The 144179-nt window shown below is 38.6% G+C and overlaps 1 long non-coding RNA gene across 1 annotated transcript; it reads left to right on the plus strand.

The window, feature by feature from the left end:
* The first annotated feature begins 32839 nt into the window (after positions 1 to 32839).
* Positions 32840 to 80389, plus strand: LOC147341241 (uncharacterized). The gene is made up of 3 exons (XR_015158794.1): positions 32840 to 34186; positions 35544 to 35690; positions 78308 to 80389. It is a non-coding gene; the product is annotated as an uncharacterized LOC147341241 (long non-coding RNA).
* Positions 80390 to 144179: the final 63790 nt, after the last annotated feature.

A 144179-nucleotide genomic window follows, 5' to 3' on the forward strand; every position in this document is an offset into this window, starting at 1 on the left:
TCTAAAAATAAAATCTATTAATAAAACCCCAGACACACTATAAATAAATTCTGACTGTAAGTTATTCCTAGGGAGGCAGAAAGGTGCCTCCCTAAAATGCTAAAAAGAATCTTGCCCTCTGAGAATTATTCAAAGGCCAGAACAGGCTTTAACTGACATAATCAACAATCTGGTCTGAAGGCTGGGCTATATCTGGTCCTTAAGTGGTATTTTGAACATTTATCTCTACAAGTGTTTTTAAAAATAAAGGATTAGAATCTAGAATTATTCTTTATGTTTTGTTTATTTAGTTTTGCTTTTATTGCATGCTCTAATTAGTGAAGCATGGATATAATTATTCTCTAAGATTACAAACCCCTGAGGGGCCATAGATTATATCTACTCTTGGCTTTAAAAAATTCACATGAAACCTGCTAGTAATGATAGCTTTCATGCAGATAGCCTCCTATAGTTTATGCAGCACTTCTGTATATTTATCTGTTTAGCCACTTGTTCTACACTCAGAAACTAAAGCTCCAAGCCATTTTTTTTTTTAATAACAAAAATCCCATGTAGGATTTTTTTTAACAAAAACACCAAGACAGGATGTCAAAAACTGCTAATTACCTAGCCAGTATCTCTTTTCTTACATTTCTTTCTTAGTAGTAGGATTCTAATTTTACTCAGACTACAAAATACCATATTTTGAGCTTCTCTTACAGCTCCTATGACCACGTGACTAAGATATGTCTAATGAGATATAAGCACCAGTTGCTCGGGGAGACATCCAGGATGAATCCTTAAAAGGGGAACTGTTGACCAAGACCAATCCTTTCGCCTGAATTCAGCTCCTTGCTTGAAACAAAGAGGTGATGAATGCTGCTTCAGCAGTTGTATAGTATACTTATAAAATATGAAAAAATCTTTTAATTTTTTCTTGGAGATGCAGTGAGGTTACATTTAATGGTAATCAGTTTATCTTTCTCATTCTTTTAGGAAAATTATATTGCTTTGTGTAAGCTTGTCCAATTATTTTATAATTCTTTAGAGAAGAAATTATAAATGTAATGCTGACTAGGATACTTCAAGAAATACAAGTGATATTCATTATTTTTCAAATATTTTTCTGTAATAGATTTTTTAAGACAAATGCATTTCCTACCCAAGTGTTTCCATTTTCAGCCATAGCTTTTTCTTTGTTCAAATTATTTCTCTTGGTGATAACCTTTTATGTACTCTTTTAAAGAGCTTTCCATAACACACACACACATACAAGCACATTGGAAACAATAATTCATACTCTATTCTACAAGGTCTTTGACTATGCAATCCTGTTCCCAAGTTTCATAGCACTACTACTGATGATGATGGTAAATTTGCCAAGTTTTGATGTCTCAGAATCAAGGTATTTTAACACACTTTTTGGGTAAATCATCAATTTAAAGTTCACCCCCTTAAAAAGAATTTATTTTCTTTTTCCTCCTGGCCAACCGGTATCTAGGGAAAGAAATTGTGTACTCCTGGAGACATTGGAAACATGTAGTTCCCCTGTATGTACACCACAAGCATGCTGTGGTGACACCTGCCGACACAGGTGTGCTGACACGTGCTCATCTATCCAGCCACCTCTCTCTACTAAAGCTACATCATTATTCCTTGCCCACCGTGTTGGATATGGCACAGAAACAAACCTGGATTTAAGCTTCCTCCAACAGTCTCCTTACTTGGGTATCATCAAGTTTTATTATTCTTATCTGGGTATTTCTACAGTGATGCCCAATCCATCCTACTTTGAGTTTCCATATTGACAAGAGGACACAGGTCACATACTTTCAACATCTTTAAGCTGCCTGAGCTTTTATTCTATTTCTTAACACTCTACAGGGACCAGAAAGAAAGGGATATCTTGAGTTTTCACTATTATTGGCTTATAAGAGCAACCTTGATGTTCAAATCAGCCAAGCTTGACCCTTGTTAAGGGGGTTGGGTTAGTGGGAAACCAAAAGTAGAAATTACTAAGGATAAAAATACATTGGTTTCATATGCCAATATATTATCTTCTTTAAATTTGTGTTTTAAAACCTACAGAAATCTCAGAAACATACACAGTCTCATGAAACCTGTAAAAGTTTTAAGACCTTCACATAGTGACAATCATAGGCAAAACATTTTGTCAAGTCATTTTAAGAAAGAGGCATAGAGCAGAAAGAACTAAGTCAGACAGGTAGCTCAAGATGGTATATAAAAGAAGGGCAAGGTAAAAGATATAGAGTTGGTGTCAGCTAAAGAAACAGGAAGAAATGGAAAAAAAGAGAAGTCAGTAATACACCCAGCTTTCAGAATATATAAAATATCAAATTTGGATTTGAATGTCCAAATATGAACAATTCAGTTCAGTTCAGTTCGGTTCAGTTGCTCAGTTATCTCCGACTCTCTTTGTGACCTGATGAACTGCAGCATGCCAGGCTTCCCTGTCCATCACTAACTTTCTGAGCTTGCTCAAACCCATGTCCATCCAATCAGTGATGCCATCCAACCATCTCATTCTCTGTCATCCCCTTCTCCTCCTGCCTTAAATTGTTCACAGCATCAAGGTCTTTTCCAATGAGTCAGTTCTTCGCATCAAGTGACCAAACTTTTGGAGCTTCAGCTTCAACATCAGTCCTTCCAATGAATGTTCAGGGCTGATTTCCTTTAGGATTAACTGGTTTGATCTCCTTGTGGTCCAAGGGACTCTCAAGAGTCTTCTCCAACACCACAGTTCAAAAGCATCAATTCTTCAGTGCTCAGCTTTCTTTATAGTTCAACTCTTACATTCATACATGACTACTGGAAAAAGCATAGCTTTGACTATACGGACCTTTGTCAGTAAAGTAATATCTCTGTTTTTTAATATGTTTGTCTAGGTTTGTCAGAGATTTTCTTCCAAGGAGCAAGCATCTTTTAATTTCATGGCTGCAGTCACCGTCTGCAGTGATAAGTTCGCACACTGTCATGAAAATTCTCAGGCCCACCACAGGTTTCCCAACCTGGGGATCCACCAAAGGGACTGAGAATCCCCAGGGAATTTTATATAAACAGTGCTGAATGGAAATATTTAGAGATATGGTCTTTAATTCCCAAACTGCATTATTTAAAATGTTTAATATGTGTTCTAATAGGGAAAATATTAGTATAATGTGGAGTGCATTTCAGAAATCAAATGAATTTCATTTGGCAGTAACTAATTATTCATTTAATTCATTGATATGGCATTTACTTTGAGAGAAAATTAAAATTGCTACTTCAATTTCACAGAATTGCTATTATATTGGTATAACATGAATGATGTATTAGTTGATTGGCCTGCTTCCAAAATAAGTAAGTTTAAGTTTCCAAATAAATGATGTCCCAGACCACAAAATACTTCCAAATTTGAGCATTATTCAACTAAACATTAGCATAGGAACTTTTTCTTTAAAACTGATGTTCCTAGTTCTTAATAGCTCATTAATATATCTTTCTCATTCTCTCATGGAAAAAACGCATCCCTATTGTATATGATCCCAGACACTATGTAGTCATGCCATTATAGTGGTAAATGGCATAGTTGTCAAGCGTCATCAGGTACTTTTACCATAGAATCCAATTGAACTGTCTACAACAATACCTCCTTTAATTAGGGTTCAGCTTCCCAGATACTACTGAGAAAACAAACAAAGCTTCTTAAAAAATGAAGATGTCCTAACAATAATTTTGGAGAAGGCAATGGCACCCCACTCCAGTACTCTTGCCTGGAAAATCCCATGGGCGGAGGAGCCTGGTGGGCTGCAGTCCATGGGGTTTCGAAGAGTTGGACACGACTGAGTGACTTCACTTTCACTTTTCACTTTCATGCATTGGAGAAGGAAATGGCAACCCACTCCAGCGTTCTTGCCTGGAGAATCCCAGGGACAGGGGAGCCTGGTGGGCTGCCGTCTATGGGGTCGCACAGAGTTGGACATGACTGAAGTGACTTAGAAGCAGCAACAATAATTTGGTAAGGAAGGGTTAATGCTATCCATCCTAAAGGAAATCAGTCCTGAATATTCATTAGAAGGACTGACGCTGAAGCTCCAATACTTTGGCCACCTGATGTGAAGAACTGACTCATTTGAAAAGACCCTGATGCTGGGAAAGATTGAAGGCAGGAGGAGAAGGGGACAACAGAGGATGAGATGGAGGATGGCATCACCAATTCAATGGACATGAGTCTGAGTGAACTCTGGGAGTTGGCAGTGGACGAGGAGGCCTGGCGTGCTGCAGTCCGTGGAGTCACAAAGAGTCAGACAGATATGAGCGACTGAACTGAACTGAACTGAGTGCCGTTAGTGGCAGCTTATTGAGTGTTAGGAAATATTATAACAGGTGATAGCATGTGACAGCAGAATTAAAGGCAAAAAAGTAAAGGAAAAGTAAAGTGGTTCATTATATGTAATTTTTGAAATATCCCTCTATATACATCTTTCTGCAAATCTTTGTTTCCTAAGAATGGATGTTTAAAAAATTAAACGTATGGGTAAGTATAAAGAATTGGGTACGTGTTCTTGGACTGTACCAATCCTCCACAACTGAGTGGTCCTCAGTGGCAGAGCTGTGGGAGGTGGCAGTAGCTACAAGGGCTATCTGGGTACTTGGCAAGTGCCTCTGGGCTCCGTGTCAAATGTGCCTGCACATCAAATGCATCACGGCTGGTGATGGTGGGGCTGGGGCCAGTAACTCATGGTTGTGGGGACTTGTGGCAGGGCTAGGGCTGTCTATCCCCTAGGTGCATGTGGCCTCAGGAAACAGGGCCATCAACGTGAGTGGGGGCTGGCGGTATGCACTCGCACTCAGCCACAGTGGAGGTCTTCAGGTTGCCCTCAGCGGTGTGAACTGGTGCCTGCAAGTGGAGTCTGGGGCCAGCAGCAGGCTGGTGCCTGTGTGATTGGTGGAGTTGAGCTGTGAGCCCTAGTTGGGCAGTGATCAAGAGGTCCTGGGACCAAGGCACCCACAGCAGTGCCGGCGGGAACAAATCCAAAGCATGGTGGAGTGACAAGATTGGTGCAGTCCATCAAGGGGAAAACTGTGGTGTCCTCAATAGTGAAAACTTTGGGGCATCTGCTGCAATGGCTATAGGTTTCTCAGCGGTTAAAGATAATGGGGTCTTCTGCAGAGCAGAACTCTGGGTTCTGCAATGACCAACACTGCAGGATCTTTGGAGGTGATGTTTTCAGGGAGGGTGTGTTGGCTGTGAGGGCTGTAGAGGTCTTCAATGGTGGAGGCTCCTGGGTTGTCTGCAAAGAAGGCCACTGGGAACCATGGGTACCCACTGCATGGTTGGTACTGTGTGGTTGGCCCCACCCTTCATTTTGTTCACAGCTATTTGCAGACGTCTCAACTATGTCAGTCTCCTTAGGTATCGTGTGGGATGAACTTCATTTAGGTCCTTCCACAGTGCCTTGAAAGGGTGAAGAAGCTGGACACTCACCCTGATCTCCTTTTCCCCCAATGAGAAGCACTTGCAAATCGAGGCAATCCCTCTTGGCACTGTCATGCTGGCCTGAAGCATAGGGTGATGAAGACAAAAGGACACTGTTCTTTTTCCCCTTCGTGTGTGGTTATACTTGGATTTCTTTGCTTCACTGTGTCACTCCAGATTCTTAACTGGACACCAGAGCTCTCCCAAAGCTATTTTGGTGCACAAATAGCTGTCTGATTGTTGGTTTTTCTAATAGGATAAAGGCTGGGACCTCCTACTCTGCCATCTTCCTGACGTCACTCCTGCACCCCAATTTATTTATATGCTTTTTTTCCTTCTTCACTTAAGGAATACCTACTTGTAACCCTTGCATTGAATCTCATTCCTTTGTCCTCCAGACCTATGATTCATCTCTTTTTATTTTCTTTGCCTTGCACTTTTCCATAATATTCAGGAAAGATCTGTTGTTGTTCAGTCACTAAATTGTGTCCAACTCTTTGCGACCCTGTGGACAGGAGTGCTACAGTCCTTGAGAAAGGTTCGGTTCAGTTCAGTTCAGTTCAGTTCAGTCGCTCAGTCTTGTCCAACTCTTTGTGACCCCATGAATTGCAGCACGCCAGGCCTCCCTGTCCACTACCAACTCCCGGAGTTCACTCAGACTCATGTCCATCGAGTCGGTGATGCCATCCAGCCATCTCATCCTCTGTCGTCCCCTTCTTCTCCTGCCCCCAGTCCCTCCCAGCATCAGAGTATTTTCCAATGAGTCAACTCTTCACATGAGGTGGCCAAAGTACTGGAGTTTCAGATTTAGCATCATTCCTTCCAAAGAACACCCGGGACTGATCTCCTTTAGAATGGACTGGTTGGATCTCCTTGAAGTTACTGAACTTTTATTTTGTTGTCATAGATTTTATTCTCTAGTTTTATCCTGTTCTTATGCTTCTGAAGGCCATTTGGGTGTCCCTGAGAAGTACTAAGCTTTGCTACTGCCTAAGACTTCTAATAAGCTCATCCTTTAGAAACTTTTGACATTTGTTAGTGTGGAAGAGTCTCTAATAAGCAGGCTCCAGGTGAATAGATACAATAATTTATGTGACACCATGATAGTTACCTTCCTTTGAAAATTTATCCACTGGAAATTTAACTAATGTTTCCATTAACACTCTGAATGAAATACTTTTTGCTTATGGAGGGGAATATTTTAAAATTAAGATAATTCTTAAATGTGTCTATTCCATAATGACCAAGCATTCATTTCAAATGCTCAAATACTTTGCCTTTGGATATTGCATAAACACCAGAATTTCTCATAATGTGGGTGCTACAGAATACATCAGAATATCATTTATTCTTATTAAAAATACGTATTCCTGGGTCCCCTCCTTTGTCTATGTTTTCTGATTTTGGTGGAGTCATATCCAAGAATCTGCATTTTAAGCTTTGAAGTTGATTTCAATGCACAATAAAGGATGATAACTCTGCCTAGAACTCTGCTCCTAGAGTCTCTTCCTACACAGCTGGTGCTTTTTTAACCCCATTTGTATGCTTGGTCCTATCTCTAACCTTGGGACCAATCTTGTTTTTAGTCTTGGAAAATTCAAAGAGATCTGATTACATATTTAGGTGAAAAGTATCAAGACACCTTGCACTGACCTTGAGTAATTACCTAAGCGATTCATGGTAGAGACTTCATTCCCTGGCTTAATGGAAACCTTGCATGCTGCGGCAGCAGAGCATAAAAACTCAGTGGTGTATTTATTTAAAATCAACCAGCTTTAGGGGGACAGAAGTAAAACAGAATTAGGAGGATTTAATTATGTACTGGTTGTATAAAACAAAATCAGAAAAGCAAGAGGAATAAAAAGCAAGAGATTGACCTTTCTTCTTCAAAGGGAGAAAGGCAAGGACATATAATCAGAATATTGGACTGAGCTGCTCCTGATAAGGTGGAAGCACTTTGAAAGCCCAGAGAAACAAAGAGTTCAGTTATGCCACCATCAGCTTTTCCTCTGTCATCAAAGCAAAAGTTACCAATGAAAGAATGGAGAGAGAATACTTACTATAATCACTGTTCTGTAATCACATTACTACCCAGAGAACTCTAGCCTCACTATTCAAAGCAGGGTGCACAGACCAGTAGCACAAACATCATATGGGAGCTTGTTAGAAATGTCACATCTCAGGCCCTGATCCACACCTCCTGAATCAGAATTTAAATTTTAGGAAGATCCCCAGGGGATTTACATGTTTATTAAAGTTGAGGGGCAGAGCTCTAGGAAATTGACTGCTCTAGAAAAGCCAGGATTTCCAAAATGTATTCTATAGTATGGCAGAAAGTCTTTAAGGTAGAAGATCACAGAAGTTCAGTCATATATCCATTGAAGAGTAAATAAAAGTTGCTGAATTGAAATTGAGAACATCATAGCTAATCACATTCAAAAGAAGCATGGTGTATACCATCATAATGTTTAACAAATATCTGATACGCAGTAAGCTGAATGAATGGATCATATATAAGAGAATAGCACTCTTACAGCTGCTAGACTTCAACAAGTTTGACTCAGAGATGTAAATCATTAAATATGTGATTTTAAGGTCAGACATGTCTTACTATACTTAATGAAATATCTCTTCCATAAGCTTAGCTAGCCATAATCCTGGTTAATAGTTAGTCTAAGGGTTATAAATGTTGTCTGAACAAAAGAATCACCTGAAAAGCTTGGAAAACTACAGAAGTATTTATCATTTCAATGAAGAAAAATGAACACAGGAGTGTAGAATCCAAGAAAAAAGCAATAAATAGAGATACACACAGAGAGAGGGGAGAGAGAGACTTTCTTGACCAGATGTGTCAGACTCACTGATATTTAAATGAAGGACATTAATGGTTAAAGAGGAAATGCAAGTATAATGTTAGGTTCTATAGATGGAAAGAGAATTTTCAACAATCTGCACGCAAGCCAAAGTGAGAAAGAAGTCAAAGCTGACTCAAGTAATTTTTCAATGTAACATAAAAAATGTAATAGCAAGCAACTTACAAAGCTGTACTTGATACTCATGGCATATAGAGACTATACTGAAACTGACAACTGCTACAGTGAATTCCAGGCAATAAGGCAAAGTATGTAACTAATTAAATGAAAATTGAGGAATGGTAAACTATAAAATGTGATGTTTTACTCCATAAATTTTGATTTATTTGAAATATGACTACATAGGCATTTAACTTTTTTCCCATATAGTCAAGCTATCACTCTTATACTGTAGCATGATTTCAAATATTGACAGCAGAAACTTCAATCAATTTCTTTAACAACAAAAACTGAATTCTTACCAAGACCATGAGTTAAATTCCTGTCTCCCTAAGGACTCACTTCTTTTGAAACAGCAGAAGTTCCAAGGATCAGAAGTTTCTAGAAAAGAGACAGACTGACACATTCGGTCAGCTGGTTTAAGAGATTTTTAAAAGTTACATTTGTATAACTGTTGTCATGTACTCTCTAGAACAGGGAATTGTAACAATTGTTTTATTATTAGCGTAAATCCATTTTTAACATATTTATATGACTGAGCTATGAAGAAGAGAAAGATCTTTAAAGTGTGAACTCACATTCTCCATTTGAATCCTAATAATCAGTCATTTCAAGTCATCACTACTCTTAAACTAACATCAGAATTCATAAAAGGTGGTATCAGCCTACTTAGCTTCTTTCCAGAGCAAACCAGAGAACCTTCAGAATAAATTTAAAAATGAATGACTACAACTCTTGAATAATAATCTATTCCTTGGATACAGGAAAAATCATTCAAATTTTGGTTTCAAAAAGCTAGCAAACTATATTGCATTATTTAGTTCCAGGGTGTCATCTCCACCATATAATTTATCATAGCACAAAATGAAATGTGATCTAAAGGGTATAACATGGCATAAATTAGTGTAAGAGATTTCAGGATAAAAAAGCTAAAAATAAGAAGCACCAACACTATCAACCAGAGGTCATCTAAATCTTCTTATACAAGAGCACTCCAGATCAGTGAGTCTCTCCTAGTTACTTCCAGACCAAGTCAGACTCCTTCTGGAATGCCTAGAACTAACTCATGATCATGAATATCCCTAGGTTTTCAGATTCATAGGATATAGAAACTCTTTGACCTAATGAGACAAAGACAGAATCTATAGACATCAGCATGATCTTGGATGTATCAAAACATCTAAGGCTTGTCATGAGATCCATGAGGATAAGATGAAAACACATGAACTGAGCGTAAGGATGATTAAGTAGATCAGTCCCTCGATGAACAAGTATACTTAAGATGTGTATTTTAACCACAGATAACAATCTGGAGAAAAGTCTACAGTACCATGTTGGAAGACTTTTCTTATTCAATGTTTTTTTTTTTCTTGATTATTTGCATGAAAACCTAGAAGACATATTTAACAAATCTATGTTTGGTATATAAATTGAAAAATATTGACAGAATACTAAAAAAAATAGCAGAATGGAACAAGGGACTGAATCTAATATGATGAAACCTATGAATCTAATATCGTGGGGGCTGGTATAGACGTTTGTGCCTTGGATGGAGAGCTATGACCAACCTATACAACATATTAAAAAGCAGAGACATCACTTTGCTAACAAAGGTCCCTATAGTCAAATCTATGTTTTTTTCCAGTAGTTATATACAGATGTTAGATGTTAAAGTTGGACTTCAAAGAAGGCTGAGTGTGGAAGAATTGATGTTTTTGAATTGTGGTGCTGGAGAAGATTCTTGAGAGTCCCTGGGCCAGTAAGGAGATCAAACCAGTTAGTCCTAAAGGAAATCAACCCTGAATATTCATTGGAAGTACTGATGCTGAAGCTGAAGCTCCAATACTTTGACCACCTGTTGCGAAGAGCCAACTCATTGGAAAAGACCCTGAAGCTGGGAGATATTGAGTGCAAAAGGAGAAGCGGGTGACAGAGGATAAGATGGTTGGATGGCATCACCAACTCAATCGACATGAGTTTGAGCAAACTCCCATAGATAGTGAAAGACTGGGAAGCCTGGCATGCTTCAGTCCATGGGGTCACAAAGAGTTGAACATGACTTAGCCACTGCACAACAACAGTATATCAGATATGACAAAGCCAGAAACTTAGAACCAAAAATCTCAACTTCATAGCTAAAGGATGGAGAAATTAAGTAGCAGCAACACCTATTGAAAACATATTGAAGAAACTCTCAGGAGTAAACAGAGAGCTCAGAATCCAGGAATATAATACAGCATCCTCCTCCCCCTCCACCATATACACACACAACATAAAACCTAACATACTATTTAAAATACAGGACCTGTCTGATAAAATAAATGAGAGTCCTCTTACTATACAGAATATCAAACAATTTTATTAATGTAGTAATAAACTATTTGAGAGAGGGAGGGAAAGAAAACAAGAAAGACTACTATGGAATGTTATAGAAGTTACAGGAATCCTTCCCTTTTGCAAGTTTTACTCATAGAAAAACCTTACAATGAGATCTGATTGGAGGATGTGCTGCATTATCAAGTTCAAGGTATGAGCAGGACAAGGCCCAGTGCTGTCATGCTCGAATAAGTAAAAAAAAAAAAAAAAAAAAAGAGAAGAAAAGAAAACCTTTAACCACAGTTCCCTCAAGCACCTTAAACAAAATCTCACCAAGCACCTAGCTTCAAAGCTGGCTTCCCAATACTCTCTCCCACCTCCCCCATGCCTTCCCCTGAAAGGCTCTTTTTTAAGAAACACCCGTTCCTTTTGGTTTAGACTTAATCCCTCACTGAGTCTTGAGGATGGGGAGAGATAGAGAGCTGGAGCCCAAGACCCTCTGCAGAGCACACATTTCAGGAGAAAGCCCCAGCTGCTGGATGACAGCAGAAGAGGTGCCCCCCCACCCCGAATATGCACTCAGCTCAGACAAAAGATTGAATTCTGTATCTTCTATATGGCTCAGGTCATAAAAAAATCTGTCTGCAATGCAGGAGACCTGGGTTCGATCCCTGGGTCAGGAAGATCACCCAGAGAAGGGAATGGCAATCCACTCCAGTATTCTTGTCTGAAGAATCCCATGGACAGAGAAGCCTGGCGGGCTACAGTACATGGGGTTGCAAATAGGCGGACATGACTGAGTGACTAACACTTTCACTTCCACTATCATGAAGTGAAGTGAAAGTCACTCAGTCATGTCCAACTCTTTGTGACCCCGAATTCTCTAGGCCTCTGGAGTGGGTAGCCTTTCCCTTCTCCAGGGGATCTTCCCAACTGAAGGACTGAACCCAGGTCTTCCGCATTGCAGGTGGATTCTTTACTGGCTGAGCCACAAATGAAGCCCAAGAATACTGGAGTGGGTAGCCTATCCCTTCTCCAGGGGATCTTCCTGACCCAGGAATCGAACAGGGGTCTCCTGCATTGCAGGCAGATTCTTTACCAACTGAGCTGTGAGGGAAGTTTCACTATCATCTAAAGATACAAATCTTAGGTAAACAAATGGAGGTTCTGCAACAGATATAAAAACATCCGATGACAGAGAGAGGGGACAGGCATTGTACCAGAGAAATTTTGAGGTTCTTTTAAAAATGGACCATTTGAATCAGTTCTAATGAGATGGATGAAACTGGAACCTATTATACAGAGTGAAGTAAGCCAGAAAGAAAAACACCAATACAGTATACTAACGCATATATATGGAATTTAGAAAGATGGTAACAATAACCCTGTGTACGAGACAGCAAAAGAGACACTGATGTATAGATCAGTTTTATGGACTCTGTGGGAGAGGGAAAGGGTGGGGAGATTTGGGAGAATAGCATTGAAACATGTATAAATATCATGTATGAAACGAGTCGCCAGTCTAGGTTCGATGCACGATACTGGATGCTTGGGGCTGGTGCACTGGGACGACCCAGAGGGAGGGTATGGGGAGGGAGGAGGGCGGAGGGTTCAGGATGGGGAACACAGATATACCTGTGGCGGATTCATTTCAATATTTGGCAAAGCTAATACAATATTGTAAACTTTAAAAATAAAATAAAAAAATGGAAATTGTCATTCTTTGCACTGATTGTCATTACACAAAAGAATAATATAAAAAGAATCATCGTTCTGGTATAAGATTTGTTTCTGAGTCCTACTGCTAGTTCTACTAGCTGTGTGAATGTGTTCAAGTTACTTAACTTCTCTGAGCCTTAGCTTCCTCAAAAGAAAAAAAAAATAGAAAAGTTGTTCAGTTCAGTTGCTCAGTCATGTCCGACTCCTTGCGACCCCATGAATTGCAGCATGCCAGGCCTCCCTGTCCATCACCAACTCCCAGAGTTCACTCAGACTCACATCCATCGAGTCAGTGATGCCATCCAGCCATCTCATCCTCTGTCGTCCCCTTCTCCTCCTGCCCCCAATCCCTCCCAGCATCAAAGTCTAGGAAGTAATAAAATGATCTAATACTTTTTGATAAACTAGAGTAGAGGGGAAGAGACTGTCTATGTCTGGCTATAACACATAATAAACAGAGATTAAGTGTCACCATTTTATGCTTAGTACAAAGTACACGTGAACATGGATAGTTTTACTTAAAAGGAAACAAGGAGTTCACACAAGAAGTCATATAATTAAGCACCTCTACCTGTATCTTTAACTAAACAGCTGGTATTTTAGACTAGATGTCTCACTGTGCTACTGTCACCCCAAGATCATGTGGTTGCAAGGTTAGTTTTCAGAAATAGAATTAAAAGCAGTATCCTGTTAAATTACCTTGTGCTTATCAAAAACTCTTATGGTGATAATCTCTGCAGTGCTCCTTTCCAGTGTTTGTGTGGAAATGCTGTTCTATATTGTTCATATGGATTAATAACTCTTGTATTCATGTGTTACATAGCACAACATAACCTCAGGGTATGTGTACACATGTATATGTGTGTACATACATACATTTCCTAGTAATGCAACAAATCCTTCACAGTGAATTGAACTGGTAACCATGCATATTAGTACAGCATATTGTATCTCTGAAAATAAGGTCTGAATTCCATTTAGTTTGACAGGAAAGCATGTTTATTGCAAGTCTTTTGGATACTCTTTCCTTTGCTCAGTGAGGTCATAAGGATGGAATGCACCTATCTCTGCTCTATCTTATCACACTTCCTTATAACTTAGAGCTCCAAACCTTGTGCTAATGCCTCAGAGCCTCTACCCTAAAGAAAGATGCTTCCTGGAGCAAATTAAATCCAAGTGACATTACAGTCCTTACTGTTTCTTGAGGTAATATGTTTTAGAGTTCTTTGGCAACTTAGAAATAACAAGAATTAAAAACTTTGGCGGCCACCTTCTTTCAACAAAGTGCTTTTAGGTATTAGACATTCCTCAAAAACGACTGCAAAATTTCATCTTCAGTTGACATTTAAGCAAAATTTGCTTCTTGATGGTTTCATAATGACATTTTATACCTCATAACTGAGGAGCTTGACATAAGCATTCTTTCATCATTATCTATTCATCAAGAAAGCTGGCATTGCCTTGGATGAGCTATTTCACCTCATATTAGTATACATGATACCAGCATATGTACATAAGACATTCAGATAGCACCATTAACAAAAATGGAAGCAACATCAGCAATGCAAATTTATGGAAATATTTGAAATTATGATGAATTCATACAAAGCAATCCTAAAATGATTTAGAAGCAGGTAGGTTTCAAATAAAACATTAAGAATGGTGCTACTACCACAATAACCCGAGACAGACACTGATGCAGATGGCTGTATTTTGTGGCATATAATTATTTCATTCTCAACAGAGATGGTTACAGTGTTTATTACATCAGCCAAATGGACAGAGATGATGCAAATTGTGGACATCAAAGGAGATGCAATTTGGACTCACTATTTGAATGTGAGCCTTAGAATCAGGGATATAGTTTCAGTGGACATTACACTGTTTGGTAATCACTAGTGTTGGCTACCTGTTCTATGAAACACTCTAGTCTGTAGGACATGAACTAGGGAGAGGTATTCAGATTTCTCGCTTGATAACAAGCCAATCCATTTTATTTGTGGTGCAGATATTTCCATAACTTTTTATTTGGTGGATAATCACAAGTGTCCTCACTAAACTAGCCAAGAGGCAGGGATATCCAGATGGTTGCTAGTTTTGCATCTACTAGGATGACTCCACTCTCCACCCCTGATATTTAGAAATTTCCCTGTGGCAGAAAGAAGGCTTTGTCTAGTACTTTATGATACTGGTTAGATGTAGAATGAGTTACAATAACATAAAAACTTAACCAGGGAGCTAATTTGTCCAAATTCAAAGAAGATTTTGTGCAAGTGGTGGCTTAGATGCTTGCTGATAAATGAAGATGGGTAGGGAGGTGACAGTAGGTTGGAAGTTTTGAGTCATTCTGCCTATCTATGGCTTATTGTTGACAAAGTTAAAAAAATAATGTAAGAAATGCATTATAGACATTCATAAATTATTACACTGACATATTTGGTAGACATTGCTTATGATCACCAGTGTTCTTTGTATCTTTCATATCGTTACTGATTTTGTCTACTGCTATTAGATACTGAGGGCTTCCCTGGTGGCTCAGTGGTAATGCCAATGCAGGAGACACGAGTGAAAGCCCCGGGTCAGAAAGATCCCCTGGAGAAGGAGATGGCAACCCACTCCAGTTTTCTTGTCTGGAAAATCCCATGGACAGAGGAACCTGGCAGTTTACAGTCCATGGAGTCATAAAAGAGTCAGGTACAACTCAGCGACTAAGCAACAAATTAGTTAATGAGAGGTATAAGACTCTCCAGTCATAATTGTGAATATCTGTTGATGTGTGCAGTTCTATAAAGCTATTATTTATGAAGTTTGATATTCTGTTATATACGTATATATTTAGGACTTTTTTGCCTATATGCTGACCTGCCCATTTTCATCATGAAATATTTCCTCCTCATCTCTTATAATATTCCCTGTCTTAAAGTTTAATTTGTCTGTTATTAACATAGGGTCTCCAGCCTTATTACTCTTACTGTATACATAGTATATATTTTCCTTTCCTTTTACTCTCAACCTATTTGTATCCTTAAAGTCTCTTGTGTTTCCTGTAGATGATTTCTAATGAGTTTTTTTATCCTTTCACCCAATCTGACAATCTCTTTTAATTAAAGGATTTGATTTATTTACCTTTGATGCAATTATTGAAATGGTTGGTTTTAACTGATTATATATGAATTTCCACTTGTTTCTTCTCTCTCTTTTGTTCCTCATTACTCATTTCTTCTCATCTTTAGGTCAAATTAAATATTTTTTTTATTTCATTTTGTTACCGAACTCAGGTTCAATTGTTTGCCATTCAAAAGCCAATAATCGAGAGGCAAATGTCAGTACAAAGAAAAGATGCTTTCATCAGAAAAGCCAGCAATCTGGGGAGGAGGTAGACTTAAATCGAGAGACCAACTCCAAAGATTCTGCTAAGCCATAACAGTTTTTAAACTGAAAAAAAGGGTAAGACTCATTAAGGCAGTAGGTTGGGTTCTATGTCCTCCTTCATGGAATGCAAACTGGCTGACTCTCTTCAGATGTTATCTTGCCCAGGTTATCTGCCTTTGGGATTGCTGAGGGGACTGTTAGAGGAAGAGAGTAAGTCATTTTTTGGCTACTTAATTCTTCATTCTTATTTCTTTAATCTAGGAAAAGAACCAAGAGTTTAAGTAAGGCATGGTGTGAACTCAGGAGTTAGGTTAAATTGTCTAGTGTCCTCATTGCTATAATTAGATTATTTTAAGGTTCAGTTCAATTCAGTTCAGTTGCTCAGTCATGTCCAACTCTCTGCAATCCAATGGACTACAGCAAGCCAGGCCACCCTGTCCATAACCAACACCCAGAGTTTACCCAAACTCATGATGCCATCCAACCATCTCATCCTCTGTCGTCCCCTCCTCATCAAGGTCTGTTCAAATGAGCCAGTTCTTGACCTAAGGTGGCCAAAGTATTGGAGTTTCAGCTTCAACCTCAGTCTTTCCAAGGAACACTCAGGACTGATCTCCTTTAGGATTGATTGGTTGGATCTCCTTGCATTCGAAGGGATTCTCAAGAGTGTTCTCCAACACCACAGTTCAAAAGCATCAATTCTTCAGCCCTCAGCTTTCTTTATAGTCCAACTCTTACATCCATACATGACCACTGGAAAAACCATAGCCTTGACTAGATGGGCCTTTGTTGGCAAAGTAATGTCTCTGCTTTTGAATATGTTATCTAGGTTGCTCATAACTTTACTTCCAAGGAGTAAGCATCTTTTAATTTCATGGCTGCAATCACCATCTGAAGTGATTTGGAGCCCCAAAAATAAAGTCAGCCACTGTTTCCCCTGTTTCCCCATCTATTTGCCATGAAATTATGGAACCAGATGCCATGATCTTCGTTTTCTGAATGTTGAGCTTTAAGCCAACTTTATCACTCTCCTCTTTCACTTTCATCAAGAGGCTCTTTAGTTCTTCTTCACTTTCTGCATTAAGGGTGGTGTCATCCACATATCTGAGGTTATTGGTATTTCTCCCAATAATCTTGATTCCAGCTTGTGCTTCATCCAGCCCAGCACTTCTCATGATGTACTCTGCATACAAGGTAAACAAACAGGGTGATAATATACTGCTTTGACATACTCGTTTCCCAGTTTGGAACCAGTCTGTTGTTCCATGTCCAGTTCTAACTGTTGCTTCCTGACCTGCATACAGATTTCTCAAGAGGCAGGTCAGGTGGTCTGGTATTCCTATATCTTTAAGAATTTTCCACAGTTTGTTGTCATCCACACAGTCAAAAGCTTTGGCATAGTCAATAAAGCAGAAATAGATGTTTTTCTGGAACTCTCTTCCTTTTTCGATGATCCAGCAGATGTTGGCAACTTGATCTCTAGTTTCTCTGCCTTTTCTAAAACCAGCTTGAATATCTGGAAGTTCATGGTTCCCATATTGTTGAACACTGACTTGGAGAATTTTGAGCATTACTTTGCTAGCGTGTGAGATGTGTGTAATTGTGCAGTAGCTTGAGCATTCTTTGGCATTGTCTTTCTTTGGGATTGGAATGAAAACTGACCTTTTCCAGTCCTGTGGTTACTGCTGTTTTCCAAATTTGCTGGCATATTGAGTGCAGCAATTTCAAAGCATCAACTTCTAGGATTTGAAACAGCTCAACTGGAATTCCATCACCTCCACTAGCTTTGTTCGTAGTGATGCTTCCTAAGGCCCACTAGACTTCACATTCCAGGATGTCTGGCTCTAGGTGAATGATCACACTAATGTGATTATATGGGTTGTGAAGATCTTTCTTGCATAGTTCTTCTGTGTATTCTTGCCACATCTTCTTAATATCTTCTGCTTCTGTCACAGCCAGACCATTTCTGTCCTTTATTTAGCCCATCTTTGCATGAAATGTTCCCTTGGTATCTAATTTTCTTGAAGAGATCTCTAGTCTTTCCCATTCTATTGTTTTCCTCTATTTCTTTGCATTGATTGCTGAGGAAGGCTTTCTTATCTCTCCTTGCTATTCTCTGTAACTCTCCAATCAAGTGGGTATATCTTTCCTTTTCTCCCTTGCTTTTTGCTTCTCTTCTTTTCACAGCTATTTGTAAGGCCTCCTCAGACAGCCATTTTGCTTTTTTGCATTTCTTTTTCTTGGGGATAGTCTTGATTCCTGTCTCCTGTACAATGTCACAAACTTCTGTCCATAGTTCTTCAGTCACTCTGTCTATCAGATCTAATCCCTTGAATCTATTTGTCACTTCCACTGTATAATTGTAAGGGATTTGATTTAAGTCATACCTGAATGGTCTAGTGGTTTTCCTTACTTTCTTCTATTTAAGTCTGAATTTGGCAATAAGGTGTTCATGATCTGAGCCACAGTCAGCTCCCAGTCTTGTTTTTGCTGTCTGTATAGAGTTTCTCCACCTTTCGCTTCAAAGAATATAATTAGTTTGATTTCAGTGTTGACCATTTGGTGATGTCCATGTATAGAGACTTCTCTTCTGTTGTTGGAAGAGGGTGTTTGCTATAACCAATGTATTCTGTTGGCAAAACTTTATTAGCCTTTGCCCTGCTTCATCCTGTACTAGAAGGCCAAATTTGCCTGTTACTCCAGGTGTTTCTTGACTTCCTAGTTTTGGATTCCAGTCCCCTATAATGAGAAGCACATCATTTTTGGGTGTTAGTTCTAAAATGTCTTGTAGGTCTTCATAGAACCATTCAACTTCAGCTTCTTCAGCATTACTGGTTTGGGCATAGACTTGGATTACTGTGATATTGAATGGTTCGCCTTGGAAATGAACAGAGATCACTCAATTGTTTTTGAGATTGCATCCAAGTACTGCATTTCAGACTTTTTGTTGACTATGATGGCTACTCTATTTTTTCCAAGGGATTTTTGCTCACAGTAGTAGATATAATGGTCACTTGTGTTAAATTCAGCCATTCCAGTCCATTTTAGTTTGCTGATTCCTAAAATGTTGGTGTTCACTCTTGCCATCTCCTATTTGACCACTTCCAGTTTGCTTTGATTCATGGACCTAACATTCCAGGTTCCTATGCAATATTGCTCTTTACAGCATTGGACTTTACTTCCATCACCAGTCACATCCACAACTTGGTGTTCTTGTTGCTTTGGCTCCATCTCTTTATTCTTTCTGGAGTTATTTCTCCACTGATCTCCAGTAGCATATTGGGCACCTACCGACCTGAGGAGTTCATCTTTCAGTGTCCTATCTTTTTGCCTTTTCATACTGTTCATGGGGTTCTCAAGGCAAGAATACTGAAGTTGTTTGCCATTCCCTTCTCCAGGGGACCACATTTTGTCAGAACTATCCACCATGACCTGTCTGTCTTGCGTGGCCCTACACAGCATGGCTCATAGTTTCATTGAGTTAGACAGGGCTGTGGTCCATGTGATTAGATTGGTTAAGGTTAAGGTTATAGGGTAAGAGAAATGGGAAAATAAGAAAGGGGCAAAACAGCTGTTTTCAGTTCCCCATTGTCAAACATTATTCCATTACTATGCGATTACAGGTGAAGACCTGTCTTCTGTAACTTCTTCATGCTGACATAAGATGCTGTATTCTCAGAGTGGAAGATGTTGCCATGGGTCTGTAGCATTCCTTTGCTTGAAATCAAACCTAGGTCTCTTGCATTGCAGGCAGATTCTTTACCAGCTGAGCCACAAGGGAAGCCTAAGAATATTGGAGTGGGTAGCCTAACCCTTCTCCAACGGATCTTCCTGACCCAGGAATCAAACCGGGGTCTCCTGCATCACAGGCAGATGCTTTACCAACTGAGCTATCAGAGACACCCTACATATATGGGCAGAGCAAGCTACAATTATTTTGGTGCTTACAAATATATAGATTATTATGAGCAATAATGTTAATCCTTTTCTCTTGAGGCCAGTCCTTAGAACTGTACTAACTACTGCTCAGATGAAGCAATTTCTTTCATGGCTGTGGTCTGGTCTTCATGCAGTACTCTTTTCCCTCTGGTAGCGGTTATAGTATCTGTGAAATAACTCAGGAGTGTGCATCAGACACTGAGACTGTGTCTGTTGTCCTAATCATTAAATGTTCAAGCCTGCTCTTTTATGACTCTGGGAAGTCTGAGAGACTTCAGCTTTTCTATAAACAAGGAGCAGGGGACATAGAGGGGCTTTTGTACTTGGGAGAGCCCTGCAGAGTTCTGCTCACTTCCAATTTTATGTCCAATGTTATGTTTTAAATTGAGTTCTTAGATATGCTTCCTTTAATTATTTTTTAGAGCCTGTATTAGGGCTAATGATATGTTAACAAAATCTAATCAATACCATTAACATCACATTCTACATTTTACACGTTCCTTTTCACATTTTCTACTTCATACTTCTTACATTTTGTTTAATAACAGATATTTCATACTTGCCCCTCTGAAAATTTCCATTTCACACTGCCAAATACTCACAGTGCAGTCCCACGCATATTTTCGGGGCCTCCCTTTGTACATCTTCCTCCTCCCTTGTTTCAAGACCTGCAGAATCTAGTATCTTCAGCTGCCCAAATGTCCGAGCTCTGTATCCACAGCTGAGCAGGACTCTCATGCTTTCTTCTGATTCAGCTGAATGGATTGTATTTTCAAAACTGCCCCAGTCAAGGAACTAAGATATTTTGGAGCTCAGTTATGTTTTTCTCCCCTCTAACAGTTATAACACTCTAGCTGCCAGTGCCTGAAAAGTATTTCTTCATATAATTTGTCCAGTTTTGTTGTTGTTGTTGTTTATTTTGGGAGAGCTAGTCCAATATGAGTTATACCATCACAACCAGAAACAGTAGTTTATTTTAGCCAGAGTTTTGATGACCTTTTCTTTTAGAAACATGTTATTTGTCTACTCCCTTTCTACAAGAAACCTGACAAAAATAAAGGACTGAATTTCTGTAGCAGGGGGGAAATAGAATTTTGTTTTCTTGTTCATAGTATTTGCTATTTCTTTTTTAAAAAGTATAATATATTTAGGCTACTTCATAGTTCAGAAATCTTGATGTTACCCTCTTAAGTTTGCTCCTCACTCTGTCTGATGCTCAGATTTTTAAAATACTTTTCCTGTTAAATAGCTATAAAAACTGAGATTCATTTCAGGAAATCTTTATGATTAAGCAAAATAATCTCTAAAATTATCCTCAGAGAGATGATATAAATAATACTTTTTACATTGTTACCAAGCTCTCCTATTCACATTAGAGATAGATTAGTTTGGGTGCTTGATGACACTTAAAAATGAACTCATTCTTATCTTATACCAAACCATAAAATTCCAAAGTGATGCCTCTCCTGGGCAGTTCTGCAAGTCAACCATATACTTATCACTGAAAGCAAATAGAAATTCAGATGCTGATCAGTATAGCTTAATGTCTAAAAAGCACACAGAATGAGGAAGTCCTTGTTAACTTCATGTCTTCCTTTGTCAATTACTGAATTTCAATCAAAACAGTTCAAGTTGATCTCATAATATATAAAACTGGAAAGAATCAGAGCTCCAACTTTAGATGCAGCATTAAGAATTGTATTCTGTGTGTCATAGTTGAGTTTTACAAACACTTATGTGATCAGAAAAATCCCCTCTTCATTATTACATTAGAAAAAGCTTTCCCTATGCCCCACCATGCCAGCCTCAAGCCAGTGGTTATCCATGCTGACATTCTTCAATGTTTTAATAGCACATAGCATAGCAGTGTCCACTGTGTTGCAGTGTGTTAGATTAGAATCACTACACATTGTGTATGGCATTTCAGAGCATGATATGAAGGTAAAAAGAAGTATAGACCTTGGACAATTTTTTCAGACAACTGAAAATCATTGCACGTTGATGAGTTTCTGTGTTGATATATCAGTGCACTGTCATAATTTGATGCTCTGTTTAAGAGTAAAAATAATAATTGTTAGAATTGTCATTGAGAGTTAATATAATTACTTTGCATTTTGTTACGTTATTTGCATTCATTTTAGCCTTTAGTCCCAGTTTCCATCTTATAAAGTACATACCACACAATTTTCATACTACATAGAAGAAAATTGAGGCTCAAAGAAGTTACATGACTTGACAAAGTTCACGTGACATTTAAGAAACAGATACAAAACATGTACTCATGATTATCTGACTCTAAATACTGCACTTCTAACAATTTTATTATACTACCACATTTATTTTTATATAGTAGTATTTAGTCATTTATACAAAATTTTCACATATTTTACCTTGTATTTCCTCTTAAGTTTTGTATCAAATCTCTGAGGCTTGAAGCAGAGCCAGAAATGAATCCAGGTTTATCAAATGGTAGGTAGGTCAAGTGCTCTTTCTGATCATTCACATTGTCTCCCTAACATGAACCCTCTAGGCCTTTTATTCTTACCCATAAATTTCTACCACAGTTCATTCTAACATGTTTTCCAAAGAAGCAATCAAGACAATTGAGCTCCCAGATTTCAAGGAGGTACTACAATATACTTTTCAGACATGATTTTAACTCAAACAGAATCATTAATATCCACAATGAAATCTAAAGCCAATGTTAAAATATTTGGCCTCATCTATCAAGTGTCTGATTAATTCACACATTCATTCAGGTAGACTTCTATTCAGCTTATATAGTCTAATCACAGTGGGAATGGCAAACCCCTTCAGTATTCTTGCCTCAAGAACGCCATGAACACAAAGAAAAGGCAAAAAGATATGACACCAGAAGATAAGCTCCCCAGGTGAGTAGGTGTCCAGTATGGTACTAGGGAAGAGTGAAGAAACAGCTTCAAAAATAATGAAGAGGCTGGGCCAAAGCAGAAACATCACTCAGTTGTGGATGTATCTGGTGGTGAAAGTAGAGTACAATGTTGTAAAGAACAATATTACATAGGAATCTGAAATGTTAGGTCCATGAATTAAGGCAAATTGGATATGGTCAAACAGGAGATGGTAAGAGTAACCATTGACATTTTAGGAATCAGTGAACTAAAATGGATGGAAATAGGTGGATTTAATTCAGATGACCATTATATCTACTAATGTGGGCAAGAATCTCTTAGAAGAAATGGAGTAGCCCTCATAGTCAACAAAAGAGTCTGAAATGCAGTAATTGGGTGCCATCTCAAAAATGACAGAATGATCTTGGTTTGTTTCAATGCAAAGCATTCAACATCACAGTAATCCGAGTAATCCAATGCCCCAACCACTAATGCCAAAGAAGCTGAATTTGAACAGTTCTATGAAGACTTGGCATGCTGCAGTCCATGGGGTCACAAAGAGTTGGACATGACTGAGCAACTGAACTGAACTGAACTGATGAAGACCTACAGGACCTTCTAGAACTAACACCAAAAAAAAGATGTCCTTTTCATTACAGGAGACTGGAATGCAATAGTAGGAATTCAAGAGATACCAGGAATAACAGGGAAGTTTGGCTTTGGACTACAAAATAAAGCAGGGCAAAGGTAAATAGAGTTTTGCAAGAGAACACTCTGGTCATAGCAAACACCCTCTTCCAACAACACAAGAGATGACTCTACACATGGACATCACCAGATAGTCAACACCAAAATCAGACTGATTATATTCTTTTCAGCCAAAGACGGAGAAGCTCTATACAGTCAGCAAAAACAAGACTGGGAGCTGACTGTGGCTCAGATCATGAACTCCTTATTGTCAAATTCAGACTAAAATTGAAGAAAGTAGGGAAAACCACTAAGCCATTCAGGTACAACCTAAATCAAATCCCTTAATATTATACAGTGGAGGTGAGAATAATAATTCAAGGGATTAAATCTGGTAGACAAAGTGACTGAAGAAATATGGACAGAGGTTTGTAACATTGTACAGGAGGTGGTGACCAAAACCATCCCAAAGAAAAAGAAATGCAAGAAGGCAAATGGTTGTCTGAGGAGGCCTTCCAAATAGCTGAAAAACAGAAGAAAAGTGGAAGGCAGAGAAAGGGAAAGATATACCCACTCTATGTAGAGTTTCAGAGAATAGCAAGCAAGATAAGAAAGCCTTCTTAAGTGAACGAGAAGAAAAAGAGGAAAACAATAGAATGGGAATGACTAGGGATCTCTTCAAGAAAATTCGAGATACAAAGGAAATATTTCATGCAAATATGGGCAAAATAAAGGACAGAACGGCAAGGACCTAAAAGAAGTGGAAGAGATTAAAAAGAGATGGTAAGGATACACAAAACAACTATACAAAAAAGGGTCTTAATGACCCAGATAACCATGAAGGTGTGGTTACTTACCTACAGCCAGACATCCTGGAGTGTGAAGTCAAGTGGGCCTTTGGAAGCATTACTATGAACAGTGCTAGTGGAGGTGATGGCATTCCAGCTATTTGAGCTATTTCAAATCCTAAAAATTGATGCTGTTGAAGTGCTGCACTCATTATGCCAGCAATTTGGAAGACTCAGCAATGGCCACAGGACTGGAAAAGGTCAGTTTTCATTCTATTCCCAAAGAAAGGTAATGCCAAACAATGTTCAAACTACCATACAATTGCACTCATTTCACATGCTAGCAAGATAATGCTCAAATTCCTTCAAGTTAGGCTTTAGCAGTATGTAAACCAAAAAATTCCAGAGGTATAAGCTGGATTTAGAAAAGGCAGAGGAACCAGAGATCAAATTACCAACATTTAGTAGACCATAGAAAAATCAAGGGAATTTCAAATATATATATATATATATATATATATATACATATACATATACATATACATATACTTCTGCTTTACTGACTACGCTAAAGCCTTAGACTGTGTGGATCACAACAAATTGTGGAAAATTCTTAAAGACCTTGGGAATACCAGACCACCTTATCTGTCCCCTGAGAAGCCTGTTTGTAGGACAAGAAGCAACAGTTAGAACCGGACAAAGAACAAAAGACTGGTTCAAAATTGTGAAAGAAATACATCAAGGCTGTGTATTGTCACCCTGTTTATTTAATTTATATGCAGAATACATCATGAGAAATGCCAGGCTGGATGAATAACAATCTGGAATCAAGATTGCTGGGAGAAATATCAACAGCCTCATATATGCAGATGATACCACTCTAACGGCAGAAAGCAAAGAGGAACTGAAGAGCCTCTTGATGAGGGTTAAAGAAGAGAGTGAAAAAGCCAGCTTAAAACTCAACATTCAAAAAACTAAGATCATGGCATACAGTCCCATCACCTCATGGCAAATAGATGGGGATAAAGTAGAAACAGTGACAGATTTTATGATCTTGGGCTCCAAAATCACTCTGTATGGTTACTACTAGCCACAAAATTAAAAGATGCTTGCTCCTTGGAAGAAAAGCTATGAGAAACCTAGACAGCATTTTAAAAAGCAATATCACTTTGCAGACAAAGGACCACATGGTCAAAGCTATGGTTTTTCCAGTAGTCATGTATGGATGTGAGAGTTGGGCCAAAAAGAAGGCTGAGCACCAAAGAATTGATGCTTTGGAACTGTGGTGCTGAAGAGACTCTTGAGAGTCTGTCGGACTGCAAGGAGATCAAACCAGTCAATCCTAAAGGAACTAACCCTGAATACTTATTGGAAGGACTGATGCTGAAGCTGAAAGTTTAATATTTTTGCCACCTGATATGAAGAGCTGACTCACTGGAAAAGATCCTAATGCTGGTGGAGACTGAGGGCAAGAGGAGAAGGGGGCAACAGAGGATGAGATGGCTGGATGGCTTCACTGACTCCATGGACATGAGTTTGAGCAAACTCAGGGAGATAATGAAGGACAGGGAAACCTGGCGTGCTGCAGTCCTTGGGGTTGCAAAGAGTCGGACATGACTTCACATCTGAACCCCAGCGATTCTAATCACCAACTTTGTCTCTTATGGTTTGAGAGGGACTGGAGCAAAGTTGTTCCTGTTGTAGAGACCAAGAAAAATGTAGAAAGTTACAGGATGCAATATTAGATATAATAGTAAATGTATATACAAAGTACATTAAGGGAAAAAAATGAAGTAGTGATTAAATCTCATGATGGATAGGAATGCAGAGAATCAAAGAAATTTTCACAAAAGAGGTGATACTTGAATTAAGCTTTAAAGAATGAATTGAATTCCAACAGGTAAAGAGGAAAGCATGCTTTACAGGTAAAGTGAATAGAAAAAACAAAGACTTCAGTTCAGTTCAGTTCAGTTCAGTTCAGTTGCTCAGTCCTCCCTGTCTATCGTCAACTCCTGGAGTTTACTCAAACTCATGTCCATTGTGTCGGTGATGCCATCCAACCATCTTATCCTCTGTCATCCCTTTCTCATCAGGGTCTTTTCAAATGAGTCAGTTCTTCGCATAACGTGGCCAAAGTATTGGAGTTTCAGCTACAGCATCAGTCCTTCCAATGAATATTCAGGACTGATTTCCTTTAGGATTGACTAGTTGGATCTCCTTGCAGTCCAAGGGACTCTCAAGAGTTTTCTCCAACACCACAGTTCAAAGGCATCACTTCTTCAGTGCTCAGCTTTCTTTATAGTCCAACTCTCACATCCATACATGACTACTGGAAAAACTTAAAAATGGAAAAATCCATAGTATGTGGAGGCAAGGAGACCAATTAACAGACTATTTCAGGTATCCAAATGTGAGATAATGAAAGCCTGAATTATCAATGTGTTAGTGAAATATTCAGAGATGCCAGAACAGTGAAACAAGTAGTAAACCATGATAGACTTTTGAGGAAAATGAAAGAAGATTCTAGGATGACCTGTAGTTTTCTTGTTTTGTGACTGGTCATATTTAGTTCTATTCAGTAATTAAGAAATGTCAACTAAGAAGTTAGAATAGTTGTGCTATACTTTGTGGGAGGAGAGTTAGAGTTGCATAGTTTTGAAAGTTAGTTTCCTGACCACAAGAAATAACACTGGTTCCCCCACTGAGTCACCAGGGGACAAACCACCAAGGAATCCCTTGTTCCTCTTACTTTACCTCAAATAGTATCTTAAGTGGCAATTGCTTCTCCTCTGTGACTTTAGTTCTCTTTGTCCCTTTAGTTTTAGTTAAGTTACTTCATCTCCTGATCTTTGGTAATCCTACCTGTTCCCTTTGTCCTCCAGCCTATGGCTACCATCATTTCTGGCATTGCTAATTTTGGGTAACCTCACTGTCCACTCTGACTTCTGAGTTCTTCCATTGCCCATGTAAGCAGTTCCTCACATTCAAACATTTGCTTTAAATATGCATGTGTGTTTTGTTTTCTCTGGGTTGGAACTGTACGGATACAAATGGCCAATAGTGTCGAATGCTTCAGGGTGATTACAGAGGAAAATAATTGGGAAGAAACCAACGGGTTTTACAATTCCATATTGGGTGACCTTTGGGAAAGCAGTTTGAAAGGAAAGCCAGATCACTTTGAGATGAATAACTGAAGGGTTAGGAACTGAAATTAGCAAATACAAACAGCTTTTCCAAGAATATTAACAGTAACAGAGTTATTATAGTAACCTGAACAGATAGGAAGACTCATAGGAATGTTTTATATCATATTGGTTTATGTTATGATTTAGAAAGTCAGTTAGGTGTTTAGGAGATTAAATTACTCATTTAGGATTGTTCAGTCTCTGAGAATCACAGATAGAGTAGGATCAAAACAGTCTCATGTGATCATTTGCTCTAGTGCATTATCTTCATACAGAACAAGACTTGGAACATCTCCAAAGAAAACCTAGGTTCTAAAACTTCAGAATATTTGCCAAAAGCAGAATATGCCTGTAAGGAAAGCAATACAATTTCAGGATGTACTAGTAGAATGGTATTTTCTATCATAGGAGGTCATAATAAAGACATATTTATACTCTGTACAGATGTGATGATATTTATGATTGTATGTTCCATTCTGAGCAGCCCATTTCTCAAGGAAGATAGTCATACTTTCGAGAGTATCTTACTTAATGAGAGCACCTCAGGTGCCTTAGCATATGAACAAGAATTAAGGACACTAAACAGAGGGGTTTAGATAGAAGCAAAGATTTCAGGTGCTCAGCAGAGAAAGGATGTGAAATGATGTCATTTCATAATTGATGGTTTATTACATGGAAAATGTATAGGGAATTAACTTATGATGAGTACCTGTTAGGTAATACACTTTGTTAAACATTTTAGTTCTCATGGAAACTCTGAGGTAATAACTATCTCTGCTTTACAGATGAGGAAATTTAAAGCTCAGGGTGATAAACATTAAATGCCTCACAGCTGTTAAAGACACCAGATATAAACTCAGATATTTCTTCTACTATAGCATAATAGAGATTATCAGATGAGTTAAACTTAAAGGGGATGAGTTAAAATGAGATGAGTATCAAACAGAACTCAGGTCCTTTGGATTCTCAGCCCAACTGCAATCATAACTTGCCTAAGAAAATGATTGGGCCAAACCTCATCCCACTCTCCAAGTGGAAGAAAATTATAGTGGAGTGGGAGAAGTAAAGATTATGGTTAGAACTTAAATTGGACTAGGACAAAAGGTTTACTATATTCCTCTCTTTTTTAAATTTATTTTTAATTGGAGGGTAATTGCTTTACAATGTTGTGCTGGTTTCTGCTATACATCAACACAAATCAGTCATAGGTATACATATGTCCCCCTCCCTCTGGAACATCCCTCCCACTTCCCACCCCCATCCCACCCCTTTAGGTTGTCACAGAGTCCTGATATGGAATCTAGAAAGATGGTACTGATGAACATACTCTTGTCTTTTTTGTTTGTTTTACATTCCTCTCACCTATAGGGCTGGCTGGTGCAGGACAAGCCTACCCCGCCATTGATCCTCCCTACTCCAAAGAGCAAGAACAGTCATATTGCCTTTGCCCTTGAGCAGAATGAGTCCTCATGATTCAATTCCATTTAGCCACCTTCCAAAGCCTACCTGCACCCCTTCTTTCAGGCTCACACTTCCTTTCAAGACTTTCTTTTTCCTTCTATCTTCTTACACCAATACCCACATATTGAAGTTAACTGGTCTTATGTCATGTCACCTTAAGTAGCTGCTTTCTGTTTTCTAAATTTATGAATCACTAGTTATATAATCCAAATTATACTATGTTTTCTTCTAAATCAATAGATGAATTGCAACAATGACCTTCCCCAGAAAATAACATATAGTACCTTGCGCACAGTAGGCTCTCATGTATTTTGAATTTACATTAATGGATTGAATACTTGGAATTGCAGAAAGACTGCCAGGATGAGGAGTCAGATGAACTATGAACTAGTAACCTGTCTCAATGTTTAACAATTTGTATCAGAAAAACCCTTCCTAGTATTTTGCCTAAATCCCTCATGGTTCAATTTACACCCCATTCTCCTTGCTTTGTCCTAAGAGAAGATTGAGACCAGCTGGTGATCATTCTCTGTGTAATAGCTCTTTATACACTTAAAGACCATTATTAAATCCTCTCTTGGTCTTCTAGTTTCCAGGGTGAACAATCCCAGTTCCATTAACCTTTCTTCAGAGCCCTTATTTTCCAATGATTTAATTATCTTGGTGGCAGCCTTCTGAACCTTCCCCGTGTTCCCCAAATCTTTACATCTGTGGAGCTCCAAAGCAGACAAATTTTTACAAATGATCAAGAAAATTTTAAATGTCAGAACAGAATTATTTCAAAATCTTGGGTCATACAGAGAGTTGTCATTCAGGGATTTCCCAATATTTAGCTATTCATCAGCAATCCTGAGCGTTCTGCTAAAGAGTCAACAGTTTATAATCACTGGCCCTGTAAAGCTTCTGTTGCATAGGCTTGTAAGAAGTGAATGAATCTATGTGACCCTCTAGTAGCCACAGCTCAGCCGAGCTAGATTGTTCTTGGTTTCTGTACTCTTGTGCAGCATCAAAAAAAAAAAAAAAAAAATAGAAAATTTCCATTAAAATTGTATGCTATAATAATACTAATAAAATTAAGGATTTGAAATATTATAAGTTTGACTTAGATATCCAGTATTCATTTGACAATATAAGCATATAGCAGATTCATGGTGTATTTTATGATTTACTATTAGTTCTACACCATGATATTATTAATTTATTCAGTCCCTCAATAAATGCATCCAGAGTCTGTTCTCTTTTCATCACCTTCACTGTCACCATTTTGGTCTAAGCCATATCCCCTATAACATGGATTATCGCAGTTGCCTTCCACTTATCCTCATCTCCTTGTCTCCACAATTGCTCTTCTGAAGTATCGTCTCAACAGAGCAGCCAAATCTGTTCAAACCTCCCCAGTGATTCCCCATTTTTCTCGTAGTCTATCCAACAACAGGCTTCCCAGGTGGCGCAGTGGTAAAGAATCTGCCTACCAATCTTGGGCTTACCCTTGTGGCTCAGCTGGTAAGGAATCAGCGTACAATGCAGAAGACCTGGATTTGATCCCTGGGTTGGGATGATCCCTTGGAGAAGGGAAAGTTTACCCTCTCCAGTATTCTGGCCTGGAGAATTTCATGGACTATAGAGTCAGACAAGCAATTGAGCACAGCACAGTATATGTCCAACAAGATCAACAATATTCTATTGATCTGTCCTTCTATTACGTCTTTATCTTGTATTTCACTTAAATTTACTCTTCCCTTGCTCCACTACAGCCACACTGACCTCCTTACAGTTATTCAAACCTTCTAGACACATCTCGGCCTCAAAACTTTTGTCCTTTATCCCTCTACCTGGAACTCTCTTCTCCCAGTTGTCCACATAATTCACCCCTTCATTTCATTTAAGCCTTTATTCAAATGACACCTTTCCAGTGATCCATACTCTGATCACCTTATTTGAGATTTCAAACTGCCACCAGCAAATTGAATTTCTCTTAATCTGTTTTGTGTTTTGCATGCATCTCTTATGACCTGGTAATAATATTACACATGCCACTTTTCAAACAAAATAGAAATGTTTATTGTACATTTTCCTTTCACTAAAATTGAAACTCTGCCATTGTATCTGGCACTTATTACATTTTCTTTTGAATGAATGAATGAGTGAACAATTATTTATTATTTCCCAGCTGTTGACAAATGACTTAAGTCACACACACATACATTCTTGACACTAAGAGGTGATATTGAGACTATAAATTTAATTATAAAATATGCATTACATGTTTGCTACCTTAAACCATATGCTAGCTGTTGTGCAGGTATAGGAAAGGCTGAGACCTCTCTTCTGGGAATCTAGGTCTGAAAATGTCATAAGGAAACAAATCCATAATGGCAGGTGACAGGCTTAAGGATTTCTTAAGGGACACTAATAATTTTCTGAAGTTGATGCCACAAAGGATAAAATTATCTATTAAACATTTGGCCTTTGTTATACTTGACAGAAAATACTCAACTTGATAACCCATCCACGGGATTCCATAATGTATTATTATACTACTTTTCCTATAAACAGAAATAATTTCTACCTCTAACAGTATATGAGTGTATGATTTCTCAATGAAACTTCACCATTCATGAATTTTAGCTTTCTCTTAATTTGTTGTCTCTAATTTGAAGAATGAAAATGGTCCTCCATGGTTGTTTGTGTCTTTCTTTCTTTTTTAATGCAAAGATGGAATTTTGCTGTATGTTTGTTCATTCTTTGTATTTTTTCCTATGTGCAGTTCTAAAAGACTTTAACCACACTACTGCACCAAGTACCACTACTTGGCCTGAAGTCAATTCTTCTAAGTTCCTGAGAAACTTGGTCTAAAAAATCAAAGGTCAGTAACACAGACAGGCCAACTTCAATATCAACAAGTCAGGGCTATTTTTCTTTTCAATCACTTGACTTACACTAGTTCTTCTATCGGATTTATGATGCACATTACAAATCAAGCTTCCTTCCCCCTAGGACATGTCCAGTAGCAACCCAACCAGCCACTATCCTTTAGGACACTGCAACGTCACTTCTGCAGCATTTCTACCCTCTGCTGGCATGGAAAGCAACACTCCTATCAGGATTCTGGAGCTTATTGCTTCTGGCCTTGAAGGTCAACAGTCATCAGATAATTAAGGCTGAACAGTATATCAACAGTATACCTTCCAAGATGTGAACAGTAATGAAATCATCCTAGGAGGAACCAGTTTGCTGGCAGTTGAAAAGTGGAAGTGTTAGTCTCTCAGCCATGTCCAACTCCTTGCAACCCCATGGACTATAGCCACCAGGCTCTTCTGTCCATGGAATTCTCCAGGCAAGAACACTGGAGTGGGTTGCCATTTTCTTCTCCAGGGGATCTTCCCTACCTAGGGATCAAACCTGGATCTCCTGCTTGGCATGCAGATTCTTTACTGCCTGAGCCACCAGGGAAGCCCCTTGCTGGCAGTTAATGACCAACTATTTTTAAATGTACAAGGAAATCTTTGCCATATAACCATGTTCCTAAAATAATTCAAACAATGAATAAAATGATTGATTTGAAACCAAATCATTTAGATGGTTTTGTTTTTTAAGATTTATTTATTTATGCCTGCACACGAGTCTTTGCATGGGTTGCTCTCTAGTTACAGTGTATAGGCTTCTCAGTGTAGTGGTCTCTCTTACTGTGCAGCACAGGCTCTAGGCATGCATGGACTTCAGTAATTGCAGCTCATGGGCTCTAGAGTGCTGGCTCCATAGTTGTGGAGCAGGGGCTCAGTTGTTCTACAGCATGTCAGATCTTCCTGGACCAGGGATTGAACCCATGTCCCCTCCATTGGCAGGCGGATTCTTTGCCACTGAGCCACCAGGGAAGAAGTCTAGATGGTTTTCAATTGGGCAAATTTTCAAGTATAATTTTTGCTGAAATACATTTGCATCTTGAAGACACATTTTTTTTTTTCCATCATGATGTAATAAACATTTGAATGATCCCTTTCCAGCAGCTTTATCTATGGCTACACTTAAATCAAGATCTAGCTAAAAAAAGAAGAAATCCCTTTCCAGCCACCACAACTGACAGTGTGCTAGAAACTCAATCTGATGATGCTGAGGCCACTGTGTTAGCCAATACTTTCTAATGCCAGGGAGAAAGCAGTCAGGGACACAAGAGTGGTGTATCTATCTATCTATCTAACTCGTAAACTTGCCTTAGCTAGCTTGGCTTAGTTCCTTGAGGGTTACATTTTGCCTCCTCCTATGGAGCCATTGCTCAGCAAATATGTATAGGAATGAATAATCACATGCCCAGGAAGTGAAATTCCATCTCAGCAACTTAGAATCTGCCTCTGTTTTCCCCTTTGAACAAAAGTTGTATTCACTCTTGTTCCTACTTTCATCTTTGAAAGTCATCCAGTAACATACAACACATTTGCCACCAATAATTCAATGTCTGACTCATTTTTCTGTCTTTGTGACATAATCCTATATATTATTATGAAGTTCAATCTCACCCCCTCATCTCTTTACTTGTGTACAGGCTCCAGGTGTTTCACAAACTGGGCTTTGTCCTCTGGTGTTAGATCATGACAAGGTTATTACCCACACTTGCTTATACCATGTTTCTCCCTAAAATAACTTCTGATAAAATATTTCCCTTCTGAATCTCTGTGCCTTCCAAGGTAGCAATACATACTTATAGTTATTATCTGTGCCAATAAAAGATATCCCGAAAAATTAATATTTTGGCAAAAGGTAACAAGTATGACAATGTCTCTCATACCCCACCCCTTCTGTTTCATTCAAAGACTGAGTCTACGGCTGGTACTCCTAGGTTATGCAGGCCAGCCAGGAGCAAGGACAGCAGCAGTGAGGGATGCCTCAGGGTGTGAAGTTAGGTAAGAAGGTCTTTGCATTTCCTTAGAAAAATAACTGGGTGAAGCACAGGTATTACCTCTGCTGTAGAAAATTCTTTCATTTTATTTCACTTAGAATCAAACTAAGCATCAAATGCCTTGATAAGTGTATTTGTTTTCTAATCATGAAACGTGATAGTCTTATATTCTCCTTCTGGTGCCCTGGCTTAAGCCTGTACTTGTGAGTCAGTAGAGTCTGCCACATTAACTTGCAATCTCCTTCACAGCTTCCTTCTGCAGAAGTCAGGATCTCCATTCAGTCCACCTGGGGAAAGGCTTGGGTAGCTCTCCAGGCAATTCGCCATTCAAAACAGGTGCTCGGTGCTCCGCTGTGCTCAAGTTGGAGGATTAGAATGCTAGAAGAGGCTTTCCCTGAGAATTCATCTTTCACTTCTGCTTAGGTGCAGGAGCTCCATGAGGGATGACATAGCCTGAAGAAGAAGGTGAGTCCACCCGCAAGAATACATAGGAATTTTATCAGTATCCCCAAACTCTCAAAGAAAATGAAGCTATTTCAGGTTTGATGAGAATGGGACCGAGTAAGGCAAAGAAATTCATGGTATGAGGGACTGGGGCTGAGAAACAATGGGATGTCAACAAAAACCAAAGTTTCGATCCCAGACATTGCCTTTCTCATTGTTGTTGTTGGGGGAGAGATTTAGCAAATGATGCTCTTTGCAATATATGCTTCAGTGGGACTTGGGAACAGAGTATGGGCAAGGTAATGGTAATATACTGTTCTCATTTCCATGGCTAACATTTTGCTGTGTGAATGATGCCCTGTGGTGTAATTATTAGGGTCTGGATTCCAAATATACCACATAACACCCTTTCTTAAAAGTCGTTCTGTGTTGGGCAGGTAAAGTTTGTTTCTTGTTTTTTTTTTTTTTTTTTGTGCTGTGTGTGTGAGAGAGACAGAGACTGATTGAGCTGACCTTTTAAAACATTTTTCTGAATTCTCAGGAAGTTTTTTAAGAGTGGGACTAAGTAATTTTATTCTACATTGAATACTTAATCATTCTAGAGAATGAGAAATTAGATGACATTAAAGAAATTAGATGACATTATCAAACACATAGAATGTTTCCTCAGAGCACAGAAAACAGGGAGACTTAAAACCTGGGCCAAACATGTCACCAAGCCTCGCTTCCATTAAAGTCTGACTTAGTGACAGATGGACCAGAGGAAAATTTTAGACATTTGGAATAGTTGAGGAATCTTGGTGAGTGGGGGCAGTTATGCTTGTACGCACATGTTAAATAGAAAGAACAGGATGTAAATGTATATAGCTATAATTGAAGCTACATTACAAAATGGATATGACAAAAGGCTGGGGAAGGAAGGGGACTACAGAGAAACACTAACAGTGTTTGAGGTAAAATCCTAAGAATATATATATATATATATATATATATATATATATATACACACACACACACACACACACATATATTTCCTTTTCCAAATATCCAAATTCTCTAATATAGACTGGAAATATAGAAATACAAAGCATAAAAGAAGAGCAAAAGAGAGCTTAGTGAGCAGTGAGGAAAGTGGCATGAGAAAGATTAAAAAAAAAAATACACAGAGATTAGGTCAACTGGCAGCTTTCTAGTGTCCATGTCCCCAGAAAACATATCACAGAAATGCTCAAGAGGTTTTATCCCTCTCAAGTTCTCCTTACTTTGTAGAGACATGGCTACTGCAGCCTGGATCTGGTCCTGTAGGTTGAGAGGAAGAAAGAATGTAGGTACTGGAAGACTGGGTTCTCCAAGCACAGTTGAACTTCTTTCCCAACAGCTGCTGCTACTGCTGCTAAGTCACTTCAGTCATGTCCAACTGTGCGACCCCATAGATGGCAGCCCACCAGGCTCCCCTGTCCCTGGGATTCTCCAGGCAAGAACACTGGAGTGAAATAAATCTTCTATATCATCTGAGAAAAACTGGGTAACTTGGCTTTACGATAAATGGCTACTAACTTAGCAATGCACTTTTTTGGTGTACCACAATGTACACAGCAAATGGATGCACCTCTGTCTTTGTTTAGAAGAAAGGTTAAGAGCTGTCCTTTCAAAAGTGATGTTTACTCCAGGTCAATTAACCTGTTTATGAGTCTCAATATTCTTTTTTTGTTTTGCCTTTGGACTCTGGTGTGCATTAGGCGAACAGCCCTACATAATTTTTCCCTTAAACTGAAGAAAAGAACTTTCTATTTATTGAAATTTCCCTAATCCTTAAACCCTACATCCTTCTATCTGAAGGAGAAAGATTATTCCAGTTTCTGGAGTCATGGACGTGATTTGACTCTAAGGAGGGCAATGAACTGAACTTGTTTTTTCCTTCTCTCATTATGGTGAGGGATAACAGAGGAGTAAGGTATATCCCACAGTGCCAGCAGAGACACAGCTGCAGCTGATCCAATAGATTAAAAAGATCTAGCTGGTTTTAAAAAAATAATAAAATTAGAGCTGCAAATTAAGTTTGAGAACTAAATCAATCTTTTGATGACTGGATTCAAGTTAAAGGGCATGAGGAAAATCCTTTATAATCTTCTCGGCATGGTTGGCTGTTTCTAGTCAGGCATGCTGACTGCAGCATAATGCCACACTTCCTTTTATTAAAATGTCAAATTCTATTCAGCTGGAAATTTTCTTAAACACCAGAGAAGGTTTATACTGAACACACCTGACTGATTCTTGGGTTTATATCAATTAAATGAAATTTTTGCAGGTTGGATCACACATCTTCTGAAATAGAAACACAGTTCCTGTTTATATTTTCCTATATTGCATCTACATGACATAAAAAAACAACATTCATTCTGACTAGAGTGCTACTTTCTTAAGATATTTGATTAAAATAAGGTAAGTTAGAAAAAAAAAAGAAAAGAAGCACAGTAAGCCCTAAGTAAATGAGTAGAAACCACAATGATACAGCATGCAAGTCTTCCAGAGAAGAGAGCTTAAAGTTTCAGAGTCATGTTTGCAAAACATGCAACTGATAGCCGGCACTGTAGAACCAGTAGACTTGTGTTGTTTGTTTACTTTTATGATAAAACACAAAAACATTCCAGAGAAGAACCAGCAATGACCTGTCTGAGAAACTTAAAGTTTAAGACGTGGAAGCCTTTGCTACTTTCAAATCTGCATCTTTATCAGACACCAGAATATTAAGTAAGAAGAAATAACACATCCTGTCAACAAGAAGAAGCAAGGACATGAAGAGCTGGTTCCCACTAGTTTTATCCATGAGCTTTTCAAAAAAGAAGTTAAGAATAATAATTTAATCTTTTAGAAGTTAATCTAAAGATGGTAAAGTAGAAAGAATCTGAGTTCACATCCTCTCCCAAGCACACCAAAATTACAACTATTTACAGAACAACTCTCAATGAAAAAGACCAAAACTTACCATAAAAATTTTCAACAACAAAAGATATAATGAAGAAACCATCACAACACAGGTAGGAGGGGTGGAGGCATAGTATAGTCAAGATCTATATGGGAAGATAATTACAATTGCAGACACTCTTCCCAAGGTGTGTGGGGTCTAAGCCCCACATTGGGCTCCCCATTCCAGGAGGGAGGAGGGTCTTGCACTGGGAAGATGACCCCCAGAATATCTGGCTTTGAAGGCCAGTAGTGCTTAATTTCCAGAGAGCCAGAGGGCTGGGGAAAAGAGAGAATCCACTCTGAAAAAGAGCACACAAAATCTCATAAGCTCCAGGACCCAGGGCAGAAACAGTAATTTGAAAGAGGCCTGGAGTTACCTGTTGATCTTGAAAAATCTACCAGACAGGCAAGAGGCAACTGGAGCTAACTCTGTGGACATAGACACTGATGGAGTTCATTGAGGAGTTCATTCTACCATGGGGACAGTACTGCTGGCAAGTGCCATTTTGGAATCCTACCTCTAGCTTATTGGCCTCACAACCCAGTCCTGTCCTTACCAGTCAGCTTTTAGGCACTGGAATACCTCAGATCCAACAATTAACTAGACAGGGACTTAACCCCACCCACGAGCAGGCAGGCTGCCTTAAGACATCCTGAGTCCACAGCCACCCCTGGACATGGTCCTGTCCATCAGAGGGCCCAGGACACTGCCTCGTACAGCAGGCACTAGATCTGGGACCCCCCAGGGCCTTGAAGCCACAGAAGTGAGCTGCAAGTAAGTTATCTGCCCCCACTCCCGAAAAGCCTGAAGATGAGACTGCATCTGGTATAAAACTTGTCTGCAACTTCATGAGAGACCTTGAACAAGAGACACTGAAATAAGTCACTCCAAGATTCCTTATTCACAGAAAGCAAGCAATAATAGCTTATTTCAAGCCACTAAATTTTGAAGTAATTTATTTCATAATAATAGATAATACACAATAACTGTTGCAGATCAGTCTTTTTCTGATTTTCCATGACAAGAGATTTTTCAAGGAAGTATTGAATCAAAAGCTCACCAACAGACAATTTATAAAATATTGCAGATGGTGATTGCAGCCATGAAATTAAAAGATGCTTACTCCTTGGAAGGAAAGTTATGACCAACCTAGATAGCATATTCAAAAGCAGAGACATTACTTTGCCAACAAAGGCCCATCTAGTCAAGGTATGGTTTTTCCAGTGGTCATGTATGGATGTGAGAGTTGGACTGTGAAGAAAGCTGAGTGCCGAAGAATTGATGCTTTTGAACTGTGGTGTTGGAGAAAACTCTTGAGAGTCCCTTGGACTGCAAGGAGATCCAACCAGTCCATTCTAAAGGAGATCAGCCCTGGAATTTCTTTGGAAGGAATGATGCTAAAGCTGAAACTCCAGTACTTTGGCCACCTCATGCGAAGAGTTGACTCATTGGAAAAGACCCTGATACTGGGAGGGATTGGGGGCAGGAGGAGAAGTGGACAACAGAGGATGAGATGGCTGGATGGCATCACCAACTCGATGGACATGGGTTTGGGTGAACTCTGGGAGTTGGTGATGGACAGGGAGGCCTGGCGTGTTGCAGTTCATGGGATCACAAAAAGTCGGACACAACTGAGTAACTGAACTGAATTAAAGAAAGAAAAAGAAGTCATAATTTCTATATTTATTGTCTACCTACTACCACATTTTAAGTAGGACATAACTTCAGTTTAATACATGAAATGACATCAAGAAAACTGAGAAATCTAGTTTGAGTCCCTGGTGAATTTTGAAGAACATTGAAAGAAGATTTGAAGAACATTGCATACTACAAAACTGGACTAATTCTCCTGGCCAGCAGATAGTTTACTTAGGAATTGCTATTGGAGTAATGTGTGCCTTTTGAAAATTCATACGTGTGCTTTATCCTCCAATGTGATATTATTTGGAGATGGGGGCTTTGGGATATTATTAGGTTTAGATGAGGTCATAAGGGTGGAATTAATACCTTATAAGAAGAGGGAAAAACAGAAGTGCCCTTTTTTTCTGGCATATGAGACTAGAGCAAGATGATGTGGCCATATGAAAGCCAAGAAACTTGAGTACTGTGAGAAATAAATGTCTTGTTATTTAAGCCACTCCATCTATGGTACTTTGTTATAGCAGCCTGAACAAACTAAGACAGGAAACTTCAGTAAATAAGAATGGGGTACTCAATTTCTGTTAATTTTAGACTTGCCTTTATTGCAGCCATGTATGGAGTAATCACTAGTTTTTATTAGGAGAACCCAAGTTTTGCTATATGAGCAAATCCAGAGAAAAGCTTCTGACTCAATGCTTTTCTTAGGAAATGGGGATATGAAAGCCATCTTATTGAATAAAAACCCATTTTCCCAATGCACAATGAGGTCAAACAATACCAAAACATCAGAGTTTGGAGCAGAGAAAGGTTTACTGTATGACCATGCAAGGAAACTGATGGCTCATGAACCCCAAACCCTAAACTCCTTGAAAGCGTACAGTAAAACCCTGTTATAGGAAAGGTAGGGGAGAGCTGTGGTTATTTTTGGCAACTCCTTGGCGTCAGATCCTTCGTTCTTGAGGTCAGGTGACTATATTCCTATAAATCCCCAGCATATAATTCTCTTTTCTGACAAAAAAGGGCAAGATCCCAAGGCTCAACTCTCCACCTCTGAGGTCCAGGCCTGGCTAAGATGAGTGGTGGGCAGTCCCTGCACAAGCCAGTTATCCAACCCAAGGGCATTTGTCCAGCACCCAGTCTAGGTCCTCTCACCTGTGCCAGCTGGGCTGAGGGGGCAGAGATCAGCTGGCAGCACCTTCAGGGCCAAGTCCCCAGATCCTGCCCAGCTGTCATCACTGAGGGAACCAGGCATCCAGGACCTAGCCAACCCTCAGGCTTGTCATTTAACCTGGAGAAAACCACTTGTACAGGATCAATAGAAACACCTGATGCAAAGAAGTGACTCACTGGAAAAGACCCTGATGCTGGGAAAGATTGAAGGCGGGAAGAGAAGGGACTACAGAGGATGAGATGGTTGGATGGCATCAGTGACTCAATGGACATAAGTTTGAGCAAGCTCCAGGAGTTGGTGATGGACAGGAAGGCCTGGCGTGCTGCAGTCTATGGGGTTGCAAAGAGTCGGACACAACTGAGTGACTGAACTGAACTGAATAGAAACACATGTTGTAGCAAATACCAATCAGATTAATCCCCAGCCCTTCTTTGAGAACAGCCCCACCCACTAACCCTGACCTCTGGTTTCCTCAAAGGGGTAGACAATTGATCTAAGCTGGACCAAGTTTGGAAACTTGAAGGGAGAGACTGAAGCTGTTACCTGAAGGGCAGTGGCCATTTTCTCCATTCCGCCTACTCCTCCATGGACTGCCACCTGTCCTGGAGACTGGAAGATCTCCTGGAGGAGGGCACAGCAGCCCACTTCAGTATTCTTGCCTGGAGAATCCCATGGACAGAGGAGCCTGGCATGCTACAGTCCAGGGGGTTGCAAAGAGTCTGACATGACTGAAGCGACTTAGCATGGTATGACATCACTAATCCTCAAGGAAATGAAAATCAAAACCACAATGAGATATTCTCTCACACCTGACAAGTCTTGGTGAGGATAGGACAAAAAGAGAACCCTTGTGCACTGTTGGCAGGCATGCAAAATGACACAACTGCTATGGAAAACAGTATAGAGATTCCTCAAATAAAAATAGAACTAAAATATGATCCAGCAATCTCACACCTCAGTACACATACAAAAGAATTTTAAATAATTATCTTGAAGAGACATCTGCATTTCTCTGTTCACTGCAGCATTAATCACATTAGCCAAGATATGGAAACAAACTAAACATCCATCAACAGATGAGTGCATGTTAAGTGCTTCAGTTGTGTCTGACTCTTTGCAACACTATGGACGGTAGCCCCAAAGGTTCCTCTGTCCATGATATTCCTCAGGCAAGAATACTGGAGTTGGTTGCTATGTCCTCATCTAGGGGATCTTCCTGACCTAGGGATCAAACTGTGTCTCTTATGTGTCTCCTGCATTGGCAGGCAGGTTCTTTACTACTAGCTCCATGTCAACAGATAAATAAATACAAACAAATGTACACACACACACACACACACAATGGAATATTACAGCCTTCAAAAGAAGGCTGACATATGCAATAACATGGGTGAAACTGAAAGATGTTAAACTGAAATAAGCAAGAGGCTGAAGGAAATTGAGTAAAGAGAAATCTACTCGTGATTAAACACTGGAGGAAAATGTGGTTGTATCAGTACCCTTTCCAATAAACCTAAATAAATGAATTAGATATTTAAATCTAAAAAGGTCATAAGGAATATCTTTCTTATATTTCTATTTCTATAGCAAGAAGGACTCAAAAATTGGAAGTCATTAATCTACATTGAAAAATACATCCATTATTATTTTGTCTAAAGTAAGATATTAAATGATTTCTCTATTTAATTTACTGTCCAACATTATTGAACTGATGGTAAAAGCAATACACCATGTTGAAGAAAATTTACTGTACTCTGTAGATAATATCCATCATGTGCTCATATACTAATCATGATTGCCTTTTCCATTTAGTTAAAAAGAAAACAGCAAAAATCACAGTGCAATAAACTTTCTAAAAAACAAAATGCCATTTTTAATCCCCACATCTATTTGTTTTATTTTTTTAATATAAATTTATATATTTTAATTGGAGGCTAATTACTTTACATATTGTATTGGTTTTGCCATACATCAACATGAATCTGCAACAGGTATACATGTGTTCCCCATCCTGAACCCCCCTCTCACCTCCCTCCTCATACCATCCCTCTGGGTCACCCCAGTGCACCAGCCCCGAGCATCCTGTATCATGCATCGAACCTAGACTGGTGATTTGCTTCACATATGATATTATACATATTTCAATGCCATTCTCCCAAATCATCCCACCCTCACCCTCTCCCACAGAGTCCAAAAGACTGTTCTATACATCTGTGTCTCTTTTGCTATCTCGTATACAGGGTTATCGTTACCATCTTTCTAAATTCCATATATATGTGTTAGTATACTGTATTGGTGTTTTTCTTTCTGGCTTACTTCACTCTGTATAATAGGCTCCAGTTTCATCCACCTCATTAGAACTGATTCAAATGCATTCTTTTTAATGGCTGAGTAATACTCTATTGTGTATACGTACCACAGCTTTCTTATTCATTTGTCTGCTGATGGGCTATTATAAACAGTGCTGTGATAAACATTGGGGTACACATGTCTCTTTCAATTCTGGTTGCCTCGGTGTGTATGCCCAGCAGTGGGATTGCTGGGTCATATGGCAGGTCTATTTCCAGCTTTTTAAGGAATCTCCACACTGTTCTCCATAGTGGCTGTACTAGTTTCATTCCCACCAACAGTGTAAGAGGGTTCCCCTTTCTCTGCACCCTCTCCAGCATTTATTGGTTGTAGACTTTTGGATAGTAGGCATTCTGACTGGCATGAAATGGTACCTCATAGTGGTTTTGATTTGCATTTCTCTGATAATGAGTGATGTTGAGCATCTTTTCATGTGTTTGTTAGCCATCTGTATGTCTTCTTTGGAGAAATGTCTATTTAGTTCTTTGGCCCATTTTTTGATTGGGTCATTTATTTATCTGGAGTTCAGCTTCAGGAGCAGCTTGTATATTTTGAGATTAATTCCTTGTCAGTTGCTCCATTTGCTATGATTTTCTCCCATTCTGAAGGCTGTCTTTTCACCTTGCTTATAGTTTCCTTTGTTGTGTAGAAGCTTTTAATTTTAATTAGGTCCCATTTGTTTATTTTTGCTTTTATTTCCAATATTCTGGGAGGTGGGTCCTAGAGGATCCTGCTGTGATTTATGTCGGAGAGTGTTTTGCCTGTTTTACTCTAGGAGTTTTATAGTTTCTGGTCTTACGTTTAGATCTTTAATCCATTTGGTGTTAGAAAGTGTTCTAGTTTCATTCTTTTACAAGTGGTTCACCAGTTTTCCCAGCACCACTTGTTAAAGAGTTTGTCTTTTCTCCATTGTATATTCTTGCCTCCTTTGTCAAAGATAAGGTGTCCATAGGTGCGTGGATTTATCTCTGAGCTTTCTATTTTGTTCCATTGATCGATATTTCTGTCTTTGTGCCAGTACCATACTGTCTTGATGACTGTGGCTTTGTAGTAAAGCCTGAAGTCAGGCAGGTTGATGCCTCCAGTTCCATTCTTCTTTCTCAAGATTGCTTTGGCTATTCAAGGTTTTTTCGTATTTCCATACAAACTGTGAAATTATTTGTTCTAGCTCTGTGAAATATACTGTTGGTAGCTTGATAGGGATTGCATTGAATCTATAGATTGCTTTGGGTAGAATACTCATTTTCATATGTTGATTCTTCCAATCCATGAACACGGTATATCTCTCCATCTATTAGTGTCCTCATTGATTTTTTCCACCAGTGTTTTATATTTTTCTATATAAGTCTTTTGTTTGTTTAGGTAGATATATTCCTAAGTATTTTATTATTTTTATTGCAATGGTGAATGGAATTTTGTCCATAATTTCTCTTTCTATTTTCTCATTATTTGCATACAGGAATTATAGGAATGCAAGGGATTTCTGTGTGTTGATTTTATATCCTGCCACTTTACTATATCATTGATTAGCTCTAGTAGTTATCTGGTGGAGTCTTTAGGGTTTTCTATGTAGAGGATCATGTCATCTGCAAGCAGTGAGAGATTTACTTTTTCTTTTCCAATTTGGATTCCTTTTATTTCTTTTTCTGCTCTGATTGCTGTGGCCAAAACTATGTTGAATAGTAGTGGAGAAAGTGCACACCCTTGTCTTGTTCCTAACTTTATGGGAAATGCTTTCAATTTTCACCATTGAGGATAATGTTTGCTGTGGGTTTGTCATATATAGCTTTTATTATGTTGAGGTATGTTCCTTCTATTCCTACTTTCTGGAGAGTTTTTATCATAAATGGATGTTGAATTTTGTCAAAGGCTTTCTCTGCGTCTATTGAGATAATCATATGGCTTTTATTATTCAATTTGTTAAGATGGTGTATTATGTTGATTGATTTATAGATATTGAAGAATCCTTTCATCCCTGGGATAAAGCCCACTTGGTCATGATGTATGATCTTTTCAATGTGTGGTTGGATTCTGATTGCTAGAATTTTGTTAAGGATTTTTGCATCTATGTTCATCAGTGATATTGGCTGTAGTTTTCTTTTTTGTGGCATCTTTGTCAGGTTTTGGTATTAGGGTGATGGCGGCCTGATAGACTGAGTTTGGAAGTTTACCTTCCTCTGCAATTTTCTGGAAGAGTTTGAGTAGGATAGGTGTTAGCTCGTCTCTAAATTTTTGGTAGAATTCAGCTGTGAAGCCGTCTGGACCTGGGCTTTTGTTTGCTGGAAGATTTTTGATTACAGTTTCAATTTCCGTGCTTGTCATGAGTCTGTTAAGACTTTCTATTTCTTCCTGGTTCAATTTCGGAAAGTTGTACTTTTCTGAGAATTTGTCCATTTCTTCCAAGTTGTCCATTTTATTGGCATATAATTGCTAATAGTAGTCTCTTATGATCCTTTGTATTTCTGTGTTGTCTGATTTGACCTCTCCATTTTCATTTCTAATTTTATTGATTTGATTTTTCTCCCTTTGTTTCTTGAGTCTGGCTAATGGTTTGTCAATTTTATTTATCCTCTCAAAGAACCACCTTTTGGCTTTGTTGATTTTTGCTATGGTCTCTTTGTTTCTTTTGCATTTATTTCTGCCCTAATTTTAAATATTTCTTTCCTTCTACTAACCCTGGGGTTCTTCATTTCTTCCTTTTCTAGTTGCTTTACATGTAGAGTTAAGTTATTTATTTGACTTTTTTCTTGATTCTTATATGCCTCTACTGCTATGAACCTTCCCCTTAGCACTGCTTTTACAGTGTCTCACAGGTTTTGCATTGTTTTCATTTTCATTCGTTTCTATGCATTTTTGATTTCTTTTTTGATTTCTTCTGTGATTTGTTGGTTATTCAGCAGCGTGCTATTCAGCCTCCATATGTTGGAATTTTTAATAGTTTTTCTCCTGTAATTGAGATCTAATCTTACTGCATTGTGGTCAGAAAAGATGCTTGGAATGATTTCCATTTTTTGAATTTACTAAGGCTAGATTTATGGCCCAGGATGTGATCTATCCTGGAGAAGGTTCCATGTGTTCTTGAGAAAAGGTGAAATTCATTGTTTTGGGGTGAAATGTCCTATAGATATCAATTAGGTCTAAATGGTCTATTGTATCATTTAAAGTTTGTGTTTCCTTGTTAAGTTTCTGTTTAGTTGATCTATTAACAGATGTGAGTGGGGTATTAAAGTCTCCCACTATTATTGTGTTATTGTTAATTTCCCCTTTTGTACTTGTTAGCATTTGTCTTACATATTGTGATGCTCCTATGTTGGTTACATATATATTTATAATTGTTGTATCTTCTTCTTGGATTGATCCTTTGATCATTATGTAGTGTCCTTCTTTGTCTCTTTTCACAGACTTTATTTTAATGTCTATTTTATCTCTTTTGAGTATTGCTACTCCTGCTTTCTTTTGGTCTCTATTTGCATAGAATATCTTTTTCCAGCCCTTCACTTGCAGTCTGTATGTGTACCTTGTTTTGAGGTGGGTCTCTTGTAGACAACATATATAGGGGTCTTGTTTTTGTATCCATTCAGCCAGTCTTTGTCTTTTGGTTGGGGCATTCAACCTATTTACGTTTAAGGTAATTATTGATAAGTATGATCCTGTTGCTGTTTACTTTATTGTTTTGGGTTCAATTGTATACTCCCTTTTTGTGTTTCCTGTCTAGAGAAGATCCTTTAGCGTTTGTTGGAGAGCTGGTTTGGTGGTGCTGAATTCTCTCAGCTTGTGCTTGTCTGTAAAACTTTTGATTTCTCCTTCATATTTGAATGAGATCCTTGCTTGGTACAGTAATCTGGGCTGTAGGTTATTTTCTTTCATCAATTTAAGTATGTCCTGCTGCTCCCTCCTGGCCTGAAGAGTTTCTATTGAAAAATCAGCTGTTATCCTTATAGGAATCCCCTTGTGTGTTATTTGTTGTTTTTCCCTTGCTGCTTTTAATATTTGTTCTTTGTGTTTGATCTTTGTTAATTTTATTAATATGTGTCTTGGGGTGGTTCACCTTGGGTTTATCCTGTTTGGGACTCTCTGGGTTTCTTGAACTTGGGTGATTATTTCCTTCCCCATTTTAGGGAAGTTTTCAACTATTATCTCCTCAAGTATTTTCTCATGGTCTTTCTTGTTGTCTTTTTCTTCTGGGAAGCCTATGATTTCAGTGTCAGGATGTTTAACATTGTCCTAAAGGTCTCTGAGATTGTCCTCATTTCTTTTAATTTCTTTTTCTTTTTTCCTCTCTGATTCATTTATTTCTACCATTCTATCTTCTACCTCACAAATCCTAGATTCTGCCTCCATTATTCTACTATTTGTTCCCTCCAGAGTGTTTTTGATCTCATTTATTGCATTATTCATTATATATTGACTCTTTTTTATTTCTTCTAGGTGCTCATTAAGCCTTTCTTGCATCTTCTCAATCCTTGTCTCCAGGCTATTTATCTGTGATTCCACTTTGTTTTCAAGATTTTAGATCATATTCACTATCATTATTTGGAATTCTTTATCAGGTAGATTCCCTATCTCTTCCTCTTTTGTTTGGTTTGGTGGGCATTTATCCTGTTCCTTTACCTGCTTGGTATTTCTCTATCTCTTCCTCTTGTTTATATTGCTGTGTTTGGAGTGGCCTTTCTGTATTCTTCCAGTTTGTGGAGTTCTCTTTATTGTGGAGTTTCCTCACTGTGGGTGTGATTGTACGGGTGGCTTGTCAAGGTTTCCTGGTTAGGGAAACTTGTGTCGGTGTTCTGGTGGGTGGAGCTGGATTTCTTCTTTCTGGAGTGGAATGAAGTGTCCAGTGATGACTTATGAGATGTCAATGGGTTTGGAGTGACTTTGAGCAGCCTGTATATTGAAACTCTGGGCTGTGTTCCTGTGTTGCTTGAGAATTTGTGTGGTATGTCTTGCTCTGGAACTTGTTGGCCCCTGGGTGGTTCTTGGTTTCAGTGTAGGTATGGAGGCATTTGATGAGCTCCTGTTGATTAATGTTCCCTGGAGTCAGGAATTCTCTGGTGTTCTCAGGACTGGGACTTAAGCCTCCTGCTTCTGGTTTTCAGTCTTATTTTTGCAGTAGCCTCAAGACTTCTCCATCTATACAGCACTATTGATAAAACATCTAGGTTAAAGATGAAAAGTTTCTCCACAGTGAGGGACACCCAGAGAGGTTCACAGAGTTACATGGAGAAGAGAAGAGGGAGGAGGGAGATAGAGGTGACCCAAATGAGATGAGGTGGAATCAAAAGAGGAGACAGCAAGCTAGCCAGTAATCACTTCCTTATGTGTGCTCCACAGTCTGGACTGCTCAGAGATGTTCACGGAGTTATACAGGGAAGAGAAGAGGGAAGAAGGAGACAGAGGTGGCCAGGAGGATAAAGGGGGGAATCAAAAGAAGCGAGATTCAGCCAGTAATCAGTTCCCTAAGTGTTCTCCACCATCCAGAGCACAGAGATTCACAGAATTGGGTATAGAAGAGAAGGGGGAGGGAGGAGATAAAAGAGACCTCGTGGAGAAAAAGGAGAATCCAAAGGGGGAGAGAGCAGTCAAGCCAGTAATCTTGCTCCCAAGTAAAAATGGGTACTGAAGATTGGGTTCTTAAAGGTACAAAATTGATAACAAATACCAAAAAGCAAAGATTAAAAATCTAGAGTAGAGGTTGGATTTTCAAAAATACAATATTAAAGAAAAAAAGTCACAAAAATTATAAAATATTTATATATGAAGTTTGTTTTAAACAACAGGGTCTCTTTTTTTTGCAAAGTAGTAGTAGGTTACAAAAATGAAAATTAAAGAAGTAATAGAGGACTTAAAATTTTAAAAAAAATTAAAAATAAAGAGTGATAGTAAAAATATATCTAGGACTTTTTCTGGTGTTGTGGGTAGTGTGGGGTCAGTTCATTTTTGGATAGTTCCTTGATCCGGCTTATATTTCTCAAGATCTATAGGACTCTTCCTATGTAGTCGGTGCTAACTATAGGGTTTTAATCTATTGCACTTGTCACTTCCAAGGAGGTTCCCTTTTTTTTAGCTTCTTCTGTTTGCTCGTCTCTTCAGTGTCTAATTTCCACCCTGACACAAGAGGGCGGTGGTGGACACTTTTTTAGGCTGACTTGTTCAGTCGTGCTGTGGGGAGGGAGGGATGCTGCAAACAAATAACACTGGCATGTGTTCACAGTGTCTCGACCACACTGGGTTTGACCCTACTCACAGCATGTGTGCTTTCCCTGTCAACAATGCTTAAGCTCTAGGTTGCTCTGCCAGGAACTGTCTGAGGCCGGGCCTGGGTTGTATGCACTTCCCAGGTCTAAGCCACTCAGGTTCAGATACTCAGGTAGTCCTCAGAGGCACAGACTCAGTTGGGCCTGCGTTTTGTGCCCTTCCCAGGTCTGAGCAGCTCAGGTAACCAGGTGTTTGGCAAGCGCAGTTGCTGCAACTTATCACCTCCCCCATCCCTGCCACTCGGTTTTCTGGGTGTACAACTGGTGCACCTTCTCAGGCAGATGTTGCCCATCCAGAATCCCAAGAAGTCTTAGTTAGCAACTAAGCCTGCTTGCAGTTTGGTAGTTACTGCTTCTCTGGGGCCGCAAATGCCCCCTTCTGGCTCTGGCTGCCTGTCACTGGAGGGAGATGGTCTGCAGCCCGCTGGCTCTGCTCAGTCCTTTGTTCTGTGAGTGGGCCTGAAGGTGTCTTATAGGGCTTTTTGCGTAGCTCTAGTTAGTCCTTTGTCCTGTGAGCAGGCCTGGCGATGTCTTAGGTTAGGGCTTTCATGTGGTAGCTATCCTACAGTCTGGTTTGCTAGCCCAAATTAGTTCCTTCAGGTTGCCCTCGGGGCATTCAGGCCCGGTCCTTACTCTAAGGAATGCAGCCCGCGCCTCCCTGTGCAGCCCCCACTTGCTAGTGGTGGATGCAGAGGTCTGAGCTGCTTCCAGGCTGGGGGAGTTACCATTGGACACATAATCTATGGGATTTAATTATTTATTTATTTTTCCTCCTGGTTATGTTGCCCTCTGTGGTTCCAAGGCTTGCCACAGACTCGGCAGTGAGACTGTTTCTTGGTGTTTGGAAACTTCTCTCTTTTTAAAGACTCCCTTCCTGGGACAGAGCTCCATTCCTACCTCTTTTGTCTCTCTTTTTGTCTTTTATATTTTTTCCTACCTCCTTTCAAAGACAACGGGCTGCTTTTCTGGGTGCCTGATGGTGGCAAGAATACGCAGAAGAACTGTACAAAAAAAGAGCTTCACGACCTAGATAATCACAATGGTGTGATCACTCATCTAGAGCCAGACATCCTGGAATGGGAAGTCAAGTGGGCCTTAGAAAGCATCATTATGAACAAAGCTAGTGGAGGTGATGGAATTCCAGTTGAGCTATTTCAAATCCTAAAAGATGATGCTATGAAAGTGCTGCACTCAATAAGCCAGGAAATTTGGAAAACTCAGCAGTGGCCACAGGACTGGAAAAGGTCAGTTGTCATGCCAATCACAAAGAAAGGCAATGCCAAAGAATGCTCAAACTACTGCACAATTGCACTCATCTGACAAGCTAGTAAAGTAATGCTCAAAATTCTCCAAGCCAGGCTTTAGCAAAACGTGAACCGTAAACTTCCAGATGTTCAAGCTGGTTTTAGAAAAGGCATAGGAACCAGAAACCAAATTATCAACATCTGCTGGATCATCCAAAAAGCAAGAGAGTTCCAGAAAAACATCTATTTCTGCTTTATTGACTATGCCAAAGCCTTTGACTGTGTGGATCACCATAAACTGTGGAAAATTCTGAAAGAGATGGGAATACCAGACCACCTGACCTGCCTCTTGAGAAATCTGTATGCAGATCAGGAAGCAACAGTTAGAACTGGACATGGAACAAAGCACTGGTTCCAAATAGGAAAAGGAGTATGTCAAGGCTGTATATTGTCACCCTGCTTATTTAACGTATATGCAGAGTACATCATGAGAAATGCTGGGCTAGAAGAAGCACAAGCTGGAATCAAGATTGCTTGGAGAAATCTCAATAACCTCAGATATGCAGATGACACCACCCTTATGGCAGAAAGTGGAGAGGAACTAAAAAGCCTCTTGATGAAGGTCAAAGAGGAGAGTGAAAAAGTTGGCTTAAAACTCAACATTCAGAAAACGAAGATCATGGCATCTGGTCCCATTACTTCATGGGAAATAGATGGGGAAACAGTGTCAGACTTTATTTTTTGGGGCTCCAATATCACTGCAGATGGTGACTGCAGCCATGAAATATAAGACGCTTACTCCTTGGAAGAAAAGTTATGACCAACCTAGATAGCATATTCAAAAGCAGAGACATTACTTTGCCAACAAAGGTCCATCTAGTCAAGGCTATGGTTTTTCCTGTGGTCATGTATGGATGTGAGAGTTGGACTGTGAAGAAAGCTGAGCACTGAAGAATTGATGCTTTTAAACTGTGGTGTTGGAGAAGACTGTTGAGAGTCCCTTGGACTGCAAGGAGATCCAACCAGTCCATTCTGAAGGAGATCAGCCCTGGGTGTTCTTTGAGAGGAACGATGCTAAAGCTGAAACTCCAGTACTTTGGCCACCTCATGCAAAGAGTTGACTCATTGGAAAAGACTCTGATGCTGGGAGGGATTGGGGGCAGGAGGAGAAGGGGACAACAGAGAATGAGATGGCTGGATGGCATCACTGACTCGATGGACATGAGTCTGAGTGAACTCCGGGTGTTGGTGATGGACAGGGAGGCCTGGCGTGCTGCTATTCATGGGGTCGCAAAGAGTCGTACATGACTGAGAGACTGAACTGAACTAATGTCCTTTGCCAGCATTCGGAAGTTGTTTTGTAGAATTTACTCAGCATTCAAATATTCTTTTGATGAAGTTGTGGGGGATAAATTGATCTCCCCATCCTATTCCTCCATCATGTTAGGACCACCTCCCTCTAATCCCCACATTTAATCATCCTGACTTTCACTAGAACAAGTGACTGTGCCACACATATGTGACAATAAGTTCCTCTGGAAATATTCTCATGAGAATCTTCCAGGTGTTTCTGGCTTCCTTAATTAGTATGCAGCTTTAGAACTAATGGCAGGGAGAGATCCAGGGAGAGAAGAACATCAGCAATCATGTTGCCTAGACTCTGCTTCCTGACCACTTCTCTTCACTCCCACTGACCTAAGAATATCCGCCCCCACACCAAGCCCAACTCCCCACATTTCTATTTAAAGATCTCATGAAATGGAAACTATAAATATACACAGTATATTCTAATGTCTATAATGTCTGTATAAAGGCAAGAAGATGGCACTTCAATATTTCATTGATTCTCGGTATGCTGCTGCTGATAAGTCACTTTAGTCGTGTCCAACTCTGTGCAACCCCATAGAAGGCAGCCTGCCAGGCTCCCCCATCTCTGGGATTCTCCAGGAAAAAACACTGAAGTGGGCTGCCATTTCCTTCTCCAATGCATGAAAGTGAAAAGTGAAAGTGAAGTCACTCAGTTGTGTCCCACTCTTAGCGACCCCATGGACTGCAGCCTACCAGGCTCCTCCATCCATGAAATTTTCCAGGCAAGATTACTGGAGTGTGGTGCCATTGCCTTCTCCCGATTCTAGGTGTACATATATCTTTTTTACACCTTAATATTTCCTGAATTGAACTATTCTATAAACTTTATGTGTGTACATGTTGTGTCATTGTTTTCATTTTTGCCCCCAAATCTTTGACTAAATTAGTGTTACTTGTTACAACTCATAATATTTCACAATCAAAGAAATAAATATAATCTCTTATACTGCCCTTCAGAGAGGTATGACAAAGGTCAGAAAAATGCTAACAAACTCTAAGATTATAGTTTCTAATATGCAGGGAAAGATTAGTGTTAGATGCCCTTTAAGAGAATGTATTCTTGCAGCAGTTGGACTAGTCTTAAATGATGAGAAGGAAAATTTATTAGACTACCTGAGCAATTTATATCTTACTCCCATATTCCAGTGTGTAGAGAAGGCATAAATCAGATAGGAATGAATCTCTGAGGTGCACAGATCTAATTTTGTTTTATAGATCAGTTTTTGTTTTTCATAGGCAGTGAAAGAAGGGGCAATATGTGCTCTCTGTTAGAGACAAAGAGGTCTTACAATATTTTTACCAGCTTGCAAGTTCTTATCTATATCTAAGATATCCCAATGCTCTGGTGGCTTCAGCTGCTTCATCAGTACCACCAAACCTACTTTCAGTGGGAGTCGTGAAGAGACATGATACAATCTTCAGTTTTAGCCTTTCTGGGAAATAAGGGACAAATCTTTTGCAACCATGAGCTACCCAACTTTAATTTGCAAGAGCTATTCGATATTTCAACACAGGTCCTTCAATCAGTTCTGTTCCAGGTTGCTGATGAATGTATCAGTTTCCATTTGCTGGATGGTGAAAAGGCTTCTGAAAAAAGAGACAAATGGAGAAATATTTAAAGTACCCCCACACATATATCCATTTACTGCCCCAACCCAGGAACTTGGCACTATGCCTAGTTGACCCCAGTACCACTGTAATCTTTCCTGCTGAGCCCTCTTGAATTCTAAGGAACTTCACAACTCAATTCTCCAAGCAGCTGCTGAGGTGAATCTTACTTCACCTGGATTAGACTCTATTTACTGTACCCATGCCCATCCAGACAGATCATTAGAAACCATTGTGTATGATCAGGCCACCCAAGATGGCTGTCCTCCTGCTCTCTGTACATCCCCTATTTGACTAGTACCTCCTTCACTCATACCTTATTTACATGACTGACCTTCCTACATATTTTCTCCTTCTCCAGCAGGTGATGTTCTAATTTTTAGACCAGAACATCTGTACCATGATAGCCTATCAAAAGGGTGGTTGTGGGATGTGCTCATCTGCTGATTTTTCTGGTAACAAATGAGCCAACTTAATGTCAATTTCCCCTATAACTGGTAAACTACTTTTCTCCCTGCAGCAAAGACTGCCCCCATGTTCTTCTCCTCACCCCTCATCTGCCACACATGGCACGGTGTCACCCCAGGACCTAGCTTCAGACGTGTAAGCACCTCATCCATTAAACCACTGATGTCTCTGTCACTGACTCTGGGCTTTTCATTCTTGAGGCTGGTCAAGTCCAGGGTTTATATGCCTGAGTGGTGTAGCCCAACATATTGCTACATGTTCAAAGCCAGCTCTAACTGCTGCTACAGATGCCTGCTTCCATGGCAAACTAATCTACCAAATGGCACATAATAGATATATAGAATGATAAAATATGTAATGCACAATATGTAAAATGTATGTGACAGTAAATAATGTGTGTGTAAGATACAAAAAGTGCTCAATGTAAGTAAATATTCTTAAGAGACAATGGTCCCAATCATTTCCAATAAAGGACAAGTAGCAACTGTTGACATGATTCAACTGTCAATTCCAGCTTCTACACCATTGATTCTTGATTCTGGTTGTGTATTTCAATATCTTGAAGAGCTTTGAAAAAATACTGATGTCTGGGCCCCTGTAGTTGTTGTTCAGTCACCTAGTCATGTCCAACCCTTTGCAACCCCATGGACTGCAGCATTCCAGGCCTCCCTGTCCCTCACCATCTCCCAGAGTTTACCCAAGTTCATGTTCATTGCATTGGTGATGCCGTCCAGCCATCTTATCCCCTGACATCATCTTCTCCTTCTGCCCTCAATCTTTCTCAGCATCAGGGACTTTTCCAATGCCTCTGGGAAAGTTTCCCTACCCCAGGCTAATTGAAATCTAATCTATAAGGGCTGAGTCTGAGGCATCTACATTTTTAAAAGACTGGATATTGTTCTGTTGTACCACTTTAAGCAATAAAATGATCAAGGAACAGGTGGAATTATTAAAAAAAAATATCAAACCATTTTGGCTGACATATCAAACACTAATTATCCTACAATCACTTTTTTAATGGCAGAGAAATTAATGGCTAAATATATAGTTGTCATCAGGGCTGAAAGTAAGTATTTTAGATATCTTAATGAGCACAAAGTTACCAGTTTGCTTATGTTCCATCTGGAAGGGGGAAGGGCAAGAATGAAAATTTACCAAACTTTTTAAAACCATGAGTCTGGTGAAAGTGAAAAAGTGAAAGTGAAGTCGCTCAGTCGTGCCCAACTCTTTGTGACCCCATGGATAATAGCCTGCACCAAGCTCCTCCGTCCATGGGATTTTCAAGGCAAGAGTACTGGAGTGGTTTGCCATTTTCTTCTCCAGGGAATCTTCCCAACCCAGGGATCGAATTCAGGTCTCTCACATTGTAGACAGACACTTTACCATCTGAGCCTAAGAAAGTTCAACAAAACACATTTCTGGAACTTGGGTCTCTTTCCTGACCTTGGTTCTAGTAGAGAAAGAAATACACATCAGCTGCACAACCACTTGCTGTGTGCCATAACAAAGGCCTCTAAGTACTGGTGAACCGAAAGCAGATTAATTCTGTCATAGGAGAAGGGACATGTTGGGAAGTCTCCAATAATATGTAGAGTCATGTTGAACAAGTTTTACATGGCCAAAGGGGAGATGGAACTTCTAGGACACAGGACAGCAAATTAGAAAGGAATCAAGAGCCTGACATGACAGGTGACTTCAGATAGCTCAGTGAGCTCCAGTGTAGGTTACATATGTAGAGGAGTGGGAGAGGATGCATTTGGAAAGGAAGTCAGATTGCAAAAGAGTGTTTTTGCCAACCTAAGGAAAATGCACCTAATCTTGCAAGTGATAGAGTAGCAAGAGGGTGCAAACAGAGGTTTGTAAGCTAGAGGGAAAACTGATTAGATACCATTAGGAAAATCACTTCAGTGGAAAACTTTGTAAGATGTGAGGAGCAGAGAAGCATCAGCCTGCACAGGTCTCATTTCTGGTTAGAGTAATATCAAAGGATTTTTCTGCCTATGAGGAGGAAAGAATGTGAATATCAATATTTAAGTCAGAAATATTTGTACTTTATGCTTTCATCACAAAAGGAAAACAATGATTGGAATGGCAGGTATCTTTAGTTTCTTATGCTTGCGGGACTACTAATTGGCTTTCGGGGTTCTGCAGAGTATACTGTCAGTGTTGCTGGTGTTCCCCAGCACAGCTGCCTCTCCACTAAGGATTCTCAGCCCCCTCCCCTGTCCTTTTTTTCTCTATGGATTGGCAAGAAGCCTAACAAGGCATGAGGTCACGTTCAAGGACAACACATTTTGAGGGGTTAACTCTTCAGTGTCAGACAAAACAGTTCTCTCTGCGCCCCAGTCAAGCAGGTGTTAATGGCACTTTGTTGATTTCTCCGTCAAAGGAAAGCTTTTGCAAAGCTGTTCGACAAAAGGATGTGAGGGGCAATCGCACACGACATCAATAAGCCAAATGATGAATTTCCGAACATGTGCACTTTGCTGCTTTTATGGAAAGTAATTTGGATAATTGTGACAATTATGTAACTAAGTATGCCATCTAAAAAGTACACTAATTTTATCATTGTCAAGCTAACCACCAGAGACTTAAAGACTAAGCCACTTCTAATTACCTTTGTACAATAATGGCGGGATTGATATTCTGTAAAAGAAAGCTATCTCTTAGTACCAGTCTCAGCAGCTGGTTCCTTGCTTAGCAGCAAGGAGTATGCAAGCAATTGCATCTTCCAGTTAGGATCTGTGTGAAGCCTTAAACTCAGTTTTCTTAATAATACACTCTCCTGTTATGGATGCTTTGTGTATATGGAATTTTTCTGGAAGGTATGCCTTAGCAGTTATGAATAAAAACTAGTGTCTCACCACTTTGCAGTGAAAGCATGGTCTAGGATGTGTAAACAATATCAAAGTATTTCACTCACATATCATACTCTGAGGAAAAAGAAATACCAGTGAATTATTTAAGTGGAAAGAATAGTAGCCTAAACTCCACAAATAAAGGGCAATGTGTATGACCTTTGGCAATCCACTCCAGCACTCTTGCCTGGAAAATCCCGTGGACCGAGGAGCCTGATAGGTTACAGTCCATGGGGTCGCAAAGAGTCTGACACGACTGAGCAATTTCACTTTCACTTTCTCTGTACCAGGTGCAGGAGTTGGAGTAGGTACCTTATAAAGCAGGGTCTGGCCTCACCCCACTCACACACACCCATTTTGCAAACGAGGAAGAGTGAAAGGAGCTTATCCTGAGTGACTGGTTGCGGGAAGCCCTGGATGTAGTATACACAGTTTTGTGAACATATGTATTTTCATGAAGAAAGCTTTTCTCTGACACTCAAATTGCCCCTTAACCCCTGAGAGATTAGGAACCACTAACCCAAGATTCTTTTAGCTCTAAGGTCTGTTGTATATTTAAAAAATCCAAAAAAGATCTGTAGGTGGCTCCATGTGAAAGGCTCATTATGCATTGGTTCTATCATCACACATATAATTATTCAAGAATGTAGTCCCATCACATACACATGCATGCGCACACACATGTGAGAGCCTGTGAGTCCCATCACAAACACACCCACACCTCTTCTAAGTTTTTGAGATTTCATAAATCTTTTTCCAGGTTCACATCATGAAGAGCCACTTAATAATGAGTTCCTTCTTCCCAGTGAGCTCTAATACAAGTCTACTTTATACTATGAAAGTGAATGTTTTAGTTGCTCAGTTGTGTCTCTTTGTGATATATACTATATATCTATATTTGAAATGACAGCCTGAGTCCCACTTTCAATTCTGCTCCTACCTAGCCCCGTGACCCTGAGCAATGCACTTGAGATCTCTTGGCCTCAGCTTCCTCCTTGGTAAAATGAGAACTATATGATGATGGCAAAATTTTCCAAATCTATTCTTACCTCAAAATTATATGATACAATTGTGTTGTAGCTTAGGCTCACTGGTAACCCACTCAGAACTAGAATGTTATAATATCTGACAACCTAGTCTCGGTTTTACTACATTTCTTTACAATCATCACTGTACACCCAGGGGAGATCATAGCCAAAATATCAAATAAATATCATGGGTCAAAAATCAAGAAATCTTGACATACAGCATGAGGAAGTGGATTTACCATATTTCTGAACTCAAAAACTAAAACCTTCAAAAATGGCCAAGTTCTAGGGCAATTATTTTACTCTTGTCATCAGACATTTGAATACGAGTAGTGCGTCAAATTCATTTACAAAAGGCATACTAAAAGTGACTTGATGATTAATTCATTACTGTGTTAATGAAGTTGTTGATGAATTGAGGCCCTGTATAGCAATGATGCATATGTGTATCCTATTTTCAACTAAGGAAAGAATAGGTGTTTCCATTTGCAGGTAGTCATATTAATTTTGCACAAGTCAGATGCAATGTGAACTTGGACAGGTGGCAATTAATAATGTAAACTCTGTTGACCCTGAGTTGATAATGAATATTTTACAGGCAATCTGGGATGATCTGGCTATTTGCAGACAGTTTTGTCACTGAAACAGTTCATTTGTCACTGAAAATGAACAGATTTATACATGTACTATAAAATAGATAATCTTTATCCAGAAGGTTTGGCGTTGGTGTGTAAATCTCTGTGATTACATTTTAGGACAGGCATACCTCCCTTCTTCCCTTCACCCACATGGCAATCTGATCTTCTAAAGGAATGATTCCTGGGCACTTTTGGTCAACATCTCCTATGTGGAAGGAGTACAAATAATACTTTGGAATCAGTGAATGAAGGAATCATTTTCTATAAACTATTTTAATTACTCACTAGATTGTATACTTCCTGTGGGTAAAATAGTTTTTTAATCATCAGTTCAATACTTCACAAGATGAGATAATTTGATATCAGCATGGAGTTTGTGGAGGCTTCCCCAGTGGCTCACCTCGTAAAGAACCTGCCTGCCAATGCAGAAGATGCAAGAGATGTGGGTTCCATCTCTGGGTCAGGAAGATACCCTGTAAAAGTAAAAGACAACACACTCCAGTATTCTTGCCTGGGAAATCCAATGGACAGAGGAGCCTGGTTGGCTACAGTCCTTGAGGTTGAAAGAGATTCAGACATGACTGAGCAACTGAACAATAACAACAACAATGAAGCTTATGAATCCATGCTCAGAAAATTTGTGACAAAGGAAGGAAAGTCAAGGCTTTCCTTGAAATCCATCCATAAGGAGGACTGGAATTTGAAGATGCGTAAGCAATTAGGCCAGCAATGTAGTTCAGTTTGTTGTTGCTGTTCTGTTGCTCAGTCTTGTTCAACTCTTTGCCACCCTATGGACTGCAGCACACCAGGCTTCCCTGTCCTTCACTATCTCCTGGAGTTTGCTCAAACTCATGTCCATTGACTCAATGATACCATCCATCTCATCCTCTGTCTCCCCCTTCTCTTCTTGCCCTCAATCTTTCCCAGTGTCAGGATCTTTTCCAATGAGTTGGCTCTTCACATCAGGTGGCCAAAGTATTGGAGCTTCAGCCCTGGATTCAAGCTCAGCCCTCTGTCCTGGACCATCATGCTATAGTGTTCGGTACTGGGGGGCGGGGCTAGAAGAAGTTACACTGGAACCTAAAGGTAACAAAAGTATCACAAGTCTACCTGATAGGCACTGGTCCCACATTTAAGGAAGACCTACACTCAGCCTTAGGGCTTCCCTGTCTCAAACGGTAAAGAAACTACCTGCAATGCGGGAGACCCAGGTTCAATCCCTGAGTCATGAAAATCCCCTGCAGAAGGGCATAGCAACCCACTCCAGTATTCTTGGCTGGAGAATTCCATGGACAGAGAAGCCTGGTGGGCTATACAGTCCATGGGGTCACAAAAAGTCAGACATGACTGAGTGACTAACACTTTATGCTCAGCCTTATTCCAACAAACTCTAATGACAAGGCTACTGCTGTACATCCCATTTTAGTCATATTGACATTGAAACTGAGTTTATTAAGTTAACAAGTGGGAAGGTCATTTTTATCCAATTGTGAAGAACTAATGAAGGCAAGGATACAGTCCCTGGTCCAGTGCCTTACGATTAATCTTTCTATTTGCATATTACCTTGCTGAGTATAAGATGTCTTCATCTCTGATCTGAGTGTTAAGCACAAGTAGATGTTACATAATTAATTGTGGAATTAAACTGCATGGGATAGCTATATTAATAAAATGTTGCAGATTTTAGAAACATTCCAGTGCCATTGAATTCAGAATCCTATTATTTGACTCGGAACCATGAGTGGACCACACTAGAGGCAGAGAAACAAACATCTTGTAAACATCTGTCACTTTACATAAACAACCTTTATTTTGTTCCTAACATTTGTAAGGGACTATGACTGAGGATTCATAGATGAGAATAGCCTGGTCCCTGCCCTCAGTTACCTTATGGAGCAGTGAGGGAAGAAAATAGTTTTTAAAAAGATAACTGTTCTATAACATGCTGGATTTAGAAAAGGCAGAGGAACCAGAGATCAAATTGCCAACATCCGTAGGATCATAGAAAAAGCTAGAGAGTTCCAGAAACTATCTACTTCTGCTTCATTGACTACAATAAAGCTTTTGACTGTGTAGACCACAACAAACTTTGGAAAATTCTTAGAGATGGGAATACCAGACCACCCGACCTGCCTCTTGAGAAATCTGTATGCAGGTCAAGAAGCAACAGTTAGAACCGGCCATGAAACAACAGACTGGTTCCAAATTGGGAAAGGAGTACATCAAGGCTGTATATTGTCACCTTTCTTATTTAACTCATATGCAGAGTACATCATGTGAAATGCCAAGCTGGATGAAGCACAAGCTGGAATCAAGATTGCCAGGAGAGTTATCAATAACCTCAGATATGTAGATGACACCACCCTTATGGCAGAAAGCAAAGAGTAATTAAAGAGACTCTTGATTAAAGTGAAAGAGGAGAATGAAAAAGCTGACTTAAAACTTAACATTCAAAAAAGTAGGATCATGGTATCCAGTCCCATCACTTCATGGCAAATAGATGGGGAAACAGTGGAAACAGTGACAGACTTTATTTAGGGGGGCTCCAAAATCACTGCAGATGGTGACTGCAGCCATGAAATTAAAAGATGCTTGCTCTTTGGAAGAAAAGCAATGACCAACTTAGACAGCATATTAAAAAGCAGAGACATTACTTTGCCTACAAAAGTCCATCTAGTCAAAGCTATGTTTTTTCCAATAGTCATGTATGGATGTGAGAAATGGACAATAGAAAAGGCTGAGCACCAAAGAATTGATGCTTTTGAACTGTGGTGTTGGAGAAGACTCTTGAGAATCCCTTGGACTGCAAGGAGATGAAACCATTCCATCCTAAAGGAAATCAACCCTGAATATTCTTTGGAAGGACTGATGCTGAAGCTGAAGCTCCAGTACTTTGGCCACCTTATGCAAAGAACTGACTCATTTGAAAAGACCCTGATGTTGGGAAAGCTTGAAGGCAGGAGGAAAAGGAGATGACAGAGGATGAGATGGTTGGATAGCATCACCGACTCAATAGACATGAGTTTGAGCAAGCTCCAGGAGTTGGTGAAGGACAGTGAAGACAGGCATGCTGTAGTCCATGGGGTAGCCAAGAGTGATATGACTGAGCAACTGAACAACAGCAAATTCTATAGCATAATCAGTAAACTAAAATTTAATTAAGTATTGTTTCCAAAGTCAATTGAACTCACAGAGACATGGCCTGAAAGTAGCTTACTTTGGGACACTATACTATCATAGCACCCATGTACATGCTATACACAGTGGGCCTTTGCAAAAAAAAAGTGACTACATTACCTTGCCAACAAAACTTTCAATAAATGTTATGTCATGCCAAGGTAGCTCAGCTAGTAAAGAATCTGCTTATAATTCAGGAGACCCCAGTTTGACTCCTGGGTCATGAAGATCCTCTGGAGAAGGGATAGGCTACCCACTCTAATATGCTTGGTCTTCCCTGGTGGCTCAAATGGTAAAGATTCCACCTGCAATGTGGGAGACCTGGGCTCAATCCCTGTGTTGGGAAGATCCCCTGGAGGAGAGAATGGCATCCTACTCCACTATTCTTGCTTGGAAAATCCCATGGACAGAGGAGCCTGGTGGGCTACAGGCCATGGGGTTGCAAAGAGTTGTATATGACTGGGCACTCAATCCACAACTCTCATGTTAAATGGTATCTATACTATAATGATGATATATTAATAGCATAATGATTAAGCATGCAGACTGTCGAGTAAATTTGCCTGATTAAAATCTTACTCTGCTACTTCTTATTGCTATGACTTTGGGCTGGATACTTAATGGCCTTGTGTAAGGAAGTAGATATAACATATTTCTGTACTAACTTACCTCATTTGTAAAATGGTATAATAGTAGTAATTACTATCTCATAGGGGTGTTATGAAGATTAAATTAGTCAAAATATGGAAGGTGCATATGGTACATACCCAAAAAATGCCAGCTATTATTGTTAAATGTCTCACATTGAATATACAAGAATTAAAAGCGGATTTGGACCAGTGAGAAATTACCACTCATTGGGGAGGTAGAACCACACATGGATTTATTCTTTGTTTTATTTCAAATCCATTGGTCGTGCTATGATACTTAGAGTTTTGAAAAACTCATACAACCTTTATCACTCTTTAGACTATGTATCTCACTTATTCTGGGGCTTCACGAGTGGTGCAGTGGTAAAGAATTGGCTTGCCAATGCAGGAGACGCAGGTTCAATCCCTGGGCCAGGAAGATCCCCTGGAGAAGGAAATGGCAACCCACTCCAGTATTCTTGCCTTGAGAATCCCATTGTCAGAGGAGCCTGGAGGGCCACAGTCCATGGAGTTGCAAAGACACAGACACGACTGAGTGACTCAGCATGCACTCACTTGTCCTATTAGAAATAACAAAGTTGTATCAAACTTATATTTTTGTACATCCATTAAGTTCCACTTCTAACCCCAACACATAACTGTTTCAGGGCAATACTCAAGGTCACTCAGTCTCTGACCTTCTACTCTCTCAACTCTCAAATGCATTTATGAAATTGATGCAGTGCATAGGAAGGTGACTATAGGAATATAGAAATTAAGTTGCTACCTGTATGGATGCATTTAATAATGATGTGGGCTTCCCAGGTGGCGCTAGAGGTAAAGAATCATCCTGCCAATGCAGGAGACATGGGTTCAATCCCTGGGTTGGGAAAATACCCTGGAGGAGGGCATGGCAACCCATTCCACGATTCTTGCCTGGAGAATTCCATAGACAGAGGAGCCTGGTGGGCTACAGTACCTGGGATCACAAATAGTGGGGCATGACTGAAGTGACTTAGCATGCAACAATGATATATTTTGGAATTGTTCTAAGAGTACTGATTAAAGTTGATTGAAAATCCCTTAAAAATACATACCTTTTAATTAAAAAAAATAAAAAGCATAAATAAAAAATATATATACACTTTTGCATCCTGCCTTTGATTTGCTGACCTAATAGGTTTCAGTTATTGTCTCTATATTACATAAAATACTAATTTGAATTCTGGCACTGCAGACTGGGAAGTCACATTTCTCCCAGGACAAGTATGTTCCCTTTGAGCCCACTTTTCTGTCTATAGATTATGACACCTGATCAGGATCATAGTGCTTTGTGAAATAAGCATGTTCTCAGTATTGTGGTAGAGCTTCATTAGCTCAAGCTTTGAAATGTACCCCTTAAGGAAAAAAAACAAAAATTACCCCTTAAGGGAAAAAAGAAACAGCAAAAAAAATGTACCCACATAACAAGAACAAAAATCAGCTCTCTACATAATGCAGATACACATATGGGCCAAAACGAGATTCATAAAATAACATAATTCCTTCTTTAGGGTTATTAATAATGTATTTACTTACAATTCATTGCCCTATAGTCTGTATTTCCGATTTCCTCTTCTACAAGAGACTATGACTTTCTGTCCCAAGCTTGGGAGCTCCTGGCATAATTCTAAATTCTGATTCTGAGACCTTAAACCCAGTTAGCTGCTGCCAATCAGTCTAAAGAGAAAAAAAAAAAAAAATGAAATCTTGGTGAGTTCCAGTTAATTAAGCTCCCTACTGATAACTCCACTCTTTGTCACCTGATTCTCGAAGGGCCCTGCACCAAACATGTCATGACAATTCATTTCTGTGAGTTGTTCCCTTTACCCCTATTTGTCCCTTTCTCTAGCAGCAGGAGAGTTTTATAATAAGTGAACCCAAGAGGTCACAGATATTTCTGCTGCCGATAGAAAGAAAAGAAACTGGGGATACATCAGCTTCATTTGTGGACTGGCAAGCACTGCTGAAGTTTAACTATTCAAGCACTTTGAAAGTGGACACATTGTGATAAACAGCTATTAGATTTGGGCTTAGGGAAAGAACCATGCTATAAAAACATACACCTGCTGGCAAGCAGTCTTATTGAAGAGCTTTATATTTAACAAAATATATAATTTATGTACAGAAAATTCTGTATGTCAAAATTTCATCTTCAGTTCATGGCAAGTGTTAAGTACTGCCTTAGTATGCAGATTTAACTACAAAATCTGTGGTATTTTGTGAGCTTTGTTCACAAAATGTTTAGATTCTATATAGCAACATGTGATTTTATTTGTGCAAACATAAAATGTAATGTAATGAATTTCTAATGTGTGTTTCAGAATGGAGGGAGAAACAGAGAGAGAGGGTCAGGCAGAGGGAGAGAAAGATGCCTGGAGACAGAGACAGAGAAGAAAACACAACACACTCTGACTATTTTGATGGACAGACAGAACTGAAATCCAACAAGAATGATTTCTGAGCTCTTAGCATGGAGGAATAAATACCACATTTCGTCTCTGTATTTTGTGTGTGGATGTGGGATAAGCACTATATATTAGCCATGCAAGAAAATTGCTTGGGAAAGTTTTGTAATCCAGCTGTAACCTACCAACATATTTTTAATAGGAAATATAGAGAAATACTTAGACTACTTTATATATGCTGTATTTACTACCAGGATACTTAAATGTTATCTTTAAGAGAAATACCATTAATAATATTTTATAGGCAGTGGCTAATGTCCTTAGAAAATCTGAACATAATCAGATTTCATTAAAATTTAAATAATCCACCACCATAGATACATGTATGTGTGCGCATGTGTGTTCAGTCACTTCAGTAGTGCCCAACTCTTTGCAACCCTGTGGACTGTAGCCCACCAGCAGAATCTGTCCATGAGATTCTCCAAGTAAGAATACTAGAGTGGGTTGCCATGCCCTCTTTCAGGGGTATCTTCCTGACACAGGGACTGAACCCACGTCTCCTGCATCTTGTGCACTGCAGGCAGATTCTTTACCAGTCGTGCCACCTGGGAATATAAATCTATTATGGTGGGAACTTGGCAGAGGATGTGAAAGAAAATATCCATTTTCATTATTATCACCCTTCATTTTAATTATTGGAATGATTTCTTTTTTAAGAAAATGCCTTCCTGGTGATTCTAATGCAGACTCTTATGCAGATAATAACACATTGTGACACTTTCAAATTTCCTCCTCTTTAAGTGCTCAACTACCACTTCCCTGTCCAAAAGAAAAATGATCCATTTGCTTCCCGGTGGTTCTTCTGAAATGAAAAGAAAGCATCTTTACTTGGAAATGTTTCAAATTTGAATAGTGTAAAAATTACAACCTTCTCATTTGGGCTCTGTCTAGAATAAAGTCTCCTAGGCAACTGGGTTAAGGCAAATAAAGGCTTTGCTCCATTGGTTTTTCTTTTACTAGGAGAAAAGTCAACTGGAAGCAGTCATAAGAACGGTTATAATTTACTTTATGTGAGGAAAACTATAGATCTATAGCTAAATCTGCTACTTATATACTTCTATATCATCTGGCTTGAAGCATAACCAGTCTAATTAATCCATTTACTTAATCTAAATTTACTGTTGTGAAAACAAGGGAAGCCTGTTCAAATTTTGAGAGTTTCAGAGGTATATACAAATCATTCTTCATCTCTACATTTGCACATTGAGAAGGTCAAATTGCTTAAGGTTCTTCTGAAAACCAACAATGTGCAAATGTCATTACCAAGTTTTTAAAAACTGTTTTCTATAATTGAAATTAAACAGATAATGTAATTCACTGAAAACCAAGGTTATTTGAAACAGACTTGTAATTAGAAGCTAGTATATGACTCTAGAATGTGGCAACATTGTGCTATTATAAATGTCCTTAATATCGATATGTGACCAACTGGTGATGTTGAAGCACATTGTTAAAAGCACTCCATCATGCCTCAAGGGCTTCCTTAAAATATTTTTTTAAGAGGGTAGACATATCAAATCAAACTACTTCAGTTAGAAATTAATGGCTGAAAATTGACCTCATGTGAAGTTATTTGCAAATCATAGGAACATGAGTTTTTCTAAAATTTCAATACCGCGTGTACAGACATTAATTCTAGTTGAATTTGGAACTGTTCAAACTTCCTAATACTGTTACATTTTAAGAGAGTGAAATTAAGCTCTAGTACTAAGCCAGTGTTCTTGCCTGGAGAATCCTGGGGACCGAGGAGCCTGGTGGGCTGCCGTCTATGGGGTCGCACAGAGTCGGACACGACTGAAGCGACGCAGCAGCAGCAGCACTAAGTCTATTATTGTATTTTGTATATGTCTTATTTTGCTGCATTCCTGAAAACTGGTTTCAATACAGCAAAGACATATCACTTGCATGTTCAGATCAGATCAGATCAGTCACTCAGTCATGTCCGACTCTTTGTAGCCCCATGAATCGCAGCACGCCAGGCCTCCCTGTCGCTCACCAACTCCCGGAGTTCACTCAGACTCACGTCCATCGAGTCAGTAATGCCATCCAGCCATCTCATCCTCTGTCATCCCCTTCTCCTCCTGCCCCCAATCCCTCCCAGCATCAGAATCTTTTCCAATGAGTCAACTCTTCGCATGAGGTGGCCAAAGTACTGGAGTTTCAGCTTTAGCATCATTCCTTCCAAAGAAATTCCAGGGCTGATCTCCTTCAGAATGGACTGGTTGGATCTCCTTGCAGTCCAAGGGACTCTCAAGAGTCTTCTCCAACACCACAGTTCAAAAGCATCAATTCTTCAGCGCTCAGCCTTCTTCACAGTCCAACTCTCACATCCATACATGACCACAGGGAAAACCATAGCCTTGACTAGATGAACCTTGTTGGCAAAGTAATGTCTCTGCTTTTGAATATACTATCTAGGTTGGTCATAACTTTCCTTCCAAGGAGTAAGCGTCTTTTAATTTCATGGCTGCAGTCACCATCTGTAGTGATTTTGGAGCCCAGAAAAATAAAGTCTGACACTGTTTCCACTGTTTCCCCATCTATTTCCCATGAAGTGGTGGGACCGGATGCCATGATCTTCGTTTTCTGAATGTTGAGCTTTAAGCCAACTTTTTCACTCTCCACTTTCACTTTCATCAAGAGGCTTTTGAGTTCCTCTTCACTTTCTGCATTAAGGGTGGTGTCATCTGCGTATCTGAGGTTATTGATATTTCTCCTGGCAATCTTGATTCCAGCTTGTGTTTCTTCCAGTCCAGCGTTTCTCATGATGTACTCTGCATATAAGTTAAATAAACAGGGTGACAATATACAGCCTTGATGAACTCCTTTTCCTATTTGGAACCAGTTTGTTGTTCCATGTCCAGTTCTAACCATTGCTTCCTGACCTGCATACAAATTTCTCAAGAGGCAGATCAGGTGGTCTGGTATTCCCATCTCTTTCAGAATTTTCAACAGTTTATTGTGATCCACACAGTCAAAGGCTTTGGCATAGTCAATAAAGCAGAAATAGATGATTTTCTGGAACTCTCTTGCTTTTTCCATGATCCAGTGGATGTTGGCAATTTGATCTCTGGTTCCCCTGCCTTTTCTCATGTTACTTTGCATATATTACTTTATTTTGAGCTACATAGTAACTCTTAGTAACTGCATAGTAACTTCTTCTGATGGAGAAGTAGAATTACAGCCATTTACAGAAGAAGACACTGAGGCTCAAAAAGTTTAAATGATTTATAGATATTTTTAGTGAATGCTTTTGAGGCTTGAACCGAAATTTTATCCCTAAACTCAGTGTTTGTTTCACTATACTATGACACCTATTGGAATAATGATTTCATGCAATGCCAAAGTACTCTCAGGTTTCCTTGATGCTATTACATGGCATCACTATTTTAATAAAACATTGCAATTGTGCTAAGTTGCTTCAGTAGTCTCCAACTTGTTGTAACCCTATGGATTGTACCCCACCAGGCTCCTCTTTCCATGGGGATTCTCCTGCCAAGTATACTGGAGTTGGTTGCCATGCCCTCCTCCAGGGGATCTTTCCAACCCAGAGATCAAACCCATGTCTCTTACATCTTCTGCACTGGCAGGTGGGTTCTTTACCAATTGCACCTGGGAAGCCCAAATATTGTGATTGCATGCACGCTCTGTCCATGGGATTCTCCAGGCAAGAATACTGGAGTGGGTAGCCATTCCCTTCTCCTGGGGATCTTCCAACACAGGGATGGAACCAGCATCTCTTGCATTGGCAGGCAGGTTCTTTACCACTAGTGCCACCTGGGAAGACCAATATTGCAATTCAGTTCAGTGCAGTTCAGTCACGCAGTTGTGTCCAACTCTTTGTGACCCCATGAATTGCACCACGCCAGGCCTCCCTGTCCTTCACCAACTCCCGGAGTTCACTCAGACTCACGTCCATCGAGTCAGTGATGCCATCCAGCCATCTCATCCTCTGTTGTCCCCTTCTCCTCCTTCCCCCAACCCTTCCCAACATCAGAGTCTTTTCCAATGAGTCAACTCTTGGCATGAGGTGGCCAAAGTACTGGAGTTTCAGCTTTAGCATCATTCCTTCCAAAGAAATCCCAGGGCTGATCTCCTTCAGAATGGACTGGTTGGATCTCCTTGCAGTCCAAGGGACTCTCAAGAGTCTTCTCCAACACAACAGTTCAAAAGCATCAAATCTTCGGCACTCAGCCTTCTTCACAGTCCAACTCTCACATCCATACATGACCACAGGAAAAACCATAGCCTTGACTAGACGGGCCTTTGTTGGAAAAGTAATGTCTCTGCTTTTGAATATGCTATTGAGGTTGGTCATAACTTTCCTTCCAAGGAGTAAGCGTCTTTTAATTTCATGGCTGCAGTCACCATCTGTAGTGATTTTGGAGCCCAGAAAAATAAAGTCTGACACTGTTTCCACTGTTTCCCCATCTATTTCCCATGAAGTAATGGGACCAGATGCCATAATCTTAGTTTTCTGAATGTTGAGCTTTAAGCCAACTTTTTCACTCTCCTCTTTCACCTTCATCAAGAGGCTTTTTAGTTCCTCTTCACTTTCTGCCATAAGGGTGGTGTCATATGCATATCTGAGGTTATTGATATTTCTCCTGGCAATCTTGATTCCAGCTTGTATTTCTCCAGCCCAGCATTTCTCATGATGTACTCTGCATATAAGTTAAATAAGCAGGGTGACAATATACAGCCTTGACGTACTCCTTTTCCTATTTGGAACCAGTCTGTTGTTCCATGTCCAGTTCTAACCATTGCTTCCTGACCTGCGTATAGGTTTCTCAAGAGGCAGGTCAGGTGGTCTGGTATTCCCATCTCTTTCAGATTTTTCAACAGTTTATTGTGATCCACACAGTCAAAGGCTTTGGCATAGTCAATAAAGCAGAAATAGATGTTTTCCTGGAACTCTCTTCCTTTTTCCATGATCCGGCAGATGTTGGCAATTTGATCTCTGGTTCCTTAATACTGCAATTAGTACTAGCCAAATGTCATAGCAAAGTTTAATTTAGCCATACTTAATGACATGAGCATAGATCTAAAAGACTAGCTTGAGTCTTTCATAGCACCTTTCTCCAAACTTCAATCAAGCATTTCTATCTTCCAAGTCTACCAAGAATCTTCCATTTTTTACTCTAATCCTTTCCAAAATTGAAAAGTTCTTTGCAATATTTATTCTAATTCTCATTCATTGCAACTGAATCCTATTCATCTTTGCCTGGTGCTCAAACAAGCTAGGGGAAAAAAATCTCCCCACAGAATTTCAGCAAAATAAGAGCAATTTGAAAAGTAATATCAGAGCTTAAGAGAAGTCACCTGAGCACTCATTGATAAGAAAAAAGAAAATCCAGGAGAAGAAGCATTCCTTCAGCTTTCTGGTCATAAGTTAAATTTTGAAATGTTGATTCACTATTTGAATCATATTTTGCCAAATTTACCACTTTTAACACAACTGCTACAATTGAGTGTAATAGCAATAGACTCCTGCCACTATTAATATGAAAAAATAATCAATAATGAAAGTGCTCTCATATTGCTATTATTAAGGTTGTTCTAGCATTGAATTTTTGTTTCCAGAGATTTATAATCTATCTCTGAGCTGCATACCAAAATCTCAGAATGACATTCAAAAACAGAATATTTCACTGGAAAGAAAAAATAAAGACACATTCCACTCTTGTCAGTCTATTCTCTTTCTTTATCAAATTATAATTAGTAGTTACCTGCTTCCCTTCTTGGAAGGCTTACATTTTTTTACAACAGACTTCAGAGGTCAGTTTATTGGCAATGTTTGGTAAATTTAGTACAAAATCCTTTCAACAGATGTTTGAAACAGGTAGCACAGACATGATTATTCCCTTGGTTTGTCCATGGTCATAGCATCTGTAAGTGGAATATGATTGAATTTGCTTCTTATTGCTGCTGCTGCTGATAAGTCGCTTCAGTCGTGTCCAGCTCTGTGCGACACCATAGACAGCAGCCCACCAGGCTTCGCCGTCCCTGGGATTCTCCAGGCAAGAACACTGGAGTGGGTTGCCATTTCCTTCTCCAGTGCATGAAAGTGAAAAGTGAAAGTGAAGTCACTCAGTCGTGTCCGACTCAGTGACCCCACAGACTGCAGCCTACCAGGCTTCTCTGTCCATGGGATTTTCCAGGCAAGAGTACTGGAGTGGGTCGCCATTGCCTTCTCCATTGTTATTGCTAGGAATGAATAATCACAAACACTGTTTTTTTAAATTTATTTATTTTTTAATTGAAAAACAATTGCTTTACAGAATTTTGTTGTTTTTTGTCAAACATCAAGCTGACTCAGCCATAGGTATACATATATCCTCTCCCTCTTGAACCTCCCTCCCATCTCCTTCCCCATCCCACCACTCTAGGTTGATACAGAGTGCCTGGTTGAGTTCCCTGAGTCATATAGCATGGTTTTAACAACATAAATTTCTTATCTTTACAATTCTGCAGGTCAGAAGTTCAAAATGGGTCTCACTGGACTAAAAGCAAATATTGACAGGTTATCCAAAAGGCTGTCCACATTCTTTAACTCAAGGAACCCTTTCTCCATCATCAAAGCCAACAACATTGCACTTCTCTCACCATTATTCTGTAACACATCTTCCTCTGACCACAGACAGAAAAGGTTCTCTATTTTTAAAGGTTCATATAATTTGACTGGATCCACCTGGATAATCCAAGATAATCTCTCCATCTCAAGTTCTTTAATTCCATCTGCAAAGTCTTCTTTTTCCCCCTTGTTAGATAATATACTCCTACGTTCTAGGGATTGAGATGTAGGCAGTTTGGGAAACTTAGTTTTCCTACCACAGTGGTAAAGATACAATTAGAAGTTAGGATGTTTGATGTTCACCAGTGTGCTTTTGTCATAGGAGACATTGAATAAATATGAGATAAATAAATGCAGTAAGTGAACTAAAGACAAGTAGTCCTAGGAATCCAATGGGCAAAATAAGGTTGGGGTGAGTATAACACTGTGCTTGGTGTCAAGGTGGGGATGGTTTTTAGTCATTTTATATTTAATTACCATTAAACTTTTTAAGATGTTCACTTGATTTTTCTTTCTTGCAATCAAGCAATAATATATAATGTCTGACCAAAGAGTAAGCAATTAACAGAAATTTAAGCCCAAATCAGTGTGTACTTGTCCTGCAAGAAAAATCACTTTGTTGACATAGAAAAATGTCTCCTTTTTAAGAGAATGAAGTCAGAGATGCAAAAACAACAGTAATTTAAAAAATCTAGTCAACCAACTTGAGAAGAATTTAGAAAAAGGCATTTAAAGAGTTTTAAGAACAGACTTTTGGACTCAGTGGGAGAAGGGGAGGGTGGGATGATTTGAGAGAATAGCATTGAAACATGTATATTATCATATGTGAAACAGATCGCCAGTCCAGGTTCTATGCATGAAACAGGGTGCTCAGGGCTGGTGCACTGGGATGACCCTGAGAGATGGGATGGGGAGGGAGGTGGGAGGAGGGTTCAGGATGGGGAAAACATGTACACCCATGGCTGATTCATGTCAATTTATGGCAAAACCCCCACAATATTGTAAAGTAATTAGCCTCCAATTAAAATAAATAAATAAATTTAAAAAAATAAAAAAATAAATTTAAAACAAGCTACAATTGAAATAAATCTATCCTAAAAAACTAAAAAAAAAAAAAGAGTTTAAAGAAAATTGCTACATTTTCTCAAATTTTTGTTTATTAATTTTCACCAGCATACTGATTAGAATGATATTTTAAAAGGTCCCTGAGAGTCATTCTGTATAAGGGATGCTAATTACATTCCTTGTTGACTTTTAATGACAACTTTATTGAAGAGTAATTGACACACAACAAAATGAACGTACTTAAAATGTGCAAATTGTGTTTTGATATATGAATACACCTGTGAAAATATCACCATAATCAATAAAGTAAACATATCCACTTAAATTTTAGTCATCTTTGTAATCCCTCCCAACCCATCCATCCCAAAACCTCTGTTCCAAGGCAACCACCGATCTGTTTTAGACAATATAGATTAGTTTGAATTTTCTATGATTTTATATAAATAGTCATACAGTATTCATTCTTTATTGTATACCTTATTTCATTCAGCATAATTATTTTGGGATTTATCCATGTTGTTGATTCTACCAATAGTTTTTAACTATTCTAACAGAAAAATAAAGCAAGCTAAATAGACATTGGGCCAAGGAGGAGGGATGAGAAATTTACCAGGTAATATCCAAAAAAGTGAAAGATGCTTAAGGAAAATTTGTTGGAATGAAATGGGATGATAATGTGGCCATCATTTAAAGACATCTGAAATACTAGGTAATGGTTAACAGTGAGAGACTTCATGAATGGGATAGCCATGGGAAATGGATTGGAGGGGAACCTTTGTCTGCCATGTATACCACTAGAAATGAATCTGGGAAAATGAGAAGAGGTAGCAGGTCAGGTGGGAAAATGTCTTTAGGTGGTGCTAAATAAAAGCTTCCTCTCTCCAATCAGAATATCTTGGCCTCACAGCACCACTTTCTCTCATGATGTTGTCAGAAGCGGTGCTTTCATATGCTTTAGTCACCTCACAGCTATTTTAGACTAGGGGCGAACTCTACTGAACAAACAAAGCTGAAGAGTATGGCACCTCATTGTCCTGAGGAGAAGATGGAAAGGGAGGGCAAGCAGGCCTGGGGTAGGCCACTGTTGGCTTCAGTGCAGCTAAGGCGATCAGGAAACCACCAGAGGCTAGAACAGTTGAAGAACAATGAATGACAAACACCATCTGTGAACTCAGGTCCAGAGTTGGTGACAGTATGACATGATTCCACTGGAAGTCTTCCTCTTCCCAATAGATCCCACTCACAACTCCTACATGTTCTTGCCTGGACCAAATCCTCTCCTCAGCTAGCACTCCTCATGGAAGCCCCACTTCCCACTCAGTCCCTGTCCTTCCTCCTTGAACCAATGCCTTCTGGGCTCACCCTGTTTTCCTACCTGGTACAGAATATGCAATGGGAAAAGTACTGCCTCAAGGGACTTTAAGAAAAGAATATAGTTAAACAATTACCATTTTCATCTATTACCTCAGGTAGAATAAGACATGGAAATAGAAATTGGCAGACCAGGAAGAGGGGACACTGTAATGCCCTATGCCTGGCAAGGCTCAGTTCAGTCCAGTTCAGTCTCTCAGTCATGTCTGACTCTTTGTGACCCCATGGACTGCAGCATGCCAGGCCTCCCTGTCCATCACCAACTCCCAGAGTTTACTTAAACTCATGTCCATTGAGCCGGTGATGCCATCCAACCATCTCATCTTCTGTCACCCCCTTCTCCTCCCGCCTTCAATCTTTCCCATCATCAAGGTCTTTTCAAATGAGTCAGTTCTTTGCATCAGGTAGAGGCTGTGGAGAAGTGGTCAATGGCATAGGGAACAGATCTTGCACCAATAAAGGCACATTTATGTTAATGATTCAAATAAAACCAATGATGTGAAAAGAAGTGGGACATGCATGTGCGGTTGCAGGCATCTGTAAGTTCTCTGATGGTGCGAAGGGAGAGAAGGAAGGGTAAAGGTGGTGTGTGAAAAGGGAGGAAATGTAGCCCGATTTACAGGTTCACAGACAAGCAGACATTAGCGATAAGGGTTGGGTAAGGACTGAGAACTGAAGACAAATTTCCCTGCTTAAAACTTTAACCTATAGCAAAGGGGGGAAAAGGGCTTGGCATTTCCCCATGTGTGGACGGGTGGACCCAGATATAGAGAGCTGTGATGTGGTTAGCATGGCACTGCCATCAACAAAGTCAGAAAATGAAATTGCCTCCAGGCCACATACCTCATAGTGGTATTTATTACACATCATCTTGTATTGTAAGCAAATGAAGTCCTCAGAAAGACCCAGAATCTCTACCTCTTGAAGGTTACTGACAGGCCCTCCTGTCCTTAGTCATGTCCGACTCTTTGTGACCCATGAACTGGGGCCCACCAGGCTCCTCTGTCCATGGGGATTCTCCAAGCAAGAATATTGGAGTGAGTTGCTGTACTCTCCTCCAAGGGATCTTCCCAACCCAAGGACCGAACCCAGGTCTCCTGCATTGCAGGCAGATTCTTTACCATCTGAGCCACCAGGGAAGCCCCACTGACAGCATGCCCAGGTACTAAACTAATGGTGTCTGGAAGCCACAAAATGTGTTAATCGCTCAGTCGTGTCCAACTCTTTGCGACCCCATGGTGTCTCTATGGAATTCTCCAAACAAGAATACTGGAGTAGATTGTCATTCCCCTCTCCAAGGAATCTTCCCAACCAGGGATCAAATCCAGGTCTCCTGAACTGCAGGCCGATTTTTTAACAACTAAGCTACCAAGGAAGCCCAGGGAGGCTACAAACTCAACATTAATTAGATCTATTTCTTACATCTTAATCCTTAATTACTTAATTAGGTCTAAGAAACCTGAAGATGGAGCAGTGGCCTACCAAGGATGGGGCAGAGGAAGTGGTTTACTTCTGGTGTAGGCAGTAAAGAAGAACATTGTTTACAGACAATTCTAATAAAAGAATAAACCTGAGTGATCAGTGAAAGTTGCTCAATCGTGTCCAGCTCTTTGCAACCTCATGGACTATACAGTCCATGGAATTCTCCAGGCCAGAACACTGGAGTGGGTAGCCTTTCCCTTCTCCAAGAGATCTTCCCAACCCAGGGATCGAACCTGCATTGCAGGTGGATTCTTACCAGCTGAGCCACAAGGGAAGCCTAAGAATACTGGAGTGGGTAGCCTATCCCTTCTCCAGCAGATCTTCCTGACCCAGGAATTGAACCAGGGTCTCCTGCATTGCAGGCGGATTCTTTACCAACTGAGCTATGAGGTAAGCCCAACTTGAGTGATAGCTGCTCTTAATTTTGCTATCACCTCCATACTATAGTATTTCTTAATAAAGCCACTGATACAATACCCTCCCCAACCCCAAAAAAAGGATTAATTTTTTCCCAAAGTTGTTTTTGTATTGTCTGCAGAAAATATCATTAAAATTATTTTTGAAATGTCGAGGTAAAATTGACATAAAATAAACTACACCAAGGGTAGCATTTGTTTAGTTTTGACATATATATACAAGACCCATGAAGCCATAACCACAATCAAAAAGCAAACATATTCATCACATGTAGAAGTTTACTTTTGTAACCTCTCCTTTGTGCCCCTTCCAGCATCCTCATTTTCCAAGCAGCTACCAATCTAATCTGCTTTCTGTCATTATATATTAGTTCATATATTTTAAAGTTTTATATAAATGGAATCATTTAGTATGTACTCCTTTTGTATTTGTCTCAACAAAATGATTTGATGATCAATCTGTGAACAGTGTGTATCAAAAGTTCATTTGTTTTTATGATAGAGTAGTATTCCACTGTATAGATACAGCTATGCTTACACACATTCTGATGGATACTTGAGTTGTTTCCAGTTTTTTTGGTATTTGCCTACAATTCTTTTTATTGACTAATGATTTATTTCTGTTTAAAAAATTAACTAGGGTTAGGATGGCTGATTCAAAAGAAAGTTGTATGTTTGTTTAGCTTTTGAAAAATAAACTGCCAAATTTTTTTCCAAATTGAAAGACTTTGCATTCTCACCAAGCTTATATGAAATTTTCAGTGTTCCACATCCTTGACAGGACTTGTTATGATCAATAATAAATGTTAGACATTTCAGTAGGTATAAAATAGTTTGTCATTGTGGCTTTGATTTGTGTGGCTTAGCTGATAAAGAATCCGCCTGTAAAACGGGAGACCTGGGTTCAGTCCCTGGGTTGAGAAGATCCCCTGGAAAAGGGAAAGGCTCCAGTATTCTGGCCTGGAGAATTCCATGGACTGTATAGTCTATGGGTCGCAAAGATTTGGACATGACTGAGCAACTTTTGCTTTCACTTTCAATAACTATTTATGTTGAGTGACTATTCCTGTGGTTTTCCATCTGAATGTCTTTTGTGAGCAAGTGTTTACTCAAATCTTTTGTCCATTTTTATTTGGGTGTTTATTATATAGAAAGATTTTTATAAATGAAAGTGCTTTATCACATATATGATTTTCAAATATTTTATCTCAGTCTGTGGCTTGTGTTTTCTCTCAAGTCCATTTCAAAGAGAAGATCTTAATTCAATGAATTCAAATTTATCAATTTTTTAATTAATGGGTCGTACCTTTTTTGTATTGAAAAATTTGTGTTGATCAATCTCAGCTAGCAAAAATTTTCTGCTATAATTTTTTGGAGATAATTTACAGTTTCAAGTTTTCCATTGAGGCTTATAACACATTTTTTTAGGTTTTTTGTTAATGAACTATAAAAGCTATTTTTTTGCACATGAATATCCAATGGTTTTAAAAGCAAAGTTTGCAAGGCATATATATATAATGTGCATGCATCCTTAGTCATGTCTGATTCTTTGTGACCCCATGGACTGTAGCCTGCCAGGCTCCTCTGTCCATGGGATTTTCCAGGCAAGAATACTGAAAAGGGTTGCCATTTCCTTCTCCAGGGGATCTTCCCAATCCACAGATCAAACCTGGGTCTCCTTCGTCTCCTGCATCAACAGGCATATTCTTTACCACTGAGCCACCTGGGAAGCCCGCATATATGATAAAATGGTTAATATCCAAAATTCATAACTAACACCTACAACTCAATAGTAAAAAAAACCCAAATAACCTGATTAAAAATGGGAAAATAAATTGAATAAACATTTCTCTAATGAAGACATACAAATTGCCAATAGGTATATGAAAGGTTTCTCAACATCACTAACTATCAGGGAAATGGAAATCAAAACCACAGTGATCACCAAATGATCAACTCACATCTGTAAAGATGGCTATTATGAACAAAAAGAAAAAAATGCAGGTGAGAATATGGAGAAAAGTGAACCCTTGTGCACGACTGGTGGGAATGTGAATTGGCATAGCCACTGTGGAAAACAATGTAAAGGTTCCTCAAAAAACTAAAAATAGAACTGCCATATGATCCAACAATCCCACTTCCAGGTACATATAATATTTCAAGGAAGAATTAGCACCAAGTTCTCAAAGAGATATCTGCACTCCCATGTTCAGAGAAATATATTCACAACAGTCAGGATATGGAAGCAACTTAAATGCACATTGATGAATGGTTGAATAAATAAAATGTAGTGTTTACATACAATACAATATATTTAACCTTGGGGGAAAAAAAGCAGAAAATCCTGCCATTTACAATGACATGTATGAACTTATAGGACATTATCCAAAGTGAAATAAGCCAGACATAGAAGAACAAATACTACATGATACCACTTACATAATGAACCTAAAATTGTCAAACTCAGAAAAGCAAAGAGTGGAATGGTGGTTGTCAGGACTTGGGAGAAGGAAGAAGCAGGAAAATATTAATCAAAATAGGAAGATATAAAACCAAAGGTACAAAGTTTTGGTTTTACCAAGATAAAATTTGAAATCCAAATTTAAACTTAAAATTTAAAATCTTAGAGACCAACTGTGCAGAATAATAGTGTTTATAGTTAACAATATTGTTGCATACTTAAAAATTTGCTAAGAGGCCAAGAAGGTAGATCTTATATTGTGTTCTTGTCATTATTATCATCATCATCATTGTCATTATTATAATAAATACAAGGAAACTTGTTGGGTGATGGATAGATTTATGGCATAGGTAGTGATGGCTTCACAAGTGTGTGTTTCAAGCTTATCAAGTTCCATACATTAATTATCTGCAGGTTTTTGTATATCAAAAAAGAAAAAATCTCAAGACTGTTTATTGAAAATAATATTCTCTCTTCACTGAACTACCTATGCAAATTTGTTAAAGATCACTTTTTAATTTATCTGTCAGTCTATTTGTGGAATCTCTATTCTGTTTTATGATCTATTTTTTTCCTACATTTAAGACAAGTACACGTTACCTTTGGTACTGATGTTTTATAATCCCATGGAATAATATAGTGTTAATTCTTCAAGTTAAAAAAAATGTTTTGACTATTCTAGGTTCTCTGCATTTCTAAATACACTTCAGAATAAGTCTTTTGATTTCTTCCATAGAGCCTGCCAGAATTTTGATTGATATTGTGTTGAATCTATACATCAATTTGTGGGGATCAATAAGGAGTCTTAAAATCTAAGACAAAGTATGTCTCTGCATTTACTTAGGTCTTTTAAAATTTCTTTCATTAGGGTTTTGTAGTTTTCAGTGAAGAAACCTTGCTTATTTTTGGTCAGCTATATCCGTACTTGGACTTCCCTGATGGCTCAGCGGTAAAGAATCTGCCTGCAATGAAGGAGATGCAGGAGGCATGAGTTTTATCCCTGGGTCAGGAATATCACTTGGAGGAGGAAATGACAACCCACTTCAGTATTCTTGCTGGGAAAATACCATGGCCAGAGGAGCCTCGTGTACTACAGTCCTTGGGGGTCACAAAGAGTTAGAAAAGACTGAACATTCACTCACTCATCCATCTACTCTTACAAATGGCATTGTTTAGTTCAAATTCTGATTGTCCATTGCATGTATTCAGATACGGACCTAGATATATGATTGACTTTATATTGATTATATATTCATTTTAATATATTTTAATCTGATTTAGTAAAATTTTGTGAAGAAATTTTGTGTCTATATTAATAAACAATGTTGATCCATGCTTTTCTTTTCATATAGTGTCTGTCTGGTTTTGCCATCAGAATGAACTTGGAATTATTCTTTCCTCCTCAACTAAATGGAGAGTTTTGGTAAAATTTATATTATCGATGTTAATATTCTTTAAATGTTTGGCATAATTTGCCCTGGAAGTCATCTGGATTTGTAGTTTTCTTTGTCAAAAGTTTTTAGCTAAAAATTCAGTCTCCTTAAGAGAAACATGACCATTTATATTGTCTATTTGTTCTTGAGTAAACTTTAGTGGTTTGTGTCTTTTAAATAATGTTTTCATTTCATCTAAGTGGTAAAATTTATTGGCCCAATATTGTTCATAAAATTCCTTTATTTTCTTTTGAAATCTGTAGAATCTGTAGTGATGTCACCTCCCCCATTCTTGATATTAGTAAACTATATATATATATTTTTTTTTTTTTTTTTTTTTCTGGTCAGTCTGGCTACAGGTGTACCAATTTTATTAAGTTTCTCAAAGAACCAGTGGTTTCAATGACTTTTCTCTATTTTACTTTCTATTTCATTGATTTGCATTCTGGTTTTGCTTATTTTAATTTTTCTCTTTGTTTTGGTTTTGTTTACTCATTATTTTCACTTCTTAAAGTATAAGCTGATGTCATTGATTTGACACCTTTTTTCTTTACTAATAGATGTATTTGGTAATATAAATTTGCCTATTATCACAACAGTAGTTACATAACATAAGTTTTGATAGATTGTATTTTCAATTGTATTCAATCAAAATGTTTTCAAATTTCTCTGAGTTTTTCTTTGACCCCTGTGTTAAAAGTGCATTATTTAGTTTGCAAATATTCAAAAATTTTCCAGAGACCTTTCTGCTACTGATTTTGAATTTAATTACATTTTGGTCTAAATATCAATTTTTGTCTGACTTGAGTCATTTAAAATTTACTAAGGTCTATTTTACAATTTTTTTGGAAAATTTTCTCTGCATACCTGAAAAGGATGTATATTCTGCTGTTGCTGATGGAAGTGTTCCATATATGTGTTCATTAGGTCAATTAGATGCACTTTCTTCATACCTGTATTGATTCTAATGATAATCTCCTGCCTTCCTTAATTTTGTTCTTCTGTATGTAACATGTGGTTTTCTTTTTTCTACCTGCTTCTAAAATTTTACTTTTATGACCATACTGACTAATTTCATTGTTATGTGCCATGCCATACTTTTCTTCTTTTTGTGTACTTAGGGTTCATTAAGTTCTTGAATCTTCAAATTTAATGTTTTCTCCAAATTTTTAAAAAATTAAGCCAGTATTTCTTCAGATATTTTTTGCCACCTCTCTCCTACCTTAATCCTAAGGGACTCCAATTATACATAAATTAGGTTGCTTCAAAATAATTGAAGCACAGTTCACTGCTTTTCCATTCAATTTTTAAATTTTTTTATCTCATGTTATTTTGAATAGTTTATCTTGTTATGAATTCAAGTCCATTGATCTTTTCTTTTGCAACATCTAAATTTGTGTTAATCTCATGCAATGCATTTTTATCTTAAACACTGCAATTTTTATCTATAGAAGTTTAAGTATATCTTTAATCATCTGTGTCTCTACTTAACTTTTGGAACATATGGAATACAGCATAATAAGTATCTTAAAGTCCTTGTCTGTTAATTCTATTATATTCATCTTATGCTGATTTTGATTGATGAACTTTTTTCCTTGTAATGGTTTATATTATCCTGCTCTTTTGCATTTCTGGTAACTTTATATTAGATACCAGATGTTGTGAATTTTATCTTGTTGGGTGCTGTTATTTTTATATTCCTATAAATATTAAGCTTTACTCTGGGATTCAGTGAAGTACTTGGAAACAGCTAATTGTTTCATATCTTGCTTGCAAGATTTTTTTAGGTGGGACTAACACTGTGTTGTCTATGGTTAATTATTCCCCACTACTGAGGCAAACACCATCTGTGTAATTAACAAAAAGCTCTATAAATTTTGAAATTTTGAAGTCTGACTTATTGAAACAGGCACTATTTCTAGCCCCATGGTAGCATCCTTCATAAAGTATTCCTCTTATCCTTTATTATATTTTTTCCCCCTGAGCCTGGACTAGTTTCCTCACATGCATGCTCTGACTCATAATCTCCTAAATACTTGAAGGAGATTGTCGGCAGATCTGAGTGTTTTCTCTGACAGCTTTCTCCTCTCTGGTATTCTGTTCTATGGTCACTAGCTGCCTTGATTTTACCAGATTCTCAAAACACTCCACTCAACTTTATGTTTAAAATCTGACTCGGCCTGAGTTCTCCCTCTGTGCACTGTTGGCTGGGAATTCTTACTAAGTAGGCAGTTGGGATAACTGCAGGGCTCACCTTGTTTATTTCTCATCTCTCAGGGATCCTGGCCCTTCATTACTTAAATGTCCAGTGTCTTGAGAAACATTGTTTCATAAATGTTTCTAATTTGTCTATCCTTTGTGGAAAGAAGGTAAATTCAGCCCCTGATACTTGTTTGTAAACAGAATTCTCAAATCACATTAAGAACAATTTTCATGGTTAATGCTAATTTTTGTCTACAGATAATATATAGAGGTCATTGTATGTCAGGCATTTCACATACATGATCTCACTGAATCCTGTATCTTCATACCAGCTCCATGTAGTAGGCATCATTTTTAGTTCCCATTGTTCTGATAAGGTAACTGAAGTTCAGTGAGATCAAGTACCTTGGTCAAAATCACACATACAATAAGCAGACGAAGTTGACCTAAGACTTAATCTAGATTTATATGAAACCAGACGTTTTGATCTTAACAACATTGCTATCCTTTCATGACTATCAACCTACCCATCATTTTTTGTGTTATTATTAGCACAGAGAGAATCATAATCAGTTTTAAAGCATTTAGAAGTACGAGTAATTTTTGTCTAGTGCAGAGTTTAAAAGTGCTTATTAAACCAAGAATAATTATCATACCAGAAATATTCTATGCCTTGGGTTTAGATAAATAAATCTAAGTGTCATCTTGTCAAACCCAAACACCAACAGTTCTGTGTGCAGCTTCTAACAATAAACCCTTTGAAAACTTATTTTTCTTTAATTGCAAAAGATAACATGATCTGTGGGAGTAACAGAATGCTTATTGTTGAGTGGTGCTGAATGCAGGTAAACAGCTTCAGAAAAACAAGAACCATTTGAAAGCAGTTAAAAAGAGGAGTGTCATTTTATTCACAAACAAGTTACCCAGAATCACTGTGAAACTTTATTCCTCCAAATATATAAAGTGCTTTGGATGGAGTTGGCAACTATCACTAAACAGACTCACCCCAGTGTTCCAGGAACCCTGGATGAAATGACAGATGAGGCCAGGACTTTGGAGAAGTAGGTTGCCCAAGGGCTAAGCAGAGACTGGAGAGTCAGCATTGGAAAAGAAAGATCCAGCAGGCAAATCTGAGGGGTTTAAGCCCAATACCCTGTTGTACCTATCCTTTATCCCTGAACAGCCTACTAACCATATGAAAGAAAACACACTTCTTCAGTTCAGTTCAGTTGCTCAGTCATGTCCTACTCTTTTTGACCCAATGGACAGCAGCACGCCAGGCTTCCTTGTCCATTACCAACACCCAGAACTTGCTCAAACTCATGTCCACTGAGTTGGTGATGCCACCCAACCATTTTTTTCTCATCCTCTGTCATCCCCTTCTCCTCCTGCCTTCAATATTTCACAGCATCAGGGTCTTTTCCAATGACTTGGTTCTTTGCCTCAGGTGGCCAAAGTATTGGAGCTTCAGCTTCAGCATCAGTCCTTCAAATGAATATTCAGGACTAATTTCCTTTAGGATTGACTGGTTTGATCTCCTTGCAGTCCAAGGGACTCTCAAGAATCTTTTCCAACACCACAGTTCAAAAGCATCAATTCTTTGGCACTCAGCTTTCTTTATGGTCCAACTCTCACATCCATCCATGACTACTGGAAAAACCATAGCTTTAACTAGATGGACCATTGTTGGCAAATTAATGTCTCTGCTTAACATGCTGCCTAGGTTGGTTTGTTATAGCTTTTCTTCCAAGAAACAAGGGTCTTTTAATTTCACAGCTGCAGTCAACATCTGCAGTGATTCTGGAGCCCAAGAAAATAAAGTCTGTCACTGTTTCCATTGTTTCCCCATCTATTTGCCATGAAGTGACGGGACCGGATGCCATGATCTTCATTTTTTGAATGTTGAGTTTTAAGCCAGCTTAAACTTCACTCTCCTCTTTCACTTTCATCAAGAGGCTCTTCTGTTCCTCTTCACTTTCTGTCATAAGGGCCGTGTCATCTGCGTATCTAAGGTTATTGATATTTCTCCTGGCAATCTTGATTCCAACTTGTGCTTCATCCAGCTGGCATTCTGTATGGTGTACTCTGCTTATAAGTTAAATAAGCAGGGTGACAATATACAGCCTTGACCTGGCAACTTTACCTGCCAAGACCTCCTTTACTCTTCTGCTAGTTGTTGTTCAGTTGCTCAGCTGTGTCCCACTCTTTGAGACTTCATCAACTGCAGCAGGCCAGGTTTCCCTGTCCTTCACTGTCTCCCAGAGTTTGCTCAGACTCATGTCCATTGATTCCATGATGGCATCCAACTATCTCATCCTCTGCCACCCCCTTCTGCTCCTGCCCTCAATCTTTCCCATCAGGGTCTTTTCCAATGAGTCAGCTCTTCACATCACTTGGCCAAAGTATTGGAGCTTCAGCTTCAGCATCAGTCCTTCCAATGAATACTAAGGGTTGATTTCCTTTAGGACGGACTGGTTTGATCTCCTTGCTGTCTGCTGGTAATATCATTCTAATTGTTTTTGGAAGAGCTATCTTTCCAGAAGTGGAAAAATGACTCAATTCTAACAAGAAGAGTGTCTCATCTTCCTGTCCAGAGTACACAGAGAGGAGGCTATGACACAAATTCAACTGAGAGTTCTGGTGAACTCAGATTAAGAATGATACTTACGTGTGTGCTCAGCCATATCCGACTCTTTTGCAGTCCTAATGAACTGTAGCTCACCAGGCTCCTCTGTCCATGGAATCTTCCAGGCAAGAATACTAGAGTAGGTTCCCAATTCCTCCTCCTGGGGATCTTCCCCACCCAGGCATCGAACATGTGTCTCTTGCATCTCCTGCATTAGCAGGTGGATTCTTCACCACTTAGCCACCTGGGAAGCTCCCCAAGAGTGATATAGGACCGTGGAAAATAGAGGCATCTAGACCACAAGGTAGAATATGTTTATTGCTTAGTAACTAAGTCATGTCTGACTTTTTTGTGACCCAATGAACCATAGCCTGCCAGGCTTTTCTGCCCATGGGATTTCCCAGGCAAGAATATTGGAGTGGGTTGCTATTTCCTACTCCAGGGGATCCTCCTGACCCAGGGATTGAACCCTTGTCTCCTGCACTTGACATGTGGATTCTTTACCACTGAGCCACCAGGGAAGCCCAGAGAGAATTACCTGAGAATGAAGCCCACACTGTGAACATCAGAGGCAATAAGTGGAGAAAGAAATGAGGAAAGAGATGAAGGTATGTATAGGTGAAAAGAAAATGAGAAAAAGAGGTATTGGACAGGAAGAGGGATATCATTCTATTTTGAAAGCCAATATATTACATCATTGTTTTCTTTCCTCTTTTGTGCAAGCTGCCTTACCTCATATTCAATCCATTTTCTTTATGAACCACATTTAACATGAAGAAGATACCAAAATAATTGTAGCAAACACTTATGTTTCCATGATCCAGAATTCATTTTCCTAATCCCCCATGGAATCACTATCTTCAAGTCATTGTTTATACTTATTGTCTACTGCTGGATTTTTATATCACAAGGTACATACCAATGATTAACACATAATATCATTTTTGTGTTTAAAAATTTATGTAAGTAGAACTACACTGCATATCCATTTGTAGTTTACATTTTCCACTTATTATTATTTTAATTTTAAATATTTTCATTTGAAAGTTATTTTTTTCCTGCTCTTAGAATTTCAATATATGAACTGACCACAATTTGTTTACATAGTCCCCTATTAATTTCTATATAGAGGTGAAATGGTAGGTCATAGTCTGGGTATGGGTATCTTTAACTTCACAGGACATTGTCAAATCTCTCTCTAATATCCTTGTGACAATCTTGATGCCAGCTTACAATAGATGAGAAATTATGTTTCATTAGTCCCTTATCAATAATTAGTATAATCAGACATTTTGATTTTTGCTAATCTAATGGAATGAAACTGTTCAACATTGCATGTTTATTTTAATGAGTATTTTCTTGGTAAGTAACGAGTTCATGCATCTTTATGTATGTTTATTCGCTAAAGATTCCTTCTCTGTGAATCAGCTGTTGTGGTTTGCTCTTTCTGTTGTTGTATAGGAATTTATTCATTCAACCAATATTTATTGAGTGTCTATTCTTTTCCAAGCTCTGTTCTGGGTACTAGATATCTAGTAGTAAACAAAACAGACAAAACTTTCTGCCCTCATGGAATTTATATTCTAGTTTAAGAGCTATGTAAATATTCCATGTACAAATATTAGTTCTTATATTTCAAACATCTTTTCCAAGTTTCTGGCTTGTATTTATCTTTGTAGGGGTTTTTGATATACAAAAGTTTTAAGTGTTAATGTAGTCATAATTATCAATATGGTATATTGTGATTTATGCTTTTTGGATTTTATTTAAGGAATTTTTCCTTACTCCTCAATTTTGAGGTATTTGCTTGTAGTTCTTACAATGTTTTTAAAAATTTTTTACATTTCACATTTTGTGATACAGTATAAATTGAGGCTTTAATTGTATCTTTTTATGTACATAAATAATTATTTACATAATATGTTTGAATAATCAATTCCATCACCACTTGTTTATAATATCCTTTATGCAATATATAAAATTTCTCTGTATAAATAAATGTTGTTTTTTTTTTTTCCTGGGTCCTCCATTCTGCCTTCTTAGTGCCTAGCATCATGTCAGGTAGTACAGAGTTCCTCAATTCATAATTGTTAAAACCAAACAAATATTAATAATAAATGATTATTCTTTCAATCCTAAAGAAATAGACATGCACAAGAGATGTATGTACTAGGATGCTTATCACACCATTTTGAACAATAGAAAAATAATGCTTTTACATAATGAATATATCCAACCTTAAAAGATTGGTTAACAATGAATACCATATTCAGACCATGAAATAATGTGCCCTTTTTGAAAACTTATCAGACATACACAAACTTAATGACATAATGATATGCTCACAACTAACTAACAGGATGGTAAAAACCTCAAGTTATAATCATAAAATGGCATTTTATTAAAAATCTTATTATACACATCTGAAATGACAAGACACTAAATTGTCAAAAGATGGCTATTTCAATAAAGTAGGATATTTCTTTTCTTTTTTATCTCATTGGTATTTTTTCATTATTCAAAATATTTTCCTAAACAATTGTTTAAATAATTTCATTAAACTCAGCTTCCTTTTCATAAGCCTAAAGGGTGGACGTGTCACTAAATAGTTAATAAACTTGATGAACTAGGGGAGACCATGTAGTAGAAAATATATTTGTTTTGAGGTGATACAGATTCTAGTGTAAATTTTGTTTCCAGTATTTTCTGGTCATGTGTTCATGTGCTCTGTCTGAGTCTTCGTTTCTGCATCTATAAAATCAGAATAATTCATGAAACTGTTGGGTGGGATACATTAAACAGTGTCTGTAAAGCAGACAGCACAGTGCCTAGCATATTAAAAGTACTGAAACATGGTAACTATTGTTAATAATATTCAGTACTCAAATCATACTTCAGAATCTACCAGGTGGAGGACACAATGCTGTGAAAGATGATGAATCTCACAGAATGAAAATGGCAATATAGCATAGAAGTCTCCTGTCAGAATGGGTAAGATAGAGGTATTGTCTTAAATCACATTTCCATCAAAATCATTCCCCAAAACAGTGATGTTGAATGACAGTTCTGACAGAGATTTTCTTCTCAAAATATGTCCCCAGAACATGCATGTGTGCGTGTTAGTTGCTCTGTCATGTTCGACTCTTTGCAACCCTATGGACTGTAGCCCACCAGGCTCCTCTGTCCATAGACTTCTCCAGGCAAGAATACTGGAGTGAGTTGCCATTCCCTTCTCTAGGGCATCTTCTTGACCCAGGGATCAAACCAAGTCTCCTGCATTGCAAGCAGATTATCTGAGTTACGAGGGAAGCCCCCCGACCCCCACCAGAACATGTGCTATGCAAATATACCTTGGTGTGTGTTTGTATACATGCATGTGCTTGTATTCAATGCTGTTTTCATATCGCACCAAATAAAAAGTGGTGTTCAATACATTTTGATTTGAAGAGAATGGTAACAATTTATGATATTGAATCTCTGTGTGAAGTCAAATAACTTTGGGCTAGATTTCAGAAAATAGGAAACTAAAAAGGTCATGTTTTACAGCTAAAATTTACTCTGCTATAATTTTGAATAATAAATCATTGTGGAACTTAGGAAAAGTTCAATGCCAGCTCTTTCTATGGTTACCATCATGAATAGCAAAGAACTTGAAGATTAATTGTAATCCATTTTAAAATAAAGTTATAAGGTATATAATTATACCTATATATAACATTTTGAATTTTTACCAGTATCCAAGGAATGTGGTATGTTAATGCATATACATATGTATATAAATAATAGATGACAAATTCTTCTTGTGTGAGTCAATATATAGAGCCCTGCAAAGTTGTGTTCATCCTGTGGTTTACAATTACTCTATATGCCCACCCTCTTGTTTAGACATTCTCTCTTGTTTTTACTGATACTGGACATTCGTTACTTTCCATATAGCCCTCTCAAAATAGATGGTCATGTTTTCCATTCTCTACCTACTTCAAGGTCAAAAAGCAATAATTGTCCTATTTCTAGATCCTTACTCCACCATGCTCATGCAAAATTCTTTGCTTTTTGGAGGCTTATGGCATTTAACTGTAACACCTTCTATATCTTTTTGTTATTCTACCTACTTATTTATTGGTTAATCCCTAAATTTAGGGGTCAGCAAGCTATAGATCATGTGCCAAATTTATTCTGTAGTATTTTGGAAATAAAGATGTTTTGGAAAACAGTCATGTTTGTTCACTTTATATAGTGTCTCTAACTGCTCTTGCATTAGAACAACAAAGTAATTGCAAAAGAGTCCATATGACTTTCAAATTCTAGAATACTTACTATCTGTCCTCGTATAGAAGAAGTTTGTTGATATTGAAGTATTTGGCACAGTCTCACAATTCTCCCCTTCTCAAGTCCTGTCTTCCTTTTTCATGGTTTTAGAATGATGCAAACACAATTTCTCAGTGCCCTGATATTTTCCTTGTCAAAGTCAGTATCTGTACTCTCCTCCAGTGTCCTTTTCTCATGATCAACCTCCAGATCTTGTCAACAACTCAAACTGCCTCATTTCTTTAATCTTAAACTTAAAATCCCACTTTTGGGCTACACTACAACTATACTTACTTTTTTTGTTGTTGTTATGGAAAACATTAGGGAGGGGAATGTGAGGGATAATGACAAAAATGCTATACTTGCCTGCATGTGATAAAGGAGTACAAGCCAGGACTTCTCTGATGGTCCACTGATTAGGATTCTGCTCTTCCTCTTCAGGGAGCACGGATTTGATCCCTGGTCAGGGAACTAAGATCCTGCATTGTCACACAGAGTGGCCCAAAAATAAGTAAATAAAGGGAAGAAAAAAAAAAAGAGAAAAATTACATGCCCATAGGGACTAAAGTTGTTTAGTTGCTCAGTCGTGTCCAACTTTGCAATCCCATGGAATGTAACCTGCCAGTCCCCTCTGTCGATGAGATTTCCCAGGCAAGAATACTGGAGTGGGTTGCCATTTCCTTCTTCAGGAGATCTTCCCAACTCAGGGATTGAACTCGCGTCTCCTGCATTGCAGGAGGATTCTTTCCACTGAGCCACCTGGGAAGCCAGGGAGTAAAGAGGAGAATACAAAGAAAAAACTTTGGATTATAATAAATTTTCACAACTAGAGAAGCCATGGATGGATTCTGATAAGAAACTCTTAGAGAGGTAAGGGGAAGGCTAGAGCAGTGTTGTGGAATCCATGAGAAGGTCACTGACCAGGAAAGATTGTCAATGATGTCAAATGCTGCAGAGAAGTCCAAATATATCAGAATTGAAGTGTTGAAGAGGAAAGGTTAAAATTTTACATAACCTCCTTCTCCTTCTACCTCTGTAACTCATCTTGCCCCTTGCAAAGCCTAGATCACATAGGTCACATAGTGTCAGAAAGTGGGGACTTGAAATACTAGGAAATGGAGTTTATCTCACTCACCCTTGTCCTGCTCTTTGGAATAGCCCAGCCCCTGAAAACCTGCTTAATCATGCCTGTCAAGGTCAGGCATCCCCCACCCCATCTTGACCACTGTTCCCGTGTGCACAAAATCCCTTAGTTTAAACCAACCTATTAACAGCTAGTGTTGCCCACTACAGTCTGTCTATAAAAACTCTGTAATCCCTTTGTTTAGGGCTCAGATCTTGGAATGTTAACTCCTCTGGTTCCACCTGCATAGTAAACCTGAGTTCTCCAACTCTCTGAGTGTGGTGCTTGGTTTCTCGAGTACTGGTTTCTTTAACAATGTCAGAGAGAAAGAAATATTCCTCTTCCCTATTCAGTTTTTCTGTCTGGTCTAAGAATTAAATTGGCATGAGATTAACAGGACAAAATCAAACAAAAGTGTAATAACATGTATACATGTGAGAAACTCAGGAGAACTTGACAAAATGGTTGAAACCCTCCCCTTAAAATGCCGTCTTCAGCTAAAGACAAAAAAGGATTTTGATGTAGTTAGTGGTTTGGATTTCAAAGGGGAAAAAGGCAATTGACATGGAGATAGAAAAGCATGTGTTTGGTAAATAAATGTTTGCTGGGCCAGGCAGTGACAATGGGACCCAGAGAGGAATTTTCTTAGCTAGGTTCCTCCCTGTTCAAATTATTGCTATCTGTGGGGTTGACTCCCTTCCTGGAACAGGTCCTCCATCTACATTCTTTAGGCAGTTAGGGGAAAGGTCAAAGGTTCTTGCTGAGTCTTTTGGGCCTTAACTGTCCTCAACTTGGAATAATCTGCATGCCAAAGAGATATTTTGAGGTTGCAAATTTTGCTCCCCCACAGAAACAAAATAGTGCATGTGTCATACAACACTGGAAGAAATGCAGCCTGAATACAAGGATCTCAGCTTATGTATTTCTTTTCAAAAAACCCTTATCTATCATAAGTTGCATTAGATTGTGCAAAGCTATTTTTCAGGGGATATTACAATTTAAAATCCAGCAATGGTTCCGAAGTCACATACTTATATAAAGATACTTTATGATTTTTCTTTTTGTAATGTGAATGCCTGATTTAACCTGTGATTGCAAAGGCACCCCCTTCAAAAGTAGTTATCTCAATAAACACATTGCTAGCCACAGGACTAGATAAAGGGCCTGGATGCCACTCGTCCAAAACCCTAGAAACAATTTTGTTTTAGAGATCCTGGTTGATTTAAATAACTGACCATTTGTGCCACTTGTGGGATTTTTTTGTTTGCTTGGGTTTTATTTTTCATTTTCTTCCCCCTATCTTCCCATGCTTTAAAATATTACTCCTATGTTTTAAATTCAGTCATAAAGAGTGAGCTGGTAAAACCCTAGACCCTCACTTTCGACCCAAAGAAAAAACAAAAACCCCAGGGGAGTGCTAGCTCTCTCTTCCTGCACACTTTCTGGGTGTCCCTTGGTATGCCTTGTGTGCTCCAGGGTTTGTAAATAATACACTTTTTTCCTTCATAACTTCCTGATGTAACTATGCTGAAAGGTGTCTTGTAGTTAATCGCAAAGAGTCAGACTAGCTACAGCATGGGTTTGGAAAGGGGAGATGTCTGTAGGAAGCTCACCAGGGCTAAGTGAGAGCCTCCAGGCATTTCTAGCCAATACCATCACTACTGATAGGCTGAGACTGGCACTTAAAACTCTCCCTTAGCTCCAGTCCTTTCCCCAAGTATCTACAAAAATAACATTATATTAGTCTCAAAATATTGGCTCTCAGACCACTTTTCAGCATATTGATAAAGTTGCTTAGTTCTCCTACTGTGTAGGGCTCTTTGGAATAAAAAAAAAGAGAGAAGAAGAAGAGGTAGAGGAACATAGTAGAAACAACATTCATTCTCTTAATAGGCATTTGTTGAGAACCAGCTTGTGTCACTCACTATGCTTTGGAGGAAAGGACCAATCACCTCAAGGCAAGTTCTGCAAAATGTCAGGTGAGCCTGGATTTTGCTTTTATTTGTATAGCTGATTTAAGGATGATGTGATCTAAAAGTTTAATATAAATTGAGAATTATTTATGAAAATAATAATAAAAGAAAATATTCATAAGATCATTGAACCATGAAATATTCAGTTCCGTTCAGTTCAGTCTCTCAGTCTTGTCTGACTCTTTGCGACCCCATGAATCACAGCACGCCAGGCCTCCCTGTCCATCACCAACTCCCAGAGTTCAGCCAAACTCATGTCCATTGAGTCAGTGATGCCATCCAGCCATCTCATCCTCTGTCGTCCCCTTCTCCTCCTGCCCCCAACTCCTCACAGCATCACGGTGTTTTTCCAATGAGTCAACTCTTCACATGAGGTGGCGAAAGTACTGGAGTTTCAGCATCAGTCCTTCCAATGAACACCCAGGACTGATCTCCTTTAGAATGGACTGGTTGGATCTCCTTGCAGGCCAAGGGACTCTCAAGAGCCTTCTCCAACACCACAGTTCAAAAGCATCAATTCTTCAGCACTCAGCTTTCTTCACAGTCCAACTCTCACATTCATACATGACCACTGGAAAAACCACAGCCTTGACTACACAGACCTTTGTTGGCAAAGTAATATCTCTGCTTTTCAATATGCTATCTAGGTTGGTCATAACTTTCCTTCCAAGGAGTAAGCGTCTTTTAATTTCATGGCTGCAGTCACCATTTGCAGTGACTTTGGAGCCCAAAAAAATAAAGTCTGACACTGTTTCCACTGTTTCCCCATCTATTTTCCATGAAGTGATGGGACCAGATGCCATGATCTTAGTTTTCTAAACGTTGAACTTTAAGCCAACTTTTTCACTCTCCTCTTTCACTTTCATCAAGATAGGGTGGTGTCTGCATATCTGAGGTTATTGATATTTCTACCGGCAATCTTGATTCCAGCTTGTGCTTCTTCCAGCTCAGTGTTTCTCATGATGTTCACTGCATATAAGTTAAATAAGCAGGGAGACAATATACAGCCTTGATGTACTCCTTTTCCTATTTGGAACCAGTCTGTTGTTTCATGTCCAGTTCGAACTGTTGCTTCCTGACCTGCATATAGGTTTCTCAAGAGGCAGGTTAGGTGGCCTGGTATTCGCATCTCTTTCAGAATTTTCCACAGTTTATTGTGATCCACACAGTCAAAGGCTTTGGCAGAGTCAATAAAGCAGAAATAGATGTTTTTCTGGAACTCTCTTGCTTTTTCCATGATCCAACGGATGTTGGCAATTTGATCTCTGGTTCCTCTGCCTCTTCTAAAACCAGCTTGAACATCAGGAAGTTTACGGTTCACATATTGCTGAAGCCTGGCTTGGAAAATTTTGAGCATTACTTTACTAGCGTGTGAGATGAGTGCAACTGTGCAGTAGTTTGAGCATTCTTTGGCATTGCCTTTCTTTTGGATTATAATGAAAACTGACCTTTTCCAGTCCTGTGGCCACTGCTGAGTTTTCCAAATTTCCTGGCATATTGAGTGCAGCACTTTCACAGCATCATCTTCCAGGATTTGAAATAGCTCAACTGGAATTCCATCACCTCCACTAGCCTTGTTTGTAGTGATGCTTTCTAAGGCCCACTTGACTTCACATTCCAGGATGTCTTGCTCTAGGTGAGTGATCACACCATCATGACTATCTTGGTCATGAAGATTTTTTTGTACAGTACTTCTGTGTATTCTTGCCACCTCTTAATTTCTTCTGCTTCTGTTAAGTCCATACCATTTTTGTCCTTTATCGAGCCCATCATTGCATGAAATGTTCCCTTGGTATCTCTAATTTTCTTGAAGAGATCTCTAGTCTTTCCCATTCTGTTGTTTTCTTCTATTTCTTTGCATTGATCGCTGAAGAAGGCTTTCTTATCTCTCCTTGCTATTCTTTGGAACTCTGCATTCAGATGCTTATATCTTTCCTTTTCTCCCTTTGCTTTTCACTTCTCTTCTTTTCACAGCTATTTGTAAGGCCTCTTCGACAGCAATTTGCTTTTCTTCATTACTTTTCCATGGGGGTGGTCTTGATCCTTGTCTCCTGTACAATGTCACGAACCTCCGTCCATAGTTCATCAGGCACTCTGTCTATCAGATCTAGTCCCTTAAATTTATTTCTCACTTCCACTGTATAATCATAAGGGATTTGATTTAGGTCATACCTGAATGGTCTAGTGGTTTTCCCTACTTTCTTCAATTTAAGTCTGAATTTGGCAATAAGGAGTTCATGATCTGAGCCACAGTCAGCTCCTGGTCTTGTTTTTGCTGACTGTATAGAGCTTCCCCATCTTTGGCTGCAAAGAATATAATCAATCTGATTTAGGTGTTGACCATCTAGTGATGTCTATGTGTAGAGTCTTCTCTTGTGTTGTTGGAAGAGAGTGTTTGTTATGACCAATGTGTTCTCTTGGCAAAACTCTGTTAGCCTTTGCCCTGCTTCATTCCGTATTCCAAGGCCAAATTTGCCTGTTACTCCAGGTGTTTCTTGACTTCCTACTTTTCCATTCCAGTCCCCTATATGAAAAGGACATCTTTTTTGGATGTTACTTCTAAAGGGTCTTGTAGGTCTTCAGAGAACTGTCCAACTTCAGCTTCTTCAGCCTTACTGGTTGGGGCATAGACTTGGATTACTGTGATATTGAACGGTTTGCCTTGGAAACGAACAGAGATCATTCTGTCTTTTTTGAGATTGCATCCAAGTACTGCATTACGGACTCTTTTGTTAACCATGATGGCTACTCCATTTCTTCTAAGGGATTCCTTCCCACAGTAGTAGATATAATGGTCATCTGAGTTAAATTCTCCCATTCCAGTCTATTTTAGTTCACTGATTCTTAGAATGTCGACATTCACTCTTGCCATCTCCTGTTTGACCACTTCCAATTTGCCTTGATTCATGGACCTGACATTCCAGTTTCCTATGCAATATTGCTCTTTACAGCATCGGACCTTGCTTCTATCACCAGTCGCATCCACAACTGGGTATTGTTTGTGCTTTGGCTCCATCCCTTCATTCTTTCTGGAGTTATTTCTCCACTGATCTCCAGCAAACAATATTCTCAAAGCCAGTCCTAAGCTTACTCAACATTTTTACAGAAAACTAGTAGAAGGGTGACAATATACAGCCTTGATGTACTCCTTTTCTTATTTGGAACCAGTCTGTTGTTCCATGTCCAGTTCTAACTGTTGCTTCCTGACCTGCATATAGGTTTCTCAAGAGGCAGGTCAGGTGGTCTGGTATTCCCATCACTTTCAGAATTTTCCAGTTTATTGTGATCCAAGAGTCAAAGGCTTTGGCATAGTCAATAAAGCAGAAATAGATGTTTTTCTGGAACTCTCTTGCTTTTTCCATGATCCAGTGGATGTTGGCAATTTGATCTCTGGTTCCTCTGCCTTTTCTAAAACCAGCTTGAACATCAGGAAGTTCACGGTTCACATATTGCTGAAGCCTGGCTTGGAGAATTTTGAGCATTACTTTACTAGCGTGTGAGATGGGTGCAATTGTGCAGTAGTTTGAGGATTCCTTGGCATTGCCTTTCTTTGGGATTGGAATGAAAACTGACCTTTTCCAGTCCTGTGGCCACTGCTGAGTTTTCCAAATTTTGCTGGCATATTGAGTGCAGCACTTTCACAGCATCATCTTCCAGGATTTGAAATAGCTCAACTGTAATTACATCATCTCCTGTAGCTCTGCTCGTAGTGATGCTTCCTAAGGCCCACTTGACTTCACATTCCAGGACATCTGGCTCTAGGTGAGTGATCACACCATTGTGATTATCTTGGTCATGAAGCTCTTTTTTGTACAGTTCTTCTGTTTATTCTTGCCACCTCTTCTTAATATCTTCTGCTTCTGTTAGGTCCATACCATTTTTGTCCTTTATCGAGCCCATCATTGCATGAAATGTTCCCTTGGTATCTCTAATTTTCTTGAAGAGATCTCTAGTCTTTCCCATTCTGTTGTTTTCCTCTATCTCTTTGCATTGACTGCTGAGGAAGTCTTTTTTATCTCTCCTTGGTATCTTTGGAACTCTGCATTCAGATGTGTATATCTTTCTTTTTCTCCTTTGCTTTTCACTTCTCTTCTTTTTACAGCCATTCGTAAAGCCTCCTCAGATAGCCATTTTCCTTTTTTTCATTTCTTTTCCATGGGGATGGTCTTGATCCCTGTCTCCTGTACAATGTCACGAACCTCTGTTTATAGTTCATCAAGCACACTATGAAATCTAGTCTCTTAAATCTATTTCTCACTTCCACTGTATAATCATAAGGGATTTGATTTAGGTCATACCTGAATGGTCTAGTGGTTTTCCTTACTTTCTTCAACTAAGGCCTGAATTTGTCAATAAGGAGTTCATGATCTGAGCCACAGTCAGCTCCCGGTCTTGTTTTTGCTGACTGTATAGAGCTTCTCCATCTTGAAAAAACGCTGGGCTGGAAGAAGCACCAGCTGGAATTAAGATTGCTGGGAGAAATATCAATAACCTCCAATATGCATATGACACCACCCTTATGGCAGAAAGTGAAGAGGAACTAAAAAGCCTCTTGATGAAGGTGAAAGAGGAGAGTGAAAAAGTTGGCTTAAAGCTCAACATTCAGAAAACGAAGATCATGGCATCTGGTCCCATCACTTCATGGGAAATAGATGGGGAAACAGTGGAAACAGTGTCAGACTTTATCTTTTTGGGCTCCAAAATCACTGCAGATAGTGATTGCAGCCATGAAATTAAAAGACGCTGACTCCTTGGAAGGAAAGTTATGACCAACCTAGATAGCATATTAAAAAGCAGAGACATTACTTTGCAAACAAAGGTCCATCTAGTCAAGGCTATGGTTTTTCCAGTGGTCATGTATGGATGTGAAAGTTGGACTGTGAAGAAAGCTGAGCGCCGAAGAATTGATGCTTTTGAACTGTTGTGTTGGAGAAGACTCTTGAGAGTCCCTTGGACTACAAGCAGATCCAACCAGTTCACTCTAAAGGAGATCAGTCCTGGGTGTTCATTGGAAGGACTGATGCTGAAGCTGTAACTCCAATACTTTGGCCACCTCATGCGAAGAGTTGACTCATTGGAATAGACTCTGATGCTGGGAGGGATTGGGGGCAGGAGGAGAAGGGGACGACAGAGGATGAGATGGCTGGATGGCATCACTGATTCGATGGACGTAAGTTTGGTTGAACTCCGGGAGTTGGTGATGGATAGGGAGGCCTGGCATCCTGCAATTCATGGGGTCTCAAAGAGTCAGATACAACTGAGCGACTGAACTGAACTGAACTGAGGAGAAGGGTAAAGGGCAATTTCTGACATCAACTTGTTAGGGGGAAAAAAAAAAAGATTCCAAAGAGAAAAAATAGATGTGTTCCTGTAGTAGAGCACCTGGGGCTGATGGGCCACACCTTGTAGCTCCACTTTTATCTTGACATACATTTACTCTGCTACTTCTAGCTTAGTCATCTTTGTATTTATCTTGCCTTCTGTACAAGAGGGTAAGGGAAGTGAAGGCAGGCATAGTATTTAAATTATATTTCTTTCTGCTCCGTTTGGTGCCTAGATTAGTGACCCTGCTCCACCACTCCACAAATATCTACAAAAGTGTAAACCCATGGGGAGCTACTACAAATATTATGTAGTCTTAATTAATAATTAATCCTAATAGTAATTATGAGCTTTGCTAAATTCATACCGTTTCAGTTTGACAAATGTGTTTTATAACACATTTGTCAGCATTCAAAATTATTTGTTGTTTCTCCTTTCCAAACAATTTATCAGAATGAAAAAGCTTTTGTATAAATTTCTGTAGGGACACAACATCCAGAATCATATAGACTATGAATCCACACAAGCAATACAGTAAAACTAAGCTTAGGGAAGAATTTTCTCAAGGGAAAAAAAACAAAACAAAACAAAACTCAGACTAGCTTTTCCTCTGTCTCATCAGAGTCCAAAATTCCCACTTTAGGTACAAAATGAATTAAGGGTATAAGAAAATGAATTTTTTTTATACTGCGCACATTCAATGTGACATAGCTAAGAGACATGGGAGCATTATTTGTGTACTCAGGTGTCTTAATATTACATCCTATTCATCATCCTTCCATATTTTAAGGCATTTATCCAGTGGCTAAACCATTGAAATTTTAACTAATTCTGACACACTTATGTTTAACTGCTAATAAAGGGATTTTTAAAGATATCAAACAAACTTAAAATTATGAATAATTCAATAACTATTAAAATTAAAGGAATTACAGTAAAGAATTATTTGATTCTCCTTCCATTTCTGCTCCTTCTAAATTTATAATCTCCTTTCTTTCTGTCTCCCTCTCTTTCCTTCTCTGTCTCATCCACAAACAAACCAGTTTAGTTTTATTCTGAAATTAGGTTGTTAATTATGTTTTTTCCTATGTGATGTATATATTTCCATTGCTTTGCATCAAATATCGAATCTGAATTTTACAATTTTTTAAAATAAGAGCAAGAACAAACAGCAATTACCAAATAAATTTCAACTGACTCTCATTTTGAAAAGACAGTTGAAGCAAATTTTGTCAATAGCATGTCAAAGTCATAGTCATATCTTTCATAAATCTATTCTTTAAAATGACCAATTAATAAAAGAGTGATTTAACAATCATTTATTGAGCTCATACTATATGAGAGACATTGCCATAGGCATTAGAAGCAAACACAATCGCAGGCCTAAAAAATTTTATGATGCAGTAGGGGACACGGAAAAGTAAATGGATAATTTTTCAGTGATAGTAAGAGGTACAGAATACAACCAGGTACAAGGCAAGCATGGGTTGGAGAAGTGACAGTGAGTAAAGTGTTGAGAGATTAAGAGAGCTTCTCATAGGAAGTAGCTACAACTCATTCAAACTCTAGGAGCACATCTGCCCCCAACTCTCATACAAACAAAAGTATCACTAAAACAGCAGAAGGAAATATGAATATTTTGAGTTTGTCAAAGGTTTAGTCTTAGATCTCACAGAACAAAGACCTTCAAATTAAGGAGAAAAGAACTTAAAGAGCTGTGAAAGGTGGTTAATCTGCTAATTACCATTTCAAAAGAAAGTGACAAAGGGGATAGCAATGCAGGAATACTGCTTAGCTGGGTCTTCCTCTAGTTTCTAGTGGCTGCTCAGAGGGGCAAAAATTATACTCACTCTTCTCTTTCCATTTTCCTCCTCTTACTTTCTATCCACTTAAAATATTTTTGTCTTTGCTGCCATTCTCTTTAAAAAGGCTCTAAGATCCCATTTGTTTATTTTTGCTTTTATTTCCAATATTCTGGGAGGTGGGTCATAGAGGATCTTGCTGTGATTTATGTCAGAGAGTGTTTTACCTATGTTCTCCTCTAAGAGTTAGCCTCTAATTAAAATAAATAAATTTAAATTTAAAAATTTTTTTAAAAAAGGCTCTAAGATAATTTATACTTCGTTTTAGGTACTGGCTGAATTTCTGATTCTGTTTGCTATGCCTAAAAAGCAGTTGAGATGAAATTTCATTTTTTCTGGTGATGAAAACCTTCCCTGAGAGAAATCTCAACACCAGAGAAACTCTGAATTTTGGAGATATCAGATAAGAATTTTTTTTAAAGTGTTTCATTTATGTTTGCCAAAATATAATTTACTATATAGTTGTGAGTTATAGATAGCCAAAGAGAAAAAGGAAAAATTTCCTTGAATTTGGGAAATAAAACTTTAAATAAGTAGCAATGTTCCCCCCAAAAACCTATAATCATCCTTTATCAATTCATTCAGTCCCATGTAATGGGCTTTCCTGGTAAAGAATCCACCTGCAATGCAGGAGACCCTGGTTCACTTCCTGGGTCGGGAATCCTGGAAAAGGGATAGGCTACACACTCCAGTATTCTTGGACTTCCCCTTTGGCTCAGCTGGTAAAGAATCTGCCTGCAATGCAGGAGACATGGGTTCAATCTCTGATTTAGGAAGTTACCCTGGAGAAGGGAACGGCTACCCACTCCAGTATTCTGGCCTGGAGAATTCCATGGACTGTATAGTCCATGAGGTCAAAAAGAGTCATACACAACTGAGCAACTTTCACTTCACTTCATGTAATTAATATGTATTTTTTATTGATCTTGGATTAGCAGTTTCAACCAACTAGAATTCCAGAAATTGTTGCTCAGTCCAGTGGTATGAGGCTAGGCCTCTTGCACCAAACAGGTAGCCAAGTTGTGAATGCAAAAGAAAAGTTTCTGAAGGAAAATAAAAGTGCTACTCCAATGAACATAAAAAAGATAAGAAAGCAAAGCAGCCTTATTGCTGATATGACGAAGGTTTTACTGGTCTGGAAGGAAGATTAAACCCAGTCACAATGCTTTCTTAAGCCAATAATCAATGCAAGATACTAAATCTCTTCAATTCTATGAAGGCTGAGAGAGGTGAGGAAACTGCAGAAGAAAAGTGTGAAGCTAGCAGAGGTTGGTTCATGAGGTTTTAGAAAAGAAACTGTCTCCATATGTAAAAGTGTAAGGTGAAGCACAAGTACTGATGTAGAAGTTACAGCAAATTATCCAGAAGAGCTAGCTAAAATCATTAATGAAGGTGGCTACACTAAGCAACTATATAGATCAACCAGCCTTCTATTGGAAGAAGATACCACCTAGGACTTTCATAACTAGAGAGGAGAAGTCAGTGCCAGGTTCAAAACTTTAAAAACAAGGCTGACCCCCTTGTTAGGAGAGAATGGAGCTGGTGCCTTTAAGTTGAAGCCAATGCTCATTTACCATCCAAAAGTCTTAAGGTGCTTAAGAATTATGATAAATCTACTTTTCCTGTTCTCTGTAAAGGCAACAACAAAGCCAGGATGACAGCCCATCTATTTAAACATAGTTTACTGATTATTTAAGCCCAGTGTTGAGACTTACTGCTCAGGAAAAAAAAAAAAAATGCCTTTCAAAATATCACTGCTCATTGACAATGTACCCAGTGACCCAAGCTCTCTGATGGAGATGTATGACATTAACGTTGTTTTCATACCTATTAACAAAACATCAATTCTGTAGCCCATGGATCAAGGAGTAACTTCAACATTCAAGCATTACTATTTAAGGAATACATTTCATAAACTATAACTGCCATAGATCCTCTGATGAATAAGTACAAAGTAAGTTGAAAACCTTTTGGAAAGAATTCACCATTCTAGATGCCCTTAAGAACATTCATGGTTCATGGGAAGAGGTCAAAATATAAATATTCAAGGAAGTTTGAAAGAAGTCCATTCCAACCCTCATGGACGACATTGAAGGGTTCAAGACCTCAATGGAAAAAGTAACTACAGATGTGGTAGAAATAGCAATATAACTAGAATTAGATCCCTGAAGAATTGACTGAATTGCTGCAATTTCATGAAAAAACTTTAGTGGATGAAGAGTTGCTTCTTATGAATGAGCAAGGAAAATGATTTATTGAGATGAGATCTACCCCTACTTCTGGGTGAAAATTGTTGAAATGATGATAGGAAATTTCCAATATGGCATCAATTTATTTGATAAAGCCAGATTTGAGAGGATTGACATCAATTTTGAAAGAATTTCTACTGTGGGTCAATGTTATTAGACAGCATTGCATACTACAGACAAATGGCTCATGAAAGGAAGTCAATTGATACAGCAAACTTCATTGTTGTCTTATTTTAAGAAATTGTCACAGTCACCCCAACCTTCAGCAACCACCACCCTGATCAGTCAGCAGCAATCAACACTGAGGCAAGACTTTCTTACAGCAAAAAATTATGACTCACTGAAGTCTCAGATGTGGTTAGCATTTTATAATAATGAGGTATTTTTAAAATTCAAGTATATACATTTTTTAGATATAATTCTATTGCTTACCCAATAGACTGCATTATAGTATAAAAATAACTTTTATGTGCATTGGGAAAGAAGCTTTATTGCAAATTTTGCTTTACTGCAGTGTTCTGAAATTGAAACTGCAATACGCATGAGGTATGCTTGTGTGTTCATCACTTAGTCATGTCTGACTCTTTGCACCCCATGAACTGTAGCCCACCAGGCTCCTCTGTGCATGGAACTCTCCAGGCAAGAATACTGGAGTGAGTTGCCATTCCTTTCTCCAGGGGATCTTCCCAACCAGGGATCAAACCTGGGTCTCCTGCATTCCAGGCAAATTCTTTATTGTCTGAGCCACCAGGGAAGCACCAAGATATGCTTATTCTTGTACTTAATTTATGTAGTGAAGTGAAGTGAAAATCACTCAGTTGTGTCCGACTCTTTATGACCCCATGGACTGTCCATGGACTTCTCTCATTAATTTCTAAATCATTTTAGCAGACTGATTTTATAAATTTTAAGTGATTTTTATTTTATTTTATTATTTTTGGCTGCTCTGAGTCTTCATTGCTTTTGTGTAGGCATTCTCTAGTTTTGGCCAGTGAGGGCTACTCTTCTTTGCAGTGCACAGGCTTCTCCTTGCACTGGCTTCTGTTGTTACAGAACACAGGCCCTAGACATGTGGGCTTAGTAGTTGTGGCCCATGGGCTTAGTTGCTTTGCAGCATGTGGAATCTTACCTGACTAGGGATCAAACCCATGTTCCTTGCATTGGCAGGTAGATTCTTATCCACTGCACTACAAGGGAAGCCCTTTAAGTGATTTAATAAATTAATTTGTTAATACTCTCCAGAGGTAAGAAAATAGCACATATGTGTAACATACCTAATGTGTGTGTATGTGTGCACTCATTGACATACATAATCATATAAACAGACACAGCTAGAGCCCATACAACTTTCCATTCTAAAATTTTAGTACACTTTTGTCTTTGATTTTTAATTGAAAAGAAACTTGAAGATGGTAAAAGAATGAAAGAAGGACAGAGGAGATGGGAAGATAAAGGATAGAACAGCACATTTGGGAAGATCTCAAGTTTCCCAAAGAGACCATTGAATAATCATATATTATTCTTAGTAAAATAATGCCAATGAGAAGGAGGTGAACAAAGTTTATATAGTCAACATAAGTTGAAAAAAGGGATTTCTGTCAACTGAGAAGTTCTCATGTGAGTAGCAGGGATCAAATAGAATAGAGAGTTCTCAAACAGAACCAGGAAATTTTTTTCCAGCGCAGAAGTAGGAAGTAAAACTTCACTTAAGACAAAGAAGCAGGACAAATTTCCAAACCCAAGGAGTTAAAGAGTAATCCCTACTCAAGATAGACACTCAGAAAGAAAGAATTCAAACCCAGTAGTTACCTTAAAACAAAGAAGCTTCAGCCTCTAACCCAGCTTCTGTTTACCTAAGGTCCATTCAGTTGCCTTAATTATAAAATATTTTTTCAATGAAATTAATCCTCAAAGTACAAATATTTTATTCTATTAGAAATATTATTGTGATTGTGATACGAGATTTGAATGGAATCCCAAATGCAGAATTCAACATAAAATTCTACATCCTGTAATACAAGATCATTTTGTAATATGAATCTCTCTAGTTTATTTCCCCTTTCAAGGGCCTCTGTTGGCTTCCTATCACCATGGGAATATCATGCAAACTCCTTCCTACTCCACAAGTCCCTGCTAGTTCTGGTTCTTGCTCACCTCCTGAAACCACTCCTTCCTCTCCCTTCCTAATGCTTGCTCCTCTAGTCATGCAACAATTTTGCAGCTCCTTGAACCTGTCAAGCCTGCTCCTCCCTCAGGCTTTCCTCCTTGTTGTTCCCTCTGCCTAGAATGCTCTTCCCAGGCTTCAGATGCTCTTTCCCCATTCATTTATCTCTCTGCTCAGGTCACCCCACCTAAAACAGGCCTCATCCTCACTCCATCAGCCTCTATTTACTCACCTTGATTTTCCTCACAATACTTACAACTCTCTGAATTTATGTGGCTCCTGTCAATGGTATGATGGAGTCCAAAAAGGGAGAGGATTTTTTACTGCTGTGTCCTGGGCACCTAGAACAGAATCTGGCACATATTGGATTCTGAGCATATATATCATGAAAAAAAAGTATGATAAATGAACGAATGCATTCTTAGTGACTACTGTTGCTGGTGTTCAGTTGCTAAGTAGTGTCTGACTCTTTGCAACTCCATGGACTGCAGCATGCCAGGCTTCCCTGTCCTCCACTATCTCCTAGAATTTACTCAAATTTATATCCATTGAGTTGGTGATGCTATCTAACCATCTCATCCTCTGCCGCCCCCTTCTCCTTTTGCCTTCAATCTTTCCCAGCCTTAGAGTCTTTTCCAGTGAGTCAGATCTTTGGATCAGGTGGCCAGAGTATTGGAGCTTCAGCTTCAGCATCAGTCCTTCAATGAATATTCAAGTTTGATTTCCTTTAGGACTGACTGGTTTGGCCTCCTTGCAGTCCGAGGCACTCTCAAGAGTCTTCACCAGCACCACAATCCAAAAGCATCAATTCTTTGGTGCTCAGCCTTCTTTATGGTCCAACTCTCACATCATACATGACTACTGGAAAAAACCATAGCTTTGACTGATTTCAAAGTGATGTCTCTGCTTTTTCATATGCAGTCTAGGCTTGTCATAGCTTTTCATTAAAACCTATGTCATTAAAAGCAAGAGTCTTTTAATTTCATGGCTGCAGTCAGCATCTGCAGTGATTTTGGAGCCCAAGAAAATAAAATCTGTCACTGCTTCCACTTTTTTCCCTTCTATTTTCCGTGAAGTGATAAGACCAGATGCCATGATCTTAGTTTTCTGAATGTTGAGCTTTAAGCCAACTTTTTCACTCTCGTCTTTCACTTTCATCAAGAGGCTCTTTAGTTCCTCTTCACTCTCTGCCGTAAGAGGGCATATTAATTTAGAAGAATTCATTCTAGTAAGAGTACAAATTATCCATGTTGAGTGATAGTTACACTTCATGCATTTAAATGTTTAAGCTTTCTCAGAGGAGCACATATGCTAGTCTGGATATTTCCTGATACTATTATGTAATGGTGAAAAATTAACAATAGCATTAAAGTTTATTATCACCAGAAAATATCAAATACATAAAGTTTCATTATCTATAGAATTAAAGAACATATATTCACAGCTTAGATGAATTTGCTATTTCTTAAGCAAAGGAAGGCTTAAGCTTATCAGGCTGAAAAACATTAGTTTATGGAATTCCAGAGATAATTTGCTCAAATTCACACAGGATTATGATTAAAGGTCACAGAAAGCTTATTTTGTTTTACTTCTTATTGAAATGAGAGAAATGTCTTATGTAGGTGGCCTTCTTGTATAATGGGCTTCCCTGTTGGCTCAGATGGTAAAGAATTCACCTGCAGTGCAGGAGACCTGGGTTTGATCCCTGGGTTGGGAAGATCCACCAGAGAAGGAAATGGCAACCCACTCCAGTATTCCTGCCTGGAGAATCCCATGGACAGAAGAGCCTGGTGGGCTACAGTCCATGGGGTCACAAAGCTTTGGACACGACTGAGCAACTTTCAGTTACACCTTCTTTCTTGTATAACACACAGTTTCTAAAAGCTCATTTTTTACAAACAATCCATTTATATTTCCTTTTTAATAAACTTATCTTTAGGATGTATTTACATGTATAATTTTGTATACATGCATTATCTGAGGTCATACTCACATCTCCTGTGTACAGTCATTTTCTTCTTCCTTTATAATGTTTGGCTTCTCTTTTCCCCCATTCAAATAGCCCCTCTCTTACAACTCATGTTAACAAATTAGTTGTGCATGCATTTATTTTATACACACATACACATGCACACACTTACACACAGACATACATATACACCTATGTATATCATATTCAAATAACAAAAAACAAAAACAATTGAAAAACTTTAGAATAAGTCTGAAGAAAAAAATTTACCAATAAAGAAACATGGGGGAAATTTACAGTAAACTTTTGTCAATAATAATTCAAGCAAGAGAGTAGAATGAAATATTTAAAGTTTTAAAAAGGAAAAAAAAAAAAAAAACAAGAAACAAAAAAACAAAAAAAAAAACACTGTCTTAGAAATCTATATCCAGCTAAATTCTCCAGTTCCAGATCTCGCTCTTTGAAACAAAAGCCCATGAGACCATCAGGGTCATCTACACCTAGACAAGGGTGTAGAAGGAGCTGTCATTTCCTTTCATTCTCATCCAATGTTATCCCCTCTAGCCCTTCTGTTACTGAGTTCATCTCATTCCAGAATCTTTCAGTCCTTACCCCTCCAAATTTACCTTTCCCTCAATTGACATATATCTGATGTCTCTCTAAAAGATAGACTGTATGGAGATTCATTTTGTTATCTGTATATTTTTATGTATGCTTGAAATTTTTTTAATTTTATTTTTTAATTTTTTAATTATTATCATTTATTTTTTACTTTACAATATTGTATTGGTTTTGCCATACATCAACATGCATCCGCCATGGGTGTACACGTGTTCCCCATCCTGAACCCCCCTCCCACGTCCCTCCCCATACCTAAACTTTTAAAAGCAGGTCTTTAGTCTCCCAGTAGTTGCTTTTTGCATTTAGTGTGAAGGATTCCAGTTGCTTTTGATGTTCTAGATGGACACTAAGTCATTTCAATCTAACTTATTACAATTAAAAGTCTATTAAAAAGGGGACTTCCCTGGTCATCCAGTGACTAAGACTCTGTGCTCCCAATGCAAGAGGCCTGGCTTCAGTTCCTGGTCAGGGAAATAGATTCCACTTGCAGCAACAAGAGTTTGCATGCCACAACTAAAGATCTTGCATGCCACAGTTAAAAAGGTCCCACATGCCACAACTAAGACCCAGTACAGCCAAATAAATAAATAAAAATAAATGTGTTTTTAAAAGTCTGTTAAAAATATTGTTCTCCTGCTTTGAAGTTGCAACTTTTTTTTAAAAATATAAAATAGCAAAAGCAATCTTTGAAAAGGAAAGTAAGGTTGGTAGAATCATTCTATGTGTTGTTAAGGCCTATTATATAGTTACAGTAATCAAGACAATGGGCTCTTGATAGAGGAATAGATGCATAGATTAACAGAACAGAATAGAGAACCCAAAGATAAACTCACACTAATATTCTTGACTGATTTTGCAAAGGTGTAGAAGTGATTCAATGGAGGAAGAAGAGTATTTCCAAAACATGTTGCTGGAGAAATTGGGTATTCACAGGCAAAAAGATAAACCTAGGAGAAGGCAATGGCACCCCACTCCAGTACTCTTGCCTGGAAAATCCCATGGACGCAGGAGCCTGGTGGGCTGCAGTCCATGGGGTCGCTAAGAGTCGGACACGACTGAGCAACTTCACTTTCACTTTTCACTTTCATGCACTGGAGAAGGAAATGGCAACCCACTCCAGTGTTCTTGCCTGGAGAATCCCAGGGACGGGGGAGCCTGGTGGGCTGCGTCTCTGGGGTCGCAGAGTCAGACACAACTGAAGCGACTTAGCAGCAGTAGCAGCAGCTTACTTTAAACTTTATACAAAATGTAGCTCAAAATTACTCATAGATTTAAAGACAAAATGTAAAATTAGAAAGCATTTAGAAAAAACATAGAAGAAAGTCTTCACAAATCTAGACAGAGTTCATAAACTTGAAACCAAGAGCATGATCTTTAAAAAGAAAAATTGATAAATGGACCTTATAAAAAGTAAAAATCAAATTAAAATTAAAAATCTTTGCTCTCCAAGTGACCTTGTTAAAATATTGAAGATACAAAGTACAGACTGAGAGAATATATTTACAAACCATGTATATGAAAAAGAACTAGTATCTAGAATGCATAAGGAACTCTCAAAAATTTAACAGTCTAACCACTACAAAAACAACTCAACAGTAAAAAAAAAAAAATCCAATTAGAAAATTGGCAAAAGATATGAACAGACATTTTACATAGAAAGATATACAGATGTCAAGTAAACACATGAAAAGATGTTCAATATCATTTGCCATCATGGAAATGCAAATTAAAGCCATGTCTATCACTAGACATTGATCAAAATGGCTATCAAAAAAATTGGCAATACCAAGTGTTGGTGAGGATGTGGAGAAATTGGATTAGTCATACATTGCTAGTGATAATATACAGCTACTCTGAAAAAGGTGTGGGAGTTTCATAAATAACTTAGTATGAAACTGCCAAATGATTCAGAAATTGTACTCCTGGCCATTTTTCCCAGGGAGACAGTGATTTATGTTCATACCATACAAAATGAACATGAATGCCCATAACAGCCTTATTTATAATAACCAAAACCTGTAAATAACAGATTCCCTTCATTGGGTGAACAGTATAATAAATTGTAATACATCAATACCATAGAATATTAGTTATCAATAAAAATGAACAAACTATGTATCTCTCTATAAATATACATACAAACAATGTATATATATACAGACACAAAACAACTTGGATAATCTCCAGATAATTATCCTGAGTTGAAAAAGCCGATCTCAAAACCTTGCATATGATATAATTTTATTTACATAACATATTGAAATGACAAAATTTCAGAAATGGATTCCAGGTCTTTAGGAGGGAGGAGAGTTAAGTAGGAGTTGGATGTGGTTATAAAAGTGTAGGGGCTTTCCTGGTGGCTCATATGGTAAAGAATTTGCAAACAAGAGGGATTTTTGGAACTATTCTTTATCTTGGATCAATGTTAATATCCTAGTTGTAACACTGTATTATAGTTTTAAACCATATTACCATTAAGTAAATTGAATATGTTCCATTTTATAATTTGTTTATAAATGTTATGATATTTGCTTTTATTTCACATTAAAATAGTCACCTGTATCTGTTCATTCATTATTATGGCTTTGCAGTCTTCTTAATAAGAGATCATTCTTCCTTCGATTGTATTCACAGTTTCCTAGAGTTTCTTCTAGGTCATTAGCGAAATTGGATTACCCATTTGGGTGATTGATTTAATGCAAGGATCTGGTTTGTTTTTCTGGATGCATATCAAGTCATCCTTCTACCCCTGATAATCCTCTTAAACTTTGCTGGACTGATCTTGAGCATTTCTCTTTTTTAAAATAAATCTTTAAACAATTACTTCTAATTTAAAAGTTCATTTGACTTATAATTGAAAATGTGTGACAGTCATGGGAGAACTTAAATTTTTAAGATACTTAGATATTTCCTTCCATATGTGTAGTCGTAAGGGCAGGACCTTTGACTCATATACCAACAAGGAATAGAAAACAAAAGAGCAGAAAAGAGTGCAACAGGGTCAAATTTTGTTCAGTTTGCTAATATGAAAGACTTAGTTGAGAATCTATTTATCATACATTACAAAATTAGATTTACATTTAACATGCTTTGCAAGTCACTGGGGTAAATGTAAGTTTTGTTTATTCCCTTTATCTGTGATCTGGAGCAGGGTAAGGTGGGAGGCCTAAACACTGCATAATGATGTTACAGTCCCAGGGCTCTGATATCTGTTGACTGAAACCCTGCCTCTCCAGGGCTTACAACAGGCTTTTTCTTCAATACGGACAAAAATCATGTCTATATGTCATAGGAAGAGTTCATCAAAAAGTAGAAAAAAAATGTCATCTGCCACCACATAAGCAAAACCCCTTTCATTTCAGTTCAGTCGCTCAGTCATGTCTGACTCTTTGCCACCCTGTGGACTGCAGCACGCTAGACTTCCCTGTGCATCATCAACTCCCGGACCCTACTCAAACTCATGTCCATCGCATTGGAGATGCCATCCAACCATCTCATCCTCTGTCATCCCCTTCTCCTCCCATCTTCAATCTTTCCCAGCATCGGGGTCTTTTCAAATGAGTTTGTTCTTCACATCAGGAGGCCAAAGTATTGGAGTTTCAGCATCAGTCCTTCCAATGAATATTCAGGACTGATTTCCTTTAGGATGGACTGGTTGGATCTCCTTGCAATCCAAGGGACTCTCAAGAGTCTTCTCCAACACCACAGTTCAAAAGTATCAATTCTTCAGGGCTCAGCTTTCTTTATAGTCCAACTTTCACTTCCACATATGACTACTGGAAAAACCATAGCTTTGACTAGATGGACGTTTGTTGGTAAAGTAAGGTCTCTGCTTTTTATATGATGTCTAGGCTGGTCATAGCTTTTCTTCCAAGGTGCAAGGGTCTTTTAAATCCATGGCTGCAGTCACCATCTGCAGTGATTTTGGAGCCCCCAAAAATAAAATCTCTCACTGTTTCCATGTTTAAATTAAATGTTTAGAAATACAAACTAGAAGAAGAGGAACTTAGCAAGGCTTCTAATTGTAGAGGAAAGAGGGTAGAAGAAAGTTTTAAAAATAGTTTTCTTAATTTGTATACTTTCTATTCTTTGTGGGTTTCTTGCAATGCCACATCATTTTATCAATCATTTTTGTTTGACAATGGAGCAACTGGTACTTTGATGATTCCTTCAAAAACTTTTCCATTTTTTTCTTTAAAACATTCTGTATTTTTTAAATTGCTATACTTGCTAATTATGAAAAACCATCTCCTGGGCACAGTTTGCTCAAAAGTAAATGCAGTGTAATCAATACTTAAACTTTTTTAGGCTCCTATAAACTGTGGCTCCTAGAAAACATGAGCCAGTGTTGGAGAAATTAAATTAAATTGCTCAACTATTTGATTTCCTTACAATGCCATCTAAACAACCTAAGCTTTAAAAACTTCTTTCAGGAAGCCTTCTTTTTCCCCAGTCAATTATAATTAGGGTTGATTGACTGCCAGAGACTAAAGGAGCAATGACGTTTCTACAATTCTCCAAAGCATTGTCAGTATTAAAAGGCCAAAGCAGCCCCACTTGGCAGCAACATGCTTGCAGATCCCTTATAAGAAATGAATATAGGAGCTGGTTTGAATTAAATAAAAATACCTCAATCCCTGTGTGGTTACCATCAATACAAATGTGGTGTTTTTATCCAGTTGTACGAACCATGAGGTTTCATAAATGGAAAAGGAGATCATTGGTGACCTGAGTATATATGTTTCTTAGTATACCATATTTTACATGCACAGATAATTTTTTCACAATAAGAAAAGATTCACCTGCTGTGGGTGTGTTTTCACATATGAATGTTAATTCTGGCTTCTGAATATGAAGCTTTTTGACAGAAGCCTGTTCAGAAATGTTCACTGCAACAATAGGATTTATTTGAAACGACTTTAGAATATATAGGACAGTCCCACAAAGTCTGTTGTTATCTGCTTTTTATGCCAACTTCTCAATGATAGTTTGGCAGATCAATGGTCATCACTGTCTTATAAAGAAACACAGCATTTTGAACACTCAGTGTGATTTCCATGTAGTCTTTTGAGGATTCTTTTGGATTGCATTATGGCATATTATTTTCACACTCTTTTTTAACTTTCTTTTTCATGAATGAAATTATGCAAAATGTATTATATCGGATCAACCACAATGCTGAAAAATTCATAAATCAAATTATGTGGATATTAGACATCTTTTAGTGGAACGAAAAAGATTGAAAGACTTCTTTCAGTTTGTCATCTATGAGCTCCATTTGTACCAATTCATCACTATAGCAACCTTGTCAGTTATTACCTTGGTAAATAATTATTTCCACATCCAGTTTTCTAAGGGGCTTGGCAGGGTATCTTGCCAGCTAGTCCACATTAATGAAAAAACAAACTGCTTGTGATCTATGGCTGGGGTTCATTCTCAGCTGAGTGATATCATACTTATATGCACAGTAATCATACTGGTTGAAGCAGCATATTCACATGAAAGAATTTTCTACACTTTGTAGAAAACTATTTTTACTTTGTTAGGAATGGGTAGCCAATTGCCAACTTAACAACGGAAGAAAAGATAGGTTATTTATGTTTGTAGCCACATTAATAGAGGTGAAAGTCACTCAGTCGTGTCTGACTCTTTGCGACATGGCCTGTACAGTCCATGGAATTCTCCAGGCCAGAATACTGGAGTGGGTAGCCTTTCCCTTCTCCAGGGGATCTTCCCAACCCAGGGATCTAACCCAGTCACCCACACTGCAGGTGGATTCTTTACCAGCTGAGCAACAAAGGAAGCCAAATAGAAATAGATGGTTTGTCAAAATCATCATCTCCGGGTCATTTTATGCCTTGGAACTAATATTCACATGCATGCTAGAAACAGAATATCATGGCCAGACATCAAGAAAGAAACAAGTATATTCTTTGGCTGAGCAAAATGTCCTCTATCTACACATCCAGTAAGGTAATGTCAACACAAAATCAGGATTATTTTTCCCTACACATTCATATATCCTGTAAGTACAGCTTCTTTTGATATTAATAGAAAATTATCTAAGAATACAGAAACATGTGGCTACATAACATCATGATGCTTTTATCTGCACACACACACTAGCCTCCCGCCGGCCCCAGCACACACACAGTCATACAACGTTGTTTATTTTCAGAGGAAAAAATAGACTCCCATCAGAAACTTTTGTTTTAAAAATTTTCAATTTAATCATTTGATTCCCTGCATGAAGACCAAATATAAGACCATGAAAATCTAAGAAGCCCCAAAGACGTTACCTTTTGTGAATATAACCTTTTTGTTCAGTCGCTAAGTCATGTTCAACTCTTTGTGACCCCATGACTACAGCATGCCAAGCTTCCCGGTCCTTCACTATCTCCCAGAGTTTGCTCAAACCCATTGGGTCAGTGATTCCATCCAACCATCTTATCCTCAGTCACCCCCTTCTCCTCCTGCCCTCAATCTTTCCCAACATCAGGGTCTTTTCTAATGAGTCAGCTCTTCATATCAGGTGGCCAAAGTATTGGAGCTTCAGTTTCATCATCAGTTCTTCCAATGAATATTCAGGACTGATTTCCTTTAGAATTGACTGGTTTGATCACCTTGCTGTCCAAGGGACTCTCACGAGTCTTCACCAGCCCTACAGCTTGAAAACATTAATTCTTTGGTGCTCAGCCTTCTATATGGTCCAACTCTCACATCCTATATAACCAAGCCATGAGATTTCTTATTGCCTAGAAAATGTCATTACACCTCATTGCAGTACAAATTTTATGTAGACAGGACTACAAACAAACCAAAATGATTGCCTCTAGTAGATGCTTTTGGCACTTCATCCATGTCATCTTGGCTGACATTGATGTCTCCTGCAGACCTTTCCAATAGACAGCAATGACTTCCTACTTATCTCTCAGAGGGTTTTCTGACCACCACTGCCCCCAACGAAACAGGGAAAGGCTATAAGTGCTGGGGAATTAACATTCCAGGAGTACTCTCAACATTCAACAGAGAGGATTTACTGAATCTCAAGTTCCTTACTGTGCGTGTGTGTGTGTGTGTGTGTGTGTGTGTGTGTGTGTGTGTGTGTTAAGTCATTTCAGTTGTGTCTGCCTCTTTGCAATCATATGGACTGTAGCCCACCAGGCTCCTCTGCCCATGGTATTCTCCAGGCAAGAATACTGGAGTGGATTGCAATGTCCTCCTCCAGGGGATCTTTCCCACCCAGGGATCGAACCCACATGTTTTATGTCTTCTGCATTGGCAGGCAGATTCTTCACCACTAGCACCACTAGGGAAGCCCAACATGTTCCATGCCATCTCTAAGAGAGTCACCAATAGGATTTAGTTCCAGTTGCTCACAGTGGTAACTTCCTCTTCAATGTACTGTTTACTGACTTTCTTCACTTATTTTTCTTCCTTCACAATGGACTCACAGTGTTTCCTGTGATGACCTCTCAAATAAACTGCTTGCAGGAAGATCTTTGACTCAGAGTAGGCTTTTGGAGAAACAGCTGAGATATTACTTTGCCAACAAAGGTCCATCTAGTCAAGGCTATGGTTTTTCCAGTGGTCATGTATGGATTTGAGAGTTGGACTGTGAAGAAAGCTGAATGCCGAAGAATTGGTGCTTTTGAACTGTGGTGTTGGAGAAGACTCTTGAGAGTCCCTTGGACTGCAAGGAGATCCAACCAGTCCATTCTGAAGGAGATCAGCCCTGGGATTTCTTTGGAAGGAATGATGCTAAAGCTGAAACTCCAGTACTTTGGCCATCTCATGTGAAGAATTGACTCACTGGAAAAGACTCTGATTCTGGGAGGGATTGGGGGCAGGAAGAGAAGGGGACGACAGAGGATGAGATGGCTGGATGGCATCACCGACTCAATGGACATGAGTCTGAGTGAACTCCAGGTGTTGGTGATGGACAGGGAGGCCTGGCATGCTGCGATTCATGGGGTCGCAAAGAGTCGGACACGACTGAGCGACTGGACTGAACTGAACTGAACTGAAATTAAGACACTTATTTCAGTAAATAAAATAAGGAATGCTAACACTAATGAAAACATTCTTATACTATATCCTCAAAGTCAAATATTTTCATCTTATTACATTCATGAGGGTTAGTTATTCCATGCTGCCTTCATTTGAAATATTGTAATAAACACTAAAGCTGATGACACAGTGTGTACATAACTGCTAATCTTTTTTTGAGATTTCACCTATTAATTTATTTTAGCTCTCACCTCTATGCCAATAACTCTCAAGTTTATTGTTCCATCGTACCTTCTCTTTTTTCCCATTTTCTACTTGTCTTTTGAATATGTCTACCTAAATTAAATTTTTGATGACACAAATAAAATATTTATAAGTCTTAATCTTCAACCCCCCCTGCTTATGCCAAACCAGCTCTCCTCTAACTCACTAGCAGTTTCCTGACCTCTAACCTTTAATCATCTGCTGCCAGCTTTGCTTTGTCTGTCCTATCCAATCAACAATCAGTTGCAAATCACTTTCTAATACCTTATTCATCTGTGTTTATATTTCTCTGTTACTCCTTTAGTTCCAGTCAAGGCTTAAACTGTGATAATAACTTCATAACCAGACTCTCTGCCTATCCCCAGCCCCAAATCCTTTATATTTGCCAGAACAGATTAATCTTTTTAGAACTCTACCCACTGCATGTAAAATAAAGACCAACTTCTTAGCAAGGCATTCTAATTTCTCCAGAAGCTGCATTCAGCCTACCCCTACTGTTTCCCCACTTGAACAGTGTGCTCCAGCCATGTAGCTACTCATACTTGCCTTGATATATCTTGTACTTTCCACATTTAATATGTTTCTTTTCTGTAGTCTGATGATTGTTTATTCAAATCTGAATCCTTCTCTAACTCCAACAAAGACTTCTAGAATATTATTTCTAGAAAAATCCAACCACTTCACTGTACAGATGTGGACCATGAGTTCTGGAGAAGCAGAGTGTTTTGCTTAAAGTACTGCTTCAGCTTCACTATTTAGCTATTTGAGATGTCTCCTGAAAACTATTGTTTCACTTAAACATGTTTTCTCCCAAGGTAGCTTGCAAAACTCTCTAAGAACAGGGACCATATCCTGTTCTTCCTTATAGAATCCAAATAATGGCAATGATTATATAATATTTTTGTAAACATAGTATGTGTCAGCCACCGCAATAAGCGTGTTGCATACATAATCTCATTTAAGTATCATAACATTGTGCTCAGTACTGTTAACATTAGCTTTATACATGACACAATGAAATTTAGAGAAGTTAAATAATTGCCCAAAGTCACAAAACTAGTGCAGAAGGAAATGGCAACCCACTCCACTGTTATTGCCTGGAGAATCCCAGGACAGAGGAGCCTGGTGGGCTGCCGTCTATGGGGTCACACAGATTTGGACACGACTGAAGCAACTTAGAAGCAGCAGCAGCACAAAGCTAGTAATTATCATAGACAACTTTTAAAGTTAGGTTTATATGACTAAAATTACTGAAATAAGACTTTTTATTTGCAAAATCTATTTAATAAGTTGGAATTTTAGGGTATGGAATGATGATAATCTGTTCACCATTTCCAACTGAGACAGTGAAATGTGAAATGTAATGTGTGGGCTAAATCTGTGCTTTACTCTCACATTTCTTTAATCTTTGGTTAGTGGATAATCACAATTTCCCAACAAAACCAGGGTGAGAGCATTCTTCTTATAGATGACTTATTGAGGTCAAGTCTACTGAAGTCACTACTTTTGAAGATGAAGAGAACCTGATGCTGTGAGGAGAACAATGAGGTCTTTTGAATTCACTATGAAACCAATGCAGCATGTTGGACGACAGCTATGAATCTGGTATGTCTCTCTCAGGATGCTGAAATGTAGTATTATTGATGAAATAGCTTCATGAGACCGATGTTGAAATGTTGAATGATTTATTCCACAAGCAAAGTCATATCATACTTCCTAGATTTTCATAAGCCTTACTATATTATAAAATATAAACTCTAGATCAAAAGCCTCTACCATCAATGACTTACTCGTGAGTAATGTTCAAAAGAGTTGTGTACAACAGGGAAATGTATACTTGCAAATTGCTAAGAGGACAAATTTTAAATTAAATCTCCTATATTTATAGCTCATACTGCTATATTCTTAGCTCATGTTCTAGATTTCATAACCAATGTGTAAGTATGGTGATGAATGTGCTGTTTTGAAAATGCAGTATCTTAAATAGCCGCTAGGGAAATAAGCGACTATGCTCACTTATGACTTTCATAAGTGAAAGCCTGGAAAGTTTTCACAGCTTTTTATAAACAGAATATACTAACAATGAGTCAGTTAGAATGTATTCACTACAATAATGATTTTGCTTTGATTATAAAATGCAAAGGTTCCTGTTTGGCCAGAGGATTTGCCTATCCTGATTGGTGAAGTCTAATAAATCCTGGTAATTTTGAAAGGACAATATTCTTCTTCTGGATTTTGAGTCTATCTAGCTATTCTCATATAGGCACTCATCTCTAAATGGGAAGTGTTCTCTATAATGTCATAGCATTTCATATCATATGTTAAATTTGAGGATAAGAATTGAGTCTCATACTTTTATAATCCCATAGTATATAGCACATAGTAGATGTTTAATAAATACACATTGACAGTTGATTGTATTTCCTCAAAAATTATGGCAACTATAGGGAATACAAGAGTCAATGAAGGAGAAAGATTTTCAATTTATATTCCACATTAAAGTAGTTTTTTCCTGTATTTCCAAATAATACTTTATATCCTATACTTTAATCAGTTTTCAGTTACCTGCATGTACCTAGAAATAAGTATCTTACTTTATGTACATGGCATTTTTGGTAGAGAAGGATCATTCTTAATATAATAAAGATGGTACAAGATTAGATATAGAATCAGTTCCTGTGTCAAATTTACGTGTTGAATGAAAGAATGCAATTAGATGTAATGAATATAAGGCTGTATGTTGCTAAAGTTTATTGGAGTTTATTTAGATTATGCTTAGACAATATTAATAAGATCATTATCTAAACACAAGTTTTCAGAAACTACAGTGAAGACTATTCTATTCAGAACTAATAGTCCTAGGTAATTAGTGTGATTTTCCTGTACACCATTAAAGGTGCTCCATAGGAATGGATATGCAGGGGAACCCAGATGATGGCTAAGTTTTATAGAGTGATGTGTTAATGATTGCATATTTACCTGGCTTATGAGCCAGAAGCAATCTAAATTAGAATCAGTGAGGAACAACAACAAAATGGAAAAGTATTTAGGGACATTATTCCTAGATGTTAATAAAATGTCATGACTTCATTATCAGTGGGTCTGTGATGTGTTTCATTGTCATTTTAAATTTTGAGCCTTGCTTTGTTCTGTGTCTTGACTCTTTCCTAGAATCTGAAATGAGGAGATTTGGGAAAGGGGATTTGAATTAGTTTGTGTTTACTTCAGTTCTTTGATTCACTTGACCTGAAGAAAATCAGAGGATGAAAATGGTGGGCCCTAGTCTTGTCTGCTCTTCTGTGTCACTGCTGCCCTTCTAGGGTGTCTAGGAGAAAGTGACTCTTGGGGTCTGGAATCAATTTCTAGTGTTGTCTTCTGCATACTAAGAAGGCTTTGCTCATTACTGCTGAATATGTATTTCCATTATTTTTTCTAGTGAAGCAGACCTATTCTTATTGTTTTCTCAGTTCTTGGTGGACAGGGGCATGCAATGTAAGATGATTGGCTGGGAACTTGTTAGAGGCAGCTTAAGAGCACGGTCTCTGGAGTCAGGCAGTCTGGCGTCAAATCTTGGGTAATTTCCATCCTCTCTTTGCATCCATTTCCTCCTTTATAAAATGGCTACAGATATCTGTTTTTATCTCATAGGGTGGCAGTAAAGATTGAATGACTGAATAAATAAAAACTTACTTAAAGCTGCCTGCTGCTGCCTACAACCTGATAAATTGTATACAAGCACATTATTTTTATGATAATAATGCAGGAACACAGCATGTCACGTTCTCTTCCTCATCTCTGTCTTCCAACCATTACCAAACCTTAAAAAAGTATTTTTCAAACTCTAGATGGAAACTCATGAGTGTTTTGAGAAATTAATTTTGTGAGGTATGATCTGTATTGCTTTTCAGTTGAAATAGAAAATACTAGAATGAATCACACAAAGGGCTAGTATTGCTCCATGAAGTGTTTGGTTCAAATGCATGCGTGTGTGTGTGTGTGTGTGTGTGCATGCGAGCATGCATATGTGTGAGTGTTAGCTCACCATTTGAAATATTCAGTGCATATATTTTATCTTTCCTGCTAAACCAGAGGGAAGAGGAAAGGCTTCATGGAGTGGACAACCATTTATCCAGTCCCAACATAACCAAGATGTGTGTCACTCTGGTAGATAGCTGTGACTTTCTACAAAAGTGATTGCATGCTCTTTTTTATTTCAACCCCCGTGGCTTGCAGGATCTTAGTTCCCCAACCAGGGATTGAACATGTGCCCTCGACAGTGAGGGCAAGAGTCTTAACCTATGGGCTACCAGGAAATTCCCCAGAAGTAATTCTAAACCAGTCATCTTTGTAGAGGGATACATTTGAACCCCTTCCCCACCATGACATGTGATATGTATCCCTGTTGAGGTTCAGAGCTACAGAGAAAGAGGAAACTGGCATAAATTCCTTGCCCTTTTGAGAATCACTGCAATAGATTGTGAGTTCCTGAAGATGCAGCATCCTTTGTGTGTTTTTTCTACTACTCTGCACATTGCAGATGCCTAATACATATTCATCTAATGAATTGGCAAGATTTGTGTAGACGTAAAGTAGTGCTTAAAGAATGCTGATAATACTTACAGAGCAAATCCATTCATTAAATAAACCTTACCTGAACAACCACTTTTGAGGGTAAAATATGTTTTACAAACAATTTTATCTGAAAGAAAAGAATTGTCAGATTTAGACACCAGTGAATATTTGGGGGCTGGGGAATCTGTTTCTTTTTAAGGATGTTATTCTTCATGATGGATGTTAGCAGCTCTCCTTTGCCAGAGAGTCTCCAGATATGACATTGCTCATGTCAGCAATTCATCTGCTGCTATCTCAGTTGGATGCAAATACAAGTTTATCTTACTTTCTACAGAGAATACTTATTATTTATCAGAGGATTTATCCAAAAAAAGCACTTTAAATTCACTTTGCGAATTGTGAATAACTTTTGGTGAATTTCTCAAAATTCCCCCTCTCCTCACCATAAAATTTCCCCCAATTCTCATCACAGCTTGATTTTTAAAATTTATATTTGCAACCATCACCTATTATTAGCTGACTTGTTTTTGCCTGAATAATGCTGGGATTCAAAGTCCCTCCAAATATGTCTTGGACTTCCACAAAAGATGCCTTATGTGTCCTTACAGATAATCCTCTTAGAATCTTGATAAATTGATAATGGCAACTTGATAGTTGCTCTGGTTGATATTTAATATTCAAAAAGCCACATGACAGCAGCGTCTCAATCTTGCTTCTGCTACAACCATAAGACTGTGGTTATTTGTGTGTAGAATAAATCCCTGGGTGCTTCCAGATTTGCAAACCCTGAATTGTCAAGCGCTGTTAGATTCCTAAAGTTTCTACTCCACTGGACTCATGCTGTCTTTTATGAGAAACGGAAAGGTTCTCCCTTTCCAGAAACTGGACCTCATCCTCAGATGTAAGGTTTCATGTGGAGCTATTTCGTGCTTGTGTACCTGAATCCTTTGCCAAAACATCTTCTTGAGCTTGTGTCTGAGGTTTCCCTCTCTTCAGGCATCAGACAGGAATTCATGGGGCTGGTAAGATCCATTTTTTTTTGAAAAGTACCACAGGAATGATGTCTAGGCCTCAAGAGCTTTGCAAGGGTCTACAAAAATGTTTGAGGTCTGATGATTTGAGAGAATAGCATTGAAACATGTACATTACCATATGCAAAATAGATGGCCAGTGCAATTTCAATGCATGAAGCAGGGTACTCAAAACCAGTGCTCTGGGACAACCCAGAGGGATAGGGTGGGGAGGGAGGTGGGTAGGGTGTTCAGGATGTGGGGGACATGTGTATACCTGTGGCTGATTCATGTTGATGCATGGCAAAAACCATCACGATATTGTAAAGTAATTATCCACCAATTAAAATAAATATTTTTTTAATCTAAGAAAAATGAAGTTTTAAAAAAGTTTCTGAAATATAGAAAAGCTTACTGAAAAGTCAAAATTAACATCTACAAAATGTAACCTTGTAAGACTATGGATTTTGGGATCAGATTGCTATGTGCTATGACACTAAAAGCTTATTTTCACACAGTGAAGAAGCCATCAATACAATGAAAAGACAACCTACTGAATGGAAGAAGATATTTGCAAATCATATATCTGATAAGGGATTGATATCCTAAATACCTGAATAACTCAAAAACTCAATATCAAGTCAACTTAATTTAGAAGGGTAGAGATCCTGAGTAGATATGTTTTCAAACAAGACAAACAAATAGCCAAGAGGTACATGTAAAGGTGCTCAACACCCCTAACATCAGGGAAATGCAAATCAAAATCACTATGAGATACCACCTCATACCTGTGAGAATGACTGTAACCAAAAGGAAAAGAAACAACAAGTATTGTTGAGGGTGTGGAGAACCCACAAGCCTTGTTGGTGTAAATGTAATTTAATGCAGCCACTACAGAAAACAGTATGAAGTTCGCTTAAAAGAATAGAGTTGCCATATGATCCAGCAATCCCACTTATGGGTATTTAACTAAAGGAAAAAAAACATTGTTTTGAAAAGATATATGTACCTCTATATTCACTGCAGCATTACTTATAATAGCCAAGATGTGGGTACAACCTAAGTATCTATTGATAGAGGAATGGATAAAGATGTGGAACATTACTCAGTCATAAAAAAATGGAATCTTGCCTTTGTGAGAACAGGTATGGATCTAGAGGGATTATGCTAAGTGAGATGTCAGACAGAGAAAGACAAATACTATATGTTTTCACTTATATGTGAAATCTGAAAGACAAACAAAACAAGAGACTCATAGATACAGAGATAAACTGGTAGTCGCCAGAAGAAATGGGGTGGGGAAAGGGGCAGATAAAATAGAAGATAAGGATTAAGAGTTACAAATATTCATTTATAAAATAAGTCATGGGGATATAATACACAGCATAAGGAATGTAGTCAGTAATATTGTAATAACTTTGTATGCTGACACATGGTACCTAGACTTGGTGATCATTATGTAATGTATAAAAATATCAAGTTGCTATGTTGTACACATAAGGCTATTTTAATACTGTTTGTCAATTATAATTCAATTTTAAAAAGAGCTGATTTTCTTCATCTATAAAATGGGAATAATAGCAGTAGCTAGCTGAAAAAATTGTTTTGAAAATAAAATTCATTAATATAAAGTGCTGAGAATTGTGCATGGCACATAGTGTTTGCTCAATAAATGTAACCTGTTATTTCTATATTAAATTTTCATCATTGGAAAACAATTTTCAAAGTTATTGTCTTTATAGGAATTCTCAATAATGAATTATGAGTGTAGCATTATCATGCTGCTGCTTAGTTGCTTAGTAATGCCAAAAAAGGTCCGTCTAGTCAAGGCTATGGTTTTTCCAGTAGTCATGTATGGATGCAAGAGTTGGACTGTGAAGAAGGCTGAGCACCGAAGAACTGATGCTTTTGAACTGTGGTGTTGGAGAAGCCTCTTGAGAGTCTCTTGGACTGCAAGGAGATCCAACGAGTCCATTCTAGAGGAGATCAGCCCTGGGTGTGCTTTGGAAGGAATGATGCTGCAGCTGAAACTCCAGTACTTTGGCCTCCTCATGCAAAGAATTGACTCATTGGAAAAGACTCTGATGCTGGGAGGGATTGGGGGCGGGAGGAAAAGGGGATGACAGAGGATGAGATAGCTGGATGGCATCACCGACCCGATGGACATGAGTCTGAGTGAACTCCGGGAAATGGTGATGGACAGGGAAGCCTGGCGTGCTGCAATTCATGGGGTCACAGTAGGACACGACTGAGTGACTGAACTGAACTGAACTGAATGTCCAACTCTCTGTGGCCCCATGGACTGTAGCCCACCAGGCACCTCTGTCTGTGGAATTTTCCAGGCAAATATACTGGAGTGGGTGCCATTTCCTACTCCAGAGGATCTTGCCGACCCAGGGATCGAACTCACATCTCCTGCTCATCTCCTGCATTGCAGGTGGAGTCTTTAACAACTAGCACAACCAGGGAAGCCCTAGAATTATCATAGCCACTCTTAAGTCATTTTTATTAAAATAATATACAAGGCAATATAACAAAAATAGGTTTAATGCAGAATATCAGGGTCTTTAATATATTTGATAGGGTGTAGGATAGGACCTCCAGAAGTGAAAGCATATGTTTGTTACCCACTGAGGCCTCAAAAAAACCTAATGCTGTGGATGAAGGGTGGGTGTGGTAACCAGGAGGGTGTATTTTTCAGTTCTCAACTTCCCCTAAGACTGAGAAATGCACTCTTGTTTCAGATCATACTTTCTAAGGAAATAAGCAAAGTGTTGCGTACTTTCACTTGAAGACTGTCCATTTAAAACTTCTATTTAAGTGGCTAGAGTTCCAAATTTCAAGATATTGGGGAAGCTTTAAAAATAACTGGTCTTCCATGGTGGCTCATTCGGTAAAGAGTCTGCCTGCAATGCGGGAGACCTGGGTTCAATCCCTGGGTCAGGAAGATCCCCTGGAGAAGGAAATGGCAACCCACTCCAATATTCTTGCCTGGAGAATTCCATGGACAGAGGAGCCTGGCAGATAACAGTCCATGGGATCACAAAGAGTTGGACATGAGGGAGTGACTAACACTTTTTAAAAAATAATTGGTGATTTATTCGGTTGATATTCCTAAAAGAGTTTTGAAAGGCAAAAAGGTAAATTTCTAATTGAATACTCCTGAAACTCTATGAGAAAATGAATAGGATAGAGAACAGTTAAAAAAGAAAAAGAAAAGAAAGTGAACTGCTAAGTCTGCTGCTAAGTCACTTCGGTCGTGTCCAACTCTGTGCGACCCCATAGACGACAGCCCACCAGGCTCCCCCGTCCCTGGGATTCTCCAGGCAAGAACGCTGGAGTGGGTTGCCATTTCCTTCTCTAATGCATGAAAGTGAAAGTGAAGTTGCTCAGTCGTGTCCAACTCTTAGCGACCCCATGGACTGCAGCCTACCAGGCTCCTCCGCCCATGGGATTTTCCAGGCAAGCGTACTGGAGTGGGGTGCCATCGCCTTCTCCAAAAGAAAGTGAAAATGAGGAACAAATTGGGAGAACCACCTATGCTTTTACAGTCTTTGCATGATATGCCTTTAACGATAGTATTTGGTGCGTCCACTGTGATTTACAAAGCAAGTTCGCACTTGTAGTCACTGAGTGATTACTACCCTTATTGAAAGTGAGAATAACACAAGGATCAAACATTATTGAGTGTTTAAATGAAGCTGGCACTATCGTAAGCACAATAAACTCAGGGGTCTCCTCATGAGGCAGTTCCCATTGTTAGCCACACTTTGCAGATGAGAGAACCTGGTGGCATTTGCTCAGGTTAGACACTGAGGGAGCTGCATCCAGATCTCAGGTGTCCTGACTATATGGTTAGTGTTCTTTTCTCTAGAACAAACCAACCTGAAACCTTTAAAAAGCAAGCTAGATATCCACCAACAGATGAATGGATAAAGAAGCTGTGGTACAAATACAATGGAATATTACTCAACCATAAGCAGGAATGCATTTGAATCAGTGCTAATGAGGTGGATGAACCTAGAGCCAATTACACAGAATGAAGTAAGTCAAAAAAGATAAAAATAAATTTAATCTATTAATGCATATATATGGAATCACAGAAAGAAGGTACTGATGAAACTATTTGCAAGGCAGTAATGGAAATGCAGACATAGAGAACAGACTTATGGGCACAGGCAGTGGGGAGGAAGGAGAGGGTGGGATGAATGGAAAGAATAGCATAGAGGCATAAACACTACCATATGTAAAATACATAGCCAGTGGGAATTTGCTGTATGACTCAGGGAGCTCATACTGGTGCTCATTGACAACTTAGAGGGGTGAGATTTGGTGGGAAGGGGTAGGAGATGAGAGGGAGGGGACATATGTATACCTATGGCTGATTTATGTTGATGTATGGCAGAACCAACATAATATTGTAAAGCAATTATCCTTCAATTAAAAATTAATAAATTTTTAAGAAAGTAATCTGACCATAACATGCTTTTGCTGTAATGATGCTAAATTTTTTATCCTGTCATCACATAATCTCAGGATTAGGGAAACTATTAGGTCCATCCTCTGCTGCTAAGTCGCTTCAGTCGTGTCCGACTCTGCGTGACCCCGTAGACGGCAGCCTACCAGGCTCCTCCGTCCTTGGGATTCTCCAGGCAAGAACGCTGGAATGGGTTGCCATTTCCTTCTCCAATGCATGAAAGTGAAAAGTGAAAGTGAAGTCGTTCAGTCGTGTCTGACTCTTCGCGACCCCATGGACTGCAGCCTACCAGGCTTCTCCATCCATAGGCGTTTCCAGGCAAGAGTACTGGAGTCGGTTGCCCTTGCCTTCTCCAGGGTCCATCCTCTACCTCCATGCAAAACAGATTATTAATTATTCCTGATGCATGCAAATCCATTTTGTTTTTAGAGTCATCAAGAGGAACAAAGTTTATGACTTCCTTCAGTAATATCCAGTATACAAAGAAGAACTTCTTGTATAGCTCTAGCCCTATTGCATGTTCTTGGGAAAAGAGGAACATTTCATTAAAATTCAATTTTGTACCATTGAGAAATGCAAAGAGGACTCTAATCCAATACAAATGTGTTACTAAATGTCAAGACTTTTGAGAGGGCTGAAGGTTGGTTAAGCTTGCATAATTCTGTTTTGAGATCAGCAAAGATGAAAAAAAAAATGTGGTCTTTCATCAGAAGCATCCCAGTCAAATTTGTAAGTAATAAAATGAATTCTTCATTTAACACCACAGAAGGTGTTTTTGCCTTAGGGCAATGGTCAGTACATTGTAGCCCATGGGTCAAATAGAATCCACCAGCTGTTTTTCTGTGCTCTGCCAGCACAGAATATTTTTTAACATATTTTAAATGGTTGAAAAATATTTTGTGGCATGTGAAAATTACATGAAATTCAAACATCATTATTCCTTGAGTTTTATTGAAATACAGCTATCTTCATTCTTTTATGTGTCCATGTCATGCTAGAATGACAGAGTTGTGTTATAGAGACATAGACTATACAACTTCTAAAATATGTACTATCTGGCTTTTGAGGGGAGGAAAAATGCTGATTCCTAGTAGAGAAGAAAATGAAAACTAATACCGTTTTTTCTCACCCACTTCCATTCACTTAAGTGAAGGAAGGCATGAAACATTTGGAAGCAGAAAGGTTCAAAGCATCTGTGAGATGTCACTGGACTTTGAGTGTGGGCCCTATTATAGTATTATTTATACTTGGGCAGCCATGGTTCCAGACCAGTTCTTGCCCATATAAAAGCCATGCTCCCCATAGCTGGGGACTTTTGGTACTGCTTCATAGAAATGAGAGGAAACAAATATAACCTCTAGTGCACTCAGTGCTTATGGCAAATTAAGATATGTAAATGCTGCATAATGGTGCATTTCTTTTTTCCCCGCTTTTCAAGTGCATATAGAAAGTCTTCTCTAGTTACTGACATTAACTGTATATCCATTCCTTTTTAGGCAACACCACTAACAGAAGGATAGTAAATGGATTTGTGACTAAACCAAATTAATTTAAAAATTGTGAGTGGTAGTATTTCCCGGATCATTTTGTTTCCCAAGCCAGTGTGGTCACAAGCATGCCGGTCATCTTATCTGTTAATTGGTGCGTTCAATGTGGTCTTAAGAATATGGGGATGAACAAAGATACTCTACCTGTTCTCCAGGAGCTCAGTCTAGAAGGGAAGAGAGCTATTTATCTTCTGTGTGCTAATCACATTGGTAAACTTCCAAATGCAGTTTCCTGAGGCCAGAGAAGATGTAACATTTACACCTGGACATGTCACTGGAAGTGGACCTTAGAGAATCAGTGCAATTTTCCCAGGGAAAGAGAGAGTGAGGGGAGATGGAATTATCTGAGGAATTTGGAACAGCATTTAAATTTTTACAGAAATGTGAAAAGACCTAAAAATGACCAGAGGTGCCGAGTGACTATAGTGTCAGGTGTGTGGTATTGGAGGGGGTGGTAAAAGGAGGGGGAAAAGACCAAAGTAAAGGGAGGATAAAATGTGAAAAGTAGAAGGTAGATGAGACTCAAAAGAGGAAAATTAAGGCTTTAAATACTGAGAGAAGGTGTTTAGACTATTACATTGATTTTTTTTTAGGTCAAAAAACACTTTGAGGCCAGGCATGAGACAATTCAGTTTTAGCATCTAGCCTATATAGTGAAGTCGCTCAGTTGTGTCCAACTCTTTGCAACCCCATGGACTGTAGCCTACCAGGCTCCTCTGTCCATGGGGTTTTCCAGGTAATAGTCCTGGAGTGGATTGCCATTTCCTTCTCCAGGGGATCTTCCCAACCCAGGGATCGAACCTGGGTCTCCCGCATTGTAGACAGACGCTTTACCATCTGAACCACCAGGGAATCTAGCCTAACCATTCAGAAAAATGGCATTACCAAATTGAACAACATTAGAGTAGGCATATCAGCTAGTTTGCCTGTTTTCACTGGTTTTTATGGTGCTGTCACAAACAACTCCAAAATCTTAGTGGGTTACAGGCCATTTCTCATCAACAGCACCTATCTTTCATAGATCATCTATATTCTCCTCTGCACCTTCTTTGTTTTGAGGGAGCCAGGCTAAAGGGCCCAATCTGGGACATTCTGGGTTCATTTCAGAGGGAAAAGCTGATGATTGAACCAAGGTGCAGTTCTTAAAGTTTTTCTTTGGAAATTGTGTGTGTCACCTCTACTTGCTGTTTTATTGGCCAAAGAGTTGAACAGTGAGGGATGTAGTAGGCTCATCTCCTAGCAAGGGGAGCGAATATTAGAAACAAACATACAATTCACCAAAGTGTGACGTGTCCAAACTAATGCCTGAGCATGTAGTTTCAGATCCTAGCTTTACTACTTACTAGTTATGTCAACTTTGGAAATCTACTTAGATTCTTCACCCTATTTATTATTAGAATGATTTTATTAATACAAATGTCAATGAATATTTATATATATGCACAGAGCATTTGTCTTTTCAAATTCAGCCCTAACCTTTTGCTCCCTAAAAAGTCTTCCCAAGTCCAGAAACTGTCATGCCACCATAGTGCTTGGTACGTGTTGAATACACTAGGCCATGATCAACTAAGGCTCAAATTGTCAAAAAATAACTTGGATTTGTCTTTGTAGGCCCCACCATGCCTTTCAGAGTGCTTTACTTTCAGTAGGTCCTCAACAATGTCTGCTCTGCCAAACAGAACTTGACATGCTGAGGCTTTATGGGAAGCTACCAAGAGCAGTGATGCAGTCCTTGCACTCAGTATTGAGTCTGACAAAGTGAGTAACTAAGTGTGTTAGCACTATGAGGGGCAAAAGAACTCTTTTAGGCAACTGATATCAACAACTGACATTTATATGGTGCTTCTATGGGACAGGTGTGCCACAGGCATGAAACTCATTTAATATTCACAACATTCCTCCAGGGCAGATGTTTCATCATCCTTAACTACAAGCAAGGAAACTAAGACACAGAGATGTTAAGCATTTTTTTCTACCTCCATATAACTGGGGAGTAGCAGAAGCAGGAGCCTATTCAAATGCAAATAGGCTCAGTCTAAATACCATGATATGGACAGCTACACAATCTTTTTCCTGTAGCAGCATTCATTACCAATGCAATGTTAAAACCAGAGGGACTCTTTGGAAGGTAAATCTAGTCTAGGGATTTTCTAACTGTGCCCCACACAACCTTAGTTCTGTGAAGATGACTTCAATTACAATCTTATAGATACTTAGGACTATAACTATAATCTGTAATCTATGACTTCAACTTTTGTATGAATAAAACATCCATACTGTCCTCTGGTTCATGAAATGGTATAAAATTAGGACCCTACATTTCAACTTATAAATTAATATGGACAAATGTATACCATTATTTTTTTTTCAACTTTTCATATTTTTATTAACCTCTAGCATAACATCTAAATATAAATGGCATGTTTCCTTTTATGAAAATGCAGCTTTAAGACTGCATTCTCTTCCAAAAGTGAGAAGTGAAAGTTACTCAGTCCTGTCCAACTCTTTGCGACTCCATGGACTATACAGTCCATGGCATTCTCCAGGCCAGAATACTGGAATGGGTAGCCCTTCCCTTCTCCAGGGAATCCTCCCAACCCAGGGACCAAATCCAGGTCTCCTACATTGCAGGCAGACTCCTTACCAGCTGAACCACCAGGGAAGCCCTTCTCTTCCAAACCAGGTGTTTTTTCTGAAGATCCTTCTGTTGAAATTCTGGAATCACTGCCTATTCCCTAAATGGTTCTAGCTTTTTTTTTTTTTCTTCAAATTAAGTGCATTTTTTTGTTTGTTTCTTAACATCTCAATGTTTTCTCCCCTTCTGGTCTCCTAGATCAGGTTCTTGCCAGAACTGATCTCTTTGGTGTGGAAGGATATGGGTTACCACCTAAACCCAATAAGTCAAAGACAGACTTCTTTTTAACTTGGTAGGAGTTGGACTGGTTTTGCAACAAGACTATTATTAGAGTCTATTACTATTATTCCCTATAACAAAAAATAAGAGTTCCCTAGATAATGCCAAAGGCAGAATTTGTCCTGGGTTTTCTCCCAGGATCTGTTTGAACCATGTTTTCTTTCTTTCTCCCACTTGCTCACCATCCTGGGCTTCCACTCCAGTTCTTTTAGCAACATTAGTATGACTATATTGAAAATAAAATCTAGGGTTCATTAAAATCTGTCATTCTTTTCTATAATTTAAAGTGGTCTAAGAAAGATTTCTAAAGAATCCCTAGAGTATATAGACTGAAGGGAGCTCATGTCTTTGATAGTAAGATGCCTGTGACAGAGAAGCAGTGATACAGCACTAAATCCAGTTAGGTTACTAAGGAGAGCTTGGTTTTCAGGTTGGAGATATGTTGACTAGGAAACTTACTGTTGTTTAGTCAGTCACTCAGTCACGTCCAACTCTTTTTGCAACCCCATGGACTTTAGCCAGACAGGCTCCTCTGTCTATGGCAAGAATACTGGAGTTGGTTGCCATTTCCTTCTCCGGGGGATTTTCTCAGCCCAGGGATCAAGCCCAGGTCTCCTGCTTGGCAGGCAGATTCTTTGCACTGAGCCACCTGGGAAGGCCACCCACAAATTCATACATGTGATAAGACTGTATGGAACTAAATACACAAAATGAAAAAAAGTTCAAGCAGCTGAGCACAAATATTTTAATTCTGTAAAGTGAAATTTTCTTTAAGAGTTATCTACAGTTCAAAGGTCACTTCTATGAAGTGTCAAATCCATCAGCCTTTTAAGAGACATAAAGTTATGAAAAGGTATCACCAGAGCCTACCTAAACATTTCAGCTAAGAGTCAAGAGAAAGTTAAGTGTGTTGTCACACAGAAATCCAAAGAGAATATCAGAAGGAAACAAGTTCAATATAGTCATTATTTTTTAGTATCAGAAAGCCCTATAAGAGCCTATTAGGAAAGAGTTCTGCAAAAAAAAAAAAAAAAAAAGCAAATAGTTGAAATTACTGATCATTTCTAACTTCTTTCCTTGATAGTTAAAGAAATTGAAAGTTCAGAGACCAGGGCAGAGCCATGATGGGTCCTGAAAACCAGGCTTTCAGATGAGGACTCCCGATGCTTAATTTCAGTTGTTTCTGTGGTGTCTTGTTGCTTCAGATAGTACAATGCTGCCTTGAGTCATATGCAACACATTTCTTGCTACTGCAACAGATTACCAAGAGACTTTCCTGATGGGTCAGTGGTAAAGAATCCACCTGCCAAAGGAGGAGACATGGATTCAATCCCTGATCTGGGAGGATCCCACATGTTGCAGGGCAACCAAGCCCATATCCACAACTATTGAGCCCTGCACCCTAGAGGCCAAGTCCTGCAACAAGAGAAGCCACAGCAATGAGAAGCCTGCATCCTGCAACTAAAGAGTAGCCCCTGTTCACTGTAACTAGAGAAAAGCCCATGCAGCAACAAAGGCCCAGCACAGCCATAAATAAATAATAAAATTATTTTAAAAAAGAGATGACCAAACCAACTCAAAGATGACCAAGACAACTCAGTCTTTTGTGTGGAGTCCCAAGCCCTGGGAGAGAGATCTATTTCATAAAAATCAGATTGATCTGTTTGGATTTCCATTATCTTATTCTAGGATTTTTTTCCCCCTCTATTCCTATTATTAATAATACTTTAGTAGATACCCTGTCATGTATGGATGTGAGAGTTGGACCATGAAGAAGGCTGAGCACTGAAGAATTGATGCTTTCAAATTGTCGTGTTGGAGAAGACTCTTGAGAGTCCCCTGGACTGCAAGGAGATCAAACTAGTCAATCCTAAAGGAAACCAGTCCTGAATATTCATTGAAAGGACTGATGCTGAAGCTGAAGTTCCAATACTTTGGCCACCTGAGGCAAAGAGCCAACTCACTGGAGAAGACTGTCATGCTAGGAAAGAATGAGGGCAGGAGAAGAAGGGGGTGACTGAGGATGAGATGGTTGGATGGTATCACTGACTCAAAGGACATGAGTTTGAACAAGTTCTGGGAGATAGTGAAGGACAGGGAAGCCTGGTGTGCTGCAGTCCATGGAGTCTCAAAGAGTCAGACACAACTTTGCAACTGAGCAACAACAACAGCAAGTTACCCTGCAGGCTGCATTGGATTCTCAGGCTTTATATTATCCAATATAGATGGTTTTTCAATTATTTATGCTGTAATGTTTATAATAAGTGCATAGGTATTAAAAATTAATGAAGAATAAATAATTTCTTAACAGTGAGACTTGGTTAGATAGAATTATCCACCAAGGAATGGAACTATCAAAATATGTATTAAATGTCTTGATTAGAGCAACATTTTAAATAGTTTTGTCTAACAAGTTTTTAAAAGACGTGGGCTGTAAGTTCTAAAAAATTCTAGATCACTTCTCCTCCATTGTGTCAGCATACTGCCTAATAAAAAAAGACCTTTTAAACTATAGAAACAAAATGTGAGTTTCTATCGCTCTGTACAACTCAGCTCCTTTACCACCTAAAAGTCAGAAATTCACATCTTTTCTGTTTCAAGCCTGCATTATCAAAGCATCTTCTCCTAATCATCTGTTTTACTTTTTCTCATTTAAAATTTCCAATCTCCTTTCTCCCCTAATTACTAACAACAAATAGATTTATGCACAAATTTCCTTATCTCCCAGGAAAATTCATACTCATTCATTAAGGCACAATTTCAATGTCATTTTTAATATAAAGCTTTTCCTCTGTTTGCCACCAGTAGAATTTTTTCTTTTATTTATATTCACTTATAAATTTGAGTGTGTTCTAATTAAAACAAATGTTTTTATATAGTTATGTCCACACCTCCCATGTCAGACTACAAGACCTTGAGAGTAGAGATTGTCTTACTCTGCTTTGATTATTTAGTGTGCAGCACAGGGCTTCTGTGGTGGCTCAGATGGTAAAGAATCTGCCTGCAATGCAGGAGACCTGGATTCAATCCCTGGATCAGGAAGATCACCTGCAGAAGGGAATGGCAACCCCCTCCAGTATTCTTGTCTGGAGAATTCCATGGACAGAGGAACCTGGTGGGCTACAGTCCATGGGGTTGCAAAGAGTCAGACACAACTAGGTGACTAACACTCACTTTTCACTTTCACAGTGCTCAATGCATTTTCTTTGAATGGTAATTGCTTTCATCTATCAAGATCCTTCTAAGAAGCAAGAGCTTAAAATTATGAACCTCCTCCAAAAGGATTTTTATCAGTCCTATGAGGAAGAATATGAAGTTTCCAATTTCAAAGCATTGTAGCTTTACTTTAATTTCATAGGCAGGAAAAAGAGAACCTCTCTGAATTTCTGCCAGATTGGAGACAATCTAACCTTATGGTTAAGGAAACTTTTGTGTAAGTGCTGTTTTCTAATTGATGGTCCAAAAAGGATCCCTTCTAGGATACCACATTGCATTTTAGTTATCCTGTCTCTTCAGGCTCCCCTACCATGACAGTTCCTCAGACATTCCCTGTTTTTCATAATCTTGGCAGTTTTGAAAAATTCTAGTCAGGTATTCTGTACACTGTCCTTCATTTTGGATTTGTCTCATGTTTCCCCGTGATTAAACTAGGGTTAGAAGCTCTTGAAGAAAGTGAAAGAGGAGAGTGAAAACGTTTGCTTAAAACTCAACATTCAGAAAACTAAGATCATGGCATCTGGTCCTGTCACTTCATGGCAAATAGATGGGGAAACATTGGGAAAAGTAAGAGGCTTTATTTTGGGGGGCTCCCAAATCACTGCAGATGGTTACTGCAGCCATGAAATTAAAAGATGCTCGCTCCTTGGAAGAAAAGCTATGACCAAACTAGACAGCATATTAAAAAGCAGAGACGTTACTTTGCCAACAAAGGTCTGTCTATTCAAAGCTATGGCTTTTCGAGTAGTCATGTATGGATGTGAGAGCTGAACTATAAAGAAAGCTGAGCCCCAAAGAATTGATACTTTTGAACTGTGGTGTTGGAGAAGACTTTTGAAAGTCCCTTGGACTGCAAGGAGATCAAACCAGTCAATCCTAAAGGAAATCAGTCCTGAATATTCGTTAGAAGGACTGATGTTGAAGCTGAAACTCCAATACTTTGCCCACCTGAGGCAAAGAGTCAACTCATTGGAAAAGACCCTGATTCTGGGAAAGATTGATGGTGGGATGAGAAGAGGATGACAGAGGATGAGATGGTTGAATGGCATCACCGACTTGATGGACATGAGTTTGAGTAAGCTCCAGTAGTTGGTGATGGACAGGGAAGCCTGGCATGTTTCAGTCCATGGGGTCACAAAGAGTCGGACATGACTGAGTAACTGAGCTGAACTGATGGGTTTGGAGAGGAATGGCTAGAGGTAAAGCACCATTTTTATTACATCATATCAACATGACTTATCACTGTTAGTTTTGATCTTTCCCACCTGGATGAGATAGTTCTTGGCAGGTTTTCCCCCTGAAAAGTCACTCTTCTATTCTCCCCTCCCATATTACACTCTTTGGAAGGAAGTCAGTATGGGCAGTGCAGACTTAAAGAGCTATAAATTGTGCTCCACCACCTTAAGGATGTCATGTCTGCATGAATGTTTTAGAATTCTTCTACAAATGAGTTATGTCTGTTCTCCTTCACTTACTAATTCAATCAATGATTTCTAACAGTATGGATTCATGGGTATTCATTTCATATGCTAGGTTATATCCCAATACTACTTTATTTATTTTCTTGTTGAACTTATTCCAAATTTGGCCACTGGGGGCTCCTTCAGTTGACTTCAGTGTCGCTTCATCATCCTTCCTTCACGGTGCTTATTTTACCATTTTAGTAGCTTCTCATTTTCTCTCACTACAAGATGATCCAGCCTCATCTTGCATATTTCCTGGACTACTCATGGAAATGGCTATTCCCCAAGAATCTCTGCTTCCTTTGATTGGAGAGTGATACTATACTGTGTGTGTGTGTGTGTGTGTTTCAAAGCAACACAATGATGTAGTGGAGAGCTATTGTGATACAATTTGTTCTGAAATGATTTCTGATAAGCTGTGCCACACATTGTCTCACTGGAAAAGAAGTGTGTTTAGTCTAGGCAGGAACTCATACTACTCAACCACAACTCAAACAGCTCAAAGAGACCCTCCAGTGAGTTCTAAAAGACCTTCTGACTTCCCAACTTTTCATTCTTGTTTTGAAACCTTCATAGAAAAAACACAGACAAGTATGCTTTGTGATAAAATATGATAGAAAAGGGAAGTAATCTTTTAAACAGACTATTTGGCAAAACAGTCTCCCAAGTAATTGTAATTATATAGTTTGCCAGTTGCATGGTGAGTATAATTAAGGTGACTGAATAACTCTGTAACAGCTATGATGCCAATTTTAGTTTTTACATTTTGTAGCATTGTGCAAATTCCGGCTGAAAGACAAAACTGATCATGTGGATAATCTACTGCTCCATATGGTATTTATAGCACAATTAAAATGTTCACTGCTGCATTTAGCAGGAGTTGGATACATCTTATAGAACATTAATATATGCTTTAAATAAATGTTACTGCTAATTATTGGAACATGACCTTTTTATTAATATAAAGGTATATGTTGGGACATAAAACAGATGAAGGCCAAAATATACCAAGTAATTTTAGGAACACTTTTTTTAAGTATTTCCCCTGGTTGATAAAGTTTTCCCTCCAGCCATATTATGAAGCAATATGATTAACAACAAATGAAGGTTAAGTATTCTTCTCACTTTCTTATGCTTGAAATAAAATTAGCCAGATGACCTTTTCACAGTTACATAAAATTACTGTATTTTTATTTGTAGTCTAGAAATATACAGCCAAAAGTAAAGCAAATACTCTGTTTAATCAGATGTTGAACCAGTCCCCCAATGCTATTTATTTTCCATCATTTATTTCAGCCTTTGTCATTTCTCATTAGTACAGTTGCAGAGAAATCTTGACTGCTTTTTTGACCTCACATAAGCTTTGTTTTCCAATAAGGAAAGCCAATGGGCCTTCTGTCTGGAACCTTTATCATATTGTCTGAAGCATTTCCTAAAGTAAATATGTCAACCAAGGAGCCAAATAAATGCCAGTGATGTTCAGTGTCTCCTGCAAAATTACCATGCAGCCAGTGCCGCCAATGCTTTGCAGTAAGTGAGGTGAGAAAAAAACAGCACTTGACTTTCAAGAAATAGTCTATGTGAGAGCAAAGGCATTAGAGTCACTAACAACAAAGTATGGTGACCATTTTCTAATAATTAAAATCAGTGATTAGAACCATGTGACAACAGACCAGGCAAGTAGAAATGATCTTGCCAGCAGAGGCAGGATGTCAGGGTATTGGAAATGGAATTGCAGTTCATGTATGGAAGGTAGGCTGGGTAAACTCTGAGACTGCTTTCAATTCTCAGGTATGTGTTTTTTATTTTGAAACTTCTAGTGAATTCTAAATATTTGAACCCTGTCTCAAGAAATAAGTTCTTGGTAGATCTAAATTTTAAAATATGTTTTCTATAATAACTTGGGAGGCATTGTTATATTGAAAAAACTTTGTCAGATCATTCTAATCTATATTTTTATACATATATATAGTTTTGACTATATAAATATATTGACCAAAATAAACAAAACACATAAAATACTCTGTTCACTGATTTTGGATCTAGTGACTTTAGCAGTGGAGTTCAACTGCTTTACTAAGTCCTTATTTTTCATTTTGACCAGTTTAAGTGAATGAATGCTCACTGAATACATAGTATAATACATATTATATCGACATTTTCTGGTGGTTCAGATGGTAAAAAAAGTGCATGTTTAAAAAAGTGAAGACATCATGGTGGAATGGAATAGCTCAGTAAACAGTCAGGTAATAAGTGAATTTTGTAGTAAGGGTAATAGCTGAACAGACAAAGAAAGTGGCTTCTTATTGATCAGAACTTTTTAAAACTATGTGCAGATGAAGATGAGTGTGGTGGGGGAAATTGGATCAATGGGGTTCATTGGAAAGAAGTTGAGCATTTAGATCAGACCAGAGCAGTTGGGCCTGTTGAAAGAGGTTACGGAGAAGATGTGACTGGTAGTTTGGCCCTGGGTCAATTGGAGGTTCCTTATTCCACCTTTGCCCTTAGAATGTATATTCTGCCCACTGTTCCCACAGTGGGAGCTGTTCCAAGCATGAAGCTTTGAGAGAACAGAGTGTTGTTGCTGAGACCATCTGGACAGAATATGTGACTGAACCCAGTTAAAGCCTCTATATAAACTTTTAAGATTCTGGTGGGCTGAGTCAAAGATCTACTCATCTTGAGGCTGCCCATGACAAGCTTTTTATGTAAATTATCTTTCTTATTACATCTGCCACCTATCAATCTGGAGTGGTCTGCCTTTTTCTTCTATTTCTCTTGCCCTCCATGTACAGGGGTCAGTTTATAATTTTACTCAGGGAGCTCCTGAGGTTTCAAACCAATAGGTCATGGAGAGTTCAATTTTGATGTTGTAGGCAATGGAGAGATATTGAAATGCTTGGGAAGATAGAATAGTAAATACAGTTTTCATCATCTCCTCCTAAGTCACATAGCCAGGCCACAAATCCCAGCTCTGCTATCTTTGTGACTCTGCAAATTGTTTAATTCCTCTAAACTTCAGTTTTGTCTTTAGGATTGGAATATAATCATTCTTACTTTATAGGACTGTGTGAGGATGAACATAGATAATGCGCATATATCTCTTAGTATGATGTATGGTGTGGAATAAATGCTCAATAATCACTAAGCTGTTGTTATTATTAATAACATGAGGCTAGAAGTTAGAAGAAGAATTTCAGAGAAGTGTAACTAGAGGAGGCAAAACTGCTTCAAAGATTAGTATAGCAATCCAAACTGTTTTAATGTACAATAAAATTTTATAAATATTAAATCAGTTAAGCTTATTGATTCTCAGAAGCTCTGGTAAATGTGCTTTAGTAGAGAGAATAGAAGCAAAGCTTTGCCTTCAGCACAATTTGTAGATTATTTTGGATTTAAATAATTTTTGTACAATTTCATGGATTACTATTATGGAAGTTGCAAGCTGTTTTCTGGAGTAAGAAATCTTCACCTTCTGAATGTGAGGCCATAAAATATTTGTTCACATATCATCTTATGAAACTGAGTTTTTTGGAGCCAAAGACTTCAACAGCACTGAGGACAGGACCACTTGGTGGAATGTAAAACACCATGTGCTCAGAGAAATTGCCATGCTGATGATGGCCTCAGGCCATAGCATGGTTTCAAGTCATATTTGCTTATGGAGTTGTTTTTGCTTTTATTTTTTAAATGAATTCATGCACATTGCCAAAAATAATGAACTAGTACTAAAAGATTTACAACAAAATAGAGCAGCCCCTTGTCACATCTGTCTCCAATTCCTGACCCACACTTCAGAGGCAACAGCTCGAAAATCTTTTGAATCTTCCTTCTAATATTTACCTCCACATTTTTTAAGAATAAGCTGGTTTGGCTCCTTATCAAATTACTGATTATTGACCCAATCTCTGCATTTCTCCCTATGTGACAACTTCCACTTCCTGACATTTATTTTTGTGATATACTTACAGTGTAATTTTTGGTGAAAAGAGTTACTACTGCTTGCATTATTACTAAGTAGATATCATTCATTGATATCATTGAATTCATTGAATTATATGTAATGTACATTTGACTCCTTTTCTTGCACCATTTTTGTCATCTGGCATGGAGCATGCCTGATTTTTTCAAACAGCTTACTGTCCACATATCTTTAACTAATTTTCCAAATGTTCAAACAGGCACTCTATTAGTTCTTTTAATTTTTAGACATCCTCCCTGACATTGTAAAGCTCTCCTGTCTCTTGTGCTTCAGTTTGTACTCACTGCTCTCTAGATATGCCACCCAACTGCCATCCTGAGACTTTTCCCTTTGCCTGAGACTTCAGCTGGGACATCCCTTATCTCACACTTGAATTGGATCATCTCTCCCTCAGGGCACATCGCTGCTTCTTTCTTGGTTTACACTCCTGTTTGGGTGAAGCCAGATGCTCAGTGAAAGTGGGGGAGGTACAGATCTTGAGACTTTGGGCATCCAATTCTAGTTCAACCTTTCCCCCCTTTTCTATTCATATTTTTCAGTATGGCAGTTGCAAGCTCTGATCCTAGTCATATTACATTGCTTGACCATCTTTCCCATTTCCAGAAGTTTTTTAAAACATATTCTTAAATTATGGTACTGTGATAAGCTAAATAATGCTTCCCAAAAGATTTACCCCTCGAGGAGATTAAAATTCAATTTAGAGGACAAATGCCCTCATATGAGATCAAACTGATCAATCCTAAAGGAAATCAACCCCGAATATTCATTGGAAGGATTGAGACTGAAACTGAGGCTCCAATACTTTGGCCACTTGGTGCAAAGAGCTGACTCATTGCAAAAGACCCTGATGCTGGGAAAGATCGAAGACAGGAGGAGAAGGGGATGACAGAGGATGAGATGGTTGGATGGCATCACTGACTCAATGGACATGAATTTGAGCAAACTCTAAGAGATAGTAGAGGACAGAAGACCTTGGCATGCTGCAGTCCATGAGGTCGCAGAGTCAGACACGACTTGGCAACTGAACAACAACAACCTGAGACAATCAGGAAATAGCATTAAGCAAAGGTAAGCCAAGGCCAACATAAAGATAACAATGACAGTTATATGAAAGTTTAATGAATATCAGATCAGATCAGATCAGTCGCTCAGTCGTCTCCGACTCTTTGCGACCCCATGAATCGCAGCACGCCAGGCCTCCCTGTCCATCACCAACTCCCAGAGTTCACTGAGACTCACATCCATCGAGTCAGTGATGCCATCCAGCCATCTCATCCTCTGTCGTCCCCTTCTCCTCTTGCCGCCAATCCCTGCCAGCATCAGAGTCTTTTCCAATGAGTCAACTCTTCGCATGAGGTGGCCAAAGTACTGGAGTTTCAGTTTTAGCATCATTCCTTCCAAAGAAATCCCAGGGCTCATCTCCTTCAGAATGGACTGGTTGGATCTCCTTGCAGTCCAAGGGACTCTCAAGAGTCTTCTCCAACACCACAGTTCAAAAGCATCAATTCTTCGGCGCTCAGCCTTCTTCACAGTCCAACTCTCACATCCATACATAACCACAGGAAAAGCCATAGCCTTGACTAGACAAACCTTTGTTGGCAGAGTAATGTCTCTGCTTTTGAATATGCTATCTAGGTTGGTCATAACTTTCCTTCCAAGGAGTAAGCATCTTTTAATTTTATGGCTGCAGTCACCATCTGCAGTGATTTTGGAGCCCAGAAAAATAAAGTCTGACACTGTTTCCACTGTTTCCCCATCTATTTCCCATGAAGTGATGGGACCGGATGCCATGATCTTCGTTTTCTGAATGTTGAACTTTAAGCCCACTTTTTCACTCTCCACTTTCACTTTCATCAAGAGGCTTTTGAGTTCCTCTTCACTTTCTGCCATAAGGGTGATGTCATCTGCATATCTGAGGTTATTGATATTTCTCCCGGAAATCTTGATTCCAGCTTGTGTTTCTTCTAGTCCAGCGTTTCTCATGATGTACTCTGCATATAAGTTAAATAAACAGGGTGACAACATACAGCCTTGACTAACTCCTTTTCCTATTTGGAACCAGTCTGTTGTTCCATGTCCAGTTCTAACTGTTGCTTCCTGACCTGCATACAGATTTCTCAAGAGGCAGATCAGGTGATCTGGTATTCCCATCTCTTTCAGAATTTTCCACAGTTTATTGTGATCCACACAGTCAAAGGCTTTGGCATAGTCAAGAAAGCAGAAATAGATGTTTTTCTGGAACTCTCTTGCTTTTTCCATGATCCAGTGGATGTTGGCAATTTGATCTCTGGTTCCTCTGCCTTTTCTAAAACCAGCTCAAACATCAGGAAGTTCACTGTTCACATATTGCTGAAGCCTGGCTTTGAGAATTTTGAGCATTACTTTACTAGCGTGTGAGATGCGTGCAATTGTGTGGTAGTTTGAGCATTCTTTATATACATCAGTACAAATCAGAGAGCTAAAAGATAGCTTCATATAATAGCTGGGAATTGAATGGTCTCTTAAGATTGAATAGAAGTTACAGGATACTTAATGCAAGACAAAATAGGCTAAAAATGACAAGTGAGAAGCTAACCAGTAAAGAGAGGTGATGGGAAACAGCGAGTTTCATTTGGATGAGGAGTTTGTGTGTGTTAGTCACAGTCATGTCTGACTCTTTGCGACCCCACAGACTGTAGCCCACCACGCTCCTCTCTCCATGGAATTCTCCAAGCAAGAATACTGGAGTGGGTTGCCATTTCCTTCTCTGGGGTATCTTCCTGACTAAGGTATCAAACCCAGGTCTCCTTCATTGCATGCAGATACTTTACCATCTGAGCTAGAGGGAAATCCCCGGATGAGTAGTATAGAAGAAGGCTATAGCAAGACTTGAGAACTAGACCTATTAGGCAGAATTCGGATCAAGACTGTTAACATTTACTTCAGCATGAATTGAGAGCTCTGTGGGCACAAACAAGGCTTGTCAAATGATGTGTTTCATTCTAAGGTGATTGTGTGAGAACCTTGAGGTTTCTTTAAAAGTAATCCCCTGAAATAAATATCTACATTTAGTGACACTGTCCCAGATAAGGTTGTGTGGAGTTGAAGAGGGGAACGAGATGTGTGAATGCAAATCTAACTCCCCTGTGTACAGAATTTCAAGCTATTTGACTTTCAAGCCTATTCCCTATGACCTTCTTCTGTAGCTAGTGCCTCCAAATCTAAGATTTTCCAGGATCTTCAGGGCAAATTATTAGCTTCTTGACGGGCTCTAGTCTGTGGACCTTTAAAGTTCAGCTTCTTGGTCTTTGCTAAGTCACTTAACACTTTGCTATCCATCTGTAAAAAATGTGTTGATATTGTTAGCTGTTTTCTCTTCTGCCATCTCTTTGTCCTCCTGGCTTTATACCATTTCCATTTGTGCTCAGTAGCATCTGACTATTTGCAACCCCATGGACTGTTAGCCCACCAGAATCCTCTCGTCCATGGAATTTTCCAGGCAAGATTACTGGAGTGTGTTGTCATTTCCTTCTCCAGGAAATCTTCCCAACCCAGGGATTGAACCCACATCTTTTGTGTCTCCTGCATTGACAAGCAGATTCTTTACCACTAGGCCACCTAGGAATCTGTATACCATTTCCAATCCTGTGTAATTTTAGTGAAATTTCAAGGAGTAGAAATAAGCGAGTTGTCCATTATAATTTTTTTAATTACTTATTAAATATTACATGAGTTAATGAATAGAAAACCAAAAAAATGGTGAAATGATTAAATATTATGAAGACATACAGCTGTTAGCTGACCATGGTTCATGCTGTACTTCATGTATTTCAAGTTGCTAGTCTTTAAACAGTAAATGATTGACTGAAAGATACTAAACTAGGCCTGACATCAGGGGAACCAGCATGTGTAGTTGAGGTTTGATCCCTGTGTCAGGAAGATCCCCTGCAGAAGGGCATGGCAACTCAGTCCAGTATTCTTGCCTGGAAAACCCCATGGACAGAGGAGCCTGGTGGGTTACAGTCCACAGGGTTGCAAACAGTCGAAAATGACTGAAGCAATTCAGCACACACGCATATGCATAGTTGAATTGTAAGCTCTTCCTACACATGAACTTTGAGTCACACACATTTGCCCCTGAACTAAGATTAATGAAAGAAATTTATTACTACTAAGTTTTATACAAATAGAGATCTTATGAAGGAAAAAGGGCAGATATCAGTAATTTTTTAATATAAATTTATTTAATTGGAGGCTAATTACTTAACAATAGTGTATTGGTTTTATCATACATCAACATAAATCTGCCACGGGTGTATACTTGTTCCCCGTTCTGAACCCCCCTCCCACCTCCCTCCCCATACCATCCCTTTGGGTCATCCCAGTGCACCAGCCCCAAGCATCCTGTATCATGCATCCAACCTGGACTGGCGATTCGTTTCACATATGATATTATACATGTTTCAATGCCATTCTCCCAAATCATACCACCTTCGCCCTCTGCCACAGAGTCCAAAAGACTGTTCTATACATCTGTGGCTCTTTTGCTATCTCACATATAGGGTTATCATTACCATCTTTCTAATTTCTATATATATATGTGTTAGTGTGCTGTATTGGTGTTTTTCTTTCTGGCTTACTTCACTCTGTATAATAGGCTCCAGTTTCATCCAACTCATTAGAACTGATTGATTCAAATGTATTCTTTTTAACAGCTGAGTAATACTCCATTGTGTATATGTACTAAGTTTTCTATTCCATTCATCTACTGATGGACATCTAGGTTGCTTCCATGTTCTGGCTATAATAAACAGTGCTGAGATGAACATTGGGGTACACATGTCTCTTTCAATTCTGGTTTCCTTGGTGTGTATGCCCAGCAGTGGGATTGCTGGATCGTATGGCAGGTCTATTTCCAGCTTTTTAAGGAATCTCCACACTGTTGTCCATAGTGGCTGTACTAGTTTGCATTCCCATCAACAGTGTAAGAGGGTTCCCTTTTCTCCACACACTCCTCAGCACTTATTGCTTGTAGACTTTTGGATAGCAGCCATTCTGACTGGCACAAAATGGTACCTCATTGTGGTTTTGATTTGCATTTCTCTGATAATGAGTGATGTTGAGCGTCTTTTCATGTGTTTGTTAGCCATCTGTATGTCTTCTTTGGAGAAATGTCTATTTAGTTCTTTGGCCCTTTTTTTGATTGGGTCATTTATTTTTCTGGAATTGAGCTGTGGGAGTTGCTTGTATATTTTTGAGATTAATTCTTTGTCAGTTGCTTCATTTGCTATTGCTATTGTTTTCTCCCATTCTGAAGGCTGTCTTTTCACCTTGCTTATAGTTTCCTTTGTTGTGCAGAAGCTTTTAATTTTAATTAGGTCCCATTTGTTTATTTTTGCTTTTATCTCCATTACTGTATGAAGTGGTTCATAGAGGATCCTGCTGTGATTTATGTCAGAGAGTGTTTTGCCTATGTTCTCCTCTAGGAGTTTTATAGTTTCTGGTCTTACTTTTAGATCTTTAATCCATTTTGAGTTTATTTTTGTGTATGGTGTGAGAAATTGTTCTAGTTTCATTCTTTTACAAGTGGTTGACCAGTTTTCCCAGCACCACTTATTAAAGAGATTGTCTTTTCTCCATTGTATATTCTTGCCTCCTTTGTCAAAGATAAGGTGTCCATAGGTGCGTGCATTTATCTCTTGGCTTTCTATTTTGTTCCATTGATCGATATTTCTGTCTTTGTGCCAGTACCATACTGTCTTGATGACTGGAGCTTTGTAGTAGAGCCTGAAATCAGGCAGGTTGATGCCTCCAGTTCCATTCTTCTTTCTCAAGATTGCTTTGTCTATTCGAGGTTTTTTGTATTTCCATACAAATTGTGAAATTATTTGTTTTAGCCCTGTGAAAAATACCATTGGTAGCTTGATAGGGATTGCATTGAATCTATAGATTGCTTTGGATAGAATACTCATTTTCACTACATTGATTCTTCTGATCCATGAACACGGTATATTTCTCCATCTATTAGTGTCCTCTTTGATTTCTTTCATCAGTGTCTTATAGTTTCTCTCTCTCTCTCTCTCTCTCTCTCTCTCTATATATATATATATATATATATATATATATATATATGTCTTTTGTTTCTTTAGGTAGATATATTCCTAAATATTTTATTTTTTTTTTTGTTGCAATGGTGAATGGAATTGTGTCCTTAATTTCTCTATTTTCTCATTATTAGTGTATAGGAATGCAAGGGATTTACGTTTGTTGATTTTATATCCTGAAACTTTACTATATTCATTTATTAGCTCTAGTAATTTTCTGGTGGAGTCTTTAGGGTTTCCTATGTAGATGATCATGAAATCTGCAAACAGTGAGAGTTTTACTTCTTCTTTTCCAATTTGGATTCCTTTTATTTCTTTTTCTGCTCTGATTGCTGTGGCCAAAACTTCCAAAACTATGTTGAATAGTAGTGGTGAAAGGGGGCATCCTTGTCTTGTTCCTGACTTTAGGGGAAGTGCTTTCAATTTTTCACCATTGAGGATAATGTTTGCTGTGGGTTTGTCATATATAGCTTTTATTATGTTGAGGTATGTTCCTTCTATTCCTGCTTTCTGGAGAGTTTTTATCATAAATGGGTGTTGAATTTGTCAAAGGCTTTCTCTGCATCTATTGAGATAATCATATGGTTTCTGTTTTTCAATTTGTTAATGTGGTGTATTACATTGATTGATTTGTGGATACTGAAGAATCCTTGCATTCCTGGGATAAAGCCCACTTGGTCATGATGTATGATCTTTTTAATGTGTTGTTGGATTCTGATTGCTAGAATTTTGTTAAGGATTTTTGCATCTATGTTCATCAGTGACAATGGCTGTAGTTTTCTTTTGTGTGTGTGTGTGTGTGGCATCTTTGTCAGGTTTTGGTATTAGGATGATGGTAGCCTCATAGAATGAGTTTGGAAGTTTACCTTCCTCTGCAATTTTATGGAAGAGTTTGAGTAGGATAGACATTAGTTCTTCTCTAAATTTTTGGTAGAATTCAGTTGTGAAGTCGTCTGGATCTGGGCTTTTGTTTGCTGGAAGATTTCTGATTGCAGTTTCAATTTCCGTGCTTGTGATGGGTCTGTTAAGATTTTCTATTTCTTCCTGGTTCAGTTTTGGAAAGTTGTACTTTTCTAAGAATTTGTCCATTTCTTCCAAGTTGTCCATTTTATTGGCATATAATTGTTGATAGCAGTCTCTTATGATCCTTTGTATTTCTGTGTTGTCTGATTTGACCTCTCCATTTTCATTTCTAATTTTATTGATTTCATTTTTCTCCCTTTGTTTCTTGATGAGTCTGGCTAATGGTTTGTCAATTTTATTTATCTTCTCAAAGAACCAGCTTTTGGCTTTGTTGATTTTTGGTCTCTTTTGTTTTTTTTTGCATTTATTTCTGCCCTACTTTTTAAG

The sequence above is a fragment of the Bos grunniens genome, chromosome X (assembly GCF_055505025.1).
Source record: "Bos grunniens cultivar Pamir isolate PY7600 chromosome X, Bosgru_T2T1.0, whole genome shotgun sequence".
NCBI lineage: Eukaryota > Metazoa > Chordata > Mammalia > Artiodactyla > Bovidae > Bos > Bos grunniens.